General features: G+C 36.6%; 5 protein-coding genes across 5 annotated transcripts; 1 reads left to right on the forward strand and 4 right to left on the reverse strand.

Moving 5' to 3' along the window:
- Nucleotides 1-5873: 5873 nt before the first annotated feature.
- On the reverse strand, nucleotides 5874-38538 carry LOC129271140 (intraflagellar transport protein 74 homolog). The gene is made up of 19 exons (XM_064106292.1): nucleotides 38429-38538; nucleotides 33846-33957; nucleotides 32556-32613; nucleotides 31163-31240; nucleotides 30029-30176; nucleotides 29536-29596; nucleotides 27453-27512; nucleotides 27041-27102; nucleotides 26362-26440; nucleotides 18598-18720; nucleotides 18077-18261; nucleotides 16388-16467; nucleotides 15272-15325; nucleotides 14472-14512; nucleotides 13206-13262; nucleotides 10910-11030; nucleotides 10084-10247; nucleotides 8775-8829; nucleotides 5874-6049 (listed from the first exon to the last, which is right to left on the reverse strand). Coding segments are annotated over exons 1-19 (1701 nt in total). The 5' UTR covers nucleotides 38431-38538; the 3' UTR covers nucleotides 5874-5888.
- Nucleotides 38539-38727: 189 nt separating this feature from the next.
- LOC129271654 (PHD finger protein 24-like) lies at nucleotides 38728-46803 on the forward strand. Its single transcript, XM_064106892.1, has 9 exons — nucleotides 38728-39061; nucleotides 39871-40015; nucleotides 40588-40773; nucleotides 42390-42468; nucleotides 43605-43678; nucleotides 44447-44539; nucleotides 45079-45218; nucleotides 45980-46045; nucleotides 46476-46803. The coding sequence occupies exons 1-9, from the start codon at nucleotides 38763-38765 to the stop codon at nucleotides 46588-46590; spliced, it is 1197 nt and encodes a 398-aa protein (XP_063962962.1). The 5' UTR covers nucleotides 38728-38762; the 3' UTR covers nucleotides 46591-46803.
- Nucleotides 46804-48133: 1330 nt separating this feature from the next.
- LOC129272095 (low-density lipoprotein receptor-related protein 4-like) lies at nucleotides 48134-57051 on the reverse strand. The gene is made up of 8 exons (XM_064107085.1): nucleotides 56985-57051; nucleotides 56104-56349; nucleotides 55505-55667; nucleotides 54194-54330; nucleotides 53452-53742; nucleotides 52428-52589; nucleotides 50696-50804; nucleotides 48134-49962 (listed from the first exon to the last, which is right to left on the reverse strand). Exons 1-8 carry the CDS (start codon nucleotides 57049-57051, stop codon nucleotides 49539-49541), a joined length of 1599 nt encoding a protein of 532 aa, XP_063963155.1. The 3' UTR covers nucleotides 48134-49538.
- Nucleotides 57052-64741: 7690 nt separating this feature from the next.
- LOC135156024 (uncharacterized) lies at nucleotides 64742-69763 on the reverse strand. Its single transcript, XM_064106911.1, has 4 exons — nucleotides 69639-69763; nucleotides 68573-68706; nucleotides 67750-67864; nucleotides 64742-66625 (listed from the first exon to the last, which is right to left on the reverse strand). Exons 2-4 carry the CDS (start codon nucleotides 68637-68639, stop codon nucleotides 66337-66339), a joined length of 471 nt encoding a protein of 156 aa, XP_063962981.1. The 5' UTR covers nucleotides 68640-68706; nucleotides 69639-69763; the 3' UTR covers nucleotides 64742-66336.
- A 6481-nt stretch (nucleotides 69764-76244) lies between these two features.
- Nucleotides 76245-91547, reverse strand: LOC129272096 (prolow-density lipoprotein receptor-related protein 1-like). The gene is made up of 11 exons (XM_054909330.2): nucleotides 91462-91547; nucleotides 90534-90803; nucleotides 89480-89645; nucleotides 88521-88651; nucleotides 87228-87476; nucleotides 85202-85327; nucleotides 84211-84324; nucleotides 81974-82087; nucleotides 81489-81665; nucleotides 80785-80878; nucleotides 76245-79250 (listed from the first exon to the last, which is right to left on the reverse strand). Exons 1-11 carry the CDS (start codon nucleotides 91532-91534, stop codon nucleotides 78752-78754), a joined length of 2013 nt encoding a protein of 670 aa, XP_054765305.2. The 5' UTR covers nucleotides 91535-91547; the 3' UTR covers nucleotides 76245-78751.
- Between the last annotated feature and the right edge of the window lie 19258 nt (nucleotides 91548-110805).

Consider the following 110805-nt stretch of genomic DNA (forward strand, 5'->3'; position numbering starts at 1 on the left):
ATATTGTATTTAACCTTTGACTTTCTATGATAATATTTTAACTTATAATATCTCAAAACAAAAAATATAAAAGAAACGTTATGGACATTACACCTTTCATACACTAATGCACCCAGCATAAACCTGTCATAAACTGTACACTAATAATCAACTTCTTTTCTTATAGAAACTAATGTATATTTTTCAACAAACATTCAATATGAACTTTTGGACCATGATAGAATGCTTTTCCTTTTTTCTTTTTTCATAATTTCATAGTCCTGTACAAATTAATGCAGTCTTGACAAGTGCCATTAAAGACTTTTCAGACATCTCATTTATTCCGCTTCCATATCACTTTCAAAGTAGATACCTGTGAGAGTAGAAGAAGGTAGCAGTGCTGTGATTTGGCTCTTTTCTACAAATAATTGTTCTTCCTCACTGTGCGCAAACATGACATTTTTTAAATGTATCATAAAGATTAGTACATGATATAAATTGAAATAGAAAATAATTTTCCTATAGTTGCTATTGAAAAGAGAAATTGAAGTTACAGGAACTCCAGGCTGAAATTAATGAGTAAAAATCAAACACTAAACATCAAAACTGAACAATGAATATGCAATGACATTCAAACTTTCAAAGTTATTATTTTAGTAAGAAAAAAGTTCTGTGCATGCGTTCATTATGAAGTGAGCAAGCAGAGCTGCTCTTACGTAATATCAAAGCTGTTGTTTATCGTCTAACCCTGGCTCAATGCTCAGGCATGCCTGCGGAGGAGAAACGTTTACATAAGAGAAATTATCGGGCGATACATACCGCGTTCTCACTTTGCCCTAGCTCACGGATCAGACTCGCCTCGCGAGTCAGCCTCGGCTCGTGGGGTCTTCTCCCTCACGTTCACATTTAGCCCTAGCTCGCGAAGCAGACTCGCCTCATTTGTCAGTTTCGCCAATTACTCACAATCCTCCGCGATAAATATCTAAACAAACTCTGGTGAGTGCGTGCTTGCCTTGAAAATTAACCATATACCAGTATATTAGTGCCGTGACTTGCTTGCACATAACTGATGGAAAGCAGATTCACGATACACAATTCGTAAGGTATGGGACTGTGCATAAAATCGAGTGTACTCTGGACAGACTGTGTGGCTCCAAAACTCGAATTAAGCACGCAAGATACACCAGAAGTTCGCAAAAAATAGCCGGGGTAGACTCGGCTTTCTGTCCACACTGCAAAAAAGTGCCGTGTCTCCCTCAGCTCGCAGGTCTGATCCTACATTTTTGTTGGGGCAGAAAAGGCGAATCAGACTCGCCTTGTTGGGCTGATAATTTCCGTTCACATTTGGGGGAAAAAAGGTGAGTTAGACTCGCCTCGTCATTTTGATGGATTCTGTTCTAAAGTGTTATTACAACTGGCATGAATGATATCTCTAAATAATCTTTACAAAACACCCTTTGAAGTGTCAAGAGATAATATTATCATTTATGAAAGTAATAAAATGATAGGGAACAATGGACGGATATGGTGAGAGAACATCGCGTGCATTTGAAGTCAAATTTCTCAGGCTAGAATAACAACAAGGCAAAAGCGATTTTTTTGTCTCGCCCACTTATGAAAATAACCAGAAATATTGTGATTTGCAAGGGCACGCAATAGAATTGTATCGAAACTTCATTGTGAAATGACTGGGATGGAATAACACTTGTCATAAGAGCCTTGCACGTAAACTTTAATGTTGACCTGAAAATGACCTTTGACCTTACCATGTAACCTCCGACTGCAGCATAACATGCAGGTCGCCTAAGTATATCTACCATCCAAGTTTGGTTGAAAAGTGACTTACGGTTGCGGAGTAAGGTGTCATAAGAGAGTCTTGCATGTAAACTTTAACATTGACCTGAAAATGACCTTTGACCTTATCAAGTGACCTCCGACTGCAGCATAACATGCAGGTCCCCCAAGTCCATCTACCATCCAAGTTTGGTTGAAAAGCGACTTACGGTTGCGGAGTTAGGTGTCATAAGAGAGTCTTGCATGTAAACTTTAACGTTGACCTGAAAATGACCTTTGACCTTACCATGTGAACTCCGAATGCAGCATAACATGCAGGTCCCCCAAGTCCATCTACCATCCAAGTTTGGTTGAAAAGTGACCTACGGTTGCGGAGTTAGGTGTCATAAGAGAGTCTTGCATGTAAACTTTAATGTTGACCTGAAAATGACCTTTGAACTTATCATGTGACCTCTGACTGCAGCATAACATGCAGGTCCCCCAAGTCCATCTACCATCCAAGTTTGGTTGAAAAATGACTTACGGTTGCGGAGTTTAATAGGTGTCATAAGAGTCTTGCATGTAAACTTTAACGTTGACCTGAAAATGACCTTTGACCTTATCATGTGACCTCCGACTGCAGCATAACATGCAGGTCCCCCAAGTCCATCTACCATACAAGTTTGGTTGAAAAGCGACTTACGGTTGCGGAGTTAGGTGTCATAAGAGTCTTGCATGTAAACTTTAACGTTGACCTGAAAATGACCTTTGACCTTACCATGTGACCTCCGACTGCAGCATAACATGCAGGTCCCCCATGTCCATCTACCATCCATGTTTGGTTGAAAAGCGACCTACACTTGGATCCCTAAGTCTCGCCTTCACCTCTGGTGGGCGAGCCAAAAAGAATCATAAATCAGGAATAAAAGTACATTGCATTGTATGAAAATGGGGTCAATTTGTCACCGGTTTCATGCAAGATTGTTTTTTGTTTCTTACAGGATAATTTAAAATTGAAAATAAAACCAATCATGCTTGTTCACCGACATCATTAAAAAATATTTGAAGTGCCGAGCGATATTACCATTATAAAAGTAGAAAATAGGGAACAATGGACAAATATGGTGACAGAAAATGAGCCAACATTGGGTGCATTTGAAGTCATATTTGTTAGACTAGAATAACAAAGGGAGACAAATCACAAATAAAAGAGCAGTGATTTGTATGAAAACCAGGTTAGTTCGCTGTGGAATTGCAGGATTGTTTAAATCAATCATGCTTGTCTGAACAACCACATCATCAAACAATAAACAAGTGGAATGCCTCTGGCCGTCTCACCTGCATCACGCGATTCAATATAGCAGCAGTGCTGATTTTGAAAACTACTATAACTCGCACAAGATGTTCAGTGATACTTGGTTACTCTTATTTCCACGTTTTATGAACTAGACCAATACACTTATAGAGATATGATGGCAATTCAACAAATACCCCCAACGTGGCCAAAGTTCTTTGACCTTACATGACCTTTGACCTTGATCATGTGACCTGAAACTCGCACAGGATGTTCAGTGATACTTGATTACTATTATGTCCAAGTTTTATGAACTAGACCAACACACTTTCAAATTTATGGCTGTAATTCAACAAATACCCCAATTTGGCCAAAGTTCATTGACCCTAAATGACCTTTGACCTTGATCATGTGACCTGAAACTTGCACAGGATGTTCAGTAATACTTGATTACTATTATGTCCAAGTTTCATGAATCAGATCCATAAACTTTCAAAGTTATGATGGTGATTCAACAGATACCCCCAATTCGGCCAAAGTTCATTGACCCTAAATGACCTTTGACCTTGGTCATGTGATGTGAAACTCATGCAGGATGTTCAGTGATACTTGATTAACCTTATGTATAAGTTTCATGAACTAGGTCCATATATTTTCTAAGTTATGATGACATTTCAAAAACTTAACCTTAGGTTAAGATTTTGATGTTGATTCCCCCAACATGGTCTAAGTTCATTGACCCTAAATGACCTTTGACCTTGGTCATGTGACATGAAACTCAGGCAGGATGTTCAGTAATACTTGATTAACCTTATGGCCAAGTTTCATGAACTAGGTCCATATACTTTCTAAGTTATGCTGTCATTTCAAAAACTTAACCTCAGGTTAAGATTTGGTGTTGACGCCGCCGCCGCCGCCGCCGCCGGAAAAGCGGCGCCTATAGTCTCACTCTGCTATGCAGGTGAGACAAAAATCATAACCCACTGCACAGATGCCGATAACGTTAGAATAATAATATCACTGGTCTAGATATTATGTCAAATCAACAGAATCTAAATGACAAAGGATTATGGGGCTGATGTAAAGATCAGTGCTACAGGAGTGGGTGGCGAGTTTTACAAGTTATGAAATTACCAGGAATTAACCCTAATACTCCCAGAGGGAGGAGCATAGTGCCCCTCCCCCTTCGACATTTTTCACTATCAATCCACCACACTAAATTTTTTGACTGAACCACTCACTGACTTTTCAATTCAAGTCTCGCAAAACATTTGAGACCAAATTTGCAATGCCCTGGTATGTGATCATGAAATTGCACAACATTTAGTGCATGTCAGACCCAAAATTGCTCAAAAACGTGACTTCATATGTAAAATAAATAAAAAATGTGTTTTCAGCTAAAATGTGTGATGATTTTTACTTTTATTAACGGTCCTTTGATGTGATGGTAGTTGCGGCCGAAATAATTTTGCCAACATATTTTTTTTATAGAAAACAATAGAAATAAAAAGAACAAAAAGAAAGAAATACATGATAAATTTTTAAAAATACATAGAAATTGATTTTGGTACCTGATTTTTTTCATTTGCAAATGTTAGGAATGCTGTCGAGAATATTTACACCAAAAAACTAAGTAACCCCCCTCCCCTTCCCCCGTTAGTGACATGGTTAAAAATGCCCCTAAAGTATTAGAAATTAAATGGAGGAAAAGGACAAACATAGAATGGTTTTCTTGTAAAATTATAAACTATGTGTATGAATCTCTTACTTTTTTAAGAAATGAATTAAAAAAAAAAAAAAATCCATTCACATCTTCATCTGACCCTGCCCCCCACTAACCCCTATTAAAATATACCCTCATGCTACTGCTTGCTAAGTGCATCCAATTTTAAAGCATTATCTAAAGGCATCTCTTGCCATCTCCCATCATCATAAATGTTATATGACAAGTCCCTCTTTTGTCTTGTGATATTCCTTTCTCCGCTTATTCTCTTTCTATCTCTTCTTTCTCTCATTCCCATTTCTCTATCTTCCACCCCGGCACACCTCTTTTCTCTCTCTCTCTCTCTCTCTCCTCTCTATTTTCTCACTCTAACATATGGATGAGCACTAGCCCAGCCACCTCAGTTCATGTATGAGGCTGTTCACACCGCAAGGGGGGACCATGGGCGGACCGTGGATCGCGCTATCGTAGCGCGATCCACGGTCCGCCCATTGGCATTCGCCGGATTCACACCGCAGTGAGATAGCGCGGTCTATCGTAGCACCCCCTTTTTTGAGAGGTCCTGTTGCCATGACGCGTGACGTCATGAGGTCAGAGCGGTCAAAGATTTCGTGCGCTATTACGAACCCGTACTAGTTAGTTGAGAGCTCGATATCGCTGTGCCTATTATGCTAGCCGGCCTACGTTTATTTCATGGCGTTGTATACATTGTGCATGTATTTCTAATTTGATTAATCTAGATTCTAGACTCTTGTATTTTAACTGTGTTTGATGACTTCCGGCGTGCTATCGTAGCTCGGGTTCACACCGGCAGAGATAGCGCGATCTAGCGCGCGCTAGACCGCGCTATCTCTCGTGGACCACCCCCAAGAGGTGCTCCAGTGGCACGCCGTGGCTCGCTGTTGGGCGGACCGAAACGACGTTGTACCTTCCACACCGCAGAGATAGCGCGATCTAGCGCGCGCTAGATCGCGCTATCTCTGCCGGTCTGAACAGGCTCTTAGATGTCATCCTTGACAATAAAGGATTTTTTTTCTTCATTAGAGTTTAGAAATAAAAATACATGTAACCATATGAAACCACAAGGGACGGATTTAGTAAGAGAATCATATATCATGCTTAATCAGCCAATTGTATAAAAAGGATACATTCTTTCATGACGTGGTTGTTTTGCTCATAATGCTGCCATTTGCGTTCGAGGTTGCCAAGCTGCGAGTGGGTTTCATTGTCATTGAGCTGTGACTTCAAGGCCTCGTACTGACTGGATAAAAGTTGGACGCCTGGGGAAGGTTTAACAAAGAATTAAAAGGGAATGAAACCTTTGAAACAAGATAGCTTGTGTGAAAACATAAAAATCAAAGAAACAGATCAACGAAAGTTTGAGAAAAATCGGACAAATAATGAGAAAGTTATGAGCATTTGAATATTGCGATCACGAATGCTATGGAGATCCTCAAATTGGCATTGCGACAAAGATGTGATGTCACTTGTGAACAACTCTCCCCATTACTTTAGTGTATATTTCACTTAAATTGCCTCTTATAATAACATCTATCAGTAGATCATGCGTTCTTTCTATAGGAGGGCATGTAATACAGATTTTTAAAGAATACATCATGGATAAAGTGTTTGTATCACTATAAGAAAAAGCAAAAAGAAACATTTTTAGGGTATTTTATAGTCCATCAATGGGAAAGTTGTTCACATGTGACATCACACATCCTTGTCGCATTGCCAATGGGAGGATCTCCATAGCATTAGTGATTGCAATATTCAAATGCTCATAACTTTCTCATTATTTGTCCGATTTTTCTCAAACTTTCTTTTTTCTTATTCTTTGATTTTTCTGTTTCGACACAAGCCTACTTGTTCCAAAGGTTTCATTCCCCTTTAAGTGTAACTTAAAATCACATTTCCAAGTCACACGAGGGATAGGCTACATTGCATCACCATGATGGGTCTTACTACAGGGAAGCACACTATGTATGAATGAAATCAATGAGATACATTCAACCAAGTCTATTGAGCATTTGGTAAAGCAGCTTTAATTTTCATTGCAACTATAAAATTTGCTCCACTAGATATACAGTTCCTGGCCTAAAAAATCAATACAGCTTTTAAGGCTTAAATTAATAAAGGTCATTGAATGGCCTCAATGACCATCTTATTGGTCTTTGAGGTATTTGGTTTTCGTTTTAACTTTTCCCATTTGTGCTTAAATATAGATATTTGTACTACCAGTATAAAGGAGTGGCCTTGGAATGAAAATATCATAATTCAATGCATTGGATTGTATCACATACATTTCATTATCATTCTATTCAGCCATGGAAATCATCTCTTTGGAACACCAAATAAGTTATAGATGAAGCAATCATGCGGTTACATGTATACCACCCCATGGGGGAAAAATGTTAGGTTTCATACAATAGCAACTAGAATGCCTCTGGCAATCCCGCCTGCATTATGCAATTCTAAATAGTGGGACTGTTGACTTTGTGATATTGAAAATGGCAAACATTCTTTTTCATCATTATTTAAATGCACGATCTTATAACCAAAGGCCATGAAGAGCAATGTTGTAAATGCAATCTTTCATGGAATAAGGAAATTAATGGATTCAGTATGACCATTTCCTTATGAAGATAAGACAAAATATCAATTTTCAGGGTTGTTTATTTTTACCCAAGCTGTCCTTGACTTATCCGATTACCTGAAGTTTTATTCACATAAATGCTCATACTTGATACTCCTTATATACAATCTTGATGGAGTATGAAAACATGTTTAGATTAAAACATAGATTTGAGTGGCCTAGCAGGCTGACATGTGTTGTAACTGCTCTCCAAGTTACAGGTTGTTTCGGGTATTTATTTTGCTTGTGTCGAGACATTTTCATACTGTCTGGTTGTAATACATACATGTATAGATGATTTAGAGCCGACTTTTGTGTTTTAGATGGCTGTAGATTTTAAGATATTTCTGGTTTAATTTTTGTGCACCACTTTGGCTTGGTTATGTGTATAATTGGCCAGACTTCACTGGTTACCGGTCCAAAAATTAATTACTTATAAATTCCTTTGTTTGTGTACATGTCCTTAAATAACCTGAAACAGCAATATTTTTCATGCCTACATGTACTTTCTCGAGTCCAACAATCTCACTACATGTATTCGTTACGTTCTAGATCAGATCATTTTCGTTTACAAAATGAACTCCAAGAAAGGTCAGCAATGTATTAGTTTCACTGGTCCCAGTATCTGGAATAGTCTCCCTATCAATATCCGTTCATGTTCTTCAAATTTACGAGTATTGAAAATAAGCTAAAAGCGTATCTGTTTTCTACCCTTTTTTATTTCTGTAAGCACTCGGAGAGAAAAATTTTACTTGTCATATTTTATGTAAAGCGCCTTGAGCATGATAATGGGAAGGCGCAATATAAATATTTAATGTATGTATGTATATATGTATTAATTTGTAAAAAATAACAAAATCCGAAGTTAAATGACCTCAAATGACCTTTCACCTCTAATTTGAAAACTGGAATTTCTCTGTTTAATATTGTACATATCCAATAATCTCACACAAGTGTTAGTTTATTTGATTAAAGACTTTTCTAAAAAATGAATACATATAACTCTCTATCAAACTCAAAGTTAATTGATCTCAAATAACCTTCAATTGATCTTGACCAAGTGTCCTGACATCAAACTCATGTAATTTGTGATACCTTATTACTGTTTTATCAAAGTCTACCAGAATAAAGACTTGTGATTTAAAATGTATTTAAAAATAAAAAACCTTAAACTTTTGTTTAAAGTTGGTACCAATTAACTGACACCACATGACCTTTGAACTTGGCTAGCAACATGAAATTACATTCATCTATTGTCAAAACTATAAAACCATTATATTACAAAATTATAATGGTTAAATGATCTACAGGTCTGTTACACACACTATTTTTCGTGGTCCCTAATGTAGGATATAAAGGTTCATACTTACTCTTTTTTAAGACATCTCTCCTTCTTGCTAGAGTAATCTTGTCTTCTTGTAATTTCTAGAACAAAATAAAACCAATATAAATTCAATTACATTCAGTTTGAAAAAATGAATGGTTTATTCAGCATAATAACCAATACATGATATCATATCATGTATTGGTTATTATTGGTTTTCAGTCTTATACGTCTGACCATTTCTTAGTCTTCTTTTGTTGATTTTCCGCCATTTCGTGTCAATATCAACCCATCAATACGCCGAAATCACACACCGATATTCCACCGCACGACTCGACAAATCCAGCGGCCGCGAGCGCACACGTCTCGCGAAGCTAGCCGGGCCTACCGGCCTGGTGCACAGTGGATTCCCGTTGGGCATATTACATGCACCAGCTTTTCGCTGCTCCTTATTTGTCTGCCTGTCACACAGAATTTAGTAGCAGCGAACGTAATGGAGTTACTACATGCTAAAGTTAGCAGACAGACATGTACTTCCAATCCAATTCGATCAATGCAAAAAATCGTAATTTCGGGAGGATAAGAATGGTAATTGTAAGGGCGGGAGTTGGGATGAATTTTCGAGAGCCTCCCGATGAAATTGGGAGGGTTGGCATCTCTGGATATGCTAAAAATACATACAACAAATGAATACAATCAATGATATACAGCAAACATGTTCATTGTAAAAACATGTATAAAGCTCACCCATGGGTACTGTAGGACCGTTATTTTGACATTCGGTTTCCTTTTTTTGTTTAGTTATTTACAGTTCTTGCTTTGGTATTTATTTCAGCACATTCTTGATGCTTCTGCTATCATCCATTTCCATTTGACTTTCAACCTGCTTCTCTCGTCATTCTTTTCCTATTCAGATGTGTTCATTCATTACATTCCCACATCTGATTCTTTTGTTCAACATTCTTATTATGTAATCATCCCAACATCTTATTCATCTCCATCCTCTATCTCTTATTGGTTATTTTTATGAATTAGACTCTTCCACTTTTAGTTGGTTCCTCCATTCTCTCTACTTTGATTGGTTGATTTTATGTAATTTGAATACATGTATATGTAAATTGTAGATGTGATTTGAGTTCTAATGTGGCAAAGCAGCCCTCTAATAAAATCAGTGCACTACCAGACTTTGTTGTGTCTCCTAAGTTCTTCATTTCTCTGTTCGCTGTTCGATGTGGGATTGAGATTTTGTCATTCTCCCTTCTTCAGTAAAACATTCCCCATAGACTGTATTATTTTAAACCCCACAGGCACCAATAAACAATTCCAAAAGTATCAAATTAAACACTTGCACCCACCTTCTTCTTGAGATCAGCGTTCTTCTGCAGTGAGTCGAGGTCAGAGTAAGTCTGGAGCTCTTCCTCCATCTCCTTGATACGCACCTTGAGAGACTCCAGCTCCGCTGTGATCTTACCCTCCAGCTGCTCCACCTTCTGAAGATCCATCTGGAGCCGAGAAGATTCTGATGGAGAGGGGAGAGAAATGTCATATGATGCAATGTAACCAATTGGTTGATGTAGTAAAAACACTCTTGTGAGAAAAAGATAGGGATCTTGGGATAAAAGGCATATAAACAGGTAAAATATAGAATACAAAAAGAAATTGACATAATAATGATATATACGATTTGTAATGCGCCAAATCCACTCGGCAGAGTGCCCAAGGTGCAGAGTAAGGAATTGAATGAGTGGGGCGGACTGAAGTTAACTCCTCTTTCTGAGAAAGAACAAAACAGCTGAAGAAAAAAAAAGATTAAACATATATTTTTTTTTAAGAGACATACATCCCTGCTGGTAAGAATGATGTCACAAAGTGTTTTCACATACATGTAGCTTTCACACAGTGGATTACATGAATATGTAATTAACAGTGCTAAAACGCTCAAGTTGAATGCAATTATACTCTGTAGACACCTTGTAAGTCACAGTGTGAATATTCACAGTGTGCTCATATAGTGGACTATGTGAAGGTGGGATTCACACTTTTAAAATGCTCAAATTTAACAGTGTGAAGGTAATTTCACGTTATGGTCCACAATGTGAACACACTAAGGGAAACTGCATTCTCTCCAATAGGGAGAAGAAAATGATGGATTAAGTAGAAGGGGTAGTAGGTGTGAGGTACCTCCTGTGAGTCCTGAAGCCGTAGCTTCTGATTTGTGCATCTCGGTCTGTTTAAAGCTCAAGTCATCTTGCATCCTGGCCAGTTCCTGAGGGGTTGGCATGTGTTTCTGACGCCCAAGATTCTACAGAAAATAAATCACAAATATCTCACTTTTTACTTGTTGCTGGGCTATTAAACCTTGTACCTCATACTTAAAACATTTGAAAATTGCGAAGACAGCAGAGAAAAAGCTGTATTTTTTAAAATATGGCAATGGCGGCAAACACACATTTCCTGACAGCAGTCTCCTAATTGATGTAGACAACTCCTTCTCAGTAATCAAAAATTGCCGTTAAAATTAAGCTTTTCTGGAGCTGCCCTGGGGCCTGTTGCAAAAGAGTTGCAATCAATTGCAACTCTAAAAATCATGCGCAACTTGATTTTCAACCAATCAACAGCGCGCATTTTTGACTTACGATTGATTTTTTTACTTGCGTTTAAACGCAACAGGCCCCAGTTATGATATCAAAGATGCATGTATGAGCTCATCGAGCAAAAGGTCATTACAAATCCAATAATAAGTCGCCAGGAAAGGTTCTCTGTAAAAATAGTAATTTGCTCTTCAAAAGGCAACATTTGGAAAATTAGCTGATCTGAAAGAGTAATTCTTCTTCATATTTTCAAAATTTCAAGTTTTCCATTTGAATAGGAAACAACAAAAAGATACACAAGTTTCTTTGAACATGTTTTTGCAGATTAATTATTTGGAAGTTTCATCGAGATTGCACAGTGTGCACATCTCATGATTGAGTGAGCCCAGAACTTCAAACGTTGTTTTCTTCTCATTTTTTAAGCTCTCACTGGAATTCCTCTACATTCAATCAAGTACTTGTGTGGGATTTGTTGATCAATTGTGACATTTCATATATCATTTAAAAGCCTAGGATGTGCTTTTTCAATCTCCATGACGAAATACCTCCGTTTGAGAAGGCTATACCCCAGATCGTTTTCACCAATTCTCTTCTCCAACCACTATAATCCCGAACTGCCCCCAAGCAAGAAATTTAAGTATCAAAACACCTGTTTCTTGACCTCGGTCTGAAGATAACGCGACAGCCCAGCACAGCAGGGGGTCACACACGATGGATTGCAACGTGTCTAAGAGCCTGCTATGGAGTTCCGTGTATACACGCGGTGAATGCATCGTGTGCGCAGCGCTTTAAGGGCAGTCCCTGCATGCAAAGCATAACCTAATTTTTATTCGCTTATTTTCCTTATTTCGAGGTCGATTTTCTTCGTTCGAAATTGAAAAAGGACTAATATTGGATGTCTGAATACAATATGCCTTTGAAAACGTGATTAAATATCGAAGACAATAATTTAATTCCGAAGTTCCTTCTTCAGGCAGAGAAGTCTTACGTAATAGCACAGCTGTTGTTTATCATTTCGTCCTTGGCTTTACTGGCCAGTGGAGGTGAAATTGAGACAACGGGGATTACCTGGCCAAGATGGGTTTATCGGGGCTTGGAAATGTTCAAATGAGAAATGAGAGTTTCAAACGAAAAATGGGGTCTATTACCGCAGTTTGCGACCCCAACAGCGGTGAAACCCCAAACGGTGTATTTTCGTAATGCAGTGAAAGTCTCAAAATCAATTCTGGGCCCCGCCTTACAAAGACTTACGACTGATCCAATCAATCGTAACTCTATGGAAATCCATCAGTGTCATAATTTTTTCTACAGGAAATTTGCAAAATGTCCTTTGTAAACAAAGGAGATCACATTAAATTGTCAAGAAATCAATCAATTTATGGATATACATTCATATCTACAATTAAAAAAAAATAAACATGCATTTTATGTGTTGACTTTGCTGGCTTTCCATAGTTGCGATTGATTGGACCAATCGCAACTCTTTGTAAGATGGGGCCCAGGTCAACTTATTGGTTTGGGGGTGGCTGGTCACAAATGTAGTCTACTTGGCTTTCATATGACAACTTGATCTCTATTAAAAACAGGGATGCCTGGAAGAACAATAAAGCATCTGATTTCTTCACAAATAATATGAAATGAATGTTAAAAAAAATACACTCATCATGGTAGTGAATATATACTTTAAATGTTACATTCTGGATATGGATGAAGGGTTGTAATGAGGTCATAACATTGCTCAAAGAGGTTGTAATAGAGCGGTTTTAAAGTGATTAGCTTTGATACGTGTATATGTTTGTAAACTTCCAGGAAGGAAATAAGAATAATATCAACCCTCCACCACAAAATGAGTGCTCAGTTACAAATAAGAATTTCTTTGACCTTACCCTGCTGGTGTGAGACAGGAGCGTAACAACAGTTTCTTCACTGGTACTTCTCCTTTCCTGGAAAAACACACAAGATAAAAGACAACAAGAAACTCAAATCTAATCTGGCCATGATTTGATCATAGTAAAATACATATTTGCAAATAGACCCCAGCGCAAAATATGTCAAGCATAGGGTCCAATGGGTTGCTATGGTAATTGTTTGTATTTCATTCACACTCAGAAAATTGCTATTAGACTAATAAACATGTTAATTAGTAAAGTAGGTTGAATTCTCCCCCCCCCCCCCTCCTCTGATGTAATCCCTCTTGGATTCTCCAATCATGCCCGAGTGAATTAATGCTTTATCTGATTTTAAGCACATTTTCTTAGGTTCACCTGTGCACTTCCTCCCCTTCACAGGAGTAATATACATCCCATCCAAAAAGCTGTAACATCTTGTTCCCTGTAACATACATTCAGAGCTGCCAAGTTGTATTTTGCATTTTCAGTATTCTTATCCCCCAAAATCAGTATTCTGACAAAAAAATCAGTAATTTTACCGTGTGATATAAATATTTTGTATTTTTCCCCAAAAAAGTGTATTTCATAATAAAATGCTTGGCGCACTTGCCCATCACGGCGCTCAAGCTGCATGCAAGCTTAAATGTGCACTGCTCTTGCAGATGAAAAAAAAAAAACATTGAAACTTGTGTATATCTCACCCTGGTTTTTACAAAATGGTTGAAAAAAAAACAAGTTACCTGAAATTGCATTGATCTAATAACCATATTTGTGTACGTTTTATGAAATAGAGACATATAGAGATGATTTTTCGCAATAAATTTCACAAAAAACATATTTTTTAAAGAAAAAAACGTACTGCCGTATTTTGGTTGCAAAAACGTACTAAATACGGAAAATCGTACTACTTGGCAGCTCTGTACATTACTTCCTTCAAAATATGCTTCTTAGACCACACTGTTGCAAGAACGATCTAGAGACAATCACCCTTTACTGATGCTGTAAAAAGGAGGGCATTTTGAAGCCAGCACTTCACAAATCTCTCTTGTTTTTGAGATGCAACAAGCAAAAGGTCCATGAACAACACAAGGAAAGATTAATCAACGGTACAGTAATCACAAGCTCTTTAATGCATATCTTTGGATAATTCAAGAATGAATGAATGTGACTTGAATTGACTATTCTTATAATTTGTGAAAAGCAACTGGTACAGAATATTCAGGGAGAATGATATGTGTTACATTCTACATAAAATAAACTTACTATTTCCTCTTTCTTTGCACTTTCAAACGTTTCAAGGAATTCTGCAAAAAGGGAAAACAAAAACAAAGAAGTCACAATGATGCGCCCTCTAATTTATTATCTCAACAGACTGGTCTGGAATCACTGAGTAAAGTGACTATAATTGGAGTAAATGTTATGTAATCTATATTTAATTTTATTCAACATGTGGCCAAAGGCCAATAGATTATAAATAGACAAAAGATCATAAAGATTAATCACCATATTTTATATCATAAGAGGTCAAGTCCATCATAGTTACTTGCAGTACAATAAACTGGTCAGACCACAGACATGGAAAATGAACTGCTCAGAGCACCAAATTGTCATTTTCTGGCAGTTACTATAGTAACATTCAGACTTCAATGCTTCTCAGTCAAACAAAACCAAGTATTTCACTTAAATGGTCACAGCTAACGATCGGTGTCAGAGCTGACAACTTTCCTGAAATACATCCCCCCTCCCGAAGTAGGCTGCAGGCACAGACTTTTGGTTTTCGTAATTCGCATAGTGCATAATACAGAGTCTGAACTAATGAGACTAGATTCACTATGTACTGTCTGGCTGGCTCTCATCTGACAAAGACAGAACCTTTGGCATCTAGTCTTTACTCCAGACCTGCTATTGGGTATAGTGTCAAATATGTGTCTGTGCATAAAAAAAAATATTTTGAGTTACAGATAGCCTAACATCCAACCTGACCATTTGTGAAAAGGCCATCAAAGTTAAAAACCAATGCATATTCTCACTAAATATACCTCAGTGCCAGCAAATTAACTTACCATTCATACTCTCTTCCCTCTTCTTCAGCTCTTTGTACTTCATATTTTTCTCTCCTAGGAAATGAAAGATAGGCAAAATAAAATGAAATTCGCAATCGTATCATGGCTCTGTGATGCTTTTTAAAGGTTGAATAATGTGGAAAATCTTATTGGAGTATCATCTAATATTCCAATGCTATAGTGACTGTTAAACTTTTTTTAATCAATTGATTATCTGTCCCAAAAAAAATTAAATTTTACCTTTGGGGATATCTAGCATATTTAGCACCCTTTCTTGGTAATATTCTCAATTTCATTCAAGAAGGCCCTTTGAATACTCATTGCAACTTAATGGTGCAAAACGATTACGTATCAGAAATCTAGCCCATGCTATACTTCAGAAATGTTTGTGTATCAAAAAGAAGAGATACTTGTATACAGTTAATATTATTTTGACAAGGGTCCCATAGGAAATGGCAAAATTCATCTCCTAACATACATTTAAATTTCATATCATCCACAGCATTTTGGACACACATTCATTTAATGTAGTAATAAACTTAAATAATGACCAACACTTCAACATAGATTTACCACAATTATAGAGAAGCTTTGTCAGTCAAAGCACACCAATGACACACTAAATACACCACATTCATAATTGTGGGCGCAGATGATAGACAAACTATTTCTTGAAAAGTGAATGAATGAAAGTGTAAGGACACAAATGGTCTCTATTATTCCGGTAGTGCTGCTGTTCACACTGTAAGAGCACTGGATCTCATCTTCGATTAATGAACAAGATTCCTAAATAATGCGGACTCTGGATAAAAAGTGGATTGTTTGCCCCTTTCCAGCATTGGCACTGCACTGCATACGTTCCAATCAAATATCGTGTGCGGTTACTATGAAAATAATTTAGATTACTAATATTTGGGAAATAGTGAACATGATTTTCATTGATAGGTCTTGATTGAGAGTTGGGTAATAATAGTTGCAAATTGTGTCCTCAAGAAAAAAAAAACCTACAAAAATTTAGCTATTAATATTATTGTTGATGTGATGCAGATTATTTGACATTGGATAAAGGAGAGGGGCATGATTACAAAAGGCTCTTTACATATACATACACATTACCTTGATGTTCCTCAAGGTCAACATCCACTTGACTGATTTCTTCCATAGTATCCTCAAGCTTTTCCTTGATCTCTTTTATTCTAGCAAAAGAATATTTATAAAGAAAAAAAAATTATCTTATTTTGTCTTGAAAAGGAAATGTATGATGATGACTACCTGTATTGAGAAAATGTACTGTAGATCATTAATATCAATCTTGAAAATTAGTCTTTTAAGAATTTACATGTAAAGCTGATGTATGTTTTGATTCATCCAGGAAGAAATACAAATTACAAATAGAAATAAAGCTGATCATCTAGACTTACTGGTTTGAAACGTAGAACAGTTTCACGTCCGATCCGGGATGCTTCTTCAGCTCATCTGAACTGGCAGGAAATCGATTGCGACGTCACCAAGCGGCGACGATGATTTCCCGCCAGTTCAGACAAGCTGAAGAAACGTCCCGGATCGGACGTGAAATTGTTCTCTCCGTTTAAAACCAGATGATCAGATTTATTTCTATTCGTAATTTTCATTTACATGTAAGTGGCAAAATTGCCCCCCCCCCCGAGTGGATAGCTCTTGGAAGGAAAGAATTACAGATGCTTTACAAGATTATTTAAGTCCATAAATTCTATTTGAACAACTGCAGCACCACAGAGAATTTAATTTTTATTTGCTATCAAGGACAAATCCACCCCAACAAAAAGTTGATTTGAACCAAAAAGAGAAAAATCCAACAAGCATAACACCAAAAATTTCATCATAATTGGATGTAAAATAAGATATATTATAAGGAAATTATTTTTAAGTTTCGCTTAATCTTACATGACAGTTATGTGCACATCCTGGTTGGTATGCAAATGAGGGGAATGATGATGTCATCCACTATTTCTTTTGTATTTTATTATATGAAATATGAAATGTTCAATAAATGTGGAATAACCATTGTTTTAACATATGATGGTTCAGTCAAGTTGGTCCTTATTGTCAAATCAGTAAAAACTGAAATATTGTACAATTCAGACAATAAAAAAAATAGTGAATGAGGGGCATCATCAACTTGTCTAATTTGCATGTTGCTGAGTGGTGCATTAACCTGTTTTGTGAAAAATAAGCAAAAATTTTAAATGTCACAACTTTCTTATTTTACATCCGATTTTGATAGAAATTGTCAGTGTTATGCTTGTTTAATTTTTCTCTTTTAATTCAAGTCAACATTTTTCTGGTGTGGAATTGACCTTTAATTTTCAGACACCTTCTTCCACTTATCAACACTAATAATTACCCTGTCTCACTATCCACATAAATCCCTCAAATATTTGTACAGGTTCATTCATTAACGAATCCTGTACTACATGTACTCATGTAGAGGTAAAATACAAATTCAACACAAACATATTCAGGTGAGTTATAATAATAATACTTATGATAATGATGGAGAAGAAGAAGAAGAAGAGGAAGAAGAAGAAGAAAATAATAATAATAATAAAACTATTCTTGTATAGTGCAATACACCTACAAAACGTCTCAATTGTGGTAACAATTCTAATCTTCTTTTCTTTTTTTCATTATTACCCTTTACTAAATGCTTTTAGATGTTTTTTACCTCAGAAACTTAATTCCCCTACAAGACAGCACTAAAATGCTTTAAGATGTTTTTTTTTTTACTTCTGAGACTTAATCCCCCTACAAGACAGGACAACTTACTGTCTCTCCATACTGCCAATCTCTTGGTTATCTTCCTTGACTTGTTTGAGGAGTTTCTCTCTCTCTTCTGCAGGAGTGCCCCTGGACTGTTCCTCAGCAATCAACTGGTTCTTCTTATCCTCCAGCTCATGCAGCTGCTCATAGAGACGAACTGCCTCCTGCTTTACTTGGGAATGTTGAAGCTCCTGAAAATATGAAATAACCATTATTAATAATAACATGACATGTAAAGGGTATTGTGCAACATATCCTTGTCAGGTGTTCAAGGCGCTCCTACATACCCAGATAAGTCAGGCTACCAATTTGTGTGCCAATAGCTTGTTTGAGGAATTCCATGAGGGGGTAGGAGAAGAGAGGGAGAGAATACGAGAAGAATAGAGACCTAAAGATAAAGAGAAAGATAAAGAGAGAAAAGGAAACCTTTTTTAGAAGCAGGGGAAGAGAGGCAGAGACAATGCAAATGAGGAGAAAGAAAAGGTAATCCAAAAAAAAGGGAGACAGACATAGAAAGTCATACATACCTCTTCCAATGAATCTTTCTTGGTGCTAAGTGAATCTATTTTTTGTTGTCTCTCTTCAAGTTGCCTAAGGAGTGCCTCATTTTTCACCTTCAGATTCTGGTACTTGCTTCTCATTTGTGGTTTCTAAATTGAAAGAGCATAAAAGTTCACTTTGAACAAGCAAATGCACCCTAAACAATTGATCGGTGCCAAACCAAGATAAAAACAAATCAAGAACAGTCTAACCACAAGATATATCGTGTACCACAAATCATCCATATAATGATTCATTCTCTGCCATGGAAACTTTAAGAAGTTAAACAAAAGAGAAAACAAATCTTGAAGGTTCTGATCTTAAAAGCACAAACCTAGAGTATTGGCATAGTAATTCTGGCAAAGTAATTTTGTATTATAGACTGATTTAAAGATGGGTAAAGAATTGGTATTAAAAAAGTGGAATCTGATTATTTACACTCTGTGTATACTTGAAGAGGTTTAAAATGCGGCTTCAAAGAACATTTGTTATTTGTTTCATTGAACTATTAAGAAATTTTCTTTCAAACATCTAAGGGATATGTCATATTTTATATAATATTTGTTTTATATGGATAATGGACTCTCAAGGTAATATCTCAAGGGTGTTTGGAAGTGTGACTTAAAATGGCATGAAAAACAGTTGAGTGCGGTATATAAACATTGCCGCATTGGTCAGATCAAGCTCAGAATGTACACTATTGCATATTCATCAACATAATTCTGCAGAAAATATAATGCAATTAATGACTTGAGCCACAGTTAAATTTCTGTGGCATCCCCCCCCCCCTCACTATTAATATCACTAAGTTTTGAGAAAAAAAAAACTCTGAGTACATACACGTGCAATACAACAAATATTGAATTGATGAGTGGGGCACACATCTCCAGCACTTAGTATAAATAGTAAACACACATTGAACCTTGACTCATTCAAAGTATTTTTCTTGTTAGATTACAGACATTTCTTTTTCTTTTCAAAATCATCAAATTCAAACGACTGTATTCAGTTTGGGTAAGTTCAGAGATTTTTCATTTCCACTTTTTTTTAATCAACTGTCAGAACATAAAGTATAAGAGTACAAAACTATGTATACTTTATATCATTGAACACATTTTTTTTTTTATTGTTGTAGAATATGTAATCTGATAAAAATAGTCACTGGAATAATACATATGTCAAAATTAAAAAAAAAAAGCTTCATAATCACGTATTAGGACAAATTACATTGTACATACACTGAGCCTTGAATCTAAATCTTAATTGTAATTTGTGCATGATTGATACGTTTACTATTTTTTATGTGCAGGTCTTACAATGAAATTTATTGATTTTTTTGTGTGTAACATTGAATTTGATAGCATATTGTCATTTTAGAATTTGTTTATTTTCTTCAAAGGTATCCAAACTTAGCCAAGAAAATACCCATGGCACAGGAGATTCTACTGAACTGGACATTTCAAATACATATCACAGTTCTTCTGCTAATTGCTATGGCAATACCCAACGAACCTACCACAGTTAATGCATTTTAGGGGGAGCTTGCAGAATTAAATTTTACCTATCCGTGCGATAGTACAAGGGTCACATTACAATACAGTTATAGGACCCCATTTTATAATTCCGCAATTCCCCAGAAAACGCCTTTACCCCGACATCATTTTCTGAACAAATGGAATGATACCAGAGCTAGCAAATGTTCACTACAACTGACGATTGATCCTGTCTCGAGAGACAATCAAGGAACATACATTCTCACAGCTTACAAGAATGGCCAAATGCTTCCAGATTATCCTAGAATTATGCTACATGTAGACTATCCTCCCGGAAAGGCGAGTTGTGCAACACAAGGGGAATATACCGATGAGGAATGGGTATCGCTACAATGTACAGCTCCCGTAGGCAGTCTAACAGGACAAATTGTATGTTATCAAAATCGAATGAGGCTACCCTCGCTGAGTAGAGCCGTTGAGGAAAGTAGAATTTTGAAGCAAAGGATCCTTGCTCGAGTAGCAGACCCTGGTCCCGTGTACTGTTGCTCTAGTAGTTCGGAAGATATCAAAGACATCTGCAACTGCAAAGACTGTCAATTGCATCCTACTGACAACAATGCTTTAACCAACATCACAGATCCATGTCCAATGACTCTCACCACCGAACACCTACATGTAGAGACATCAGAAAAGTCTACAGAAAGATTGATAGAAGAATACTCCACCATACATCCAAGGACAATTCTACCAATAAAACTATCAACTGCCATAGCAAGTTATCCATTCATTATACATGTATCCACTGTAATCTGCTTCGTGAGTTTCATCATTCTTCTTGTAATGTATATTTTCAAGATTAGACAATCTAAGAGCATCTCAAGAGAACTAGTAGAACTGAAAAATAACTGCAAGTGTGAGCATGCAGAGTCATCATTTAATATTGTTAAAGAAAGCAGAGCAAACAGATGAAATTTATGTTTTAGTTCAATAGCCTAGTTTCACCAACTAAATGTTAAATGCACATGCAGCTGCCAATAAACATTTCAGTGAGGTGTAAATAAATTAATTGTAAATACAAGACAATCATCAAAGAAAGGTAGTAAAAGTGCAGTAGTCAAATTGTATTATGAACAAGCAAAAATTTAAAAGAAAACATAATTAAGGTACTTGTACTGAGACAAAATCTTGAAGACCAAGATGGTTGAAGGGTCATATAATGTTTTTATCCTTCTAGATTATAATGAAGAAAGTGCTTTTCACCAAGACGGTTGAAGGGTCATCTTTTTATCCTTCTAGATTATAATGAAAAAAGTGCTTTCCACCAAGACGGTTGAAGGGTCATCTTTTTATCCTTCTAGATTATAATGAAAAAAGTGCTTTCCACTAAGTCATAAACTAAGAAACAAAAGTAAGCTCATGATGAATACACTATCCATGTGTACATGAGTTTTATATTAATAAGGTGGAACAAGGCTTTATTTTACAAGATATTGTATGAACAAAAATAAAATCCTTAAACATGGAAAGCTTGGCAGTGACTGCTTGACTTACCAGAATAATACAGAATGGCTAGATATACCATAATGAAATAGAAGCATTACCCTAAGTCTTTTCCCCCTCAATTCTTGAGGGCATAGAAACTAATCCCTGAATGGACTTGATTGTTAATAATGAATTATAGATTCTGATTGGTCAATTTCTCTGAGAAATACCTGTTTCTTGACCTATAAAATGTATGTGAACACTTATTGTGGCAATTGGATTCCATATTCCATGAGGATGAGAACAAGGGAGATGTTTTTTTTTTTGTCTCAATGTCTAATGTCCAAGACCTATCCATGTTATTGTTAAATAAAGAGAAATAATCAGGATAACTACATGCACATACATGTACATGTATCTCTGTATTTTGCAACTTATTTATTGCAGTCACTGTGAAAATCTTGCTAAGGATTCATTCAGAGCAGTCACACCCCCCCCCCCCCTCAACACCTTCCTCCCCCTCTCTGTCCAAGTATAAGGAGTGTACAAGTTGCTTTTGTGGGCAATAAAATGAACTCTCATATTCCACTCCAATATTTCAACATCTTTGTGCAAAATTGGCCTTACACGTAACTTGTGAAAAAATTGGTATCCCATTGCCCATTCAGAGCCATCCGATGTAATATCACAAAATAAACATTAAAAAAACAGCCATCATCATTTATCAGTATTCTGATGGACTGTAAAATTCCTTGAAACTATGGATTTTTTGTATAAAAACCCAAATATAAACTGTATTCAACAATATTCAAGGCATGTCTACTCCAGAGGTTCATCTAAACTGAATAGTACAAACTTTTGTGAAAATGTAGCCAAAAGTGCGCTAAATATACACATACATGTACATATACATGTATGCTTATGTACGATGTGTATTAATGTACACCTTGTTTCAATTGTTCACCTTGCTTTAGTGGTCTTAATCCTTAATGTTGTATAGATCTGTTACTGTAGCATACAGTATATCGTTGGTGGTCATCCGAACGGTTGTATCACACATACGACCCATTTCAGAGAAAATCGACTTCAAAGATTAGTATAATTTTCACACTTGGTTCTCCAGCCTAACAACATATTCATTGCTAGAAAAATACATGGTTGGAAAGACCAAGACAATTGCTTGACAATGGTATCTTTATTTTTACACAAAACCAAGGATCATAGAAAATATCACAAAAGAGCTCCGTGCTTGTAATTTCAGTTTGAGCGGTTTAGATTTCGCCTGTACAAAAACGCCATAGGGAATACAACAACCCTGACCACGATTTCAATGCGCGCGGTCAGTCAAAACGTCGTATCGCTTTTCACGTGCAAAGTCAATGCATTGCAGATGGCCAATACGATAGTTTGGTTGACCACGCACATTGAAATCGCGGTCAGTCAAAATGTTGTATTGCTCTGCTACAGTACACGTTTCCAATGGGATTTTTCGCATTTTATTAAAAATTTCTATGGCATCGCTGTGAAAATCCCAGGCTCATATCTCAGAAATTAAAATAAACTGCTGCCTAGAAATTCAGTTATGAATAGAATAGGACTTGTACATTAATTTTCTGCAAAAATCTCAAAATCAAATTTTTTTTTGGACCAAAAATGAATGAAACGACGGTTCGGATGAACGCCGACGATATATTGCACCATAAAAGGTAAAATAAAAAAATTTAAAAATCAGAATTTGTTTGATTAATGTAAAATCATATTCAATTTCAGAAAAGGTACAATTACAATGGTATGCAATTTAATTTCATTTCCTATTTACAAGTACAAGTCTGCTCTTTTATTATCCTAGTTCCCTTGTTTCAATTGTTCACCTTGCTTTAGTGGTCTTAATGCTTTATGTTGTATCTGTTGCTGTAGCATATATATCGCAGCATAAGAGGTAAAATAAAAAATTTTAAAAATCAGAACTTGTTTGATTTTAAAATGTAATATCATATTCAATTGCAGAAAAGGTACAATTACAATGGTATGTAATATTTAATTTCATTTCCTACTTACAAGTACATGTCTGCTCTTTTATTATCCTAGTTCCCTATTGTTTTCAATATATATGCATGCACATTCCCTTATACACCAAGTACATGTTATATGGCCGAGTGCTCAGTTCTCTCCATCCTCTAAGAAAGAATCATGTTATTACAATTTCCGCAGATGACTGAAATGACTTGACTGAAATCTTGTAGAAACCTTGACAAACACATCATATTGTGCCAAAGAAGCCAAGGCATAAGTGTAGTCTGCTGGGCAAACCCTTCACTCGAGTTAAGGGTCTGAATGTGCAGCCTACTCATGCCTTGTGTACTGAAGGCTCTCTCGCTCAGTATGTGCTAGTCTTTGCGTGGAGGCACACTTATTGATCAAAGTTCCAATCAGGGTCTGTGCCTGCAGACTAGCATAAGTGTGCACGTGTACCTGTTCATGTATGACACGACACTCTAATTTGTCGCCTTTTGTATTAACAGAGGCAAACAATTAAGTTCAACAGTATTAAAGAGAGAAGCCATGAATACAAAAGTGAAGACTTCTAAGAATAAAAACCATGTGTTCTTTAATTGCTCAGTGATATTTCCAGTCTGAAGTTCTGTTTATTTATGAATATATATCTGTTAATATTTTCGGTCTGAGTTTCTGTTACCTATGAATCTATATTTGTTAACTTATTGGGTCACAGAAGACCATTTACAATTTAAGTAAACTTGAAAAGCACCAGTGAAAACACTCATCCCCTTTACAAATATATCTGTGTGTGTTTATCTTTTATCATGACAGATCTGAAGTGGATAAAGCAATTTCCTGTATATAATCTTCTTTTATAATCACAGAAGAGTACAAATTATTGGCATATATAACAAATTGATTTTGAGTCCAACAGATAAAGAAATAAGGATATGCTCAACATTCTTTGAATGGTTTAGAATGAGTAATACATGTACATTCTTTCAGTAGTATCACTCTGTTTCAAAAGAAAGTTTCATTTCTAAGGATGCTTATAATTTTGTATATTTTGTATCCCAATTATATATTTCCTAAATACACGGGCCCTTATTGATTCTGAACTCCAGTTTAACTTCATAAGCCATAGTCTAACTCTATGCTAAAATATGTTTACACTGTATATTTCTTAGGTATAATGTGCCCTTTCATCATACTTTAAAACTCTGGCTTCCTTATTTGTAGGTCCCACCACCCACCGCTCTAAAGTGTACCCCTTTTTTCTATTTCATTCTGCATTTATTGTTATAATTTATATTATTTCAGAATGAGTTGTATCTTTTTGTATTTTGATTGATTTGTGCAAAATAAGTGAAAGGAAATTATTAAGGGGAATAAAACTGTTTTAAAGCTACATTTTGAGTGTCAAATGAGCAGATAGATTGATCCAGTACTGTAAGAGATTTATTTCACAATTGGCTGATCATAGTAAAAAAAAATTAATAAATTTGGTTGGATTCATAACAATCATGTATGATTTTTTGTAATTTTAATTGTGTCTTTATTTTGTATTACGATAAGATTTCCAACTCATTGCCTTTATTTTCCATTTGCTATTGTACAAATATTGACACTCGAGCTATCAAATTTTGTTTTACTTTGCAATCACCTGCCCACTTTAGTGCCCGTGATAACCCCGGGGGGGCCACTTCCATTGACGAGTGGATACCATGCGCGACCACGGGGTCTCGAAAAGCACCCTAAACACGTATTTTCCATGTTCTGAAAATGCACCCCTTAACAAGTATTGGCGTCTGAAACCCTACCCTTAACAAGTATTGGAAACAAAACTATACTCTTGGCAAGTATTCCCTGAAATGAACCCGTAAACAAGTAAATTTTATTGTTGTGTCACGGGTCCGTCGGTCGTCGGTTTTACCTAATTTACACACCATTTGGTTTAGTAAGGTCCCACCTTCCTCACCTCGCGCAAATCGGGACTCTAAACACGTAGTGTTGGGGCAAAAAGCCAGAAAAAGGACATCCTTTATACAACATTTTAATTTTGTTTTATCATCCCCGCAAATGTGACCCTAAACACGTAGCTTTCCTAGCGAAAAAGATACCCTTTTTTCATTATTTTTGTGTTTTTGACACCCTTATCACGTTACGTACGTAACGTGCCCTATCTTGAAAAAGACATCCTTTTTACGTGTTTTCTTGGTCGCGCATGGTATCCACTCGTCAATGTAAGTGGCCCCCCCGGGGTGATAACACAATAATTCTGCAACAAATCAATTGAGTGTGTTCTACTTGTTACTGAATACAGCATTATGAAAGCGATCAAGTCGAGCAAAGAAAGACATAACTTTTACATTTAAATAAGGGTTTCTGTATTCTAGAAATAGGATTTATACAAAGCAATATATAGGCCTACCATTTCCTTCCCATGTACACATTGTACAGTATATTGCAATGAGAGAAATTAAAAAGACAAACATTTAGATGGGTCTATATTTTCCAGGATAATGTCTCAATGTATTCATATCAAGACCATCGGTGAACAGCCTCTCTCGGGACAGGGAACAGTCAGGCTACAGCCAGGCTATCATCTTGATTATGTGAACACGATAAATATTACCATGCATGGCTGGTAACACTAACCATTTCGTCCAAAGGAGTAGATGACACTTTGAAAATCATAGCATTTCTTTTAAATTAAACTTTGGTTAAGATATCGCTATGCAGGCCATACAAAAATCATATAATTTTATTTTAACATACCATGTCATCTACCAGAGTATCAGCCATCCGTCTACATTGCTGTATTTCCTCATCTACTTGGGCTATCTGAGATTCAGTCCTAAGGATAGAAAAGGAAAATATGGATATAAGAATAATATTTTGAACAGCAATTGTGGTATACATATAAACAGAAAAAAGAAGAACTTTGTTTACATTGCAATTTCATTATGCCAAAACAAGAAGAAAACTTCAAATAACAAATCTATTTGGATATTTTTAGGGTTAAGAGCCACATTTCTGCAGTGAAAATTAATATATAACAGCACAAATTAGAAAAGAAATTGTAAAATGGGTACAACATAGCAAAGGAGAGGAGTATTGAGACCAATCACAAGAACATTTAAAGTCATGGTCTTTGTTGCACTGGATTAAGCTTAGGCCTAAAAACATCATTGTACTTGAGAATATAAATCAATTTTTATTTTATCATGTTAAGGCATCTGAAATGTAAAAGTCTTGTCATGTCATGCCAACTTCCTCACTTTGTAAGTCAGCATGACAACATGTGTGTAATGTATCTTGCAAAATTAACTTCTAAGCAGTTACATGTCAGTATGGCAACTCAGCAACACACCTCATACATGTATTGCCATGTTGACTTTAATGTATAACTAACTTTCAGACTCTAGATAAATAAAGGCAAAATATAGATACTTACTCTTGTCGTGTTGTGAAAATTGTGTCAATATTCTTGCTTTCGAGGTCATTTTCAACTTTCAGCTGTAAATAAATGCGAGTAAACAAAGAAATCACAACGTAAAAACTTTAACTCAAATTGCATTGATACAATGTGGTTGAAACATACTGTATCATGGGAAGCATTTCATGAAATAAAGTCAGTAATTCTAATTGATTATTGTTATGAACTACCCAAATCCTTGTATCTGATTGGCTCAGAGCAAATATGTCAGTGCAAATAACTATTTGTTTCATGAAATGCTCTCCTGGTTCTGAATAATATAGGAGGGATCTACTCAATCCATAGGAGGGATGTAAGAAAGAGAGAGAGAGAGGGGGGAGGGGAAGGGGAAAGGATTGTATTGAAATAAGAAAACAGAAATATAACATACCTGATTGTAATCCTCTTGCACTTCATCCATTTCAGTATCTGTGTTCAATTTATCTACAAGCTAGGAGATAAGATTGATATTTTATACAGAAGCAGTTACATATATTATATCCTCACATATACATGCATCACACTTAACATATTTTCAAAATTTATCCAGCTACAAACAATCCCTCATGTACATGTTATTCTGCCTTATGATTCATGAGCTCATATGAAGTAATAGGGCAAAATTTACCACAAACGACATTTTCTAAACAGAAAAGCAAACTGTGTGAGTAAAATGACATGACAGTGTGGGTTTTTGTTCAATAAACATATTCAACAGTGGAAACATCTTAACATATTAATCCCTCCTTTAACGCTTAGAAGACTGGGGGGGGGGGCTGATTTGGCCCCCCCTCGACATTTTTCGCGATAAATACGCTGCGCTAATTTTTTTGACCCCGTCGCTCACTGACTTTTTATTTTCAAGTCTAACGCAACTTTTGAGACCAAAATTATGACCGCCTGGTACACGGTTCCGAAATCATGCAACATTTTGTAAGTGCATGCAGACCCACAATTGTTCAAAAACATGAATTTGTGTAAAAATCCAATGCAAATAGTGTTTTTAGCCAAAATTCATAAAATGTATCATTATTTTTCCTTTTACTGCTTAAAATCAATTAATTTTATCTTGTTTATGGTCAAAATAAAGTCTCTGACAATTTCCATTGAAAAAAAAAGTTAAAAAAACAAAGAAATACATAAGAAATTTAGAAAACAATAAAATACATCAAAAATAAATGTGATGTTGACATTTTTTAAAAACAAATTTGATCAGATGCCTATAAAGAGTATGTGAAACAAAAATTAGCATTTTAGGGGCATTATTTTGTTAATTAGAGCAAACTTATGATTTTACGCATAAATTAGCATAATTAATGAGCAATGTGATTTTTCGCAGAATTTGATATTACAGTTTTGTAGATAATGCCATGGGTAGCGCACGTGCCAATTTTCATCGCGATCGCGCGGTCGACGGCCGAAATCATTCAGCCCCCCCTCAGTCTTCTTAGGCGTCGAAATAGCCCAGTCTACTTAGGGTTAACAAACCTACATGTAACCTTTAAGACAATTAACTAGCCATTGTACACAATCATAATCCCTCAATTTGAATTATTCAAGCAATTTGATTGATATTAAAAATTTATTTAAAAAATATTACATTTCCTCATCCCCACAAAGACCAATTAGGCACTGTATTTAAAGCTAAACTAAAGTAGCTGCACTTATAATTTTAGTGGAAAGTCTTCGTAAAAAGGTTTATTATTACCCTTCTCTCACTGACATTGATCTAGCAAGTTCTAACTTCAAATATATAAACCAAACAATGTCAAGTAATGGGATCTAGACTGAAAGCACAGAGCACATTTCAAATCTTCACATTTCAAAGCACATTTATTATACAGATAAGCACATGTGGGAACATGCATTATCATTGCTTGAAAAAAAATCTACCTGAAAGAATATTATCCACTTATTTTGGTTATTACTGAGCAATTACTCATTTTCTAACAGAGTCACTTGGCAATTTTTTCATCATTTTTTTCTACTTATACACATAGAAGCACCTTGATTGTTATATGATCATTGACTGGAATTCCATTACTGGAATTTATGAATTTGACACCAATTTTTTTTTCCTCCAATAGCTAAAGAAGTTGGAATGATAACTAAATGCATTAAATATTCATTGCTGCAACTAATTTTATCATAAGGGAGACATATCATTCACACTTATATGAAAAAAAAGGAAAAAATATGATTTCATGTAATAACATAATAAAAAGGAAAGTGGGGATGTGACATCATCAGCCCACCTAATGAATATTCATGACAACATGCACATAACTTTTCACAAAATATTGTTAAAGTGTTTAATTTAATAACTTCATTATTTGTTTACAGATTTTGATAAAATTTTCAGCATTTAGCTCTGTGAATTTATATTTTCAGCCCAGAGTACTACTTTAATCTACTCCCCATGAATGCTGATGCCAATGTTACTTTCAATGATGAATTATTAAGTGACAACTTACTGTATTGTAGTCTCCTAATTGACCCTGCAATTCCTTGATTTCTGCAGCCACACCCTCTGCCCTGTAAACATGATATGACAAAAGTAAAACCCATGTACATACTGCAAGCAGAATGATGTGCATTTATCTATTTTTGGGTTGCAGTTTTAACAGGCATCCATTAGGAGCTCTTATACAATAAAACACCAATATACTGTACATGGTATCACTAGCCCTGTAAGCAAAGAATATTGAAATGATTCTTAATTTTCTATATCGCTACTGAAAGCTGTCTACTATAAAAGCCAAGACACCAGAGCAATATTCACATGTAGTGCAATTCATAGATGTCAGATTCACACAAGCCCTTCTTATCCCACTAGCTCCATTTTTTATCTTCTGCCACAATGTCAAATACATTTTCGATTATGCAATAATATCAGCCTCGACCCTAATAGACTTTAAAGCAATCAAAACAGCTTTTACAAGCCCACACATATTACGGTTAACTTACTTTTTCTCGTAAGACAGAAAGCTGTTATTCTCCTCATTTATCCTGTCGATTTCTCGCTGAAGTTTATTGTTTTCAGTTGTCAGCTCATTCATCTTGGTTCTCAGAAGGCCGAGGAAATAAGACTTATCCATTACAACCCTTGAAGGACCTGTAATGAGATACATATATAGAAGGTCAAAGGTGAGATGTTTCATCACCCATAAGGAAACTTCCCGGGGGGGCAACTTACATTGACGAGTGGATACCATGCGTGACAAAAAAAACATGTAAAAAGGATGTCTTTTTCAAGATAGGGCACGTTACGTACGTAACGTGATAAGGGTGTCAAAAACACTAAAATAATGAAAAAAGGGTATCTATTTTCGCTAGGAAAGCTACGTGTTTAGGGTCAAATTTGCGAGGGTGTAAAAAATTAAGACTAAAATAATTTATAAAGGATGTACTTTTGCCCCAAGAGTCAACACTACGTGTTTAGAGTACGATTTGGGCGAGATGAGGGAGGTGGGGCTGTATTAAACCCAATGATGTGGGTGAAGGTAGGCCGACGTCCGTGACATAACAATAAAAATATCGCTGTAGGCCTACTTGTTTAGGGGGTCAATTCAGGGTACTTGCCAAGAGTAAAATTTTGTTTCCAATACTTGTTAAGGGTATGGTTTCACACGCCAATACTTGTTAAGGGGTGCATTTTCAGAAAATGGAAAATATGTGTTTAGGGTGCTTTTCGAGACCCCATGGTCGCGCATGGTATCCACTCGTCAATGGAAGTGGCCCCCTCGGGGGAAACTTACATTTAAAAGGTCAACATCAACATGATTAATCTGCATTACAACTGGCAGGCTGTTTCTGAAAAAAAGGTATTATTTTGTAAAGCTCTGAACAAGTGCATGAATGGTTGGAACATGGAAAGTCAAGACACATTTATTCATGCATTTGCAGTTGAAATATAATAATATGTCCATTTATATAGCGCAGTTACTATGTGCATATACTCAACTTCGCTTTGATACTTGGTATCATATTATTACCCCGGCTGTACTGTAGCTAAGCTGCAATATATTAATAGGCGCTAAACGTTCAAGGAAAAATTGTAGATTGTAGATTTCTAAAAACAGCTTTAACATTCATACTCACCTTTTCGTCCAGTCTTGAGTCCTCCGAGGCCTTGTTGAGTGGTTGGCCTGTCAGCAACATTGATGTTTGCATTAAGAACTTGGAGAATGAAATGAACAAAACAAAGGAATCCTGTAACCATCTTAGGGGCATATGACAAGAAGTACCTAGCTGTATTGATACAGTTCTTACAATAATATCAGTTCCTTAAAGGTCAAGTCCACCTCGTAAAAATGTTGATTCAAATCAATAGAGAAAAATCAGACAAGCATCATGCTGAAAATTTCATCAAAATCGGATGTAAAATAATAAAGTTATGACATAATTATTCGCTTATTTTTTACAAAATAGTTATATGCACAATTTAGTCACATGCAAACAAGAGAATCGATGATGCCCCTCACTCACTATTTCTTTTTTTTTTCATTCTTCGAATTATATATTATTTCAATTTTTTGCAGATTTTACAATAAGGACCAACTTGACTGAACCATAAAATGTTAAGCAATGGTAATTCAACATGTTCAGGGAGAAATAAAACTTTGTTTCACAAGGACCATGAGGAGAAATTAAAATATTTCATATTTCATATAATAAAATACAAAAGAAATAATGAGTGATGTCATCAGTTATACCAACCGGGATGTGCATATAACTGTTTGTGAAATTAAGCGAAACTTTAAAATATCATAACTTTCGTATTTTACATCCGATTTTGATGAAATTTTCAGTGTTATGCTTGTTGGATTTTTTACTTTTTATTCAAATCAAAATTTTGTTGGGGTGGACTTGTCCTTTAAATTTTCACTGCACTGAATTCTTTGTAACTGAAACATATTTTGTTTGAACTGAATTTAGAATTCACCTTGTATGAAATGGATGCAGTCTTCAATTATTTACGATGAAAACTTCAATTGTTATTCAACAGTAACATGGAAAACAGTCTAAAACATCAAAGAAATCCATGAAAGGGGCATTAGACAGCAGTATATGGTAGAACCCTTACAAGCATTTCAACACACTTATCTCTTTAATTAAGCAGCTTTTAAACCATGTATACAAAATAACTGGTCTCTATACATAAGTGTCTGGACTGAATTCAAGTAATTATGCATCAGTGGCCAGATACATGTACATAAAATTCTAGCGCTTCAATTATGATGTACGTATAATTAAAAAACAGGCTGGCTTCAACTCTTTTCAATCTCTTGCCCCCGTCTTTGGAACAAGCTCCCTCCATCTCTTTAAAACCTGACCTCTTAAAAGACATCTTAAAACAAACCTACATGTATATAACCATAAACCTAACTTGTCTGTCTTTAACAGTGCTCTGTATCCCCTGGAAAAAGTGCTATATAAATCCAATTATGATTATTATTACATTATAGAATGTAGTAAATTAATAAATAAATACCTGCCCCTGTTGAAGGGCCAGCTCCACCCCTCGTCCCAGGCCGAGCCGTTCCTGGAGCCTGTAATAATGTAAATGTAATACATATATTCTTCAATGAGTTTTACATGTCAAAATAAAAACACCATACCAACTGAATTCTGCTCTCATATCATATATCCTACCTTTGACACTACAGTTTGATTAGTATAGACTTGACTAGGATAAAGTGCATTGATGTTGGGGACAAAAATACTCTCATTAATTCAGAAAAATTGCATTACTATACATGTATAGTAGTGAATGTTACAAAAAATGCACTCCGCTCTGTAAAGTGCTCAAGGCCTTGATAATATTCAAATAGTTCCTACAAGTTTTATTATTATTTGTATCTGTTTGGCATCACCTGTGCCTCAGAGGTGAAAAGCGAACTGAATCACTATGACCTGCAGATCTCTCCTCCCGATAATTGATAGGGGGGTTGCAAGTGGACCACTACATTGGGGCTTCCCCTACTCTTACATAGTATGAGTAATGCAGTGGATTCTTAACGTGCAAAGGTGCTGACTCTCCTCTTCACGGAGTCTCCATTTAACATCCTAACAGAGGGACAGAGTGTTTTCCACTGTAACATACAGTAGCCTGCATCTATGGAACAGGGGAGGGACAGGTTTACACACAATACAGGCTTCAGTCATCCGCCCGGGGTGGACTCGAACCCTCGAAGACCTTTGATTCGACAGGCAGACACTTTACCCACTGATCTAACTCGCTCCCTAAATGAGAATGTGAAATCCTGCATCTAATTGCTCAATGTTATAAATTTGGGAAACATTTCAATAGTTCTTATAATTTTCATTGCACTGAATTACAACTGAAAACATTATTATAAAATAAGAACTAGTGCTGGTCGATATATGATTTCAATGTTAGTAGATTATTGTCAGCAAAATATTGTTGATAATATGATATATCTCTGAGTCTGAAAAATCATTATAAACATTCATTATGAGCTGCAAATCTGTGAGAGCAGGGAAGGGGGGAAATGAAAGTAAGGCTTTTACCATTGCTTGTCCATGAAAAGTGTGCATTAGGGTACAAACTTACAGGTACATGTAAAAAGTTCTGATACAGAGCAGCATTTGGGCCAATAAATTGTAATTAACTTTTCATAATGGACTGTATTTTTTTCTGGTCATAAAACCATTATTGAATATTTGATTTTTTTTTCATTATTGCCTAATTTTGATGATATTGAAAGATTGTCCTGCACTAATAGGAAGAACTGAATTGAAAATTCTTAACAACCCTTACCCCTGTACCAGGAGGCATCCTCATAGCTGTCCCTGGAGGGGGCTGTCTCATACCAGAAGGTGGTCTCATTCCTGTTGTTGGCTTTCGCCCGCTACCAGAGGGGGGACGATTCCTGGAACAATCAATTCAAATGAATAAATAACATAAAATATACATCGCATGCAGGTCATAAAAGATCAGCAAGATTTGGAAATATGCAGATGATTCATGCCAGACATCACATCGCAAAGGTCTTATTTAACAAAATTCAGAACTTTTAAGTGTTGTATTTAAAATGTATGGTAAAATAACACCCAGGAAGAAACAAATCAAATTTGTGCAGAATTGGCAGCATAGGGCGACAGGCTATTTCGCTCTCATGAGAGCTCAAGTCCCTCCCCCCCCTAAAATTCAACCAAAATGCTACCTCGAGCGATATTCGTGCAGGCTCCACTCCACCTCCGCTCCACCTACCCGAACATCGAGCCCGTGAACTCGATCTGATATTCCGAGTGACAAAGGTGGGATTTTATGGGGGAATATATAAAATTCATGCAACATCACAATCTTTAAAAACAATTGAAAATAATATTCTTACTTTACACAAAGTTTCACTTCTTTTCCATGCTTCTATCAGTCTCAAAATTGGTGATTTAGAGCCAACATGAAGTTCCTCACACTACTATAAATAATTTGCTGCCGATTTCAAAACATCGCATGCGCGAGGTCGGACCCATGGAAATGAAAATATTCCAAGTACGATCCCATTTGAAGGTGTAGCGAGTGTAATGTGACCAAATATATATCGGACGATTCACTCCAGACACGTCCAGACAGGACAGCACGTGCATGAGCTGAATGATGTAGGCCTGTCTGGTTTTAGACTTTTAGTAATAGTAGACTCGCACTTACACTCGCCTCGGTCAAATTCATTGCATTTTATTTCATTCGATCGGAACTAAAAAATAAACACACATACTCTCGTAACTAGGCCCGACTTGTATAACTCAAATAATAGTCATTTACTAATAGCTTACACAGTCATACGATCTACATTTGTAGCCGTAGCCTCACGCTAAGACTCACATTAGTTAAATCCGATTGCAAAACAGATTCAACCCAAAATATTCAGCTTCTCGTAATTTTGTGGTTTTCAGAAATATTTTAATTAGCGCACGCTGACTCTCGCCATCATCGGATAGGTTCAAAACTCAAATATAACTTAAATATAACTCAAATAAGTGCAAATGGATATTATTTTTTATACTTCAGGGTAAAATTTCGAATACCCGTCTGCCGTCCGGTTTTCAGTGTCGGGTATCCGAATATTGAAATATCCGTTTCAAGTCAGGCCTAATGTAAACAACGGAAATACAATAGCGTCGACCCTTGAACCGCTTATGTATGACGTACTTCCGGCTAGCAATGCCGTCTTGAGGAACAATTTATAGATGAATAATTTTTATCTATAAATTGTTCCTCAAGACGGCATTGCTAGCCGGAAGTATGTCATACATAAGCGGTTCAAGGGTCGACGCTATATTGTATTTCCGTTGTTTACATGTGGATCGTGGGGTCTACGCAGCATCAGTTAGGTAAGAAACCTTTTTTTTTTTTACATTATTATATTTTATCTAACATTTTTAAAACCTTCCTGCGCATTAGGCGTAGGAAGGTGTAAAAATCAATAAAATTCATAAACTTTACATGATTTTGGTCTTAAAAGATGGATTTTCTAGGGAAATCCATCTTTGTCTTGGTCCGTCTCTTAATTATCTTAATACAGGCCTCTACAAATAAAAAAATTATCACTTGCCCTGTCGGGCAAGTGATGAAAAAATTTGCTTGCCCGATAGAAAAAACTGCTTGCCCAATTTTTTCCAAAAATTATTTTGCTCTTAATCATATTCTTTTCTGTCCTGGCTGAACTTGATATACTGGCGCTGCCCTTGCCCTTGGCATTTCTTTTTCTTGACTCTTGTTCAAGTTGTTCTGGTCGCCGATCACGACAACAAAAGTCGCCTATTTTAGTCTGACGACTCATTGTTTATTTGATTTGAAGTTGAAGCCGAGTCCTGGCCAGGGTGACCAGATTTCACAAAATGAAATACAGGACAATCGACAAAAAAAAAGATCAAGAAAGAAGACTACACAGTGTTAGACTTGTAAAAAATTATACAGAATTGGAAGGGAGGGTGAACGAAAGAATGAAGGAGAGAAAGAAAAGAGATGAATTGAGAAGAAAGAAAGAAAAAATGAAGGGGAAAATGAAGGAAATAATAAAAAATATAAGAAAGTTCTAATAAAAGAAGGATGAGAGAGAGAATAAAAATAGATAAAAAGGTTTCCGTCATTCTTTGAATTGAATATAGAAAGAAAAAAAAAGAAAAGAAGGGAAGATGAATAAATGTGTGAAAGTCACATAAAATACGGGACGTCTGGTCACCCTGATCCTGGCCGAGTCAGTCCGAAGCTTGCATGCATTCAGCGCGATCTAGCTCTCGAGTCGACTGGCTCGCGATCGCTCGTGTACGTCCGTACATGTACTGTAGCGCTCAGAGGGCGAGAGAGGGGTTTTCAATTAGTAGCGCATGCGCACAGTGTAGTTTAGAAAGTAAGATGGCAGCCCCCATCGAACGGGACCGCTGGGCGCTGGCGATAAATTGTCGGTAAATTGGCGCTGATTTGACATGTTTCCACTGTTTTTTTACTGGTATGAGAGATAATTGGCCGATGATTGCAATCTATCAAACAATTATTAAACTTTTACTGTCAATTTATCCTTTTCATTATCAAAACAACCACTTGCCCGATCGCGCAATTGACTTTGAAAAAATGCTTGCCCGCACGTCAATTTCACTTGCCCCGGGCAAGCGGGTTTGTCGCGCCCTGCTTAATATTAATCACTCTAGGCGACACCCCAATACTTACCCGCGTTAATAAACTGGGACTCCACTCACGCGCATTTGGGCCGCCCTAGCTTAGAACTAAGCAATATTATCTAGAAATTGTTAAACTCTAGTCATAAAATATGTTCTATTAAATAAATTGATAATGTTTAATCGGTACTCACCGGTTCTTTTGTTGCATTTTCAGACCATTTCTCACAATTCTTCGTAAATATTTGCGGCAAATTTTGTCGCCATAGACAGCTATACGTCCATCTTTATTAATAAATGGAGCGCCCTTTACGATAGTTGTTAATGCCGCGGAGAAATCGTTAGGCATTTTGGCCTGTGTTCAAGGCGTTCTTTCTGTTTTATTTTTTATATTGAAGATTGTGCATTTGTTGAATAGCGCCGTCTACGTCAGGTATGAGATCGAGTGTATAAATACACTCTTCCAAAATAATTATGATTCCGACCTGGCGCTGTTTAACTTCAATCTCTTTCACCTAAATTAGCGATGAATGCTAGCATTATAAAATATATATTATTAACGTCTGACGAAAAGAATAATCAACCGATCAGCTGACGAGAACGCGAATCACGTGATCTTCATATCAGCTTCGATCGCGAGTCAGAAGTGAAGAGCAACTGCCCAGAAAATCTGGAAAAAGCCGTGAAAATGTAAGTTCCCCTTCATTTCTTTCATTTTTTTGTTGTTGCCAACGATGCATTTACACTATAAAATTATAATTTAAATAAGAGAAAGGAATATAGCTTGTACTTGTGATATAATATAGAAATATCCTGTTCTCAGAGATTTCTAACCAAAAATACTACTGATGTCGCCTATGAGGTCCATACATGTAATGTTGGACCTCATTGGTACTAGGAGTGGGAGTGAGGCTAGACAGCTGGTAGCCGTCTGTTTCGAGGAGTTTTTAAACATTTATTTTTTAAATTTCTCCTCATACACAGACGGCTCGCTATCGTGCAGCCACCATTTGGGGACTTACAATGCAAAATCCCCCCGTCGGGGCTCTTCAATTTTTGTCTTTAATGAATCAAACTTTTGAAAATTAACGCGACCGAAATGCAAATTAATATTCCCTCTTGGCATTAATTGCCAGAAAACGGGGGAAATCAAGTTAAAAGGAACAAAAACAGTGACTTACCTCGGCTGTCGCGCAACTTCACTGCCCTGTTTTATCCGAACTTAATACACATAAACATATGGCCATTGAGTCCCCTGTACAGATCGCGCTAGAACTTCGGTCTCTGTATTTGGTGAGTGAAGCCAACGGAGTTCAGCTGAACAACCAACATAACAGAGACCGAAGCTTTTGGTCTAGAGTGAGGCAAGCCAATATTAAAATTAAATATGGACAAAAAATAAAAAAGCCCCTAAAAATAAGAACTATTTCCTACCGGAACACATGATAGTATATGAAATGAAATTGGGAGGTATTTTGCGTAATCATATTTCCTTTTTTTAATCACAAATAGATGATTTTCTGAATTCTGTGAAAAAAATTTCAATGCAAAATCAACGAGTTCGACGAAGCCAACATAAACTCTAACGTATGGGACTGTGCTAGACTTTTTTGTCGATCCTTGCTCCATTTTTTCCAAAAAAAGTATTTTCCTTAAATGGATCATGAAACGAAACATTCATTCCCATGACAATATCTAATAAAATTCAAAAGTAGCTATACTCACATAGATGTGACAACAACTTATGACTTCCAAAATGTGTTTTTTTAATCGCTTGGCGTCGGTGGTCGCTATGCGATTTTGGGTACAAAACTATGTGCGCACTGCATGATGGGAATATTGACAATGCCGGCGGCCCTCTACGTCGCGTCATGTTGCAATCAAGCCGAGTCGCGATTTGGCAATATCTGAATATGGATTTTGATTGGTCAAAAGTTCGCAGCCTCTAGCCTATTGCGATCTCGAGTGGAGGAACAACTTGTCAAGTTTTGGCTTTGGATTGTTAACTTTTTTATCTAGCCTAAATCCTGTCGATTCTTAGTCTTACCAAAAGATCAAGATGGGAAACGCAGTTATGAAGTATAGGAAAGAAAGGATACAAAAGAGAGCACAGCAGGCAGGCAGGATTGGTTTGATAGCAAATGTTTTCTTATCTGCTGGCAAAAAGGGAGCTGCACCAATCAAAGCTGCTGGAGCAACGCCTTTTGACACGGGACAAAGTAGGCAGCAAGACGGGACTACAACAAGCAGCACGACTGCAACTGAAAGCCAGAGACAGAGTGACACGGCAAAAGGAAACGCCACACTGCCCACAGGCACAATTCCATCATGGATGAGACCTTTTCAAAAAATGAACAGGTAGATATTCACTTAGGCCTACTGAATAGTCTAGATCTACATTATTTTTGCTTGATCCGTGTCGATGGGAATTAGAGTAGGACTAGGACCTAGTCTAGATCGACTAAATCAAACCAGCCTGCTAGGGCTAGGCCTAGCCCTAGCCTAATGTAGACTCAAGCCCGAACACATTGTCGAGGTCCCCGGAGCCCTAACGTTAGGCCTAACCTTGGCAGGGCTAGGTTAGGATAGGGTAGGCAATATGTAAATGGCACTTGTGCTGTAGACTAGACATGTGTCCAAAAAGTAAATAGGTGAGTTGGCCTCAAATTTTCTTTCTTTATAAAAAGTTTATTTTGAGTGATCAATGTAGGCCTAGTTAAATTTTGCGACATCTTCAAATTTTCTGGCACTCAACTTCCAAGTTGAGTAGAACTCAAGTTGATCAATTAATTATCATGTGACATGTTTCCATTTCCAAGGCTCCTCACAGAGGTCAGACAAAGGCTCAAAGTCAAACAGTCGTTAGGTCAGCATAAAAATAACTTTAAAATGCCTATTTTTAGCCACTAGCCCACAATATAGCCTAGGGCTAGGCTAGTATGGGGATGAGCGATTGCTACATCATGCATTTCCATTCCAGGCATATTTTATGGAGTAGGGTCTAGATAGATCTAGCCTACATGTATTTATCTAAATAATTTAGATATCTACAATAGTACATGTAAGCCTTATTTTTCACTCTTTTAAGTTTCATTTCTGTAACAAAGTTCAAGTTACTTGTACTTGTTTCAGCAAGAGATTTTCTTTATACGCACCGTACTCCGTAGGCATTCTGATGAGCCGAAAGAAACAACACAGATATCATACAACGGACAGCGTTCAGAGAGACAGGCAGAACGTCAGAAACTTGCCCTTGAAGAAGCTAAATTTGGCACGGCACCAGCCAACCTAGAATACGAATCCATGCTTGAAGTAAGACTATACATCTACATTTTATGTCATAATTTACACTCCAATAAATTGATATAGGTCTGCATGTACATTTATCTTCTAGGCATATGTTTGCTTTTTTTTTTTTTTGGGGGGGGGATAATAATGCATTCTTCAGAACTATCTTTTCCCCAAAACATTAAAGGCAATGAGTATTTGTTTAAGTACATATACTAACTGAGTTTTAGAACTGTGTAGAATGAAGATTTCTATCCTATCATGAGTTGATTGCCTTTGTTTTAAACAAATTTTCCCATCCATGGTTAAATCTTTTGTTAGACTGAGATCTAAGTAATTATGGTACTATCTGCCTTCCCCTATTCTGAGGTGCAGCCTGTCACCACTGTCAGTGCTGACCAGTGTTTTTTTTTAGTTGATATCTTTATGTTACATAACTTTCATATTACTGATACTTTACTGTCTTTGTCAAGTCTGTTACTTTTAGGGAGTCCTACCTACAAGCTTGGGGGCTCCCATATCATTAAAAAAAATCATCATGTTCTGTTGCATTGTACGTTGTATGTATAACTGCCCCATTTGACCCATACATGTAGTCTGACATTGATGTGAACTGTGCGCTATGCAACATGGTGAAGAATGACGTCATCCATGAGTGCAGGATCTGTGGGAGGTGTTCGCATCAGAAATGCCTTGAATCTGGTGGCTACTGCTGTGATGTCAATTTTGCCACGGCCTTGAAGAACTCGGAAGAAGAGGTCGGATGGAGCTGCTCAGAATGTGTAAGTGTTCTTCAATGAATTCTTGTGTATAGTGTTTTTTAATCATTGTTTTCAACTCATTTTTGTCTCGCCTGCATAGCAGAGCGAGACTATAGGCGCCGCTTTTCCGACGGCGACGGCGGCGGCGACGGCGGCGGCGGCGTCAACATCAAATCTTAACCTAAGGTTAAGTTTTTGAAATGACATCATAACTTAAAAAGTATATGGACCTAGTTCATGAAACTTGGACATAAGGTTAATCAAGTATTACTAAACATCCTGCTTGAGTTTCAGGTCACATGACTAAGGTCAAAGGTCATTTAGGGTCAATGAACTTAGACCATGTTGGGAGAATTATTTTCAAAATCTTAACCTAAGGTTAAGTTTTTGAAATGACATCATAACTTAGAAAGTATATGGACCTAGTTCATGAAACTTGGACATAAGTTTAATCAAGTATTACTGAACATCCTGCTTGAGTTTCAGGTCACATGACCAAGGTCAAAGGTCATTTAGGGTCAATAAACTTTGGTCAAGTTGGGGGTATTTGTTGAATTACTATCATAACTTTGAAAATTTATGGATCTAGTTCATGAAACTTGGACATAAGGTTAATCAAGTATTAGTGAACATCCTGCCTGAGTTTCAGGTCACATGGCCAAGGTCAAAGGTCATTTAGGGTCAATGAACTTTGGCCAAGTTGGGGGTATTTGTTGAATTACCTTCATAACTTTGAAAATTTATGGATCTAGTTCATGAAACTTGGACATTAGGTTAATCAAGTACCACTGAATATCCTGTGCAAGTTTCAGGTCACATGACCATGGTCAATGGTCATTTAAGGTCAATGAACTTTAGCCGTGTTGGGAGTCTTTGTTAAATTACCATCCTAACTCTGAAGGTTTATGGATCTAGTTCATAAAACTTGGACATAAGAGTAATCGAGTATCACTGAACATCTTGTACGAGTTTCAGGTCACATGACCATGGTCAAAGGTCATTTAAGGTCAATGAACATTGGCCGTGTTGGGGGTATTTGTTGAATTACCATCCTAACTCTGAAGTTTATGGATCTATTTCATAAAACTTGGGATATAAGAGTAATTAAGTATCACTAAACATCCCCTGTGAGTATCAGGTCACAAAACCAAGGTCAAAGGTCAGTTAAGGTCAATAAACTTAGGCCATGTTGGGGTAATTGTTGAATTGCCATCATAACTTTGAAAGTTTATGGATAGAGTGAATGAAATGTGGACATGGGTGTATTTGACCATATGAATGGTGTTTTTGTGAATGATTATTTTATAGTAGTTTTCAAAGTTAGCACTGCTGCTATATTAAATTGCGTAATGCAGGCGAGACTGCCAGAGGCGTTCCACTTGTCTTATGTTCATATCATTACTCATCCACTTTCATCATTACACAGAAACTTTATTTGAAAGAATTATAACAAGTGTATCAATCTTTAGTTTTGAATTTTCTCCATTAATTACCTGAAAACGAAATATAGGCCAACCTCAAATTTAGGTTAAAAAATCATAACAATTTTGCATACATTCCTTGATTAAGTGATGATAATGATGAATTCACCTCAGTCGAGCCATGACTAAATATTTACATTTTTTTTTATATCAAAGGAGTCCATTGGAAACCTTATTACACTGGTTGAGATGGATGGACTAATGGAAAAGTTTGACAGATATGACAGAGATGAAGGTAAGTTACTGTAGGTATTTTAGGAATAATCCTCTCTGAGGAGCTTATCTTGTTGGAAAGAACACAGTGTCATACAGTGTGTTTACATAGTGGACTTGTGAAAATATTATTTGCATTGTTAAAGTGCCAGAATTTCTTTTCACACTGTGGACACCTCGACAGCGTGACTGTTCACATCGTGCTCACATGGTCGACTACGTGATTCACGCTGTTGAAATGTTTAGATTTAACAGTATGAAGGTGATTTCACATTGTGTTCCCCTCTGTGAACACACTATGGCACACACGTGGGACACTGTTCTTTTCAGTAGGGTAACGACACTTCAAGACTCCTTCAGTCACAGATCCACTGAGGCGAGCGAGCCCAGACTCACCTCCAGGCCATACTGTTTTCTTGTTACTGTGCTTGCCCCCCCCCCAAAAAAAAAAAAAATAATAAAAATAAAAATGGTGGCCCTAAATTTGTTGGGGAATAGTGCCTCCTTCCACCTTGGATCCGCCCCGTTCTCCTTCACAAAAGACCCATACGCTTAAATACCTTTAACAAAAACACTGGGAAATGAATTGTCAATGTAGAGGTAATTTACAGTGGCAATGTGATTTATATTTCTATATAAACAAGGAAAGTTGGTAAAGCTTATTCTGTTATAATTTTGCCATGGGCAAAAAAATATTATAAATTGTAGTAATATAAATTAACTGTTTTCCTTGAAGTGGATATATGTACATGATCAAGTAATGTTGTGGTAGTCTGGCTTTAAGAACAAAGATAATTATAAATATATTTTATTCAGGATATAATTTCTATCTCAGATTGTCTCATTTCATACATTTTTTTCAAGAAAAAAAACAACCAAATTAGCTTCCAGTAATATGAAACAATTGCTATATAGTCATTTTTAACGGTTAGACCAAGTGTAATTTAACAAAACAATATACGTATTCATCCATCTCATTTGATGAAGTAAATTTGTGTTTGAAATTATGCTGAGCAAATAAAAAAATTCTTGGATTTTGTGAAAGAAGAGTGATTTTTTTTCAGTATAGTTTGACAAAATTACTTTATGAACCACAGCTTGTATAACGTACATACTATTGCAAAACTTAGTTTGTTGTATAAATTACAAAATTTGTAGATTCGAAGATATCTTGGGCAGATTACCGAGCAGTAGAGACATCATCAGCTACTGAAAGTAACGCAAAGGAAAAGGTAGGGAACATATATTTTTATTACATTCGTATTTCATTGCAACATGGTGCTAACGTTGTTTATTTATATGGTCGTTTGTTTTTTTAGGGGGGTAATTAATATATAATGTTTTGTGAGGGTGTGTGTGTGTGTAATACACACGTACTCAATTATCTATTTGTATGTCAGTTTCATCCTCCACGTAAGAATGAACAATAAGTATACATGCTTTTATGCCTCTAAGAAATTATTTATACATTAACCTGACAAAAATTGTTTTTACCCTGAGAAAATGTAATCATTATCCAGAATTGTTAAATTTACTTTCTCTCTTCATTAAATCCCTCCGATCTTCATCAAATTGTTTCATGGTTTTTACAACAGAGCAATGAAGATTGATTATGAAAATTCCTTCATACTTCATCGCAATCACTGTAATCATTCAGTTGAGACTTATAAGATCATATTCTGAAATTCTCAGAGAGAAAATATTATTCATCGGGGTTGATGGTTAAACATTCTAAAATGCGCAGTGAATTTAATCTATTTACTATTTTCTTGCATGTCCTTACATCATTTGCATTTGAAAATCTAACAATCCCATTCCTGGTATCGCGCATTGCAATTTACTCCACATTTTGAAAGACTGCTATGCATAAAGTCTTTTGTATAGCATATTTTACATAGGACTGTACATTACTTAGTTGAGAGCTTTTCTCTTATGAACAAAACTGCATTTATTGTCAATATCAAAGACTAATTATAAGTTCAATGCTGATTTTTTTTTAGTTCTTTCAGTATGATACTGATGGAGACGGCATTGTTTCCTGGGAAGACTATTTACTTGTTGAAGCTCTTGATATTCTGGAAAAACAACCTCAGGTAAATGCAAAAGTTGAAATCATTTATTATTATTATCATTATACTAATTATTATTATATATATTAGTATTATTATAAGTAGTAGTAGTAGTGTAGTAGTATTATCACTATAGACATGAAGAAATCTGCACATGTCTAATTAGCCATAACTTTACTGATACTTTACTGGTATTTTGGGTAATGTGAATATTTGAAACATTTTTTTTTGGAAAAGTAAGAAGCATTTTATAATTCTTTGAGCTAGTCTCATTTCATTTCACTTTTTTCTTTTACTCTTCATTTGTTTTCGTTGTGTTGTTCTTTATTCGTTTTTATCACTTTAAAAATTGTGGAGGGGGTCTGTTGCCCCCTGCTTTCTATTGTATAGTAACTGGGTCATATATTACAAAACAACGCACTTGTAACATGAACCGGAACATGAATAATGAGCAACTACAGAAATTGACCAGCTGATGTTTTGTTGCTGATAGTGAAATAGTGAATAACATGTTTTGAAAGTTATGTAACAAGATATTGGGGTTATCATGTCCATACCTCAAGGTTCAACTGATGATGTTCCTAGTGCCAAAGGAGATAGAGCGCATTAAGAATTGTTTCAGGATGAAGGATGATCATAACACAGGAGTCATCTCCGTAGCTGCAGCAGCCGAGGCTTATTCAAACTGGCTCACTGCCCAAGGGTTAGTAAACCCAAGCACGAATCCAGGGGTCAAGCAGGCATTGCCCACCCCCCCCAACACACCTTTTTTTTGGTCTGTCAAATTTTGTTTAACATTTTCTTTTGGGTCATTCACTTATTAAAAGAAAATCCCCCCTGTAAATTCGGGTCTGCCCCTTGGTAAACTAAATATTTTTTTTCTCATTCATTTTATATTGTTCACTATCATGACAGGGGCCGCAGAAGCGACGGGGGGGGGGGGGGGCTTCAGCCTCCCCCCACTTTTTTTTCCCAAACCGTGTACAAAAAGGTAAAAATGACCATAGGATTGTGATTTTTTACATGGTCAGCCCCCCCCCCCCCCCACTTTGAAAACCGTTCCGCGGCCCCTGCATAACGTAATTTCAATTGATAATTCTTGAAAGTTTTCTATCAGAAAACGTAAATATTATTATAATGATGATAATTGTAAGAAAATATATATAACGAATTAACTGATGATAATGATCAATGAATGAATGAATGATATGTAGCAAAAGTAAATCCTTAAAACATTGAGATTCACTTCTTAATGACATGAACACTTCCATTTGCAAGAAAAGTCAGTGCTTTGTTGGTCTCCTGTCAATAAAAATGTTTTTTTTTTTTTTTAGCAGTATGGAAACTTTACTAATTTAAACAGAAGTCATTCCCATTGCAATCACTATATACATGCACATGGCATATATTTATTTCTATATTGTAAAATGGCAAAATTGACTGAACTAATATTTTTTATTCCAGGTTAGAGTCAAGTCAAGAGGGAAGAAATGTTCAAGAACAAATGTACAATCCATCAAATAAACGAAAGTAAGTATCTTTTGGTCTTTTCTAAGTGCCATGTGTTTTTTTTTTTTTTTTTAGAAAACATTTACCTCGTAATGATCATAATTTCTATTTGTTATCCTAAACTATCAACCTTTCTCATTCTGGTATACAATATTTGACTCACGGCTTCCAAGGTAAAGGCACCCGTCCGATCGTGAATTTCTTGTACAGTCTTCAATCCTTTTGACTTTACATGATGATCCAACCTTCAATTCCCATGGACATAAATGATTAAAACCTGAAATTTATGAATGACACTCTGACCTGAAAATGGGAGATTTTTTTTATAGATATTGTACAATCCCTTGTGTTTTTTAAATTCTTTTTTATATATATATAAATCGCTACATATCTATATGATGATATTCAGTTTGTATTAAATTCATTTTTGTGACTTTTTGTTGTTGCTAAGGTTGATTTCTTGGGAGAGGTTTATCCGACAACACGCCCTAGCCATCTTGAGTGCTCGGCCCAACACAGCAACTATCACCCCTTATATTAGGGGTCACCCCAGTACAGGATTATAGGTTGTATTTGCTCAATTTTCTTTCCATGCTATAAACCTTGATTCTGCTTCCAGGGAGTTGTATGTGATCTCACTACCAACTCCCTAGCTGGTGCTTCTGACCAGGAGATCTTGATTATGACCACTTCAAACTATGATACTGAAATATAAATCGAATTAATTTCGGACTTAGAATCTGATTTGTTTTATATTTAGTGTATTTGTTTGTAATGAATTTGGGACTTAGAATTTGATTCATTTTATTCTAAATGTATTTTGTTTGTATTTTAGTTGTTTTTTATTACATTTTTTATTTATTGGAAAATATTTATTCAGGATAAAAAGATAAGCTAAATTGCTGTTTTACATCAATGTTTTGTAAATACATGTATCCTCAGTACCATAGCTACACTGTAAATGCAAGTGGTTTTAATGTTCACAGGTATGATGGTAATTTTGATAATTGCCAATGAGTAGATTTATTTGATGTAATACATGTTTTTTTCCTTGGAATCATATAATGTACCTCACAGAGATAAAACGGACTAAAATACCGTATACGTTTGAAATACAAATCTGCCCATATGTCATGTTGAAATGAATGTATAGGCAAGTCTATTAAAAATGTCAATATATACAGTATATTCCATGAACTTTAAATTTGATGAAAAAGGTTAGATATGTTACTGAAAAATGGATTCGAAATATTCGAACAGAATAAGTATCACAGACATTATCTCTCTTAGCTGTTTAAATTCTTACATTTAGCAGGAAATTTTTACGACTATTCCCCTTGTTTTATGGGACTCCCTCGATGAATATGCCAAAGAATTTTCGGGAGGGGTTGTCATCAGAGGAATTAAAGATGTAGAGTGAGCTAGAGAAGTTATCCTACAGTGCTCCATGAAGGTTGTCAGGTTGGAAACTCCGGGAGTCTCGGGGAAAGTTTTCCACGAGGATAAAAAAAAGGTTCTTAAGTTTACCCATGGCTTTACAAAAAAGTGTAGATCTTCATCTTGGTTGTATATTATAGGTATAGAGAAAGGGGTCTTGATTACGAAGGGAGGCACAAACATTGTCGGAATGTATTGAGCTCAAATCCTGGACCACCCCCCTTCTCTCGATGTTTTGATATGAACTAACAATTTTTTTTGGAAGAATGAAAAAAATACTTGCAACTTCACAACTTCAAATGTGACAACTTGCCGACATTAAATTTGGTTAAGTCGGCTTTCTATATTATGTTTAGAAAATCATCTCAGTTCAGACCAGAACGTGTACAAGTTGTGCTATTTACATCTTCTATGTCATATTTCGCATAAGTCAAACATATAACTCGACTTAGGCAGATCGTTTCAGCAGTGTAGTGCAAAGTGTGAGGTCGTTCTTAATCTGTCTCTATATTTAGAACAGTGAAGTATGAATAAAATATTGCAAAAACACGTGTTTTTTATCATACTTGTCTATATATTCTACCCCTCGTTATTAATGATGGCCTTTTCCCCCAGTTGACTTTGCTTGTAATGCTTTTTAAAAGGAAATAAACAATAAACAAAGTTGGATTTGATTTGAATTGGGTTTATTACCAAATCTCTCTGTATGGTCCATGCAATCATTATTATGATTATAATAGCTGATTATAACACATATTTACAAACATTATCTACTAAGACCTTATACGATAGCAACATGACAATCGAGGTTTAGCCCCGAGTATAAATTATATCATACTTTAAACAGTATCGTACAAAATATTGAACAATTCATAAACTTGCCTTTATACATTCAACATGATTCAATACATTGAAACGTCGGTTTTAAAAAAAATATATACATGAATATTTACAGATAATGAAATATGATATTTTCTTACACAGCTCAATACCACTAGTAGATTATACACACACACACAGTAAAATTGGTTGAATATGAACAGATGCATGTTGAATGAATACAGTATTCAATGCTATATTCGACATCCAAAATTGACTGAATATGTATGACATGTACAAATTGCTTTATGTTTAGTACGATCTGACGACGCGAATTCCAATGACCGTAGATGTGATATAGTAAGTAATTTATTTATGTACAATTATATTATGTATTAGTATTTCATTTCATATGCATCCAGTTTCAACAACAAATACAGTCAAGTAAAGTAAGTCAATATGATTAAAGCAGTATTATAAATACTGTGCAATCGTCGCTATTGAAATAAGCATGCTAGCATATCTGTAAATATACAATCAATAAAATCTTCTTTTTTAAGTGCTCCATATCGCGTGGAAATGGAAAGACCCACTTGATTACAATTCTTGTGTTAGGTGGGGTTTTAACGAAACGGAAGTCGGGAACATAACAAGGAAAGGAAAACTACACTGTTAGAAAATTTCTACTTAAAAAACAAAAATTCCTGCAGCAGAGTCCCGAGAACATGTGTAATCTTACTGCACTGCGTAATATTACATGCATTTGTGTAAAATGACAGAAAATAGATATTTGGTGTATGTAACCTAACAAATTTATTGTTATAAAACTGTTTTCCCTCTTTTTAACTCAGACCTGTTCTGTAAAATTTTATAACTGTATAAAATCTTTGCTGTTTTAAATATTTACAGAATGATTTGGTTACTTCTTTCTGTAAAATCTGTTTTTGTTTCTTTTGTAAAATCTTCTGTTTTTTTTCTAACAGTGTAGTATGATAGTCACCAACAGAGAAAACAACCACATTACTTGAAATTACCGAAACACCCCCCAAAAATCCATTGACAGAACAATACAAAAGAAAAGTATAAGTCAATATTACTACGAAAAGGCAATCCAGAAAACGACAAAACTGAAAAATTAAGGATAGAATTGGTCTTATAAAATAAAATATTGATCTGAAATATCCACTAGCTAAGAATCGAAATAGATAAATATTGACAATTCTAAGGGGAAGAAATCGTCAAGATAAGATATTACTCATCAACGACGAATTTGCCCAGGTACCCAAACACTTCCGTTTAAATATGTTGGAGGGGGCTCCGTTTGTTGTAATCCCGGTCGATCCAAGTACGGATATGCATAAGGGTACGGCTCTGTATATCCCGAGGAATCTCCTATCACAGGTGTTTCACTGAAGGCGCCATCAACATCAGTGGTGTTTTCGTATAGTCCAAAGCCATCTGTTGTTTCATATACATGTGATGGAGGCATTTCAGGGTTTGACTGGACACGATTTAGCTCAAGGGAGGATGGCAGACGCCCTGGAAGAACAGTAGACCTCTCGGTAGATGGAGTTTGATTGATGTTCGTTCTTATTGGATCTGGCTCGAGGTAGGATGGTAGACGACCAGGAAGGGCGACATTAGAAGACTTTGTTGACTCAACCGATGGAGATCTATCTCGACTGGCAATAGAATGATACAATATACCGTAATGATTTGAACTCTGTTGTTTAGTATTTTTCTTTTATTTAGAATCCGCGATTCTTTTTTACTGTTCATCCCCCCTATAAACCTTAAAACTTGTCTTCCTCTTTGCCAATTTCTCCCAATAAATACTTTTTAATAACCCTTTCTCTGTCCCTCTTTTTTTTTGTCTTCATCTTGTTCTTCTACCCATCCTTTTCCTTCTTCCTTTCCGACTATACTTCTTCTTTTTCTTCTTCCCCTCCTCATTCCTCTTCTTCTACTACTTCTACTACTCCTACTAATACTACTACTACTATATACATTTCCCCTTTTCTTATTTTTTTTCTTCATCTTCTCCTACTACTGCTGCTGCTGCTACACTTCTACTACTACTCCTGCTACTACTACTACTATATACATTTCCCCTTTTCTTATTTTTTTTCTTCATCTTCTCCTACTACTGCTGCTGCTGCTACACTTCTACTACTACTACTGCTGCTGCTGCTGCTACACTACTACTACTACTTCTATTACTCCTACTGCTGCTGCTACACTACTATTACTTCTACTACTACTAATACTACTCCTGCTACTACTACTATTTCTACTACTACTTCTACTACTACTATACACACTTTTCCCTTAATTTTCTTCTTATTTTTTTTCTTCATCTTTTCCTTCTTCTTTTCCTTCTTCAGCGTATAGGCATGTACCAATAAGTCATCTTACCTTATTTTAATTCCAATAGTTATTATCAAGATGATGATTAGAACTCCAATTATTGAACCTCCTGAGATAACGATGATAAACATCGATTGTGGTAGATTCTGGTTGCCATCTATGTAATATAAAATAATTATATTTTGGTTTGGGCAAAAATCGATCGTGAACATCCGAAAGGATCACTAGCGGTACTTTAATCTTTCCAAATCAAACTAAGAAAGTTGTAATCAAAAGAAATGAACCAATATAGGGAATAAAATAGTTATAACAATTAGAAGATTAAGCATGGAACGGACTCCTGTCCAAATAATTTAATCAACATTTGAGAAGCACGTTTGGATTAATTTTCGACTGGGTCTTAATAGCATTTAAGTTTCATTTATAATCGTATGTGGCGGATACCGGCGGTAGGGGCATATCCGGCCTGTGAATACCCCCCCCCCCCCCCCCGCGCATTTGAGAGCCATTATAAATCGAGTGGAAAATGTCTTGCAATTTTTGCTTGTCAAATTTTTCTTGAAAGAAATATCCATCTTTCTTTCTTTTAAACAGTACTGCAACCTCCTTGGTAAATCCTGGATCCGCCCCTGATAATCGTTCGAAATGCTAGTCTATAGTCTAGTCAGACGGACCCTGCAGCTTCTGTCTTTGCCTTTACGAGTCTGATGTGCCGTTATTATATACGCAAAGAATCAGCAATACGTCTGATGCGGAGGAGCCGTGGTGTAGTGGTTCTGATTCTCGCCTTGTAAACAGAGGGTCGTGTGTTCGAATTCCACCTCGGTCTGGTGTCCTTTGGCAAGGCGTTAATCCACAGTTTGCCACTCTCGACCCAGGGGCTAAATGGGTACCCGATAGGATGTGAAAGTCATTGTAGCTTGTCCAGTACTGTGTGCGCCTCACCGGCGACTGACTGGAATACTCCACAGGGAGTGGAGGATGTGCACACATTGTGTGCGGGAATGACTGATTGAATCCGATGACCGGGGTAATATATGTAAAGCGCTTAGACACGTCGTGATGTATTAAGCGCTATATAAAAGCGGATTATTATTAATATTATGCGAAAGACTGCGTACATGTACAGTGGCTGCGTTCTCGAAAGGCTTGCAATTGAAGAAATTCATTTTAAACCATAACACCCTTTCTAATTGTATATTTGAATAATTCCAAAACACTGTTTCTTCCCCCAAAACGCATCAATGCACGGCAGTACGCAAATTTTTTTTTCTTTGGATCAGGCGGGTTATGAGCAAGAATCATTCAAATAATCGAAGAAACTCGAAAGCGAGGGAGCAAGGACGCCGAGCTTGTCTAAGGGCGCAATTTCTAAAGCGAAATTTCTAGCACCCTTTTAGCTGTTTAGTGAATTTTCCTAAGTACATTTTTTTCAATGCAAGTTTTCAAAATTTCGGAGGGGGGGGGGGGGTAGGAAACGCCTACCCTTTATAATTATCTCCAGGCTCCGCGGGGAGTACCTCCATGATCCAGTCCATGACCGTACGCAGCAGAGGGGGGGGGGTCACACTAACATTCTAATGACAATTTTTACAAAAAGTATGCACGAAAATGTTCAATTCCACTGTGGAAAATGCAAAAGCTCCCCCATGACAAGCTCGGTTGCTTCACTCTCGCTTTTTTAGTTTCTAAGAAAATGTTTACGTGTATTGCCCCCCCCCCCCCCGGCCCGGTAAATATTTCTTTGAACAGCCAGCATGATCCAGTCATAAAGACCTACCTGCTGTCGTAGAGTTAATCGTTGTAGACATCGAAGAGGACCCGGCTATTGTCGTGTGATTGGTGGAATCTTGAACGACGGTCGTGGTAGTTGTCATCGAATCTGCGGTTGATGGACACGGCGCTTGCTGGGGTGCAGACTTGGAATCTGGATCACAGATGACTATCGTGGATGAGGGATTAAAACAAACTACATAATTAAAATTTGAAATGAAATCTGAAATCAAGAAACGTGTCTTAGAGAAAATAGCCATCAAACGGTACTGCATATCAGTAATCAAGATTGCTAAGAAACCCAATGTTCGCTTATTATGATTATTGTCAACACTCGAGATCTTTCTCCAATCCAGACATCCTTTTTATCAGATTGGACCTTAATATACGGAAGCCACCTTATTCCCAAGGATAACGTAAAGGATTGGCACTGGGTTGGGCAATTTAAGAGTCACATTATTTAGGAAGATATCTTCCATATATCGACGTCCAACCTGGACTAATCTTCTTTGTGCTGCGGATAAGTGACGATGAAGTATTGCTGGAAATTACAAAGTGGCACAATAGACGACGCGACTAGAAGATTAAGACACAACGTAGATTGCATTACCATGGTTACAATGCTATCGAAGAGGAGCATTCTAGTAGCCAATGGAGATACTTCTGAATGACATGTTACTGATCGTCACCGGCTCCTGTACTGGGTTTCATGAAGGGACTTTATCCGACAAGTTCTGGTTTATCCGACAATTACCATAGTAACAGTACCTCTCAGCCAATCAGAATCAAGGAAAGATGTCAGATCTGACAACTTGTCGGACAAAAATGTTGATGAAACGCTCCCCTGATATCACTATTCATCCTGATTGGCGATAATATATACTTGTATTATAGTAAGATTATAACATGTGCGTGCTTTTAATACATCACTGGATATCTCGACTCTAATGGGCTATCTTGTCAGAGTACGCCTGGCAGATAAAATGATATAAAAATAAGCAAAATATATGATCGACAGCCATTATAGATACCTTCCGAAAATTCGCTAATAAAGATATGCCTCAGATCCCGAAATTGAACTTCGTTGCCTTGGATCGTTATTTCTGTTTGTTCACTTCTTCGCGACTTGTCGATTTCTAAGATGACCGACTGAGTATTATCAGAGTAGAATATCTTATCTTCCCTTCCAAGGAGCGCGAGGCCGTAAGGTTTGATGAAGGAGAAGCCTTGCACCTTGGTAACGTGTTCCCTACGGTCTTTACCATTAATAGTTACAGACTCCACACGCCCTCGCCCAAAGTCTGCCCAGTACAAACGATCCTCTAAAAAGAAGAAAACATATAACATGTCTTAAAATCGTCAAGGTAGAATTGACAAAAATGGAATGTTACATTAAATTTGAATTTGACATTAAAAGTTGTCTGAGCAGAATACAGTTCTATCCACACTACACCTCTTCTGTGTGTACATTATTGGCATTCAAAACTTTGCATGTGTATTAATAATAGTTGGATGTTATAACTTCTCTTATCTTTTTATATTAGTGCGAGTTTTCTTCTTGGTATAAGTAAGATGACAATATAGGATAAATTATTGCTGCAATAACCGTGTAACATAGAACAAATTCATGAATGTACACTGTACTATTGAAATTACATGAACAAAAAATATATAGTTACAGCATTATTGTGATAATCTGTTCTGTCGTCGCGTTGTTGTATTTTTTTAAAATCCACATTAAGTTTAATTAACAACATAAAAATGCCTTATTACCATCGTGGTTGAGGGAAACTGCAGTCGGATAATTCAGCTCATTTGAAACGATCGTCATGCGTTGGCTGCCTGTGGTATTGACACGCTCAATTTTCCTAGGATTGTTATTGTCACCCCGATCAGCCCAAAATAGAAGGCTGTATAAAACAAATAAATATATGAATGAATGGATGAATGACTGAATGATTGAATAGATGGATGGATGGACGAATTAAGGAATGATTGAATAAACAAACGAATGATTGAATGAATGAATCAATCAATCAATCAATAAATAAATAAATGAAAATAATATATGAAACTGCCGAATGTTGGCGGAAAAAAAACAACGGAATGAGTAAGAGGCCACAAGGGAAAGGTTGGAGCATGAATCGCGAATTGGAAAAAAGGAAGGGCGGATATTTGTCATATCGTGAAAAGAGGCAACAATAACATAATTTCTTGCCAAAAGCCTCCCCCATGTGATATATTTGTATTAAAAATAATATTCGAACCATACATTTCATAGCCTAATGGCATAATTATGAAACAATATTCTGATCCAGCTTACAATAATTAAAGGCCCCATTTGATTTAGGAAAGAAAAAAGGAAATCATTAAATTAGATACCAATCGAAAGCGTGTTAACTACAAAGCATATGCAGATTCACTTTTACCGGTTTCTATGGTAACAACATACATGGTGATAAAACGGAAAACTTTTTTTTTCATTAACATAATGTTCCCCAGCGAAGACAGCTCAAACGAGGCAGGATGATATTGCTTGATTTAGTTGAAAGTGAATAAACATCCGACATGTCCGAGGCAATGAAAGTTCAGACAAGGATTGTGTATAAGAGGCTGTTCTCACTACGTTCCTAAAACTAGTTTACTGGGAACCGGTTCAGAAAGCCAGTTTGGAAGATCGCTTTGCTAGCGTTCTCACTTGATCACACGAAAGTGGTTTTCAAAATCACTTCACGTATAGCGCTCTTGTTGCTATGGAAACGCTCTCAGTGGGGAGACACGTTTCGCGCGAAATTCGAAACCGCAGCATAGGCATTCTACACCTGTCGTGTGGAGTAGCGCGCTCAAAATGTGCGAAGATCGCTTCCCGAAGAACGGTTGTGTCCTCACTTACGCTAAAACCACTTTTCCGATGCGAAGCGATCTTGAAAACTACATCGCGAGGTGGTCTTCCAAACTGGTTTGGAAGAGCGCTTCCAAGAGCGCTTCGACCGTTCTCACTTAGCGTTAAACTAGTTTCCACTAAACTAGTTTCCACTAAACTAGTTTAAGGAACTGAGTGAGAACAGCCTCTAATTCCCTCACTTGTTTCTCGTGGACACTGTGATACCTTCCGGCCTCGTTAATCCACTATTGACCAATACAGTTCTGTCAGTGCCGTTAAGGGTTGAAGATCCTACCACATCAAGTTCATAGTCTGTCCAGTAAATTCTGTCGTTCATCGTGTCAATGGCCAGACCAGCAGGATCTGCGACAAAAATATGGAAATGCATTTTCCAACTGTCATATATTAGCAGGGTAGAATTTATCATTAAAAAACATTGACGTTGGAAAATTATTATTTAAAAGAAAATGACATAATACTTCTTACTACATGAAGTATGAATTCAGAACACGATAGTTGATTAGAGCACGACGTCTTATATCCTATCACCATAATCTATAGGCCTAGATAGATAGTTGTGTTTAAATATCGCGTATTTTATAAGTTGCACAAATTTGCCTGTATAGTATCTGCAAATATCGTACGCCGAAATTTGACGGATTCCTCATTATAATTTTATGCAAAACTTGGGAAATATCTTGTCTTGATATCAAATACAATCAAATTTGTAAAATTAGGACAAAATGTCCTGGTCACGATTTGAGGCAATTATGTTTCTCCATCAGGCAAATTCACTTACATCCTAATTCTTCCACTATGATTCTCTGATCAGTACCATCAATATTCGCTCTTAGGATGGCGTCAAGAACACCATCTGACCAGAAGACAGTCCTTGATCTATTGTCAAAGGCGACTGCCCATGGCAACATCAGGTTGTCCAAAGGCAGAGCTTTAAAGTCTGTTTCAGCAAAAGACCCGTTTTCATCGGAAACACCCACGTATATCGCCTGACTCCCCATCCCTGGATCAGCGACGAACATTTCAGCTGGAAATAAGGTAAAAACATAAATTTGAAATCAACCGGTTACGGTATATCATTTCGACAAGAAATCATCGAAGATACTTTATTAACTTCGCCGAGGACATTTGATCTAAAAAGGGCAACTGAACCCACATGAGCTCCTGCACATGAGAAAATTCAAGTAAGCATAAATATGCATAGGTACTTTAATGTTTAGTTTTATTTTCACATAGCATTAAATTTACATGAAATTTACAGAAACACTGGCTTTTTTAAATTTACCCAAATACCTAATACACTGTAAAAAAAAATATATTGGGTAAAATGTATACCACCACGAGGGTAATGATGTGTCCAACCAATTTGGGGCAGTATTTTACCCAATGCGGAAAGTATATTGTCCAGTAAGGTTAAAAAATAAGCAGCAATTACTTTAGAATGGGCAACATTTTCATCACACTGGATAAATAAAAATGCCCAAAAGAAATGCCCAATGTTGGTTGGACACATACATAATTACCCTCATGGAGCACTTTTACCCAATATTTTTTAGAGTGTATGTGAGCTTGCTTCCTTTAACACAATATTGGATAATCCTTTGTATTTTTTTTAAATACAGATTGAACTTATAAACAATGTTAAATGAAACTTATATATACCTCCATAAGTGCAGATTTTGAAAAATCCTGGAACTGCGAAGACTAGAGCAGTGGTTATGAACCTCATCTTTGAGATGAAATTAAATACCTGTGAATCAAATTATGGAAATTAAAATTATCATCGCAAACCCATGACAAGTCAATGGAAGTAATTTTCCATTATTATTATTTTTTTTTAAAGAATGAATATCAGACGATTATTGAAATCGCATCATTTACTCACACAACAACATGGTTTTATATTCACTTGGTGTCACTACCATTACGTTGATTACGTTGTAATACCATAATGATTATTAATCCACAATTTGGTATAATATTACTTTGCCCAACTATCGCTTCCGTCTAAATCTGGGAGGGGAAAGGGTTGGGGATATTCCCTACTTTTCGGAGAAGAGGTGTAGCATGTACAATCACCCCACACTTTTCAAGACAGAAACGTTATTTTTTTAATCACCGAATGATGCGTGGATTTATCTTTAAAGGACAAGTCCACCCCAACGAAAGGTTGATTTGAATAAAAAGAGAAAAATCCAACGAGCATAACACTGAAAATTTCATCAAAATCGGGTGTAAAATAAGAAAGTTATGACATTTTAAAGTTTCGCTTAATTTCACAAAACAGTTCTATGTACATTCTGGTCGGTATGCAAATGAGGGGACTGATGACATCACTCACTCACTATTTCTTTTGTATTTCATTATGTGAAATATGATTCATTCCCATTTTCTCCTCATTGTCCTTAAAACAAAAGTTTCATTCCACCCTGAACAAGTGGAATTCCCATCGCCTTAATATTTTATGGTTCTGTGAAGTTGGTCCTTATTGTTAAATCTGTAAAAATTGAAATATTCTGTAATTCAAAAATAAAAAACAAAAGAAATAGTGAGTGAGGGACATCGACTCTCATTCGCATGTCATTGAGATGTGCATATAACTGTTTTGTGAAAAATAAGCGAAACTTTAAAATGTCATAACTTCCTTATTTTACATCCGATTTTGATGAAATTTTCAGCATTATGCTAGTTTGATTTTTTCTATCTATTAAAATCAACATTCTTCTGAGGTGGACTTGACCTTTAAATGCGGTTAAAGTGCTTAAACTTGCCAAATACCGCGTTCAAAGAATTCAAAATTTCTCTCGCTGTCGCCCCGCTCCGGTGCTCAATCTAATCTTACAAAATTTAAGCCATGGCATAGTCCTACGTTTAGCTTATTGCAAAATCCCTCTATCATGAGAGTATGGTTATAATACGTCCATTTATGAATCATATGATACCAAATACCTTTAAATATAGTTATAACTTATATTACTTCAAATGATCATAAGCCAATCAAATCTTCCGTTGAGTTAATACACTGGCGTGAATGTGGGGGGGGGGGGGGGGGGAGGCAAGGGTCATATTATCCTAGCATCTTTGTGGAAGGGGAAGATATTTGATACAAAAAATATACAAAAACCATATAGTTTAAGTTAAGTGTATATACCATGAGTTACTAATGACATTGACCAACATTCCGTTAATGAAACACAGAAGCAAGTTAATTAATACAGCAATATTTCCCACACACTTTCATCCGTTTATAGGAGAATTTAATTCACAACAATGTAATAAATATTTCAAATATGAAATCTGTTCAAAATAATGAATGTTGCATCATCACCCAATAATCTTAAAGATTATTCAAAATCTTTCCTTTCTGCAATATTTTACTTTTAATTTGCTTCCTTTGCCATTTTCACATTTTTAGAAGTTTACAGTTTGGCCTGTGATGGCACCCTATGCATGCCATAGGTGGTGGCCTATAATCAGTTTAATAAAGCACCCTTAATCCCGATAATCAGATCCCCATTTTCATTCTTATCTCACCTTTAACCAGTGAGCAAATGAGTTTCATTGGACAAAATATGGACTGTTTAATAATTTTTTGCTCATTATATTTCCTTTTCTTCTAGAGTTTAATTTATTGATTAATTACCTTTATAATCCTCTGTAATGTATTCACATCTTTTTTAACGACTGAAGCAACCTTTTCAAGACTCGCTCATTACGTTCCCTCGCTGCATTTCTCCAATGATTGCACACACTTGAAATACGATTTTGGCACCAATTCTGTTTCTAACTATTGAAAATTTGCTCGCTCGCATCACTCACTCGCATATTGATATTAACTGCAATTCTTTACTTAAATCTCTACAAATCCATTACAATATAGCCATCGGAAAAAAAATCGTGATAGACCTTTGACTGAAAGATGGTAGTACAGTGAACACTTTTACAGTATATACACATCCGACATTGCCAAATATGTGATAATTACACACCACCGAAAGAGGGCTTTGGACATCATTTTGTCTTCCAACTACTGAAAATTTACTTGATGGTTTCGTTTGCTCGCATATATTGATATCTACTGTAAAAAATCATGATAGGCCTCTAACTGAAAGATGGTAGTACAATATACACATTAACAATATAGCCATCGAAAAAATCGTGATAGGCCTTGAACTGAAAGATGGTAGTATAATGTACACATTTACAGTATATACCTACGTATACATTGCCCGTGAAGTGATAATATTACATACCACTTGAAAGAGGTTTTTGGACACCATCTCGTCTTCCAACTACTGAAAATTTGCTCGTTCGCTTCGCTCGCTCGCATATTGTTATTAACTGTAATTCCTTACTTTATATCACAAAAAACCTATTCCAATATAGCCATCGAAAAAAAAAATCGTATAGGCCTTTATGAGAAAGATAACAGTATTATGTACACGGTTATGTACCCACGTATACATAGCTCTTGGTGTGGGGGTGTACCCAAAATTTTGATTATTCAGGTGAATATATTGCTATCACCCCCACCCCCCTTGCTCTGAATGGATTTACACCATTGTCACGTTCGGTCACACTGAATGCAAATATTGTCCAAGGTTGAATAATTTGGATTTCCTCGTTTGTTGAAACTTTCTTTTTAAAAAATAATTAAAAAAACATTATTTGCGAAACTATTGGACCATGAATCCACAGATACAATTTCACCCAACCACACACACACACACAAAAAAAACACAATAAATCGTGTTGATAAGTTATCCGTAATAGAGATCATGCGATATTTTGCATTATAATTTTGACTAAAGAGAGAGAAGGTCACATACCTTACATTCTTAAATTCTGAAATATAAAATAACAAAGTTCAGTGGGCCATTTTTTTTTTAGTTATATCAATCGGAGTTCAATTCAAATAATATAATGTTGTCATTATATCATGGGTCTCATATAGGTCCAAGGGTATCAATAATACAATTTCTTAAAAAAACTAACAATATGTATACAGTATACACTGTAAAAAATATTGGGTAAAATTTTAATCAGCACGAGGGTAATTATGTGTCCAACCAATTTGGGGCAGTATTTTACCCAATGCGGGAAGCATATTGTCCAGTAAGGTTGAAAAATAAGCAGCATTTACTTTAGAATGGACAAAATTGTCATCACACTGGATAAATAAAAAAATGCCCCAAAGAAATGCCCAAAGTTGGTTGAACACATAATTACCCTCATGGAGCATTTTTACCCAATATTTTAAAGAGTGCATATATAATACATTTCGTTGATAAAACAATTTACAAAAAGCGGATTCAGCATAAAGTTATATCATCAATGCGGCAGTCACACAGATGATACTGATTTTAGAACAATGCACTATTCATGGAGTCATACTATCGGTCGGTTTGGAGTCGACTTAGATTTAGATTTTATTTCCGTTCAACAATTTTTTCAAAATATAATCAAAGAAACAATACATATTCAATATAATCGATAATACAGACAAATCAATGAAATTTCGTAACAAATGTTGAATATAAATTAAACAAAACTACAACTTGTTGCAGTAATTTTATCAATGAAAAGAAACAAGAAATGAACGGAGGGACTTGCCAAGAAAAGCAAAAGCTTGTAGAGAAGGCAAGCCCCTAAACTTAGTTTCAATACTAAATTATAAACAAACTATATATACAACTCTATACAAAAATCGAGACGGACACAGAAGACAAACTTAAAACAAGTAATCCACAAATATCAAAATAAAACGAATAAGCGACAACAAAAATAAGAGAAAGTAATTCAAATAATAATAATTACAGTGGTAACACACAAAAAAAAGTACTTACAAAATCATAATCGGGAGGGAAAAGTGGCAAAGGAAAGAAAGAGGGAGATAAGGGCGGTGCAAATAAAAAGTGCAAATGAAAAGAGGAACATGGCAGGTGCACAGGTCGTAATGTATTGTATCATGTTGTAGTGTTGTTGTTTTTTTTATAAGTAAAGTTTGACAAATTTATTGGTAGTTAAAGGTTAAGTTATTATTAGTTTTAGTTTAGATTATGTGTTAGCTTGACTTGTAAGTGTGGAGTATTGACAAATGAGCATCTTTTTAAGTTTCCGTTTAAAAATATTAAGGTTTGTAGATTCTTTAAAGTCGTTGGGCAGGGAATTCCAATACACAGGTCCAAAAAAGATAAAAGAGTTTTTCGCTAATATAGTACGGGTAGGGGGTAGGTGATAACAATTACGTTGTCTCGTTGGGTAATCGTGTATAGAGGAGTTTTTACAGAACATATTTGAAAAAATTGTTAGGAGATCATCTTTGTTTAGTTTATACATAAATTGGGCGAGTTGGAAAAGATATAAATCACTCACTTTAAGAATATTATTTTGGAAGAATAGTATATCTGTGTGTGATCTGAATTGGGTTTGAAAAATTATTCTAAGATCCTTCTTCTGCAGCAACAGTATTCTTTGTAATTGTGTTTGGATCGCACAACCCCATGCCAAAATGCCATAATTAATGTATGGTAATATTAATGTATGATACAGTGTAAGTAAAGTGTGAGATGGGAGAGAATATTTGAGTTTGTTGATAATTCCGATGTTTCTTGAAATTGTTTTGCATATATTATTGATGTGTGGTTTCCATGATAGCTTATTATCAATAGTAACCCCCAAAAATCTGGTCTCTGAAACATTTTCAAGAACAGTATTATCAAAAATTATGTTATCAGGTATTTTATTTATTCTGTTACTAAAAAGCATAAGATTCGTCTTTTGTAAGTTAAGTGATAGTTTATTCGCCTTAATCCAGTCAGTGACATGTATAAGTTCTGAGTTTACAATTCTTACAAGTTGGTTTACGTTATCATGAGAAAAGAAAATGTTCGAATCGTCAGCAAACAATGTTCATGTTGTGACTCACTAGCGTACCTACGGGGGGGGGGGGGGGCAGATGGGGCAGACTGCCCCCCTGACAAGTCACAACCCATGCAAGGGACATATCCCTGCCCCCATGACGATTCTTGAAGACCTTTTTTTTTTTTTTTTGCTTGTCAAATTTTTTTCTGGTACGTAATCCTTTATTTGTGGTTGAAGACTGCTTGTCAAAATATTGTTGGCGGACGAGATCCTTTATTTGTGGTTGAAGCCTTTTTTTTTGGCGAATTTGCCCCCCCCCCCATGTGGAAAATCCTAGGTACGCCACTGGTGTGACTGTAGCATTACTGACCACTGATGATGGTATCTATCATGGTTACATAAAGGGAATTCAAAATCGAGGTCTGGTGATACCATTACTCCAAAAGCTATAAAACACTACGAAATATGACTAGATAAATACTTTAAAGAACAAGCCACGTTAATATAAAAGGAATATATATTATGAATAGTTTATTATCAGTTTTTATGTATATGTTTGTAAGTTATGAAAACTTATTCAGGTAAATAAATGGGTTTTTGAGGAAAATGATGCGGAATTTTGCATGCTATTATTACTGGTCATCGCAAAGGCCCTATGCACAAAATTTTCATAATGCTTTGAGTAATTTATCTGGGATATCGAACGGTTACAGATCCCAAGCAATCGCAAAACGACAGTAAAATCACAATTATCATTTGATAAAATTAAGAAGAATTGCTAGTAGGTCTTAGTGCCCCCTCCTCTCCAAAAAAAAATAGTATAAAAAGGTTATACTCACATTAAGTACAAATTTTCAAGTTGAACCGGACCATATCAATCAAACAAGCAGCATTCACATCTGTTTATTGCAATATATTGCGTCCATAAACCTCTTATAGTATGGATGATTAAGAAATAGTTTTGAAAAAGTATGAAACGATGTATATTTGTAATATTGTGATTTTATGGGATGTAAATATAAAAACCACATCTATTTACATAAACCATATTTTATCTTATCAAAAGATCTAGTTCATTATCTAGTTTCTTGTTTACATTATGATATCCGCATTTGTTTCAAACCACTCCACTCAAATAAATGCTCGACCACAGTAAACAAAAAAATGTGAATCACAATAAATCACCGACATGCTTTGACAACTTTGATCAAGACTGCCCTTTGCCACGAAACTAAATTTAATGTTTGAATATTATTTCGCAACATCGCCTAGTTTATACAGAACAGGTTTGTAAAGCAGATGATCATCGCTTTCAATTTCTATAATAATCATGATAATGGACATATTGAATCGCGGTCGAACAAACGCCAATTTTAGGGCTTCTATAGGGACTGCGCCAGGGAATTTTGATGGGGGAGGGGTAAGATAGCCTACTTTTATTGCTCTATGGAATTAGCTTATTCACAGAGTTACACCACAGTTGCCATGTAGGACCTATACATCTCTTTTTAATGCTGTTATTTATTTTCTCTTCGCCCCCCCCCCTTCACTTTTCGAAAGATCTTAGGAGTACTTACCAGAGTAGTGAGTAAAATATCGATAAACTTGGTAGTGACCCATTGGCTTCTACGTCACTTCAGTATCAATTTCGGTTTGCAAGGTAAATGCGTTGGACCATGGACCTACTACTCTGTCCATGGTTGGACCGAGAGCAGATGATTAAGAGTCCTCGCATTATAGAAGAGACTCAATTGTGAATAAATTGTTGTAGTAAAAAACAATGATTTTACTTGTGAGAAGGGCCCCAGTATATGTATTACTATGCATACAAAATCGTAACTTTTTTCTTTTTGCCAGGGAATATGTATTATGCTACGCGAACTCTCCCCCCCCCCCCCCTCCCGGGGCTTTTTCATCCACTTACTTTGAATTAAGACAGATTATCCGTCAGATTTTGAATCAGTTTACAAGTCTTGTGGGGCGTTGCAAGAAACTTGCGATCAGTTGAAAGTCTATTTTTTTCTCGAAATTTAAGCATATGCCATGTTATTAATTGCAAATTTGCTATTGATTGCTAATATGCTCCATGAAACAAGTAGTGTGACTTGATTTGCTATAGTTAAAAGTGATCAATCAATCGTAGTATTGCCACAGAATATTTGTGATTGATTGCAAATATTTTCTTGCAACAGCCCCTTGGACTTTATTTTTCAAAGTTTCACTTCAATATTTGAGCCAAGAGAGAGAGAAAGAGAGAGTTGCGGATTTAATCGAGCGACCTTGCCATTGTAAGGGCTAGAATACCAAATCTTGTTGCAGAATATCCAACATCGGCGAAAACGTAAATACACGATGACACACACATACACAGTCACACCCACCAACAACCATCGAATCTGACACACGCACACGTGCGCGCGCACTACTATCTTAATTTTCCGTTTATGATTACAAAGAGCTCGTGGTAAAGATGAATATGATTCAGCAAAAACAGTGCATAAAACAAAAAATAACCAATAAAACTATCAACAATTTTTAGTCTCAGAGAAGTAGCTGTGTTAGAAAGGCATAGTCCTGTATTGAAAATAATAAAAAGAATGTTCATTTTTATTTGCGAAACAATCTAAACATTTATCAGAAAATAAACATCCCGTAAAATAATATGACGTATTGTGTGGGTATATATTGATTGTGTAATTTTGGATAGTACGTGGGTGTAGACCGACACGGTCTAAAGGTTTCCATTTTTAATGATTTCACTTACTCGACTCGAAATAATTCCAAACCTAAGTAATATGACATGATTTCTATATCGAAAGCCTGACTTCGACTCAAACTCGAAATCATTCCACGACCCCAAACAACATGACTTGATCCGTCGATGGCTTCCATTGGAAACCATTACGACCCCCAAAATATCATCACATAACTCTTTATCAATGACAACGGTTCTGATGTAAATTTGAAAAGCAAAAACAAAAGAAGAAGATTTTCACTACAAAATGCAGATCAAATTGGGAATTTGAAAAGAAAGAAAAATTGAGGATTCAATAGAGAATTAATGTCATTGGGTGACATTTTTCCAGAATACCTGGGGGTACTGCCTATGGAGAATATTACACACAGCACCCCCACTTCCCAGGGCCATACGACTCGACTGGAAATAATTCTCAAATCTTAAATAACCCGAGTCCACCTCTATACACCAAAACATTCAACCACTCGACTCGACACTCAAAATTAATCTTATTTCAATAGCGTGACTCAATCTCTATCAAAGACTTTATTCACTTAGTACGTCGACTTGAAATCAAGGACTTGACTTTATCAACTCTACTCGAAACCCCAAATAACCCGACTTGGACTCTACACTTCAATGACTTGGCTTACTTCACTCGACTTGAAACCATTCTGAACCCCAAAACAATTATCTATGATTCGACTTATATCAAGTACATAACAATGACTTGACTTACTAAACTTGACATGAAATCATTCTGAACCCTTAAATACCTGGCTCGACCCATAATAAAAATCCTCGTCCAACCTGGATCAAAGTGAGAGTGGAATGAGATGAAAGGTTTATACCATCATGCGGTGGAAATCGGTTGTGATTTAAGATGTGTGACTATAGGGAAGCAAAATTCAACTGATTTTCGGAGAGTTATTTGAGGTGTCACGCGCGTAAAACATTCCCCATAGACCTGTGTGTTAAAATGGCACTTAAGAAAAATTCATAAAAAATAAATATTAAATTAGACGGTCGAATGTTTACTACCTTTGGATAGGATATATATCTGACATTCCATGTCTGACCAGAGAAGGGTATCGTAGCCAGCTCATTTTAAAAATAAATTGCCATTTATGAAGATAACTATGATGGCATCAAATTCATCAACTGAAACAGTAAAATAGCCCCAATTCTTCCGCCAGTCAAAAAATAGTTCCAAATCATCGATATATCTTCCCAATTTGGGCAAAGGAAGTTCAGTAGTTACCATTTCTAGAATCAGTGATAGATTTTGAATCATATTCATACACGTTGACCAATCAGCAATATCAAATTAAAAAAATTCGAATGGGTTGGGTCGAACGAATATCTTTAGCCCTCCTGATGTAATTAGGCTCGTGGCTCCTTGAGAAGTTCGGTTTAGTGTCTGAGAGTTCCAATCGGATCATTGTGGTACAATGCCCCAAGATCGCCAAACTCAATATTTTCATACATAACATGAGCCATCATTCGATCACTGGGGATGACCTGGGTCATATCGCCTGTGTTAGTGTATTCTGCTTCACGATAGGAACGAGGCCGCAAGTAGTCCTGGTTCTGTTCCAGTTTATCAGGTTCTGGGTAAGGACTGGTCCTTAGCTCGACTTGAACTGAAACAGGTTCACCGCTGTTGTTTCCGGTATTCGAAATTTTGGCAGTGCCGCTTTTCCTGAAATTAAAGAAAAGAATATCGTTCTTATATTTTATTTTCTTTACGAAGATTGGTCCATCCCTACCCCTTAAGTCTTGTGTGTGTTAGTTTTTAAAACATTTTCTCAAAATTCCATTGGTTTTTTATACATCAAGTAAAAATAACCTGTCCCCCATTTTATCCCATACCTACCCAAGCCAATGCAGGAAGGAAGGAATTTGAAAGTGATACGATACTCTCCTAAATATAGATGTAAGCTATGTCATGCGAGGTGCAAGCAAAGAAAATTGTCATTTACAACATGTTCAGGGCAGTTTTCATACTGTTAATATGCTCAATCTTTGTAGTGTGAAGATATTTTCACACTGTGGACACCTCGACGTTGTGACTGTGCACACCATGTTCACATGGTCCATTATGTGGATATTTCATTCACACTGTTAAAATGCTCAAATTTAACAATGTGACGGTGTGTTCACATTGTGTTCCACACTGAACACACCGTGGCACACACTGTGGGATAGTGTTTTTTTTTTCAGTAGGATATATTAGGAGGAATCTTGGAAAATGGGGTTGTGAATAATAAACAATAAATCACAATATAGACTAAATATCTTGAAATGTGCATCTTATTTCCCAAGTATGTTAAACACGTAAAACAGAACTGCACTATGAAAGTGATTTATCATTTTCTGCGTATGTTTTGTACAATGTATAATCACGGAGTGTTTCTTTCAAGTCATGATCTATAATTGACGTTGACCATCATAGAATCAAAGTAGACACCTTTGAAGAGAATGTCATTCAGATTGAGACTGACAGTGAACATCTAGTTCATCCATCTCTTTGTACAGGTCTATGATCTGAGAATCCAACTAGGGATTAATATAGGAAAATAAATTTTAATGGCACGTTGCAAGAAACTTGCATGTAATAACTAATGGAGCACAAGTCCCCAAATCAAACCCAAGTTTCCCTTTAAACTTAAATTTTCAGTTGAACGCATGTTACATCCATTCCTGCTACGAGAAACGCTCGATCAATAAAGCATAAATCAAGCGCAATCTTCGCAATTTATTCAAAATCAAACATGGTAACTTACACGTTAGATTAGGAGGTACGTGAACAATTCCCTTACATACCTTTTTGTTTTGAATACGCCTATAATTGCCATCAAAAGAACGACAGCAAGAAAGGCAATGGAGACACCACCAGCCAACACGATGATAAGCATGTAGTTTGGAAGGGATCCAACACCTTTATTGGGTTGAAGAAACAAAAGGAAACGAAAGACAAATGTTTTGATGCTGTATAATTTTACTTGTTAGTTTAGTGGTCAAGACTGATTTGTCGTAGTTTGTATATATTTCCATATTAAGTGCACTTTGTCAAAAAAAAAAACGGACCCCATTCATTGCCATTGGGAAATAAATCATGTCGGTTTTCATGGGCTATCCTGTCAAAGTATTTCGATACTTAATGTTATAATGTACCTTATTCCTGACAAATAAAATCAATCTTGAAGATACCGCAAGGTTCTCATATTTTCGTTCACCCTACCCCTTACCTTATCATAATCATATCCTATTCTCTATAGCAGGTGACCAGTAAAGTGAATACATTACTATTATATCCTCCGATTTCTTATAGAGAATGGTGGAGAGTATAATATCGCACAATTATGTGGGAAGATTTCCACGCAAGACATGAATTAGTGTGGGACAAACAAATGTCTTATCTTTTAGTGACATTTGAAAAAAATAATCGGTATCGAATTAAAAAACAATACAAAGCATGACACATGTTTATTTGGACGAGTTAAAGCCCCACACACCGATCCCGTCTCAACTATTTGAGTTGCATTTTTCCTCGAAGTAACCGTTTTATTAAATGCAAATCTTACGCCCCCTGTACGGGGAGTCTAAATATAATATGAACAGGGATCAATATTTACGAATCATGTACCTGATGTCCCTTCGTCAAGTGGTGTCGTTTCAAGGGTTGTCATCGCATCCATGGTGGAAGTTGCCATCAGATAGAACGGGATGATGACGGTGATGAAAGGACGTTGCGACGGTGAATATGATCAGTCGTGGTCGCTACAATGTTAGGCAATGAAACAAATGAAAGCAAGGCAGGAAACTATTTCTTTTCCATGTATGAAAAAAAACGAATTACAGAGACCGGGGCAATAATATTTCAGTGAATTGAGTAGGATTTCAATGTGAGAGGGTGCCCCTCACAAAAAAGACATTTCAAGTCTTTACCGTCCAGAAATAAAGCTTGTATACGTATAATCGGCTCTACCATATCCAATCGAGTTTTCACAAGACTGTGAGAAGTGAAAAGTTGGAAAACGAGGCAGCTATGCTCAACAAATGATCTTTGGAAGAATGGACAAGAACAGATTGTATAGGCCTACAATTCATCACAATCAGAGAAAGGATACTTTAAGTTGATAAATTGGTGTAATGCGATGCCTTGCTCATATGGTATAAGGTCATCTGTACGGAGGCTCGAATTCCAAACTTTCATGTTGTCTTTTTTTGTCTGGAACCCCATATCAAGACCATCGTAAATCTGCACAATAACTGATTATAATGCAATCAACCTCTCCTTTCATAACTTAAATATTAAATTATTTTAGTTAGAATTATGGTAACTATCATGGCAATAGGGCCAAGCATCCCGTTAATGACGAATCACGATCAAGACTTACATGGTAGGTAGCAATAAGTATTGTGAAGTTGCCATAGTTGTATAAGTTTGAAACGGGTCCGAGGATAAATTGATCCCATGTACATAATTCGCATCCCATTGGATAGGCTAAGCCTATTATACATGTTTAAAGTATTCCGATTCTAATAAGTTCCCACTTCCAATCAGTCGAATATATTGGACTCCATTGAGCAAATAGGCCTATTTGGGCTGGTATAGACCGGTACGCATGCAAGGTAAACCTATTCGGTGTAATTAAACAAGATTGGGGCCAGTATATATTATCTTGATAGCAAATCCTAATTATACTTACATGGTACTCCTTAAAAAGTATGGTGCTTGAAAGTGGAAACTTAAAAAGTGGACCTTCCTTCTTATAAAAAGTAAATCCTCTCTCCTTTATCACAATGATCCTGATAAAAAAGTCATTTCTTTTCCGCTTGTCTTAATTTTGATATGCGTTTTGTAGTTGAAAGGTTGATTTAGGCCTATATTTGTCATGCGGTGTGGATCTCTACATACCGTATCTATTTCCTTGTTGTTTTATGAAAATTTCATGTAATCTATTAGACGAACAGTCCCTCCATGTTAATTAGCATTACCACGAAACCAAGAAAACATATTTGCCATGATTGATAAATTGTTTACAATTTGAATAATAATTTCAAACGCATTATACAGTACTCAAGGTCGAGGGCGGTGGTACGAGGGAAAGGGTCGACATAAAAAGAGGAGGAAAAAAAAGGAGCAAAATTATCAAAGGAGAAACATTGACTTGGTAAATAACACTATTTATTCAAGGAGGAAAAAATGTTACACCCCTTAGGCCTTAATACCCGTCTTGCTCCCCTCCCCCATCGAAATATTTGGTTTTAGCTGGTACGGCAGGTATCGAAAAACATAGGCGAATGATATTAGGCAGGAAGAAAAGCAATTGGTCTATGTTTAAGTCAATCCAAAAAAATTAGTGATCTTCGTGCAATTATTTCTGAGCAGCAATGACTTGTCTCTACAATCTTATTACACAGTTTTCTTTGCAATTAATCGTCTATGCTATTCTTAGGAATTGTAGTATTGTAGTATTGTGTGAGTAAAAGAAAATACTTGACACTTCACAAATCCCCAATTTAAGGAAAAATATGTCATAAACACATAGTCATTATATATGATTGGATAGAGTATCTTCTCTCAATTAACTTGATACCATACATGCCATATTTATGAGGTATGTGTTAACGCTTGGATGATCAGGATGTATTCTTTGCAGTGATGTAAATTTAGATTTGCGCCAAAATATGCAGTGAATGAATTCCAGATGCCAATGATGTCATAATCCTACATGAGTTAGTATTCATTTGCAAATCCCTTTTCAATTAAATTAACTTGAGAATTGATACTGAAATAATAGCAGGGCCCGCTGGTAGAACAGTTTTCGAAACTGAAGTGGCTACCCTGGGTAAATATACCTATATTATTATTATTATTAAATGTGTTTATTGAATAATTGAAATGTAAATTACTGAAAAGGTGTTTTGAAATGGATTTTAATACAACTCTTGTAGGATTATGACATCATTGGCATCTCAATTCATTCATTATGTACCGCCATGCCATAGTTTGGCGCAAATCAAAAATTACATCCCTGCAAATAATTCCTCCTGATCATCCAAGCGTTAACACCTACCACAAAAATATGGTTTCAAAATATTTGGGAGAAGATGCTCTTTCCATTCATGTATAATGATAATGCATTCATGACATATTTCTTTTATTTTTGAGGTGTCAATTTTTTTTACTCACACCATTGAGGGTCAGCAAAATGCAGTTGCTGCTTGTCAACCCTTATCTATCTGAGAATTTGGACAAACATTTGTGGGGAGGGGGGGGGGGCAATGAGCGACCTCTTTCGTATAGACCCTTCCTATTCATTATTGATTCTTTGATATAGATGAAAACGTGAATAAATTGACTCGAAAACGAAAAAAAATAGGTTTGCTAAAATAATTGAGACTAAAATGCCGTGAAATATTTTGAAACCGTAGGCCTAGAAAGGGCCGAGTAACGATTTCTGGCGACCATAGTAAGATTAACAATAGGCACCCGTTTCACTAGAAAAAAAAATCAATCATAATTATAGATTGTTTCTACGTAATACCATTTATTTATATTATTTTGCATATTACTGTAAAGAATTATCACAATTCACTTAAATCATTTAAAATCAGTGTCGTGCTGCATCAACTAATAGGCACGATAGGTCACTTATAACAATAATGTAGAACCTTGCAGCTTTGCAAGCGAAAGATTATCAAAATAGGTTAGATATCACGATTGTGAAAAATTGAAGATTCCTCACGTCACAAGATCACTCACATGAACCCTTTCAGTGATGTTGGAACTTACAAAATTCACATATGGGATATCATCGAGAAGGGCAATATTTATAAAGGTTGCTTGTCTAATTCTCTAACTAATTTGTATTGTTTCTGTATTTGATGGTTAAACCAATATTAATATTAAACTGTACAATAATGTATTGAATCCCCGGCATGTACTCGCTCTCTGAACTGAAGGTTCTTATTCGTCAACGATGGTTAGGGATGAAGAAATGGAACAGAACAGAATCAGATTCACATTTATATGAATTTACAGGCAAATTTTCAAGCCGTAAATCTGTCCATTCTTTCATTTCAGGAATACTAATACCTCGGTCACATTTGCTCTTCGGTGGCCGTACGGTGAGTCGAAAACAGCACTTTTATTGATTTTTATTCAAACCATGTATATGTAGCTATTACAAAAAAAATGTCAAAACGGCTGTTTTCGACTCGCCGTACGGCCGCCGTAGAGCAAATGTGACCGAGGTATAAGTCTTCTGATCAATTACCAAAATTCTACCCGTATGTTTGGTGGGTACATACTCAATTGTTAAATCAAATAGACGCAGATATCAATCATAGTAATAATAAACAGTTCTTGTATAGCGATTATAACATTATTATGATTATAACGTCTCTGAGCGGTTCAAAAGGACTTATTACAATGGATTTAGTTTGGTGGTCGTAATATATATTTACAGCGTACTCGCATAATTAATTCCTGTAAGGTACACATTTACCCGCGTTGAGTGCAGCACAATGTGGATCAATTTCATGATTTTGACATGCTATTCAGAAAATGATATAACAAATTAACCATTTTGTCTTTTACCTCTCTCTTTTGTCCCCTCACTCATATTTGACACTTTTAATAAATTTTACTATGTCTATAATAAAAACTAGACTGCAAATTGCAAAACTCTGTGTCAAATAAAATGCGGCAATGGTAAATAATGAATCTAGTCTCACTACTTCAGACTCTACACTATGCGAATTGCAACAAAAAAATGTCTGTGCATGCATACTATAGGCATAGCAGCCAAGCAGCCCCCTTCCACATCTGTACGCCAGTGACTGCAACGAATATACTATCGAAGGCTTTTGATGTTTGGCGTTTACCTACATTGGATCTAATACGTGAAAATCTACGATATATGAAACACGATATATTATGTAACAATGATTCTAAATGATTTTAAATGGTAAATCATGAAGAAAACAGAAGGGGAAACCAGCAAGATGCAGCTTGTGCTGGGAATACCCGTGATGATTCAAACTTAATTCAAATTAAATATGACGAGCATTATGAAAAAATGTTATATGACATGCAATAGAATATGAATTTAGAGCGAATCTAATTCATGAAAAGGGGATAATGGAATTATCAGTGGTCTGTTTTATAAATCTATAAAAAAAAAATGACAAGCCAATCAAAATCACTGTTTGGCAGTTCCTAAAAGGTAAAGTTAATGAAACCTTTAATGAAACGGGTCCGTGGTGGCATATTCCTCCTAACTTTTTTTGGGTAAATGTTGACACCCATACCTACTCAAATCAGTCAAAAAACCACTTCCAATAATTTTATTCCAGATGGTTACTAATTACGGGATACTAGTAGTGGAAATAAATAATATCAAGTATCATGCTATGCATAATAGACACATAAACAGGGAGGATTCTGATAATCTTCCCACAACTTAAAGCTATGGTAAGGGTAATGTTTTTGGAGAGGATTAATCTTACAAAAAGTAAAGAGACCATTGCATCTTAGTTCTGTTGATCGTTTCCAAATGCTGAATTTCGAATATTGAGCTAGTGACCGCCCTTTCTTAGAAATGTATTATTTTCTTCTTTAATAAAAGTGACCCGTTAGCAATTATCTTTTAAATCTATATAGTGATTAGATATAAGACAGCCTTCAGACAATAATGGTATCCTGTAAATGATCATTCTAGGGCATATGGAATTATATTTGAAGGAAATACCGAGAAATCTAAATTTATTGTTCAACCGATCAAACAAAATGTCATACCTTATCACAAAATTTATCCAATAAAGCGCATTTTTATTTGTATTCTTCACATTAGACTTGTTTTAAGGCAAACATAAAAAAAATTAAATAATCCATCTCAAAAGTGAATGGGATTACCATAATTTTTAACAGACCCTCAGTTCGATAAGGATTTAAAATGTTCTTGAATCTGTTTAGCTAATCTTCTTGGACGACTAAGTACTCATTAGGCTTATCCTTAGCTTCCGAACGGGGCCGATGTTCATAATAATGATGATTGAGGTTCTTTGGCGCCATCATGGGTGAGGGCGTCATGTCGATGGGAGCGCGTTGTTAGCCTATCCTTGACTCGTACATGTTACCCACGGCAAGTGTGGCAAGCTCACCACTCGAGGTGGTAGGATCACAAACAGAATATTCCGGTGGGAGATCATCAACTTTCGGTGTGTCTGGTAATGCTCCTAACCTACTCCCTTCAGAGGTACGGGGAATCTGTGTTGAGTATGTCGATGTGTAGTCATTAGAAAGTACATCCTTAGGAGCATCATAGATGGGATCATCCAGGCCTAATATCTTGCTTTCGGCGCATGGGTAAGACATACCTCCTACAGCACCCATTGGTAGATTGGCAGCAGAGTTGGTATTACCGTGGAGGTCGCTGGCTAATGGCAGATCCCGGTTTCTTTTATTTACAAATCTGAGAAAAAAACAAGAATATTGAGGTTCAGAATTCCTTTTTTTTTAATCATTTTTTCTCAAAAAGTATATATTGTCATCAGGTATTTACTCCTCCAGTAAATCACATGCAAACATCATTATATCATCACACAAGGGCCGTACTATACCACTGGCTTTGTGAGGCTTAATTCATGAGGGGCTGATTTCTTGGATAAGGCACATTATTTTTCTTTAGAAAATGTGAGTGAGCAAAACGAGTGAAAAAATATATCTCATTCTCCACTCTGTCACCTTCATATACATCCATCATTCCTGGCTATGTTATATTTATTTATTTGTTTGTTTTCATTAGATTATAATGCAGGGTAGGCCTGTTCAGTTATGCAAAACTGCTTTCCAAAGGCGCCCTACAGTTTAACAAATAACTCAATACCATAGCAATTCAATGTATGTAACATAATAAAGTGCAAACAGAATACGTTATTATAGAATGAATCAACAAGTATTATGGAATTATTACATCAAGTTATTCAGTGTAATTACATGTATTACAGTCAGAATTTTAATGATTTACAGTGATTTTTTAATGCATGGAGGGACGTGCATTTTTGTATATCACGAGGGAGCGAATTGAATAAGACGGCAGCAACATATTCAAAATATTTGTTTTCATAAACCGTCCTTGGTCAGGGTATTTGAAGGGGACATTGTTCAGAATATCGTGTTTTATGACTTAAATTACGTTTGCAGATAATAATAATAATCCGCTTTTATATAGTGCTTAATAAATCGGAACGACGTGTCTAAGCACTTTACATAATTATTACCCCGGTCATCGGATTCAATCAGTCATCCCTGCACACAATGTGTGCACATCCTCCACTCTCTGGGGAGTATTCCAGTTAGTCGCCGGTGAGGCGCACACAGTACTGTACAAGCTACAATGACTTTCACATCCTACCGGGTACCAATTTTGCAGTGATGTTAATTTAGATTTGCGCCAAAATATGCAGTGAATGAATTCCAGATGCCAATGATGTCATAATCCTACATGAGTTAGTATTCATTTGCAAATCCCTTTTCAATTAAATTAACTTGAGAATTGATACTGATATAATAGCAGGGCCCGCTGGTAGAACAGTTTTCGAAACTGAAGTGGCTACCCTGGGTAAATATACCTATATTATTATTATTATTAAATGTGTTTATTGAATAATTGAAATGTAAATTACTGAAAAAGTGTTTTGAAATGGATTTTAATACAACTCTTGTAGGATTATGTTATCATTGGCATCTCAATTCATTCATTAAATACCGCCATGCCATAGTTTGGCGCAAATCAACAATTACATCCCTGCAAATAATTCCTCCTGATCATCCAAGCGTTAACACCTACCACATAAATATGGTTTCAAAATATTTGGGAGAAGATGCTCTTTCCATTCATGTATAATAATAATGCATTCATGACATATTTCTTTTATTTTTGAGGTGTCAATTTTTTTTACTCACACCATTGAGGGTCAGCAAAATGCAGTTGCTGCTTGTCAACCCTTATCTATCTGAGAATTTGGACAAAAATTTGTGGGGAGGGGGGGGGGGGGCAATGAGCGACCTCTTTCGTACAGACCCTTCCTATTCATTATTGATTCTTTGATATAGATGAAAACGTGAATAAATTGACTCGAAAACGAAAAAAAATAGGTTTGCTAAAATAATTGAGACTAAAATGCCGTGAAATATTTTGAAACCGTAGGCCTAGAAAGGGCCGAGTAACGATTTCTGGCGACCATAGTAAGATTAACAATAGGCACCCGTTTCACTAGAAAAAAAAATCAATCATAATTATAGATTGTTTCTACGTAATACCATTTATTTATATTATTTTGCATATTACTGTAAAGAATTATCACAATTCACTTAAATCATTTAAAATCAGTGTCGTGCTGCATCAACTAATAGGCACGATAGGTCACCTATAACAATATTGTACAACCTTGCAGCTTTGCAAGCGAAAGATTATCAAAATAGGTTTAGATATCACGATCGTGAAAAATTAAAGATTCCTCACGTCACAAGATCACTCACATGAACCCTTTCAGTGATGTTGGAACTTACAACATTCACATATGGGATATCATCGAGAAGGGCAATATTTATAAAGGTTGCTTGTCTAATTCTCTAACTAATTTGTATTGTTTTTGTATTTGATGGTTAAACCAATATTAATATTAAACTGTACAATAATGTATTGAATCCCCGGCATGTACTCGCTCTCTGAACTGAAGGTTCTTATTCGTCAACGATGGTTAGGGATGAAGAAATGGAACAGAACAGAATCAGATTCACATTTATATGAATTTACAGGCAAATTTTCAAGCCGTAACTCTGTCCATTCTTTCATTTCAGGAATACTAATACCTCGGTCACATTTGCTCTTCGGTGGCCGTACGGTGAGTCGAAAACAGCACTTTTATTGATTTTTATTCAAACCATGTATATGTAGCTATTACAAAAAAATGTCAAAACGGCTGTTTTCGACTCGCCGTACGGCCGCCGTAGAGCAAATGTGACCGAGGTATAAGTCTTCTGATCAATTACCAAAATTCTACCCGTATGTTTGGTGGGTACATACTCAATTGTTAAATCAAATAGACGCATATATCAATCATTATAATAAACAGTTCTTGTATAGCGATTATAACATTATTATGATTATAACGTCTCTGAGCGGTTCAAAAGGACTTATTACAATGGATTTAGTTTGGTGGTCGTAATATATATTTACAGCGTACTCGCATAATTAATTCCTGTAAGGTACACATTTACCCGCGTTGAGTGCAGCACAATGTGGATCAATTTCATGATTTTGACATGCTATTCATAAAATGATATAACAAATTAACCCATTTGTCTTTTACCTCTCTCTTTTGTCCCCTATTTTTTTCCTTCTTGATCTTGAAACGGGGGGGGGGGGTGCATGGCCTAGTATGCAAGCAAATACTCATATTTGACACTTTTGATAAATTTTACTATGTCTATAATAAAAACTAGACTGCAAATTGCAAAACTCTGTGTCAAATAAAATGCGGCAATGGTAAATAATGAATCTAGTCTCACTACTTCAGACTCTACACTATGCGAATTGCACCAAAAAAATGTCTGTGCATGCATACTAGGCATAGCACCCAAGCAGTCCCCTTCAACATATGTACGCCAGTGACTGCAACGAATATACTATCGAAGGCTTTTGATGTTTGGCGTTTACCTACATTGGATCTAATACGTGAAAATCTACGATATATGAAACACAATATATTATGTAACAATGATTCTAAATGATTTTAAATGGTAAATCATGAAGAAAACAGAAGGGGAAACCAGCAAAATGCAGCTTGTGCTGGGAATACCCGTGATGATTCAAACTTAATTCAAATTAAATATGACGAGCATTATGAAAAAATGTTATATTACATGCAGTAGAATATGAATTTAGAGCGAATCTAATTCATGAAAAGGGGATAATGGAATTATCAGTGGTCTGTTTTATAAATCTATAACAAAAAAAAAAGGACAAGCCAATCAAAATCACTGTTTGGCAGTTCCTAAAAGGTAAAGTTAATGAAACCTTTAATGAAACGGGTCCGTGGTGGCATATTCCTCCTAACTTTTTTGGGGTAAATGTTGACACCCATACCTACTCAAATCAGTCAAAAAACCACTTCCAATAATTTTATTCCAGATGGTTACTAATTACGGGATACTAGTAGTGGAAATAAATAATATCAAGTATCATGCTATGCATAATAGACACATAAACAGGGAGGATTCTGATAATCTTCCCACAGCTTAAAGCTATGGTAAGGGTAATGTTTTTGGAGAGGATTAATCTTACAAAAAGTAAAGAGACCATTGCATCTTAGTTCTGTTGATCGTTTCCAAATGCTGAATTTCGAATATTGAGCTAGTGACCGCCCTTTCTTAGAAATGTATTATTTTCTTCTTTAATAAAAGTGACCCGTTAGCAATTATCTTTTAAATCTATATAGTGATTAGATATAAGACAGCCTTCAGACAATAATGGTATCCTGTAAATGATCATTCTAGGGCATATGGATTTATATTTGAAGGAAATACCGAGAAATCTAAATTTATTGTTAAACCGATCAAACAAAATGTCATACCTTATCACAAAATTTCTCCAATAAAGCGCATTTTTATTTGTATCCTTCACATTAGACTTGTTTCAAGGCAAACATTAAAAAAAAAAAAAATCAATCTCAAAAGTGAATGGGATTACCATAATTTTTAACAGACCCTCAGTTCGATAAGGATTAAAATGTTCTTGAATCTGTTTAGCTAATCTTCTTGGACGACTAAGTACTCATTAGGCTTATCCTTAGCTTCCGAACGGGGCCGATGTTCATAATAATGATGATTGAGGTTCTTTGGCGCCATCATGGGTGAGGGCGTCATGTCGATGGGAGCGCGTTGGTAGCCTATCCTTGACTCGTACATGCTACCCACGGCAAGTGTGGCAAGCTCACCACCCGAGGTGGTAGGATCACAAACAGAATATTCCGGTGGGAGATCATCAACTTTCGGTGTGTCTGGTAATGCTCCTAACCTACTCCCTTCAGAGGTACGGGGAATTTGTGTTGAGTATGTCGATGTGTAGTCATTAGAAAGTACATCCTTAGGAGCAGCATAGATGGGATCATCCAGGCCTAATATCTTGCTTTCGGCGCATGGGTAGGACATACCTCCTACAGCACCCATTGGTAGATTGGCAGCAGGGTTGGTATTACCGTGGAGGTCGCTGGCTAATGGAAGATCCCGGTTTCTTTTATTTACAAATCTGAAAAAATAAGAATATTGAGGTTCAGAATTCATTTTTTTAATCATTTTTTCTCAAAAAGTATATATTGTCATCAGGTATTTACTCCTCCAGTAAATTACATGCAAACACCATTATATCAACACACAAGGTCCGTACTATACCACTGGCTTTGTGAGGCTTAATTCATGAGGGGCTGATTTCTTGGATAAGGCACATTATTTTTCTTTAGATAATGTGAGTGAGCAAAGCGAGTGAAAAAATATATCTCATTCTCCACTCTGTCACCTTCATTTACATCCATCATTCCTGGCTATGTTATATTTATTTATTTGTTTGTTTTCATTATATCATAATGCAAGGTAGGCCTGTTAAGTTATGCAAAACTGCTTTCCAAAGGCGCCCTGCAGTTTAACAAATAACTCAATATCATAGCAATTCAATGTATGTAACATAATAAAGTAAAAACAGAATACGTTATTATAGAATGAATCAACAAGTATTATGGAATCATTACATCAAGTTATTCAGTGTAATTACATGTATTACAGTCAGAATTTTAATGATTTACAGTGATTTTTTAATGCATGGAGGGACGTACATTTTTGTATATCACAAGGGAGCGAATTAAATAAGACGGCAGCAACATATTCAAAATATTTGTTTTCATAAACCATCCTTGGTCAGGGTATTTGAAGGGGACATTGTTCAGAATATCGTGTTTTATGACTTAAATTACGTTTGCAGATAATAATAATAATCCGCTTTTATATAGTGCTTAATAAATCGGAACGACGTGTCTAAGCACTTTACATAATTATTACCCCGGTCATCGGATTCAATCAGTCATCCCGCACACAATGTGTGCACATCCTCCACTCTCTGGGGAGTATTCCAGTTAGTCGCCGGTGAGGCGCACACAGTACTGTACAAGCTATACAATGACTTTCACATCCTACCGGGTACCAATTTTGCACCTGGGTCGAGAGTGGCAAAGTGTGGACTAACGCCTTGCCAAAGGACGCCAGACCGAGGTGGGATTCGAACACACAACCCTCTTTTTACAAGGCGAGAGTCAGAATCACTGCACCACGGTTCCTCCACCGTGATCCAAAAGTGGTCCCAAATAGGATGGGGCTAAATCGTTTTGTATTTTGAAAGCAAGAACACAATATTGATATTTGATACGTTCCTCCACTGTTTGCCATTTGAGTGTAGACAACAATCATGTTGGGGAGTAAGATAGTCGTTAATTATTCAAAATTATTCGGGCATACTTATTCTGCAATTTTTATATCTTATTTTTGTTATTTTCGTTGGTTTTTGCACAGCTTCCTTAAGATGTACAACAATAATCAATGTAAGGTAAAATCATGGCAAAATATAAATTCTTAAGAATTCTAGGCGGAAGAAATTGTTTAATTACCTAATTTATACACCCGGCTATCGTACGAGATATTTTTTCATACTCAGAATCATTTCTCACTTCCCATCCCCCCTCCCCTCTCTCTCTCTTATCACCTCTTCATTTATGAAAACCTGGAAATATACTCACTTGTATAGGAAACATAGGCAGATTCCAATTAATAGAACGAACAATGCCCCAGCCACAATGCCTATTAGAGCTGATATTGGCAACCCTTGCTCATCTGTACACAAAGAAAAGAGAGATAAATATATTACTAATCATTTGATAAATCTTGTATTTCATCTCTTTGCTGAGCATAATTCAAGAGAAAGAACTAATACTTGACCGTCAAAATAACGTCAGATATGCTTTAATACCAATACCAAGATTATTTGTATTGATTTCAGGGCGATTCTAGAAGTAATATACAATTAAGAATAATTTATTATATTTATAGTATAGACCTTTCCCGCGCGACACTAATTTGTAATGCATCACAAACACTACAAGTTGAAAATGATTAAAAAATATAACCATTTACATTGCATAGAAAAGGTCTCTGTATTAGAGCATTAACGCAAACTAAAATTTCAAAACTACATAATATTTATAATGAGGCTAACATCTTTAAGGCTTTCATCAATTGAGAAATGTAATTGCCTGAATAGTTCCAAGCTAGCAGTGGCCAAATATTTCACATTTTCAAACATTCCATTGACATAGATAGGGAACACAAATAATTCTGATTTAACATATTACAACAATTTCGAATCAAGCGTGTTAACAGAGTATTAGACACGGCAAGAGGATTGTGAAAATACGTTTATGTTAGGTGTAGTTTTGTTCAGTACCTGATTGACAATCTAGATCGGCCAGCTGAATCCATTCTCCGGTGGCGCCATTGCATCTCCAAACGACAGAAGCATCTATCTCATCGCATTCAATCGTGATCAGAGCTCCTGCCATGTACGTACTCTGGGGTTGCGAAACATGGCTAAGAGGATGGTTCGGCAACGGACACGTGATCTCTAAAAATCGATTAAAAGAAATATCGTTTTTAACCAAATTTTCCGCAAAAAGTGGCAGAGGCTTTAGCTATGTCATGTGAGTAGTAGAAAAGCATAACGGTAGCTAATGATTTACGACCGTAGTTTGCAGTAGGTGACGAACTACCTAGGATCCACTTAAAAAATCTTTGCACATATTAGAAAGGCATTGGTCCCAAACACAATGTCCCTCAGAAAGGACTTAAGTAATGGTTAAGTCATCTTACTTACTTAGATTTTGTTTTAGATAAAAGGGTGGTAAATGAATACCACTAACTAATCCAACAAACCTTCACTGCATGTGTCTCCAGTAAAACCCTCAGCACACTCGCATGTATATCCTAGTGATTCTTCCGTGCAGGTGGCTCCATTCGTACAGGGTGACGGGTCGCAATAAGTAATGTCTGTAAACATGGCAAGACAAACGATAAATATAAACTTCGGATATTAGTGCTACATCATAAGAGTGTTACTCTTTCAATGTGGGTAATATCATAGTCAAGAACCTTATCATTAAACAATTTACTCCAGCATTTTTTTTGCATTTCCATCATAAATGTTAAGAAAAAGAACCAAAACCGTTACGTCACACCCCCATAAAGGTGTTGGTACTGATTTTGGCGTGATTTCATTATGGTGGGGATAGTACACGCTTTCCCTCTTTTCTTTTTTTTCTTTTCTATTCTCGAATTCATTTTAGTTATTTCTTTTCATCGTCTTTTTGCTTCTATTCTTGTTCTTGTCTTATTCCTCTCCGTATAATTCTTGTTCACCCCTTATCTTCTTTCTTCCTTCATGTGCTCATGGAAACATTAACTTTCAATCCTTTTCTCTCAGGCCAGTCTCTGAAAATGAAGTTCTTAAAGTGTTATGTGGTATGAAAAATATGAAATTAATCGGCACTGATGGAATTCCTATGTATATTTTGAAATTGTCTGTTCATGTAATAATATCGTCTCTGACTCATATTATAAATACTTCATTATCAAGTGGGATAATGCCCTCACGTTGGAAACAGGCCAAAGTTGTGCCGATTTATAAATCTGGTGAAAAAAACAAATCCCTCTAATTATCGGCCAATTGCGATTCTTTCATCGGCTTTTAAAACTTGTTCAAATTCAACTTGCTAACCACTTGAAAGTGAACAATTTACTTTCTTCACATCAGTCTGGCTTTAGAGAAAAGCACTCAACCATCACTTCTCTTATAAGAGTCACTGATGAATGGCTTCACGCTCTTGACAATGGTTAATACCCTGGAGTGGTTTTCATAGACATGCGTAAGGCATTTGATACCGTTAACCATTATATTCTTTTTGAAAAACTCAATTCTCTTGGAGTTTCAGATTCTAGTCTTATATGGTTTAAAAGTTATATGAACCGTAAAATATGTACTTGTATAAATTCTACTATCTCTGACAGAGCCATTGCTCTTTACTATATATGTAAATGACATCACAAAGAATGTCGATCAATATACTATCCATTTTTACGCAGATAATACTGTCCTTTATTTTCCCTTAAAAATGTAAGAAATATAGAAAGTATACTGAACACACAGTTAAACCATATTTACAAATGGACATGATGGATGTGTTCTAATAAGTTGAGTTTAAACTTTGATAAAAAAGAATGTTTGATGATTGGGTCCCGCACTATGTTAAATAAGTAATCCCCACGTCAAATATGTGTATAGGGAAAGTGGATCCAACCTAAAGAAAGTGCTAAATATCTTGGAGTGGTTATTGATCATCAGTTAAAATGGGACAAACATATTGAATACTTTACTGAAAAAGTGAGCAAGCTGTTAAGTTTTTGGGGGGCTGTCTTCGACACAGTTTTAATGAGGCTAGCTTAAAATTTATCTACCAATTAGTTATTCTTCCTAGTTTTACTAAGCTGATATAGTGTACGATTATAACAAAGGATGTGTTACCCAATTGCAAAAGTTGCAAAACAGAGCTGAAAGAATAATACTTGGGATAAGTCCATTCAAACATATATCGAACTGTAATATTTACCAAATATTAAACTGGGAATAAGTTTAATATTTTTGGGTGGGTGGTGGGTAGGGTTCGATACTCGGTTTCTACTGAAGGATGGGGTGGGATTGCTGTTCTTTCTCCCTTTAGCTGTTGTTGCTTTTATGTTATACAAATTTGTTAAATTCATTTGTTAATGAATTTATTTTTGTAATATGAATTTCATGTTGTTTATTTAACATAGCTGGACCCCTCGGCAAAACAGTTGTGCTGTAATGGCTCAGCTGAATAGGGCGATCCATCCAATGTTATTTTATCATGTATTACATTATGTTGTAATTTTATATTGTTTTTATATTGGTAAATAAAATGAAATCAAATCAAAAAAAAAAATGTATAGTTTGTTAATTTCCTCCAATCCTTCAATTATTCTTACTATATTGTTTTTTTTACGATAACTTTTTCGTGATTTTTCATCCCTAGCTCTATGTCAAAAATAAATTCAATCTGAATGGCCGAGTATTCTCTGGTTTGAATAATACGTACTTGTTTCGCAATTGAGGCCTGTGAATCCAGGTTGACAGGTACAATCGTAAGAATCCACTTCAGGTTCACTGCAACTCCCATGAACGCAGGGTGCTGAATCGCATTCATTGATATCTGTAGTCATCATAGTGTTATAAAATTCACAATTTTCACAAATATTTTTAGTATTATAATACCAACTGTCCAGAAGCTATCATAGGGATGAATAGGCGTCGGGGAAAACATAGGGTTTATTCCATAAAAGCAGTAGAACGACGATTTTATTGGGGGAATTGAATTTATGTCAAAAGTAATTTTGAATAATTGAAGAGGACGAAAGGTCTCCCTAACGTCGGATTTAAGGTAATTTGTAGAAGTAGTAGAAGTAGTAGTAGTAGTAGTATTAGTAGTAGAAGTAGTAGTAGTAGTAGTAGTATTAATAGCAATAGTATTCGAAGTAGAAGAAGTAGTAGTACATTAGTAGTAGTACTAGTAGTGGTGGTAGTAATCGTACTTGAAGTAGCAGTAGCAGCAGCAGCAGTAGTAGTAGTAGCAGCAGCAGCAGTAGTAGTAGTAGCAGTAGTAGTAGCAGTAGCAGCAGCAGCAACAGCAGCAGCTGCAGTAGTAGTAGTAGTAGTAGTAGTAGTAGTAGTATAGTAGGAGTAGTAGCAACAGCAGCAACACGATATCACACCGAAGGGCCTTTATTCCATTAGTTCCCGATACTGCCGATAAAAATAAATGAAGTGTGTTCATTCTCTTCTCAAGAAACAATTAACATTCACCGTTATACTCCATAAATAATTATAGAATTGTACTGAACTGATTTCGCAAACAAAATAATTAATAACATGCACGGCATTTCATTTATTCATTTCGAGCGGACTCTCGTCCCTTTGTAACAGTTTCAATACGCCTCTTTGTCATTTTTCTTTTAAAAGTTTTAATCTTTCCTGCATTATCATTGTTTAAAATTGGGTGCGGCATACAGTATTTTTAAAACGTTACTTGCCTTCATCGCAGGAAATCCCTGTGTATCCAGGTCGGCAAACGCATACAAATTTGTTCTCAGGTTGCCGAGTAGTCAGAACACATGTCCCCGTGGCGGCGCAAAGGTTGAAGCCTGGACAAGTTGTATCTAAGAAATTCAAGAATGAAATTGATACGCATTATTGTCGTTCATTAATTTTAATCATATTAGCTAAACTTGAAAAATGACTTGGAGTATACAAAGGGGGATTCAAGATTTAGCTCTTAAGGAATAGAAACAATATCATACAATGTTAGCCTTTCCACAAAACTTAACATAGGTCTATATCACTTAAAAATAAAGTATTTTTTTCATGATTATGTGAATATCACTGATCTTCTTCATGTAGTTGTACATTTTTATGAAAAGCAGGACCCTGCACTCACAAAAGCATGTTTAAAGAAATATATTACAACTGTGCATGCATGATACGCCATACTCTCAAAATCATATCATGTAAATCCGTAGTATAGGTTTACTTTTATTCTTTCTTTCTCTCATCTCTCCTTTTTTTTGAGGGGGGGGGGGGGAGGGGGCTTACACAATTTAGCTACAAGTCCATCTGCACCAGTCCAGGGCCCTGTCCTACAAAGAGTTACGATTGATCCAATCAATCGTAACTCTATGGAAATCCATTCGTGTCATAATTTTTCTACATGAAATTTGCAAAATGTCCTTTTTAAACGAATGAGAGCACACCAAAATTGTCAAGAAATCAATGAATTTATGGATATACATTAATATCTAGATTTAAAAAAAAAACATGCATTTTATATATTGACTTTGCTGGCTTTCCATAGTTGCGATTGATTGGATCAATTGCAACTCTTTGTAAGACATATAAGACGGGGCACTGAACTGCATTTCGAACTGGCGCCCATCTTCATCAAAAACGGTTTATTAATTGGTGCCCTTTTAAAGACAGCTATATGACTGCCCCGTCTATCAAGTAATGTTTATGATTTATTTTTTTTTTTCAATTCAATTCAAATTTATTTTTCATTCTTCAACATAATATAAATATGTACAAGATAATTGATTCAATTTAAACAAAAGCATGAACAAGATTCAACATTCAATAAGTAATTCAAATATAGATTAACGTGTATATCAATTTTAAATCAATATAATCAATATAATTAAATATAATTAAAATCAATATAAGTATATATCAATGAGAAGAATGGAGGGGTCCACTAAAAAGCAAAGCTTGTAGAATGTGGACCCCTCAAAAACTTAGATACAAGGAATATTGAAATATACGTAAAGGAGTACATGAAAATAAGTAACGAAAAGGGGGGAAAAAAACACAAACAAAAATCTTATGTACAGAATTTTGAAATTCAGAGACAAGGACAATAACACGACACAACACAACACAAGTACATGAGGTGGACAATACGATGACAACTGCCTAGAATATAGAAAGAAAGATAGAGATAGGGAGAGGGATGCAAACATCATTGCAGGATTTTTTAAAATTTAAATCACTTTTTTTTTTTACATTAGTAATATGCGATGATAAGGTTTGATTGTTATTTTGGAGAAATATAACGAAATCAAACAATGGGTGGAATATAATCTTTAATAAATTCACAACAGCATCACACTCTAAGACCCCGACCACACACACACCCCAAACCCTCACCCAGTAGCGTACCTAGGATTTTCCAAAGGGGGGAGCAAATTCGTCCGCAAAAAAAATTTGGGAAGCAAAAAAAAAAAAGGTCTTCAACCGCGTATAAAGGACATTTCACACCAGAAAAAAAATTGACAAGGAAAAAAAAGTCTTCAACCGCATGTAAAGGACATTTCGCACCAGAAAAAAATTAAAACGCAAAAAAAAAGTGTTTGAGTTCATAGGAGGGATCAGTTGTGAATCCTCAGGGAGGGGAGGCAGTCTGTCCCCCTGCCCCCCATAGGTACGCTAGTGCCCTCACCCACGAGCACACACATACGTACTCTCCCCTTTCCTTCGAAAATATATCCTACGACATGAAAGGGTTACCTGAATAGATGTGAATATCAACAGGCGAGGGCAAAGCACGATCAATTTGAGCCAGCATGCGATCGGGAAAGTCGACAAGATACACAGTTTCCGTTATAATGTCGGAGAAATATAAATCCTCAAAATAATTTGCAATTCCAAACGGATGAATATCAAGGTTTATCATGAAATGTATTGATGTCGTCATGTTATCCAAGTTTATGCTTTCTAGGCTGTCTCTGTCCGTATCGGTCCAATAAAGGTTCGACTCTGCATGGATAAACATGAAATATTGAAGTCATGTTAAAATCTTAAAAGGAATCATCTTTGATTCTAGGAACAAATTATTTTTATAAGCAGGCATACACAAGAAAATATGAGCTGTTTGTCAATCAATGAACCAATGATGATCTCACGTAACATTCTGAAAAACAATTTATCCGAAATTTAGAAAGGACATGCCCAGCAATTCAATGGGCACTTAAGAGCAAAACAAAATTAAAGAACATATACAGATTTTATACAACGTGGTTAACTATTATAAAATACAGTTTTAGGGCTCAAATAAATGTTTTAAGGATTTTTTACTTACAATTTTCAAGTTTGTTTAGGCAATAGGCCTAAATATTAAAAAACAAACCAATCTGTCGCTGTTGATCAGCTCATTCGGCCCAGATTGTATAATAAAGCGTCTTTATAATGTAAAACACTTTAAGAATTGCTAATTTCTAAATAAGATTTTTGTCTGAGGGGAGGGTAAGATGTTTAATCAATTTTGACTTGATATTTTAAACAGTAGGCCTACACTGTTTATTTGGTTCCCCCAACATAACCATTTCAGATTTTACTTTAATTCTAACAATTTATCTTCAGATATTTTCGGTCGATTATACTATTATGTTAACCATGTTAACGACAAATGCTAACATTATCATCACCAGCAATTTTTTTCCATAAATCGATTCACTTTGTAAGGGGGGCACAACATATTCTGGCCAACATTTTGCAAATGAAAATGGTTTATCATTAAAAAGGGATTGCCTTTGAAGAAAGCGGTAATACCGTGCGAATTAAAGAATAACGGGACGGTGCCCCCCCCCCTCCCTCCTGGTGTATTCATTCTACACAGTAAAAAAAAACACACACACTATTTAAGCCTGCCACTCTAACAACCAGTTGTTAAAACTTGTTTGTAATTATTCAAACTTTTAAACAACCTGTTTAAAAAGTTTAAACAGTTTTTTTAAGTTTAAACAATAGTTGTTAAAGTGACGGGCTTAACCAACGTGCTTAAAATTTTACAGTGTAACTCACCTGAAGAATCGAGGCATATACCATTTGGCTTTACAAGTTGGGAGCTATCAACTAGGACTTGGCGCCCTGTGCCATCGTGGTTGGCCATCTCAATTTTAGGCTCCGGTCCTTGCTCTGTCCAAAATATTTTCCTGAAATGAAAGGTCCAATGTATACAATGCGATCAAATCAAAGTAGACCAATGTTTGAATGGAAAAAAGTGATTGGGTTACTTCTTAAAATAGATGATGATTAAATCTTAGTTTTAGAGGTAAAATGAATCAAATTATTTAATCCACCATCTACAAAGCTTCTACAATTTCCAATGATTATACGGAGATGTACAAGATTTGGTCAAATCAAATTCAATGCAACTATTTAAAGGGATGGTCCGGGCTGAAAATGTTTATATCGTAATACATAGAGTAGAATTCACTGAGCAAAATGCCGAAAATTTCATCAAAATCGGATAACAAATAATAAAGTTGTTGAAGTTTAAAGTTTAGCAATATTTTGTGAAAACAGTCGTCATGAATATTCATTAGGTGGGCTGATGATGTCACATCCCCATATTCCGTTTTCTTATGTTATTTACATAAAATCATAATTTTTTCATTATTTCATACTTGTGTGGATAATATGTCCCTTATAATGAAATAAGTTGCAGCATTAAATATCTAATGCACTAAATCAGTTGTCAATCCAATTTTTCTAGTTCTTGGAGGAAAAAATTTGAATAAACCTAATTTCATATAACAAAATACAAAAGAACAAGTGGGGATGTGACATCATCAGCCGAACTTATATGAATATTCATGACGACTGTTTTCACTAAATATTGCTAAACTTTAAAATTCAATAACTATGTTATTTGTTATCCGATTTTGCTAAAAATGTTCGGCATTTTGCTCAGTGAATTCTACTCTATTTATTAAGCTATGAATACTTTCAGACCGGACCATCCCTTGAAGTGTCGATACCTTCTTATTCGTGAGTAAGCTACTCCAGCCGCGTTTGTGTTGAAACCAGTCGATATCAAAACCTCTCGATTAGAGCCATCCAGATCAGCCATCTCGATCCTATCACTATATTGATCAGCCCAGTAGACCTTGTCTTCATCTAGGTTCAGGGCGATTCCAAAAGGATCTGAAAGAATTAAAAAAAAATTAATGTTCACATTTGACAAAGTAGACCGAAATATATGGTATGGGTTTTATGAAATCAATTTCAATGAGCATTTTCTGTTGTACTTTATTTTCCATATAAGCCGCTGTGCGTAAATTAATGCTTATAATGTTAGGCATATCAAATGTATTAATAATTTCGGCTAATCTAAATCGAGGCAACATCGTTTAACCGTTAAAAATATATATAACACACAATATCTAGGGACGAAGTCAGGAGACTTTGGTAGGGCAGATAAACCTGAAGGCGACGTCATACTTTTAAAATATAGATTACGGACTTACACGGCCAATATCTCTTCTTTTATGACTATATTTTTCTTCACAAATCCATTTCCCATTTTGTCAATATATACAAGGAAAATCAAATTATCGGAGACTGTTGTACAACTGGGCGGCGCCCCCAACCAACTTTTTTTTTAAATCTTTTCAGTTTTTATTCGTCACAAAAACAATCAAAGTATACAAAACATATGGTTGCACTTCAATCAAACAGAACATTGATACAAACTGTGTATAAGTACATACAACAAAAATTGTGTACTCGGAATAATTTACAAGTAACTTGTACCCTAGTCCTGCCGACAGGACGATCCATTAAACCGAAAAAGAAAAGGGGTACGGTAATACCCGTCAGTTCACTGTCGTCCTGGTGGCATCGCCGGGGTATAGCGCAACCCAAATGTATTAACCTATATGACATTTTAATGTATTAACGCCCAACCTAGGGGGGCCACTTCCATTGACGAGTGGCGGGCCCCCAACCTACTTCATTATCTGAAGGAAGTAAAGGCCCGTTAACAACAAAAACATAATGCTTGCAATTGTCATGATCGTATTTTTTCCATACATTCAAAATCTTCTGGTATGCTTATCTGGTCCAGTTGAGCGATGACCTCCTGCATAGAACCGTCAATGACGGCTCTGTTAATAGTGTGCAGGAAGGCGTCCGTCCAATAAACCATCTCTGTCCTTGGGTCATACTCCACACCGATCGGCTGTCGGAGTCCAGTGAGGGGAAGTGTGCTGAAGGTGGAATTGACGAAGCTTAACCCGTCGGTTTCGGCCATGAGGATGCTCCCGCCGTTCTCGTGGGCATCGGCAACGAATAACTTGTCAGCTGCAAAGCAATTAATAATGACACTTTTGTTTCATAAGACCGTATCAAAGAAAATTAGTGCCATGTGAGCGCATACATAAATCCAACTCAAGATAGCTTTAATAGAAATTTGTCAAAGATAATATAATATATACAATCCTGGAAAATATTAAAGATTACCTTAATTATACCCTTAAAATTGCGCAGCAAAATCTGGTGTTAACAAAAACTGTACATAGAGAAACACACTAGTCAGTTTACTCTGGTGTTAAAAACAGAGTTTTGGTGTTAGTTCGACACCTATGGGTGATATTTATCGCACCTAATTACCATACTATCAATTAAATAAACCCAATCGAGATCTTGTTTTATCGAACATAGTTTATATAACAGGGTGCATACGGAAGCTTGACTCTGGTGATGTCAGAAAGTGCTGCATTTTCAAGGATTTCCGCCAAATTTTCATTCATATTTCTATGATCTACTGCCCCGTTTTTATTCAATCAAATTTAACGGCATGGTGGACTCCCCTTTAACGGGTCATTCGGAAACAATTTTCACACGAATTGCTCTTTGGTAATATCCTGTCATCTCTCTAAAATGACATATCTAAATGCTACATTTTTATTGTCTTCATTCCGATTTATCAAGTACAATGAAAACGCAAATAGATACTTACTGGAACTCGATGGAGCAACAAAGAGATGCACAGTTATCAAGGAGATGATGCAAAAACGCCTCGTGATATCCATTTCTATTTTGATCTGTCGAGGAATATATGAAATTATGAATATACTATCCGTAACATTATTCTGTCAGATACGCCATTCTTTTATATATAAGCTGGTGTGCCTCGTGTCAATCTATGCTCAACGACTCTGTCAATGACTGATTTTTTGGTTTAGTAACGCTAATACCTAGTTAAACTCTTATCAATTTGACCAATTTTGTAACTGTTTTAGAAATCAATCGTTAGTAACGCTAATACCTAGTTAAACTCTTATCAATTTGACCAATTTTGTAACTGTTTTAGAAATCAATCGAACGCATACAAGTTGATGATAATGAAACTGAAGACAATGATGACGATGACGACGGACGGTGATGATGAGGATGATGATAATACTGCAATGAGAGATTATTGTGGCAACATGGCCGTATGCAGCGTGGGGGACAGGGACATCTTGCCCTCCTCCCAAAACTTTGAATACTTCTAAATTTTGTTGATAGTTCTCACAAAAATGCACTAAAAGTCTGCGCGAATAAAGTTCGCTTCAGAAAATGCAAAAGCGTCCTAATAAAAAGCTGGGTCGCCTTGATCCTTCGCTTTCGAGTTTCTTTAAAAAAAAATATGTGTCTTACCCCCCCCCCCCCTCCCCGAGATAAAAGTCTGCGTACGGCCATGTGTAGCAATATGATTTAATAATGAATATACAAGTAGTCTCTTTTCAATAGTGTAAATCCCCTCTTTCCCATCCTCTCTCTCCCAGGGGCTGCGGAACGGTTTTGAAAGTGGAGGGGGCTGACCATGCAAAAAATCACAATCAATTGGTCATTTTTATGTTTTTGTACATGGTTTTGGAAAAAAAGTAGGGGGCTGAATCCCAAATACACCCCCCCCGGTTCCGCGGCCCTTTCTCCCTCCCTTCCTCGATTCCCCTCCCCCTCTCTCTCTCTCCCGCTCTCCTCTCTCTTTGTTAGTCTCGCCATCATAATTGCTGCATAACAGAAAGAACACTAAGTATTAACATCCGTGTAAGCATGGTGAGTCAATAGATAAATTTTGTTGTCATCACGTACATTTATTAGTTTTTCCACAGCATGTCTGGTGAACATCAGGACCTGTTCAACAGTGGCGTAATCGGAGCCACAAATTTTGAGTGGGCTAGATATGGCGTATAGCGTAAAAATTATTTTTTTTTGCAAGCGAGCAAAGCGAGAGAGCAAAATTTTCGACATTTTTATTGCACAAATCAAATTTTGTGATAAATATTGGCATAATATTTATAAAAAAATATCATATTTCACCATTTTTTCTGTCCTTGTCTCTTTTTTTTTTTTTTGGTCGTGAAAAATGTGGGGGCATCATGAATCCCCCCTTCCCCACATATGTATGCCAGTGCTCTTCAGCATACATGGTTAAATTCCATTCGACATGTTCGATACGTGTTCACAAGATTTTCAAGAAATAAATTACATTCATCATACAAAAAATGGGCGCGAATGAATAAAAGTGACTTTGAATAGAGGCCAATACAATTGTTTTCTAGTTCAGTGGCAGGGCCGTAGCCAGAAGCATTTTGTTGGGGGGTGTACCAGCTAAATTTGCCAACTAAATTTGGCGTGACAGCGCCAACGTGAGCACAGGGGGGGGGGGGTCTGATGGGGGATGTGCCCCCCCCCCCTACAATAATCACATGCTAAAAGATTTTGAATTTTTAGAATTGAATTAGTGGCATTTGGTGAATACTTTAAGGTAAATTATACAAAGATATACAAAGATATTTGCACTTTAAAAATAAACATTTTGGATCAAAATAGAAAGGCTAGTGTGCCGTAGTTGCTATACTTGCAGTATAATGATATACCCTATGCATTAATAATATCATAATCAAAGATTTGTTAATTTTGAATTGACCTTTTGTGCAAGATGTCTCAACTAAAATTTCAAGAGTGCTACTGCTAACAGTGGCGTACTGTGGGTCACGGCATTGGGGGGGGGCACCAGCAAAAATTTAGATTCATTAAGTGGGCGCGCGAAGCGCGCTCAATTGCCAGGTATACTGACCTGATAGAGACATTTTAAGGACTGTGCCATTAAACGGATATGTATCTTAGTGATCAAATAATGCGAGCGCGAAGTGCGAGCTGAAAATGTTTGATATTCAGTCCTAAAAAGGGACATTATAAGCAAAGTTTTGTAATCATGATACGTACCTGTCTTACAAAACAAACAATGCGAGCGCGAAGCGCTAGCTGAAATTGTTTGTATAACTTAACCCTTAAAAGGGACATTTTCAGGACTATCTTTTGGAATTTATGAAGTGCGTACGTATCTCATCATAGTCATCTAATGCGAGCGCCAAGCGCTTGCTGATTTTGTTAGAATTACACTGGCACATGAAGCTCTTTTTGTGGTCATTGTAATCATGAACATGATACGTATTTCACTAATGAAATATTGTGGGCGAGAAGCGCGAGCTGACAATTTTTGAAATTCAGACCTGAAGAGGGGTATTCTATGGCTTGTTTGTAGGAATTTACTATTTCACTAATTAAGTGATGCGAGCGCGAAGCGCGAGCTGAAAATTTGTTATAGTTAGATCGGAAAAAGGGACATTTTAAGGACTGTCTTTAGGAATTCGTGCACTGCAAAAACGCCGGTGTTGATTTAACACCAGCCCGGTATCTATATCGGTCCATACCAATGCGAACGTAAGCACAGACTGGAAATGTTTTATTAAGGCCTTAAAGGGGGCAATCACTTTAAGCATATAGTCATGAAAAAAGCATATGTCACGACATGAAACAATGATAACTTGAAGTGCGAGGAGATAGTTTGGTGCATAATCTTTATGGACTTAAAATACAACAGGACTATATATCTCATTAGTAAGACAATGCGAGCACCAGGAATGATGCAACCACAACCTGCCCCCATCCCCACCCTAAGCACATTCTGACACCATAAATTAAAAAAAAAATGTTTAGTAAAAATAACTTAGAACATTGTTGTGTTTTTTGCCAACTGCAAACTAGTAGACAAGTCTACAAGTTGTAGACTTGTCTTCATGAATTTGCCAACTGCAGAGTTACCAGTTTTTTAAGTCTTGTGTTCTATTCTTTTCAGATCTGAAACGGGGCAGTACTTGTACATCACTTTGCTGACTGGTAGAGCGTATAGTGTTCTGCCACTTTAATAGGCCCACTTTATAATTTGCCAACTATACTTTGGCTTTGATTATTCAACTTAAACCTTGGAAATTCATCCCACCCAATATTTATGTACCTAGTCTTGCCTCTAATTTTACAAACTAATGTGTTTGTTAAATCGTCAATAATTGTGGTATAATTTGCAAACTAACAAGCTTGTTCATATTGGGGGAGGACCGGGGGCTTACTTTGTGTGTTATTATAGCTCCCTCTGTGTTTTGTCTATTTTTCTGACTAGTAGGGCTCTAAGCCTGGCTACATGGACTTGGATTTGCCAATTGGTTGTCTTTACTCCAAAAGTCGTAACCTTCTTCGAAGTTAGTACCCCTATTTTTCTTTCCTTTTCTTTCCTTTTCTTTCTTTCTTTCTTTCTTTCTTTCTTTCTTTCTTTCTTTCTTTCTTTCTTTCTTTCTTTCTTTCTTTCTTTCTTTCTTTCTTTCTTTCTTTCTTTCTTTCTTTCTTTCTTTCTTTCTTTCTTTCTTTCTTCCTTTCTTTCGTGAGGTAGTTGTGTTTTTTTCGAGCTCCGGTTTTTCTGGTTTTTCACTGATTTATATGACCATTTGGTCCTTGATTTTGTACCATTAAAATTGTGTTGGGTTATAGATTAATATAGACTCGATCCTCCTTCGTCAGGTTTACCAATTTTAGTGTTTTTTAAACACATTTTCTGTTATTTTTTGTAAGGTTTCTAGACTGGTTCGTACATGGCCAGTCAAGCAAACCAACGTAGTGTACAGGGCCAGCGTACCACAAGTGCAGCTGGCCCTTTGTTAAACAATGTAGGACATTTTAAAAATGTCACCCGTCACAATGGTGTAAGCTTTCAAGCTATTGAAAATGTAACGATACAATCTTATATCAATGTCTTTACTACAACTATACCTGCTAATGACGTAATATCTGCCTCTCGCATCTCTAATGGTCGCATAGCTGTGTATCTAAAATCAAAAGAAGCTGTTATCAATGCTGTACAAAAAGGCCTTGAGTATGAGGGGGCCTTTCTTGAACTAACCCCCCTTGTACGGCCCACTACTCGAGTCATTTTATCTAATGTATACCCAGAACTACCGAATTCTGTCTTGACTGAAAATCTAGCACCTTTTTGCAAAGTTGTGTCCGACTGCAAACCAATACCTCTAGGATTTAAAGACAAACGTCTAAACCATATTATGAGTTTTAGAAGGCACGTTCAAGTGTTAGTGAAACCTAACACAACACTTCCAGATAACATTAATTTCGTGTTTTCAGGTATGAACTATCGTGTTTTTATTTCAACTGAGTCAGTCAGATGTTTTAACTGTGGTGAATTTGGTCATATTTCCCGCAATTGTAAGAAACCTCAAACAAGCACAAATACTAATCAGTCAAAGACAAACGCTGCCCCAGCTTCAAATGACACGAGAGTGCGCCAGCGCGGATCCTCCCCGCCCCTCACTACGGTTTCGGACCCCATGCCACCATCACCTCCCCCCTTGGCGGCAACTACAATGCCCCCACCTGTACCCACCTCCTCTGATTTCCCTAGTTTACCACCTCGTGATTGTGGGCCCCGTTCTACCTCAGCCACCCCCTCGCGCATCAGGAAGCCTCAATCCTCCCCACTGCACATACCTCTGACATCACCTGCTCAGCCGTCCAGCAGTTCAACTACCACGCCCATAGTCGTGTCCTCCAAGTCCCCTCCCCCCAAATCTATTTCTGCGTGCCCTTCGCCTGTGTGGAAAACTCCCCCATCACCTGTCCGAACTTTCTCTGAAGTTGTTTCAAAACGTAAGCAACTAACACCCGAATCAAACGAAAACAATACTACTCTTACTACACTGAAGGCCCCCTCTCCTCTTCGGAAAGTGGCCAGGAAAGCTCCCTCCTCCCAAACCGAAACCGTAGACTCTCCAACCTTAACGCAAGTCCTTGACTCCCAAACCCCCAATATCCCTCCTACCCCATCCTCCACAGTTGGAGATTCATCTACCGACACTGACTCCATGACTTGGGAAGATGCCCAAACGGATGAAGATGTCCCGAAGGAAGATGCACTCCCATTGACTCAAGGCCCCCTCTCCCAAGGCCAAATTGTTAAATTTCTGTCAAACGTAAAAGGGCGGAAAAAGCCTGCCCAGATTGCACGGAAATATACATCAAATATTCCAGGGCTAGTTAAACAATTAAAGCCCCTGAAAAACAGCCCCCTAGTAAAACGTAACATGCAGCAGAGGATATACAAATTGATCAGCACTCTGGAGAGCTAATTCCTTTTTACCTTCTCTCCATTCATTACGTACGCTCAAGTTGCTATAGCCATAATGGCACTGTCAATGCTGACCCTCAACACCGGAGGATGCTCCTCCCAAACTCAAAATGCCTCCTTCCGAGTTTATGTTGAGCAAATTGCATGCAACCCGCTCGTTGTATTTTTACAGGAAACTTACCACCTTAAAGATAGCAATCCTTGCTGGAGCAACTGGTCGCATAAACCTTTTTGCTCACCCGGTATTACTCGAGGGTCAGGAGTGACAACTTTGGTTAATAATTCTCAAGTCGATATTTTATCTACTTGTATTGTTTTTGATGGCTATATATTGTATAACAAGCTCTCCCATAATAACTGTATTTATCATGTATACAACACACTCATTCCTCAATCTGATGAAATGGCAATTAAAGCTATTAATGCCCTTAATTGTCATATATCCACCTGTTGCGAAGATAATATTGTGATTGTGGGTGATTTTAATTGCACTGAAAATCCTGCGATTGATCGTTTGTGCACGCTCACAGAACGCAGACCTAAACTTGTTACGGCTTTGCAAAATGTTCTGAATAAATCTTCTCTTTGTGATGCATGGCGTTTTCTAAATCCAAATGAAAAGAAATTCACCTGGCAACGGCACAATCCAGCCAGTGCACAGGGCTTTTCAAAGTCTAGATTAGATCGATTTTATGTACCATCGTGTCTAGTTTCTTCTATTCATAAGTGTGAAATTATACCTTGTTCCTTATCTGACCACTCTGCAGTTTCTCTAACCTTGAAATTTCCAATACGAGCTAAAGGAAAAAGTGCATATTGGATTTTTAATAACACTCTTTTGGAAGACGAAAGTTACATTGATATTATTCGTCTTTTTTGGTCAGATTGGCAAAAAGAAAAAAATGACTTCCCGAATCTTGCATCTTGGTGGGATTTCGGCAAGGTTCATATAAAATCAATTACTCAAATGTATAGCAAAAAAATAGTACAAAGGAAAAGGCAAGCTCTAATAGAAATTAACAAAGAGATTGATAAACTTCAGAGCGCAAAAGAATCTAGCCAACAAGATAAATATACTCTCGACGAGCATAGAAATGCATTAAACTCGTTACTGAAAAATGAAGCACGCGGAGCTCTTGTGAGGTCTCGCTTTAAATACACAAATGAAACAGACTCATGCTCCAATTTTTTCTTCAACTTAGAAAAAAAGAATTCCTTATCAAAAAGTATATCCCGCATTCGGCTCGCTTCGGGACGTATTTCGGAGAACCCTTCTGAGATAAAAAATCATGTTCGGGAATTTTATGAATCTCTTTACACTCGAAAGCCAACTGACAAGAGCGCCATCAATAGTTTACTTGTAAATATCAAGACGCTTGATCCGTCCTTATCAAAGGACCTTGAGAATCCAATATCTGTAGAAGAACTTGATAATGCTGTCAAGCAGCTAGGCAAAAATAAGTCTCCTGGTATCGATGGACTTACCTCTGAATTTTATCATGTCTTTTGGCCCATGCTCAAAGATGATTTTCTCGAAGTTCTTACCTCCTCTCTTGAATCTGGATTTTTACCATACTCTTTTAGGAGGGCGGTCATTACTTTACTCCCCAAAAAAGGAGACCTCGCTGATATTTCAAATTGGCGTCCCGTCTCCCTCCTCAACACAGACTATAAAATTTTTGCTAGGCTGCTTGCCAGTAGGCTAAAATCATGCATTGACCATGTTATTGGAAGAGACCAAAGTTATTGTATCCCCGGTCGTTCTATTTATGACAACATTAATCTCATTAGAGATATTTTGTTCTATGCAAACACTGGTAATATTTCTTTGGCTGTATTGAACTTGGACCAGAAAAAGGCATTTGATAATGTAGATCATGTTTATTTATTCAATGTTATGAAACGCATGGGCTTTGGAAGTCATTTTATATCTTATATACAAATTCTGTATGAAGGGGCTGAAAGCCTTATTAAAGTGTGTGGATCCCTGACAGCTCCCTTCCCCTTTGAGAAAGGAATACGACAGGGATGCCCTCTATCAGGGTTGCTATATACTCTCGCCATTGAGCCTCTCCTGAACTCACTAAGAGAGAACGTGTCAAATCATGCATTAAATATCCCTGCTATTAACAAACGTTGTGTAGTATCTGCATATGCAGACGATGTATCGATATTTGTTACAGCCGATGCTGGCTTTGAATTAGTTGAACAAACTTACAATATGTTTAGTCTGGCCTCTGCTGCATGTTTAAATACAAAAAAATCACAAGGCCTTTGGGTCGGCCGTTGGAAAGGGCGGAATGATAAACCCCTCAACTTTTCTTGGAATAGTGAAGGTCTCCCTTTTTTAGGAGTTCATTTAGGGAACACCTTTATTTATTCTAAACAAAACTGGATTAAATGTAAAGAAAGACTTAATAAGACTTTCATTTCGTGGTCTCGTTTATCGAACTCACTCTCATTTAAAGGCAAGGTATTGATTGCAAACCAGCTCGCTGCATCAAAAATATTTCATGTTCTTGCAGTTCTTTCTCCTCCTGAAAATGTATTAAACGAACTTCAGAATTTAATTGTGAATTTTATCTGGTCAAATAAGCGGCACTGGTTAAAGAAAGAAGTGTTGTATGAAAAACCTGACGAAGGAGGGCTGGGGCTAGCTTGTCTCCAAGCTCGTGTTCTAACTTACAGATTTTCGATTATTCAACGGTTTCTTTCGTTAAATTCTCATCCAGTAAATGACTTTATGGCTCATTTTCTGAGACAGTATTGTAAATTAGGATTTGATTACCATTTGTTCTTTACAAGAATTGATCCTAAGTTTTACACAAGTCTTCCAGTTTACTATAGTGAAGTTCTGCGAGCTTGGTTGACATCTGGAGCTCGAATTGTGACACAATCCCTCTCTTTCAGCCATGCAATTAACATGCCCTTAAGTAGTTTTCATATTATTGATGCAATTGATGTTGATAATTTTTTTCCGACGCGCCTGATGGCATGCGGAGTGAAACTAGTTCGCCATTTGATAAACCACTCAACCGGTCTTTGGATTGAGAGTAGCTGTCTCCAAAAGAACTTTCCAAGAGGACTTCGACAACCATCATCGCGTCTCATCGAACGTGAAACATTACTCATTCGAACTGCACTCTCTAAAGTTTTTCCTACATATTTTAATGACTCAGGCTGTCAACACGAATACTCTGATTTATTGTCTGTTCCAGTAACTCCGATCAACTTCACTCTGGCTTCTTCCGAAAATGGACTTACTGCTTCTTCTAAAGCCATCTACACAATCTACAGGAAAGAACTAGATAACACGACAATCTCATCAAGCTCACATTGGCATGATACTGGATTTCTCGATCCATCTACAAAAGTGAACTGGCTATCTATCTATCAACTACCAACACCTAAAAAAGAGGCTGATATTCAATACAAACTCCTTCACAATATTTTACCGTCGCTCACTGTACTCCATCATCTTAATACAGACATTTCTTCTTTTTGCGGATGGTGCGGAGAAGCAGGAACCATTCAACATCTGTTCATCGAATGTAAAGGAATTCAACCCCCTCTCAATCTTCTTCATAGACTGTTGAACAATCTCCTCCCCTCTCTCAAACTTAATTTTGACCTGTACTGGGCACTCATTCCGCATGCCAGAGGGCGTGACAGAAAGATTATCCGCCTTGCTAATTTCCTTATTATTAGTTTAAAAAGTACAATTTATTTTATGTACCGTACCTCAAATTTCACCGATCCACTTATAATTTGGTTACATCGTCTCAAAAACAGAATACTCTATGAATTTACTTATTACAAATTATGTTCTAATATTGATGCTTTTTCACGTAAATGGTGTATGAATAGATTACTTTTTACAATTAACGAGGGCAGCATTGCATGGCTCATTTAAACATTTGATTTTATAACTCTGTGCTTGTAATCAACCTGATCTCATTTGAATGTTTATGTCAAACTATTCTTTTATTATATACCTGACTTTTGTGATTATAATTTGTAAATAAAGTTTTCATTTGAAAAGTCAAAAAGTCTTTCTTTCTTTCTTTCTTTCTTTCTTTCTTTCTTTCTTTCTCTCTTTCTTTCTCTCTTTCTTTCTCTCTTTCTTTCTCTCTTTCTTTCTCTCTCTCCCCCCCTCTCTCTCCCTCTCTTTCTTTCTTTTTCTACCCTATCCTCCATTTTGCCAACTGGTACATGATTTTGCCGACTGCCACGAATGTTGGGGGGTGTCACACCCCCCATACCCCCCCCCCCCCTCTAGCTACGGCCCTGTTCAGTGGCGCAATGAGCCAAAAGTTTTGAGGGGGCGTGGCATGTGGAAGTAAACTAGAAGCCCATAATATTCTGTTCTTTCATTCTGTTCTTGGTTACAAAATTGCTAAGAATGTCTAGTTTTCAGTTTGGAATATCACAAATTTTAGGCTCGCGCTTCGCACTCGCAGTATTCGATTGGTGAGATATGTAACCTTTTCATCAGTCACTAAATGCAGTCCTTATTAGGTTTGTTTTCTGTTCAGTATATTAACATTTTAGTTAGATACACATCTTTTTCATGTTAACAAAAACTACTCGGAATGTTTAATTTTCATGTCTAATTTATTACAAGAATGTTTGAGCTCGCGATTCGCGCTCACAACATTCCTCAAGGATGCCCTTCCGTCAGTATAATTAACGCCTTGATTGACCAAAAAGCTAATTTCACAACTTCAGATTTGATTTTTTTTTCCGTATCGCTCGCTCGAGGAATAAATCAACCCTAAATTATGTATATTATCAATCAAAAAATACTTTAAAAGGCCTTGCTCAGCTTAATTACTACAAAAAAAACACAACTACTTCACGCAGATGAGTATCTCATGGTGAAAATACCCGTTTGCACCAATATGCCCATTTCGACATTACATGTAAGTGCCTTTTTTTTACCGAAATCACGTTCCACCGCCCTTGCCAGAACCCCCGCCTCCATAATATGTACGACAGTCATGGCTGGTGCAGATATTTATACATCTACAATAAAAATGATGCGATGCACGCACATCCCAACTATGTTGAGCACTTCATGAACAGAATAGAAGTTATTTGCCAGAGTCTGGATGGCATATCAAAGTAAACATTAGTATACGCTGACACAATGTATTCCAGTTCGCAAATTCGCAATACGCAACACGGCGAGGAATTGATCAATACAATGAATACTTGATTAATGAACCGTTTCTTTAACATCGAAAATGTTGAATTACAAGAATGCTTAAAAATGTAAATGTGTTTGCATTTGATTTCTAGCGACATCCAGACAGTTGCTCAATACTCGTTTGGTGTATTGTAATATAAATTGTGTACACTCCCATAACTAGTGTATGACCAGTGTATTGGAATTCACTGCCCAATGACTTTAAAGAATCACCAAGCATTACTATTTCCAAGCGCAAATTTAAAAAGATGCTAATTTGTCAATATTCCACACCAACAAGTCAAGCTAACACATAACTGTAACTAAAAGTATTTAAATCTAATATTTAATTATCAATAACTTTGTCTAATATTATATATTCTAAATAATGTCACTACAGTGCCTTAACCTGTGTACCTGCCATGTTAATCCTCTTCATTTTCAGTTTTATTTGCACCACCCTTTTCTCCCCCCCCCCCTCTTTCCTTTGCCTCCCCTTTCCACTCTTATAATTTCTACTTAAAATTCATCATTATTATCGTTATCATTACAATTATTACCTAAATTACTTTCCATTTTTTGTTGTCGCTTATTCGCTCTAATAATAATAATAATAACTAGAATTTAATTCGTCATGCGGACGAATTAGGTGGTCTGTCCTTATTCTCGGCATCATGATCACTATCACCAGTGGCGTACCGTGGGTCACGGCATTGGGGGGCACCAGCAAAAATTATGAGTCACTTATAGAGCGCGCGAAGCGCGCTCAGTTGCTAGGTATACTGACATAATAGGGACATTTAAAGGACAGTGTCATTAAACGGATATGTATCTCACTGATCACATAATGCGAGCGCGAAGCGCGAGCTGAAATTTTTGTATATATTGACCCCAAACGGACATTTTAAGGACTATATTTTAGGAATGCATTAAGAGTATACATATCTCACCATAGTCATCTAATGCGTGTACAAAGCGCTTGCTGATATTGTTAGAATAATATACATCTAAACACATGAAGCACTTGTAGTAATTGTAATCATGATTAACATACGCATCTCACTAATCAAATATTGCGAGCGCGAAGCGCGAGCTGAAAATTTAGGAAAGTCAGACCTGAAGAGGGATATTTCAAGGCTTGTTTGTAGGAATTCACGTAGATCATACGTAGTTCACTAACCAAATGATGCGAGCGCGAAGCGCGAGCTGAAATTTTTGTATATATTGACCCAAAAGAGGGATAAGGACTATTTATTTTTTTAAAGGATTCCATTAAGAGTACAGATATCTCACCATAGTCATCTAATGCGAGTGCCAAGCGAATGCTGATTTTGTTAGAATTACATCTAAACACATGAATCACTTTTGTAGTCATTGTTATCATGATTATCATACGCATCTCAGAAATCAAATATTGCGAGCGCGAAGCGCGAGCTGAGAATTTAGGAAATTCAGACCTGAAGAGAGGCATTCTAAGGCCTGCTTTTAGGAACTCACGAAGACCATGCGTATTTCACTAACCAAATGATGCGAGCGCGAAGCGCAAGCTGAAATTTGTTACATTCAGATCAGAAAAAGGGACATTTTAAGGACTGATTTTAGAAAATTCATGAAGAACAGACATATCTCACCAATCCACGAATGCGAACGTAAGTACGGACAGGAAATGGTTTATATTAAGACCTTAAAATCGGGCAATCACTTTAAGTAGTCATGAAAAAAAAAGTATATGTCACTACATAAAACAATAATAATTCGAAGTCTAAGAAAATATATTTGGTGTATATTGACTTGAAAACGGGAGGTTTTAGTACAAGAAGATTATATATATTGTTAAACAGACAATGCGAGCACCAGGAACAATGAAGACTAGGCCCTGTGCAAATTATGTTTCATAAAGTTATAATTTATTTATGTAATATAACATAAGATAATCATGATATAATATAACATTATAATTAACAATAATTTCTTCTTTCCCACTACGTTTCTTTCCCTTTCTCCCTCTTTTTCTCCTTTTTTTTTTTTGGCCAGCCGATTGGGGGGGGGGGGGCACGTGCCCCCCATGCCCACCCCCCCGTAGTTACGCCACTGACTATCACCATGTTCATGTAGATCAATATGATCATCATGATGACAACGGAATGTTCATTATGGATAGAATAGTTGTGAAAGACGGGATATGAGGGGAGATGATAAAGCACTGTGAAAAGGGTCTCATTAATATATGACAATTGAAGTATGAAAAAATTATAATCTGTTTTATCTTGCTAAATTTTAACTTTTATACCTTTTAATTGTCATAAAGGAACGTGTACGAGGTGGTAAAAAGAAAAAAAAAAGAAAAAAAAGTCATCTTGCTCACCCCAGGACTCGAACCTGCGCCCCCAAGGACGATAGTCAAGTGCGTTATCCATTGAGCCACGATATTCCCCATACGAATTCAACATTCCCATAACTTTAACCGGTGTTAATTTCGTTATTAATGGTCGTAGAAGGTTGATCAAGGTATCAAATTGCTCAGAATTATATCATCAATGCAATGATATATATAAAAAAAACTGTGTTTCTGCGTTGCGTTATGGCGTTACGCGCGGAAACGCGCGCGCGCAAATTTATGAAATGCTTAAAATGACTTGAAACGTACCCAAAAAATTTTATAGGTCTTTTGGATAATTTTTTTTGCTTTGACGCGCGCGTACGCGCGCGTCATGACCTTTACATGACCTTTGATGACATTTACAGATGACCTTTAACCTAAAGTTTATGTGATGTAAATATGGTTGATTATTGATGATCTGTTATGTTGATATGATCAAATTGAGAATTTTACAAAATGGCGCGTAGATGACGTCATCGTAATCAGATGACCTTGAAAAGCTTAGTATGCTGTCTCTATGATAAACTCTATATATGACAGAAAAATAAGCCAAATTGGTTCAGCCAATTCGGAGAAAAGTTGGCGACAAACATATAGGTGCTGAAAATAAATAAAGAAATAATAAAGAAAATTCTGACGAAATTAAGAGGTGATCTATCATAGACAGACCACCTAATAATATACAGTTCTTGTATAGCGCATATCACAATTATGAATAATGTCTCGATGCGCTTCCATATGACTTGGATATTATTACCCCAGCTGTAGCTTGGCAGCCGTAATTACTAAGATTACAGCGTACACGCATTTCAAGGAATAAAATTCCTGCCAGGTACCCATTGACCTCATTTAGGTTGAGTGCAGCACAATGTGGATAAATTTCTTGCCGAAGGAAATTACGCCATGGCTGGGATTCGAACACACGACCCTATGTTTCAAAGTCCGGAGACTAATCCACTGGGCCACAACGCTTCATTTTGGTATTCTGTAGATTACATATTTTAAGTTGTTTTCCGCCCGTCAGCGCAAAAAAATTCCCGGTCATATCATGGTATGAACAGGCGTAATGGTGTAATGAGGCTACGATTTTGAGAGGGCCAGATATTGCGTATCGGGCAGAATTTATCTTTAAAAAAAGTTGCGAGAAAAGCGAAGCGAGCGAGCAAAAATTTTGACATTTTTTATTTAAAAAAATCAATTTTGTGATAGATTTTGACATGATATTCAGAAAATAATATATTTCATTCTTTTCTCTTTCCATTCCTTTTTTTGTGGTCTGTACCCCACTGTGAACAGGATTCTTTGCGACAGAAGCGTGAAGAGCACAAGAGCACAGTATGGCGCATGTGCTAAAAAGCTGCTTAATATATAAGTCCCGAGCGAGCGAAGCGAGCGAGAAAAAAATCACCTTTTCATGAGAATCTAACTTTGAGATATTTTTTGACATTATATTCAGTAAATAACATTATTTCCTTCACTTTTCCTTTGCTTTTCTCTCCTCCTTTTTTTTGCTCTCATGGTTGCAGAACTTTTGGGGCCATGGCCCAACCCTTCCATACTCATATACGGCAGTGCAATGCGGTTGGGGTCTTGATATCAAAGCCATTTAAACCTTGCAGATTGCCGCTATTTTTAATCAAATGGCGGGTATATACAGAATATAGCATTTACACAACACATTTTATTCAACACAGTTGCGTAATGAACCAAATATTTTGAGGGGGCATGCAAAACAAAGTAATGTGGGAAACTTTGTAACAAGTCGCCAGCGCGAAGCGAGCTGCAAAAAAAGTGCCTATTGAAATTAATTTCTATAATTATGTGATAGATTTTTTTCCATTATATATTCAGCAACACATTTCATTGTTTCCATTGATTCAGTACAGATGGGTTCATGGTCCAGCGCACAAAGATTTAATTTCATTATACGTTGTCTCCTATAATTATTCCTCTTGGGTGTGGAACCAAGACCCCCGCGCCTATATGCCAGTGATTGAACATATAACGCTTAACGTAGGAAGGGCCCCTACAGAGGGGGGGGGGGGGCCTTATAGAGCTATTTGAATGTTATAGATGAAGAGCCCCTACTGCGTGGGGTCTGGGGCAAAGCCCCGGTAGCTTATTTGCATAAAGTTTAGCAAGCTTATAGCACAATGTTGTATACTTTCAATCCTTCTTCCCGCTCTTTACTTTTAATCCTCGGCAGCCCGGTCGTGTTATTATTTTTTTTCTTGTCCCATTTCTTTGTTTTCCAATTTAGCTTTTGACTCATTCCATTCTACCTTCGTTTCGCGCTATTGTTTGCCACTTTGTCATCTTTTGATTTATTTCCCATCATGCTATTGCATTACATAGGCCTATTTCGGAATGATTCGTTCTTACTGAAATGTTCTTCGTTCCTTTTCCCGCTTAATTCCTTCCTTTTTCATTAAAAAATTCTTCGTTTTCTTTTCACTTTTCCCTTTCCTTTTCCTCCTTTCCCTTTCCCAATTCCTTCCCCTTTCCCTTTCTTTCTCCCTCCCTTTTTTCTTTTTCCCGTTTTTTATTTTCCCGGTGAAATCCGCCAGGGGGGCAGCTTGCCTCTCCTGCCCCCCGCCTGTTACACCACTGGTGTACTGTGCCCCTCTCACCTGAGTAGGACCCGTTTTATAATGTGAGCAAGTGCTCCTTGCCTTCTTGTAAGTGCCCTTTCTCGAATTAGTGCCCCTTTTTACTCAAAATGTGCCCCTCACGAACGTGTTCTGTGCCCCTTTCACCTGAGAAGGGTCCGTTTTATGTTTTAACGAGTGCCCTTGAAACTAGAAGACAATATTCTCATTTGTATTTTATATGTTACTATTTATGAAGGAAAAAAACTTGTAAGAATATTCCTATGCGCCTTAAGTTTCATGAGTCATGAAAGGTGCCCTTTCTTCCATGTGCCCCCTACTTTCAACTTTACTCCGCCGCCCCTGATCCCCTACACAGAGATTAAAACATGTGACATCGTTGCAAAATTCATAACTTTCTTATTTGTTCAACTTTGTGCAAATTTTCATTTATCTGACTATCTGCTTCTCTTATTTAACTATTTCCCCGTTTTAAATAATGTCATATTTGGATTAAATCTTGATTACCCACTTTGATGAATTTTGTCGTTTTCGTCTTCTCTTCCGTTCAAACCCCTTACCCTTTCTATGTTTGTTCAAACTATCAGCGAAGACGAGTTTATCGCGATGAAATATGTATCAATATCAGAAGAAGAAGGGAAAAAATATTGGTAAAGATTTGATGACAATCGTCAACGAATAAGATAGTTATGATTTGTTTTATTTAAGATTTGATTTTTTTGCGTCATACGCGAGCATCCGCTCCAAAGTGACATTTTACTCATGTTAATAGTTCATGATGACTGGAATATATATTTTTTCGTATAGAATCGGGCATGTTATCGTGTGTCTAAAAAGATTGATGATATAATAAGTGCACTGGTAAAATCATACTCAATTTTCTGAGAGTACTGTATTTTATTGAATTTATCACGTGACCAATTGGAGAGCTGCTTGCATGTGGCGTCAGAGAACCCAAACTTTGAAACTTCCCTGGATATGTAAACCTGTCGCCACTAAATCTTCACCAATAAAAAAAAAACATCTTCGCGCCAAAAGTAACTTCACAGTCATTTGATGGATCGCATAAACGTTTTCCTTCCCTTGTCATCATTAACGTTTACCAATCCATTTCATCATTTTTTTATACCCCCCCCCCAACATTCATTGTGGAGCGTGGATTTGTCTTCTGACTTTGAAACAGAGGGTCGTGGGTTCGAATCCCAGCCATGGCGTAATTTCCTTCAGCAAGGAATTCATCCACGTTGTGCTGCACTCAACCCAGGTGAGATGAATGGGTACCTGGCAGGAATTTATTCCTTGAAATGCCACCGCGCTGTATAAGGCTGCGAGGCTAAAGCCTGGGTAATAATATCCAAGTCCTTTGGAAGGGCATAGGGACGTTATGACATAATGTGATATGCGCTATACAAGAACTGCGTTATTATTATTAATTTTTAAGGGACTGTTACAGAGGTCATTTGCACGGTTAGGATACTAATAGGCCTACATTCGTGAAGAGTTTTTGAGCCATGGAAGAGAATAACTATATTACCGTTTTACAGGCGCGGATCCATGGGGGGGGGGCCGAGGGGGCCTTGCCCCCCCCCCCCCCCTTCGGCAAAAAAAAAAAGAAGAGAGGGAAAGAAAGAGAAAAAAGAGGGGAAGAGGGGGAAGAAGAGAAGAAAAAAGAGAGAGGAAAAGGGGGGAAAGAAAAGAGGAAAAGAGAGAGGGAGAGGGGGAAAGGAAAAGGAGAAAAAAGAGAGAGGAAGAAGGAGGAAAGAAGAGAAGAGATAGAAAGGGGAAAAGAAGAGGGGAAAAGAGAGAGGAAGAGGGGGAAGGAAGAAGATGAGAAAAAAGAGGAAGAAAAGAAGAAAAAGGGAAGAGGGGGAAGGAAGGGAAGGAAAAGGGAGAGGAAAAGGGGAAAGAAAGAGAAGGAAAAAGAGAGGGAAAGGGAAAGGAGAAAGAAAAAAGAGAGAAGGGAAGAGGGGAAAGGAAGAGAAGAAAAAGAGAGAGAGGAAAAAGAGGAAAGAAAAGGAGAAAAAAGAGGAAGAGAAGAAAAGGGAGGGGGAGGGAGAGGGGAAAAGAAAAGGAGAAAAAGGAGAGAGAGGAAGAGGGAGGAAAAAAGAGAAGGGAAAGAAAAGAAGAAAAAAGAAGAGGGGAAAGAAAAGAAGAAAAAAAGGAGAAGAAGAGGGGAAAGAAAAGAATTTAAAAAAAGGAGAAGAAGAGGGGAAAGAAAAAGAAAAAAGAGGAAGAGGGGGAAGGAAGAGAAGAAAAAGGGAAGTGGAGGGGGAAGAAAAAAGAGGAAGCGGGGAAAGAAGAGGGGGGAAGAGAGAGGAAGAGGGGAAAAGGAAAGGAGGAAGAGGGAAGAAAGAAGAGGAAAAAAAGAGAGATAAGGGGGGAAGAAAAGAAGAAAAGGGGAAGGGAAGAGAAGAAAAGGGAGGGGGAGAGGGGGAAGAAAAAGGAGGAAGAGGGGAAAGAAAAGGGGAAAAAAGAGAGGGGAAAGAAAAGAAAAAGGAGAAAGAGGAAGAGGGAAGAAAGAAGAGAAGAAAAAAAAGAGAGAGAAAGAAAAGGGGAGAGGAAGAGGGGGAAGGACGAGAAGAAAAAAAGAGGAAGAGGAGGAAAGAAAATGATGTTCGAACCAAAAGGGCGCCGAAATGATGTTCGAATGAATGTTAAAATGATGTTAAACCTGGGGGCCGAATTGATGTTCGAACGGGGGGGGGGGAGGGCGAGTTGATGTTCGACGTAGGGGCGCCAAATTGATGTTGGAACTAGGGGGCGCCAAATTGATGTTGGAACTAGGGGGCGCCAGATTGATACTCGAACTAGGGGGGAGGGGGCCGAATCGATGTTCGAACTAGGGGGGCGCCAAACTGATACTCAAACTAGGGGGGTTCAGAATTGATGTTCGAACTAGGGGGCGCCAAATTGATACTCGAGCTAGGGGGCAAAATGATATTCGAACTAGGGAAGCCAAATTGAGTTCGAAGGGATGCCAAAATGATTTTCGAACTGGGAGTCGAATTGATGTTCGAACGGGGGGGGGGGGCGAATTGATGATCGACCTACATGTAGGGGCGCCGAATTGATACTCGAACTAGGGGGGGGGGCGCCGAATTGATGTTCGAACTAGGGGCACCACATTGATGTTTGAACTAGGGGGCGCCGAATTGATATTCGAACTAGGGGCGCCAAAGTGATGTTCGAACGAGGGGGGCGCCAAATTGATGTTAGAACTAGGCGGCGCCAAAATGACATTCGAACTATGGGGCGCCGAATTGATGTTTGAACAAGGGGGAGGGGGCGAATTAATTTTCGAACTAGATGGGGGCGCCAAATTGATGTTTGAACTGGGAGGGGCGCCAAAAATTGATGTTCAAACTAGGGGAGCGCCGAATTGATGTTCAAACTAGCGGGGCGCCAAATTGATGTTCGAACTAGGGGAGCGCTAATTTGATGTTTGACCATAATGACCATAAGGCGACAATACATGTTTCAGAAGGGGGAGGGCAAAGTGATATTTCACATGGCGCAAAATTCATGTTCAACCGAGGGCGCCAAATTGACCTTGAACTTAGGGGGCTCCATGCAAATTCATGTTCGACCGGGGGCGCAACATTGCTCGTATTGCCTGTTTAAAGTTAAATTTATTTCCTGCCAAAAAAGGTTAAATTAACGCGGCT

Source organism: Lytechinus pictus, chromosome 11, assembly GCF_037042905.1.
Source record: "Lytechinus pictus isolate F3 Inbred chromosome 11, Lp3.0, whole genome shotgun sequence".
NCBI classification, from domain to species: Eukaryota; Metazoa; Echinodermata; class Echinoidea; order Temnopleuroida; family Toxopneustidae; genus Lytechinus; species Lytechinus pictus.

Coding starts and splice junctions, on each gene's coding strand:
- LOC129272096 (XM_054909330.2), bottom strand. CDS start 91,534: ATGGATATCACGAGGCGTTTTTGCATCATCTCCTTGATAACTGTGCAT. Junction 88,652..89,479: donor GCTTACTCACGAATAAGAAG/GTATCGACACTT, acceptor CTTTCATTTCAG/GAAAATATTTTGGACAGAGC. Junction 84,325..85,201: donor AGGGATTTCCTGCGATGAAG/GCAAGTAACGTT, acceptor TGATGACTACAG/ATATCAATGAATGCGATTCA.
- LOC135156024 (XM_064106911.1), bottom strand. CDS start 68,639: ATGGCAACTTCCACCATGGATGCGATGACAACCCTTGAAACGACACCA. Junction 67,865..68,572: donor ACTTGACGAAGGGACATCAG/GTACATGATTCG, acceptor AACCCAATAAAG/GTGTTGGATCCCTTCCAAAC. Junction 66,626..67,749: donor GGCGTATTCAAAACAAAAAG/GTATGTAAGGGA, acceptor CTTTAATTTCAG/GAAAAGCGGCACTGCCAAAA.
- LOC129272095 (XM_064107085.1), bottom strand. CDS start 57,051: ATGAGGTTCATAACCACTGCTCTAGTCTTCGCAGTTCCAGGATTTTTC. Junction 55,668..56,103: donor CATAGTGGAAGAATTAGGAT/GTAAGTGAATTT, acceptor TTTTTGTCGCAG/ATCCTGCTGGTCTGGCCATT. Junction 50,805..52,427: donor GATTAACTCTACGACAGCAG/GTAGGTCTTTAT, acceptor TATATTACATAG/ATGGCAACCAGAATCTACCA.
- LOC129271140 (XM_064106292.1), bottom strand. Junction 29,597..30,028: donor TTTCTGTCTTACGAGAAAAA/GTAAGTTAACCG, acceptor TCATGTTTACAG/GGCAGAGGGTGTGGCTGCAG. Junction 26,441..27,040: donor ATTTTCACAACACGACAAGA/GTAAGTATCTAT, acceptor TTCTATCCTTAG/GACTGAATCTCAGATAGCCC.
- LOC129271654 (XM_064106892.1), top strand. CDS start 38,763: ATGGGAAACGCAGTTATGAAGTATAGGAAAGAAAGGATACAAAAGAGA. Junction 42,469..43,604: donor CAGATATGACAGAGATGAAG/GTAAGTTACTGT, acceptor CAAAATTTGTAG/ATTCGAAGATATCTTGGGCA. Junction 45,219..45,979: donor AACTGGCTCACTGCCCAAGG/GTTAGTAAACCC, acceptor TTTTTATTCCAG/GTTAGAGTCAAGTCAAGAGG.